General features: G+C 44.2%; 3 protein-coding genes and 2 long non-coding RNA genes across 8 annotated transcripts; 3 read left to right on the top strand and 2 right to left on the bottom strand.

Moving 5' to 3' along the window:
- Positions 1-24,480: 24,480 nt before the first annotated feature.
- On the bottom strand, positions 24,481-45,237 carry LOC133073410 (uncharacterized). The gene is made up of 3 exons (XR_009696976.1): positions 44,940-45,237; positions 41,268-41,505; positions 24,481-24,786 (listed from the first exon to the last, which is right to left on the bottom strand). It is a non-coding gene; the product is annotated as an uncharacterized LOC133073410 (long non-coding RNA).
- BCL6 (BCL6 transcription repressor) lies at positions 44,665-96,847 on the top strand. Of its 4 annotated transcripts, none has more exons than XM_061166804.1 (10): positions 44,665-44,769; positions 82,816-82,854; positions 83,672-83,843; positions 85,480-85,701; positions 87,288-88,259; positions 88,807-88,991; positions 90,276-90,443; positions 91,529-91,659; positions 91,779-91,916; positions 95,625-96,847. In XM_061166804.1, exons 3-10 carry the CDS (start codon positions 83,683-83,685, stop codon positions 95,766-95,768), a joined length of 2,121 nt encoding a protein of 706 aa, XP_061022787.1. In that variant the 5' UTR covers positions 44,665-44,769; positions 82,816-82,854; positions 83,672-83,682; the 3' UTR covers positions 95,769-96,847. The 4 variants fall into 4 exon arrangements, with proteins under 4 accessions (XP_061022787.1, XP_061022785.1, XP_061022788.1 ...); XM_061166802.1 differs by lacking the exon at positions 44,665-44,769 and adding an exon at positions 72,386-72,498; XM_061166805.1 differs by lacking the exon at positions 44,665-44,769 and adding an exon at positions 80,148-80,264.
- On the bottom strand, positions 65,598-72,067 carry LOC133073407 (uncharacterized). The gene is made up of 3 exons (XR_009696975.1): positions 71,831-72,067; positions 67,452-67,625; positions 65,598-66,169 (listed from the first exon to the last, which is right to left on the bottom strand). It is a non-coding gene; the product is annotated as an uncharacterized LOC133073407 (long non-coding RNA).
- Positions 96,848-114,311: 17,464 nt separating the features above from the next.
- Positions 114,312-117,880, top strand: RTP2 (receptor transporter protein 2). Its single transcript, XM_061167909.1, has 2 exons — positions 114,312-114,572; positions 117,373-117,880. The coding sequence occupies exons 1-2, from the start codon at positions 114,409-114,411 to the stop codon at positions 117,878-117,880; spliced, it is 672 nt and encodes a 223-aa protein (XP_061023892.1). The 5' UTR covers positions 114,312-114,408.
- Positions 117,881-139,490: 21,610 nt separating this feature from the next.
- SST (somatostatin) lies at positions 139,491-140,947 on the top strand. The gene is made up of 2 exons (XM_061167908.1): positions 139,491-139,743; positions 140,586-140,947. Exons 1-2 carry the CDS (start codon positions 139,606-139,608, stop codon positions 140,796-140,798), a joined length of 351 nt encoding a protein of 116 aa, XP_061023891.1. The 5' UTR covers positions 139,491-139,605; the 3' UTR covers positions 140,799-140,947.
- The last annotated feature ends 3,232 nt before the right edge of the window (positions 140,948-144,179 follow it).

Raw genomic sequence — 144,179 nt, 5'->3', positions numbered from 1 at the left:
GACACTGTTACTATGTTTCATATGCAGAGTCCATTTATCCTTTACAGGTTGAGGAATCTTGAGGTATATCAGGGTAGCAGTCAGTTTCTGGCTTCAAAGGATCACATTTTAGGCATGACAAAGCTCTGAGTCTTGTCTCCTAGACATATGGGCCATCAGAACTGAAAGGTCCTTAGATGTCACCCAGCAAAACCCTTCCGTGAAGCGGGAGACTGAGACTGTCAGAAAGGGAAGTGATTAGCCCTAGATCTCTGACATGGCTAGACACAAAGCAAGGACTGGAATTTATGTCTTCTGATTCCTCGTCCAGTAGCAGTGTGTCGCTTCAGAGCCTTTGCTGATTCATCATGAAATCTTGGAAAACGTCCTTGTTTTCTGTCTACTGATCTTTCTATGAAGCAAAAGATGGAAAGGATGACTTATGATCCATACCTCATGGAGGTGCCTGTGGATTAGTCACACCCAAGCTGCAATAAGCATTCAGCTCCCTGGAGTTGGGCACAACCATTAACTATTTATAAAAAACACCTGAGTATTACAAAGGGCGCTGCTTTCTAATTCTCAGGCGAAAGGACCCTCCTTCCATGCGGTGGGGAGAATCACTGGTGTGGTCCATGAATGTGCTGAATAACTCACTTGCCTCCTCTCAGTTCCATTATACTCATCTGTAAACGGAAGAGCATGGTCCGGAGAATCCCCGAGCTTCCTTCTAGCCCTAATAGTCTAACATTTCATCAGTTTCTTCAAATTAGGATCTGATCATGGACTGACTGGCTACACTTCTGAGCAATAGGGACCCTGACCACCTAGAATCACTAGCGTGAAAATCACAAAAGTTAATGAATGAGAATGAAATTGAAAGTAAGAAAGGAATACTGTGTAGGTATTTAAAGCATTGCTTATCTGGTCTATAATCATAACCACGTAAGAAAACACCAAGTTCTCTTAAACTTGAAGATTTCCAATCGCTGTTAAAGAAGTATTCCATGGTTCTCATCTGTCTTCTTTCTCAGGGTAAACACTTTCCATGGACTCAATCTATGAATCTATATTGATAAACAGTAGTGAAAAGCTAGACTAAGTGGGTCCAGGTTAGGATTTAAGACAAGGTTTTTGTCTTTATTCAATTTCACTTTCTCCAGGATGAAAGATAGCACAGGGGAGAGCTATGAGCCCTGACCAGGGTTTTGGGGAGGTCTGTCACTGGCTGGCTATGTTAGCCTTGGTCTTGTATGTTCCACTCTGAGCCTTGGTTTCCTCCTCTGTATGAGAAAGAGCTTGGGTTAGATCTCTTTGAAGTTTATTTAAGGGCTAACATTCCACTATTTTGCTTACCTGAGTTTTTAGAGCAGAGTCCCCAAAGCTAGCATCCTTGACCAATCTTTGTCTCACAGCCCAGAGACCCCCTTTTTCTTTTCCCCCTACATCTCTTTTCCCTCAAGGTTCCCAGCACAGGGATTCTCTTAAATCCATTTGCAACTCATATCTGTTTCATTACAATGAGTATTTGTGTCCCAATAATTTCTTAAAAGCTTGCAATAACTAAAGCCAAAAGCATTCTTCAATGAGTTGCAATTAAAGATGCATTAATGGTAGAGGGTAAAGATAGGAGGGGAGAAAAAGTTCAGAGATGGAGGAGGGGGACTCAGCTTTCCCTTCAAAAAGTAAAGACACAAGCTGTCACAGCTCTGGTACCCTGAAACTGCTGAGTTGATACTGCCTTAATGACATCACCTCTCTCTAGCCTCAGTTTAATATGTTCCCACAAGGAATCCTTCATCTGTGAAGACAGGCACAATTTGACACATTCATAGAAACTTTTTAAAAAATAAGCCTAATGAGTTCACTCTCATTTTAGAGACCTGGGAATTAATCTGTGGATGAAGAGTTAAAATTTCACCAGCTTGAGCTATACAGCAGGCAAGCCCCCACTGAACAACTGACAAGTGAACGCACCAACAGCAATGGGCAAAGTTCTTCAGGTTGAAAGATTTGTTTTGGAAAAAACCTCCCAAATTCAGATGCTTTTGTGGAAGCTTATCTGATTTATTCAAGCTGGGAATGTGGGCTGCAGAGGCATTTGTTGAGCCAGCCAAACCTAATATGCGCTCCACTGTCCCTGCCTTTGTTTTCTTTTATATTTAACGTATTTATTTTTAATTGGAGAATAATTGCTTTACAATATTGTGTTGGTTTCTGCCACACATCAACATGAATCAGTCATAGGTACACATATGTCCCCTCCCTCATAAGCCTCCCTCCCACCTCCCACCTCATCCTACCCCTCTAGGTTGTCACAGAGCACTGGATTTGAGCTTCCTGCATCATATAGCAAATTCCCACTGGTTATCTTTTTCACATATGGTGATGCATATGTTTCAATGCTAGTCTCTCTGTTCATCCCACCCTCTCCTTCCCCCACTGTGTCCACAAGTCTGTTTTCTATGTCTGCATCTCCCTTAATACTCTGCAAATAGGGTCATTAGTACCGTCTTTCTACATTCCTTCAGTTCAGTTCACTTCAGTCGTTCAGTCGTGTCTGACTCTTTGGCACCCCATGGACTGCACCACACCAGGCCTCCCTGCCCATCACCAATGCCCACAGTTTACTCAAACTCATGTCCATTGAGTCAGTGACGCCATCCAACCATCTCATCCTCTGTCATCCCCTTCTTCTCCCACCCTCAATCTTTCCCAGCATCAGCGTCTTTTCAAATGAGTCAGCTCTTCGCATCAGGTGGCCAAAGTGTTAGAGTTTCAACTTCAACATCAGTCCTTCCAATGAATATTCAGGACTGATTTCCTTTAGGATGAACTGGTTGGATCTCCTTGCAGTCCAAGGGATTCTCAAGAGTCTTTTCCAACACCACAGTTCAAAAGCATCAATTCTTCAGTGCTCAGCTTTCTTTATAGCCCAGCTCTCACATCCATACATGACTACTAGAAAAACCATAGCCTTGACTAGATGGACCTTTGTTGGCAAAGTAATGCTTCTGCTTTTTAATAGGCTGTCTAGGTTTGTCATGACTTTTCTTCCAAGGAGCAAGTATCTTTTAATTTCATGGCTGCAATCACCATCTGCAGTGATTTTGGAGCCCCAAAAACTAAAGTCTGCCACTGTTTCCACTGCTTCCCCATGAAGTGATGTGACTGGATGCCATGATCTTAGTTTTCTGAATGTTGAGCTTTAAGCCTACTTTTTCACTCTCCTCTTTCACTTGCATCAAGAGACTCTTTAGTTCTTCTTCACTTTCTGCCATAAGGGTGGTATCATCTGCATATCTGAGGTTATCGATATTTCTCCCGGCAATCTTGATTCCAGCTTATGCTTCATCCAGCCCAGTGTTTCTCATGATGTACTCTGCATGTAAGTTAAATAAGTAGGGTGACAATATACAGCCTTGATGTACTCCTTTTCCTGTTTGGAACCAGTCTGTTGTTCCATGTGCAGTTCTATCTGCTGCTTCTTGACCTGCATACAGATTTCTCGAGAGGCAGGTCAGGTGGTTCCGTATTCCCATCTCTTCCAGAATTTTCCACAGTTTATTGTGATCCACATAGTCAAAGGCTTTGGCATAGTCAATAAAGCAGAAATAGATGTTTTGCTGGAACTGTCTTGCTTTTTTGATGATCCAGCAGATGTTGGTAATTTGATCTCTGGTTCCTCTGCCTTTTCTAAAACCAGCTTGAACATCTGGAAGTTCACGGTTCATGTATTGCTGAAGCCTGGCTTGGAGAATTTTGAGCATTAGTCTACTAGAATGTGAGATGAGTGCAATTGTGTAGTAGCTTGAGCATTCTTTGGCATTGCCTTTCTTTGGGATTGGAATGAAAACTGACCTTTTCCAGTCCTGTGGCCACTGCTGAGTTCTCCAGATTTGCTGGCACATTGAGTGCAGCACTTTCACAGCATCATCTTTTAGGATTCAAAATAGCTCAGCTGATATCCCATCACCTCCTTTTCATAGTGATGCTTCCTAAGGCCCACTTGACTTTACATTCCAGGATGTCTGGCTCTAGGTGAGTGATCACACCATCGTGATTATCTGGGTCATGAAGATCTTTTTTGTACAGTTCTTCTCTGTATTCTTGCCACCTCCTCTTAGTATCTTCTTCTTCTGTTAGGTCCATACCATTTCTGTCCTTTATTGTGCCCATCCTTGCTTGAAATATTCTCTTGGTATCTCTAATTTTCTTGAAGAGATCTCTAGTCTTTCCCATTCTATTGTTTTCCTCTATTTCTTTGCACTGATCACTGAGGATGGCTTTCTTATCTCTCCTTCCTATTCTTTGGAACTCTGCATTCAAATGGACATATCTTTCTTTTTCTCCTTTCCTTTTCACTTCTCTTCTTTTCACAGCTATGTGTAAGGCCTCCTCAGGCAACCATTCTGCTTGTTTGCACTTCTTTTTCTTGGGGATGGTCTTGATCCCTGCCTCCTATATAATGTCATGAACCTCCGTCCATAGTTCATCAGGCACTCTGTCTAGCAGATCTAGTCCCTTAAATCTATTTCTCACTTCCACTGTATAATCATAAGGGATTTGATTTAGGTCATACCTGAATAGTCTAGTGGTTTTCCCTACACTCTTCAATTTAAGTCTGAATTTCACAATAAGGAGTTCATGATCAGAGCTACATTCAGCTCCTGGTCTTGTTTTTGCTCACTGTATACAGCTTCTCCATCTTTGACTGCAAAGAATATAATCAATCTGATTTTGGTATTGACCATCTGGTGATGTCCATGTGTAGAGTCTTCTCTTGTGTTGTTGGAAGAGGGAGTTTGCTATGACCAGTGTGTTCTCTTGGCAAAACTCTGTTAGCCTTTGCCCTGCTTCATTCCGTACTCCAAGGCCAAATTTGCCTGTTACTCCAGGTGTTTCTTGACTTCCTACTTGTGCATTCCAGTCCCCTATAATGAAAAGGACATCTTTTTGGGGTGTTCTAGAGGTGTCTTGTAGGTCTTCATAGAACCATTCAACTTCAGCTTCTTCAGCATTACTGGTTGGGGCATAGGCTTGGATTACCATGATACTGAATGGTTTGCCTTGGAAACAAACAGAGATCATTCTGTCATTTTTGAGATTGTATCCAAGTACTGCATTTTGGACTCTTTGGTTGATTATTATGGCTATTCCATTTTTTCTGAGGGATTCTTGCCCACAGTAGTAGGTATAATGGCCGTCTGAGTTAAATTCACCCACTCCAGTCCATTTTAGTTTGCTGATTCCTAAAATGTCAACGTTCACTCTTGCCATCTCCTGTTTGACCACTTCCAATTTGCCTTGATTCATGGACCTAACATTCCTGGTTCCTATGCAATATTGCTCTTTACAGCATCGGACCTTGCTTCCATCACCAGTCCCATCCACAACTGGGTGTTGTTTTTGCTTTGGCTCTGTCTCTTCATTCTTTCTGCAAGTATTCATATACAATATTTGTTTTTCTCTTTTTGATTTACTTCACTCTGTATAAAATAGGATCTAGGGTCATCCACCTCATCAGAATTGACTCGAACGTGCTCCTTTTTTATAGCTGAGTAATATTCCATTGTGTGTATGTACCACAATTCTTTATTCATTCATCTGTTGATGGACATCTAGGTTGCTTCCATGTCCTAACTATTGTAAACAGTGCTGCAGTGAACAGTGGGGTATGTGTGCCTCTTTCAATTATGTTTTCCTTAGGGTATATGCCCAGTAGTGGGATTGTTGGGTCATATAGTTTTATTCCTAGTTTCCTAGTTTTTTTTTTTTTTTTTAAGGAATCTCCACACTCTTCTCCATAGTGTCTATATCAATTTACATTTCCACCAACAATGCAAGAGGGTTGCCTTTTCTCTACACTCTCTCCAGCATTTATCATTTGTAGATTTTTCGATGATGGCCATTTTGACTGGTGTGAGGTGATACCTCATTGTCCTTTTGATTTGTATTTCTCTAACAAAGGGTGAGCATGAGCATCTTTTCATGTGTTTATTAGCATCTGTCTGTCTTTTTTGGAGAAACCCTACCTTTGCATTTAAGCTTATGAGTATTTTGAGTAATCCACATATTTCAAATCCTTTGCACTTGAATGCATGGAAATGCTAGTTGGTGAGAGAGCAACTCAGATGGCTAGGTGACTGCTAAACAGTAGGGAAACTCTCTAAGCAGAAATGCATCAAAGAATGGAGAAGAGTCATTTCCCCAAGTACAGCAGAGAATGAGAAAGAAAAAATAGTGGATACAGACCAAGTGGCAGAACACAGCCAAGTCTGTGACCCCACATAGAAGTTGGAGGATAGTTCAGAGAACTCTGAAGTTGTATTTATAAAACTGTGGCTTGAATTTCTTTAGCAAAGTTAGCCTTAGTTTCCTCATCTATAAAATGGCTATTTTCATCAACAATTCCTTTTCCATGTAGTTGTGAAGATATAATAATGTTTATTAAAATTCATCATTCTATGCCTGTCACATAATAGGCACTGAATAAATATTTATTATGTTTTTAATATTTCATTTAAGTTCAAGGCAAATCCTGATTCCTGTTTGTGTTCCCCAAACTGGTTTACCCTGTTTCCCACCCTCAAATCCTAATTGTCACCCTGAAAGCAGCAAGAAGTACACTCTCCCTGGAAAACAATATAAATTGGCTCAGAGGGTTTTTTTGTTGTTGTTGTTGTTTTTTCCACACCAAACAGCATGATTTTAAAATGCTCAAAACATCAGAACCAGAGCAAATTTCCTCTCTGTACCCCCCAACACAGACATGCACAAACACATGAACTTTTAAACCCTGGAAATCAGATGAGAGAGAGAAAGAGAAAGGCCAGCCTTCCATTGCTTCACATCATATACATATATAGAGAGAGAGAGAGAGAGTTCACATTGCAAATACAAGGTGCACTGTCAGAAGTGCCTTGGGCAAAGTTTGTACTCTGCTTTGAATTCAAACTTTTGTTTACCGAGGCAATAAACCCGTCCTCTGCTGCTCCAGGTGTAAAGCTATTATGAAAAGGCCTATTTGTATTTCACCCCACCTCAGAAGTACGGTATGTGGGACGTCCCGCACTGTAAGAGCAGCCGGGATTTATTTAGAGACCGAGGCACCCAAGCAGACACGGGTGTCGTCGGGCTGGGAAAGGCTGGGCCCTGGCAGAGACGGGCCACCTCACTCGCCTCTTCCTCTTCACAGGCCCCTCAATCGCCAGCATTTGTCTCCTCTGCATTGGCAGATAACCCAGCCTACAGGTGACCCTCCAGGGCCTTTGATATCTCTGTTTGGACAAGTTATTAATACATCCTCTTGGCCTTTTTGTCCTCAGCTTTCCAGCCGACCCATTGCTGATACACTTTGTACAGCCAGGAGAGGGTGGGGAAGAGCAGTAGCTGCCGAAACTTTTGCTCCAATCCCGGGCCCGAAAGTCTCCACAGTGTTCCTTCCTCCTCATTCTTGCAGGTTGTCACACCCTGATGGGTTATCTGAGGCCTGGGGTGGGTGGGAGGAGACTTTCACCCAAATTTCTGACCGAGCTAAATGGCCTGGAACCCACTCTCAACTGTCTGCTGCAATCTTGGCACGGGAAGGAAGAAAGAATGTATGGAAAAGGGCAGGCTCAGGCTGCCAGGGCCGTTAGCCTGGGCAAGTGGGAGAGCCGCTGAGGGGTTCCAGCCGCGCTGTGGCCTCCAGGCAGGTCTGAGAGACCACCCAGAAACTTATACTAAGGCACACAGCTGTGGCAGCATCGCAGCTAAACACATAAGCTGCAAGACACAAGCAAAGCTCTTAGTCCTGGGCTGGAATCGGGGCCTCTCTTATTTTCTGGGAGGTTATTCCAACTTCTTTAGAACTTTGGGTTCCCATGTTTCGTACACCCCCACTAGGCACAGGAGCTTTAACCAGTGCCTACCACATTGTGTTATGGTTGTTGTTTAGTCACTAAGTTGTGTCCTGCTCCTTGGAGACCCTAAGGACTGCAGCCCGCCAGGATCCTCTGTCCATGAGATTTCCCAGGCAAGAATACTAGAGTGGGTTGCTATTTCCTTCTCCAGGGGATTTTCCTGACCCAGGGATCAAACCCATGTCTCCTGTTTGGGAGGCAGATTCTTCACCACTGAGCCACCTGGGAAATCCCCTAGCATATTTTTAGGTACTCCATAAATGATTTTGAGCAATGAATTAACACCAACTTCATTCCTTGAAAAAGCAAGATCTCGAATGAGATAATTAAGCTCTATGAGCTTGGATTCATCATCTGTAAAGTGGGGGTCGTAATAGCCATTTCCTTTCAGAGTAATTGGAAGGATCAAGTGAGTAACCTTTTGATAACTCTAAAGAACTACACAAACATTGGTAGTTATAGCAACACAGAACACCTTCTTAAACTTACAAGGTCAAGACAGACCCTGCCTTGTCACTGTCTCCCTCACGCTGCCTAGAAACCCAATGTAACACAGGCCCATCAAGCATCTATGAAGACTGAGGCTCCATGGAAGCCATCAAGAGTCCAGAGATGAATATACAGGGAGTCTGGCAGGTAAGGCATGATTGTAAGGAAAAGATACTCCATCACTGAACATATAATTACTGAGAGTTTAGCAGTCAGTCATTCAGTAGCTATTGAGAGCCAATTATGGACAAAGCTCTGGGAATTCTTGGCAGTGGGAGTTGTTTTGGTTAGGATAGACTAAGGTAATGACTCAATACAAAACACATTTATTTCTTATTCACATAGCAGTCCCGGATGGGTATGTAGGTTGCTGGGGCAACCCTTCTTCACTTAGTCATTCGACAGCCCAGGTTCCTTTCATCTTGTGCCTCTGCCATCCCAAAGGGCCTTGTCATCATCTTGCAGAAAGGGGAAAACATGCAGGAGTGTGCATGAGAGGTTTTCATGAGCCAGGCCTGGGAAGCAGCACTGACTGTTTCCACTCCTGTTTCATTAGCTATAACCCACCTAACCACAAAGCAATATGACATGAGCCTCACTTTGTTTCCAGGAAGAAGAGAGAGATTTTGGTGAACACCTAGCCAATGCTGATACAAGGACACAGCAAGTAGCAAGACAGATCCCCCGCCTCAAGGAGCTTACAGTTTGGGGAAGGTTATGATAAACAGGTATACATATAACCAAGATAATTTCACGTAATATTATAATAGCTGCTCTGAAGAAGATAAATAGGGGAATATGATGGTGACTTTGGATGAGGGGGCTTATTTTAGATGGGAGAGGGTATTATATGAGCTGAGACTCCAAGGATAAAAAGTAATCAATTAGGGGAGAGACAAGAGGAGGAGCAGAGGCCTACAGCAAACAAGTACAAGGTGGCAAGATGGGACCTGCCTGGGATGTTGAGGATGGAACAAAGGTCAGCATGGTTGGGGTGTTGTGAGTGAAGGGAGAACTCTATAGGATGAGGGCAAGTAAGTTAGAGAAGGGCTAGGTTAGGTCAGGTCTTAGAAGCCACAGTAAAGAATTTGGATTTTTAAACAATAAACTGTTGAAGATTCAAGGCGATCAAAGTAGAAAAGAGTTGTGTACCAGTCTGGGACCCATTCATCAACAAATTCTTTCATCCATTAGGTGTTGTTTCCCAGCTCTTTTCTGACCCACAGAAGGGCTGGGTACCCAGGCTCCCATGTCACCCGTCTTCCAACTGGTAACAGTCAATGGAAGGTGTTGGCAGGAGATTGGAGGGTAGCAGAAAGGGTGAAACTGGATATATACCTCTCTCCCCTTTCTGTCTCAGGAAGCTTCTATAGCAGGGCTGTGTCCCCATCATAGACTGGCCCACCTTGGTCCAGCTTCTACCAGGTGATCCTCTGGACTCAGTATATGACCTCCTCTCTATGTGCCTCTCTAGCCCAGCCTAGTAGAATCCTAGTAGCAACCACTGTTATGACTAATGGCTGGATTGGCTTTGTGGCTTCTTCCTATCATCCATTTAGCCAATGACTGGCCTTAGATTTCCTGCTTTTAGACACTTAGAGTGGCTTCAGTTTCCCTGATTGGACCCTGATGACTGATACAAAGTAGAAATCACATGCTTGGGGAAAGTTCCTTCTGCTCACCACCTGGTACCAGGCCGGGTACATGGCAAGTCCATGGTGACAGTCTTAGTTTCCTATGACTACTGTCACAGCACAAATATTACAGCTCTGGAGGTCAGAAGTCTGAATAGGTCTGTCTCACTGGGTTAAAATCAAGGAGGCTCTAGGGGAAAATCTGTTTCCTTGTCTTTTCCAGATTGAAGAGACCACTCACCTTCTTTCTTGGTCCACGGTTCCTTCCTACATCTTCAAGGGCAGCCACAGCAGGTCAAGTCTTTCTCACCATGCCTCCACCCTGCTTCTGACTCTTGTGCCTGCCTCTTCCATATTTAAGGACTTTTGCGATTACATTGGGGGCACATGATTAGTCGTGGATAATATTCCTAGTTTTTAAGGTAGGCTGATGAGCAAGCTTAATTCCATCTGCAGCCTTAATTAGCCCTCACCATTTAATATCACATATTCATGGGTTCTGGGGATTAGGACATGGACATCTTTGGGGGGCATTATTCTGCCTGCTGCAGTGGCTCACTCAGCAAATATGTCAGAATAGGAGGAGAGAGGTCATGGAGGCTTGCTGAAGGGGACAGTTGCTTGGTGCCTTACCCTGCACACAGGGACAATTGATGCCCGTGAGTTGAAAGGAACACAGAGTGTCTAGTCTTGCAGAGAGAGCATTTGTGTCCCGTAGTTCAGAGGGTTTCTCCAGATACCCTTGAGGCTAGGCTTGCTGTCAGGAAGCCCTCTGAATCTTCTCTTGCCTGTCACTCCAGGGATGTGATGCTGGGACCCAGCTCCTGTTCATCTCTCACCGAGGATGGCATGTAGGTTTGTTGTTTTCCCAGAGGAAGGTTCATTTCAGAGAGAGGAGTGGGTGAAGGCAAACTGTTGGCTGAAGCACGTGAGGCCCATCAGTTCCAATTCGAGGACAACTGGAGTTGATGCAGGCGCTCCAGCCAAATGTAATCAAACGCCTCCTGCTGCCAGACGATGTGCTGTTCAGAGAGGGGCTGGTGGGGCGGGGGGGGTGGGGGGGGTGGGGGTGGGGGGGGAAGGTTGTTGTGAATCCAAGATGCCTCTGCAACTTTATCAGATGGATCCTTGGAGGCGAGGAGGGAAATTCACTGTACTGGCAAAGGAACTTCAAAATCGCAGCCGATTCCTGAAAAACTCTGAAAACTACCTACAGGGGGGAACATCTGCAAGGCTGTGGTGGCCAGCACACACTCGGAGTGGGAGGATTTGTGACCACATAAGCCCATGGGGCAGCACGTGGCACCAGATCTCCAGGAAAGAATCCTGGGCCCCTCCACCACTTCATCGTGTTTAGGGCAGGAAGGAGAGTTTGAAGAGGACAGAATTTGGGTAAGTATAGAATGGCTTTCTCTATTTTGAGCTAGATTTTATGGAAATGACTTTTAAAAAACCGCTTCATTGGAGCTGGAATTCCCCCACCCACTCTTCCTCCACCTCCCAGCCCAGCAAGCACACGAGGGCAGAACACCCTGAGGATGGCCCTGCCAGGTTTGAGCCCGGGAGTAGGAGGGGCCTGGGACGTGGGCCTGGGGTTAATGTCTTAGTCACTGCAGCCAGACATGCAGAGACTCTGATTTCAAGTTCTGAGCTTTGTGAAGATTCAGATAAATCTTTGGAGCAGAGAGCTGTTTTTAAGGGAGCATATCACGGTTGAGAACCTCTAACTGTCTTTGTGGGTTAAGAATGATCTTTAGGAAGAGAGGCAGGATGCAATTCTGGCTATGTAGCTGGCATCCAGGTGGTATAATTACATCTTTCTCAGCACATATTACATTACATTAGTGACATGCTTTGATCTGATAGATAGTTTTTGATTCTTGGGAACCTTGAAGGACTAAGGGACTTTTTAAGGATTAACTTTAAAAATGGACAGATATAAGCATCAGGGCTTCCCCAATGGCTCAGTGGGTAAAGAATCTGCCTACAATGCAGGAGACACAGGAGACATAGGTTCTATCCTTAGGTTGGGAAGATCCCCTGGAGCAGGAGATGGCTACCCACTCTAGTTTTCTTACCTGGAGAATCCCATGGACAGAGGACCCTTGCAGGCTACAGTCTAAGGGGTCACAAAGAGACAGACATGACTTAGTGACTGAGCACACATAAGCATCAGACTCGTCTCAAAGGAGATGTAGGAGACTTGGGAGAAATTTGGGTGATGAGAAACAGGAGCAAGAGAGAGACCGTCTCCGCCCTTGCCCCCTTTTGTGCCTTTTAAATTGTGTATGTTATGCATGTGTTATTTATTCTAAAAATAAACTTAGAATACTTTGTAATCTTATCTCCATAAAGTCAAACAGGTAGAACAAAGGAACTATAGTGAAATTTAATAGTACCCCATTTGTCATGATGAGATTGCTTCTCTTATATCTACCTTTGGATATTTTCTGTATCTTCCTCAAAGAACAATCATAATAAATAGAGTTTTTGCAATGATTGTGAAAGGTATATTTTTTAAACAATCAGAGGAAGCAACATTTCCATAGGCCACGGCTACCTTAATCTATAGATCAGAACGAAGCTGATAAGATAGTCCCCGCCCAAATGCCTTTTCCATTTTCCAGTTTCTTCTCAGTTTGCCAATGAGTGGGCTGTGTTTCTAGGTCTGATTCGTGGATCTCCTGTTGTTCACTCAGTCATAGTGAAACGTGGTGCGTACATCACCCTTCGTGACGGCTGGGTTTCGCTTCAGTTAACCTCCTTCTTATCACTATCATCTCCGCCGTCAACCCAGCACCATCACCCACTGTCAGCAAGCTTTTCTCAGTTCAGAACTGTGTGCATTTTTAAGTGCTTGCAACCTCGAGCCATGTGCTGTGAGGGATGCAGAGGTGAATCCATTCTGCCCCCTAAGATACTCCGTAGCAAAAGCGAGAGACCATGTAAGGAGTCAGCTTCCATTGGAACTAGAAAGTGATGAGGACTTTAAAAGGTACCATGATGTATTGCGACTGGCAGATAGGAGAAGCGGGAAGGTATGATTCAGGAAGGAAACCTTTTTTCCTTTGATCCTCCTGAGTTCTTCATGTGAGCTTTTCTCTCCAGGTTTTATCACAGTCTGCCATGTGTCCTGTCCTTATTTTGATCCTTTTTCTTGCCTACCATGGCCCAAGTGAGTGTCTTAGTGTAACAGAGATACCAGCAAAATACTATGGAGCTTGGAGGAAGCTGAGATTAACCCTAGAGGCAGAATGCATAGAGGAGCTAGCATGTGAACAGGCTGGGGGGACAGATGGCATTTAGATAGCAGAGACAGAGGAAAGAGTGACTTCAGAGGAAGGGGAGGGCTCAGAGATGTGGGGGTGCTGTGAGGGAGGGGGTGCTGCGTCGGGACGCGCTTGTCTGAACTTTAGATTCCACTTCTGCAAAGTGAAGATGATCACACCACTGACCTCAGAGGTTGCTATGAGCACCAAGTAGCACATCAAACAGCACAGCTAACCTTTACAAAGCACACACTGCAGGTCCAGGGTCACACAGCTGACAAGGGGCAGAGCCCAGATACACACTTGTGGCTCAGAAGCAAGTGCCCTTAGCCACTATTCTATACCACCCTCCAAAGGTGGAAGAGCAGTCCATACACCAAAGAATTCACAAGTGTGTGTTACACTACCCCTTCTAACCTGAACCTGTCCCTTGGACCTGAGAGGTTTCTGCTTTGAAACTCTAGATTGTTTCTGAGCTAATTGAGCTTCCTGGAGAGTCTCCCTGGGCCTGGCCTGATTTGGCTTTTGGCCTGAAGTGTTGGAAGGGTCACCCATTCTAGGCCTGACTGTGACCAGAGCCCCTTGACTCCCGCTGGGAGGAACTAGCAGCCATCAGAAGCCTTTCTTAGTCCTGAAGTTTTCTGTCATCAAAGACAGGAGTCTCTGAGGCCTCTTCCAGATTGAGAGCCCCATTGAAGAGTCAACGCAGGACCAGGTTACTTCCAGGGATGTGAGCAACTATCTGCTCCTCCTTGCCTTTGCCTGATAAACACCATGACACCTTCTTAGAGGAGGATTTTCATTTTTACTGGACAAATGCTAACAAACTCAAGCCCAGTGGAAATCTAGTCTTGAAAGTGGTACTGCGGCAGTATTCCCTAGGTGTTTTCTATTATTTGTTCTCATATTGCTGTGGTGCCACCTGCAATGGCACCATTACCACTTTTGATAGGAAAATCATTCAGTAATAAAGTTCCTTTTCTGTGCTCTCTTAGAAAAATCAAACCTTTTTGGGGGGCTGCATCGCTTGGCATGTTGGATCCTGGTTTGCCAACCAGGGATTGAACCCATGCCCCTTGCACTGAATGGGCAGAATCTTAAGCACTGGACCACCAGGGAATTCTCCCCAAACATGAGCCTTTAGAGTGTTAACACATACTTGACATTTTAGCTCACAGTGTCTTTCACATGCATAACTTTTGGTCCTTCTGCCAATGTTTTGGTGGTGTGCATGGAGGCTGGGGAAATGGAAGGGAGATGCATGGAGACGAGGTACCATTTCCCTTGGATTCACAGGGACTCAGGCTCAGAAAGGTCAGCAACAGGAACGTCAAAAGGCCAGTCAGTGATAATGTAGAGCTCAAATGCTAGTTTTCTGCCTCCAGACTCCATGCACGTCTACCTTTCCTGAGCTCTGTGGGAGGCCCCATTTCCAGATCCTTAGGCATGAAGGGAGGCTGTGTCTTGTTCCCACACCCTCCCGAGTCCATCCTCAGCTACACTAATCTAAGGAATCTTTTATTTTCAGTTGGGAATGCAATTCATGGCCTGTGGTTCTCAACTGGGGGCAATTTTGCCCCCAGGGAGCAAATGGCAATGTCTGGTTGGGTTGTTACAACTGGGGAGAGGGAAGAGGATGCTGCTGGCATCTAGCGGGTAGAGATCAGAGATGTTGAAAGACATCCTACAATGGAAAGAACAGCCCTCTATAGCAAACAGTTGTCTGGCCTCAAATGTTAACTGTGCCAGGGTTGGGAAGCCCTAAGTCAGAGTAAAACAAAAACCTTCCAATTCCCAGATGCCATGCACATAGAGAGTTTTCATGGATGTCTCCTTTAAAAAAAGAAAAAAATCCATAGCTGTTTTCACAGACTTTTCTCCTCCTACCATAATGAGGATCTGTCAAATACGTCAAAAATGAAAGGGGAAAATGAGCCCAGAGAAAAGAGGTGAGTGCTCAGGATCACAAGCTCATATGTGTTGGAGAAGGAACAGGCCAGTCCTCCTGACCTGAGTTGAATGCATTTTCTACTTATGCTAAGTTCCCTGCTCACCAGCTCTGCTTTGAGCCATTTTCTGACTCACTGATTCAACAAATCTTGTGATCTGAATATGCTCCCTGACACAGGCATGCTTATAGCTTATTCTAACACAGAACAAGGAGACACGAAGCAACCTAATGCAACGTGAGAAGAACTTCTTTGATTTTGCCTCGGTTCTCTGTGCGTTGGTTCTCTGCAGTGTTTCCAGACTCAAGGCCCTGGCACAGCTGCTGGGCAGGGGTGGGGGGATGGGTGACTCTTTCCCTCTCTCCTAAGGAGACAGAAGGTCAAAACTCTCTACTGGAAATGAAACTGACACCATCTAAGCCCTCAGGCTTCCTTGCAGGAGGCACATTACTGAAAATACCTAAGTTTCTTGGAACTGAAAGATTTTTTTTTTCTTATTTGATTTTTCGTAGCTTGTTCTGTTGGTTTAATGTTTGTTTTTTACTCAGTCAGTTAGTGAAACTGGGTTGGTCAGTGAAACTTTCTAGGGACTGCAGGTTTCACTTTCAGGGGCTTAAAGTTTGGGTTTGGGCTTTTAAAGCCTCGATAAAGGCAATCAGCACTCCTAGGTTCAGAGTGAGTTTAAAATTACATGAACACACACAAAAAAATCACTTAGATAGTATTTATTGAGTAGATTCATTCATACGAAATATTTATTCGACATGTGCTCTATATTAGACTCTGCTGTGGGCAACAGACAAACAGCCCTGAGCCAGACAGAGACGTTTCCTTCCCTGAACTGCTTACTGTCTGAGTGGGAAGTGAATCAGTAAATAGCTCTGCTCTTCTCCTGCCAAACACCCTTTATGCACTGTATCAGGGTCTTAGCTTACATTTTATTCTCTTACAAGAACACTTCTACCTTTTTTTCTTTGTCAAATTCCTACTTAGTCTACAAGAGCAAAATCGGAGCCAACTCATTCAAAAAAAAAAAAAAAAAACCCATTAGAAATCTCCCTAGCTGACCAGGAAATGCTGGTTGAGTATATCTTCAACTTCTCCAAGTGGCTACAAAACTATTTCACATTCATCGTGTCCCCTTGTAGGCAAGCAGTGTAGCCCGGTTGTTAAGTGGCACCTGTGTTCAAATTCGAATTGTATCATGTACCTGCTGTTGCCTTGAGCAGATTATTTAGCCTCTTTTTGAGCCTAGTTTCCTGGTCTGCTGTAAGGAGAAAATATCACGGAGCTTGTGGCAGGGGCACCTGGCAGGTGGCAACTGCCCAGCATGGAGTCAGACCAAGAACCAGGCCTTAGATAGGCTCTGTGCTCTGAAGGAGCCAAGAAGCCAAGGGACATGGGCACTCCCCCATGAGAGCTCATCATAAAAGAAGTAGACAAAAAGTTTACAAAGTATCTGTAGAACATAGATATGGGTGTGTTAGGACATTTGCTATAAGACATATTTGGGAACAAGTGAAAATTAATTCTAAACAAGTAGATCAGATTCTCTGCAAAAGTTCTTGGAAAGAAGAGGGTTTGGGATTGAAGTGGGATTGGATATGGGCTGATTAACATACTTAGTTGGAAACATAGTTAAACCCAAAGTCTTAAAGGCTTGAAAAAAAAAAAAAAATGGCTTCATCGGGTTTTCGTTGAAGCACAAGGGCCTCTCATTGTGGTGGCTTCTCTTATTGCAGAGCAGACTCTAGGGCACTCAGGCTTAGTTGCTCCAAGGCATGTGGGAATCCTCCGGAACTAGGGATCCATATCCTCTGCATAGGAAGGTGGATTCTTAACCACGGGACCACCAGGGAAGTCCTCCTAAGGGCTTTAAATGCTCAGTATGAAGGTTTGGACTTCCATACAAGAGCAAAAAGAAGCCACTGAAGCTTTCTGACTTGGAACGTTGGCTTAAGTTGATTAGATTCCTATCAAGGAGCTCACAGTCTGGTCAAGGAGAGAGACAAATGGAGAATAAACAGTAAAAGGATGTGATAAGTGAGATGCTAGAGGCATGAAAATAAGTGCTTGTGAGATGCATGGATAAGGGAACAACTAAAGAGGAAGGTTTTGTGAGAGGAGATGAAGAAATACAACATGAGCAATGTTAGATCCTCCACCATCACAGTTCCACATCAGGTTGTACTTAATACTTTAATTTTCTCTGCCTTTCTGGATTGTGAACTCCTGAAGCTTTCAGGCACAGCAACTATACACAACAAATCTTCATAAAATACTTGTTAAAATCAAAGATTGGAGATAACTCTGGGCAGAGCATGGAAGTGAAATGAGAAGGAAGGGTATTAAGGCTAGGAGACCACTTAGAAAGTTTTTGCAACAATTCAAGTGAGAGCTAGTGAGGCAGAAAGAAAAAGAGTAAAGCAGACAGGGAAAGGATAACATGGGCTGGAGATAGACACTGAGAAAGAACAAACATCAGGGACTGGTTGAAGGTGAACAGGGTGAGAGAGGAGGAGGGGTCAGAATTTATTCAAGATGTTGAATGTGAGTGCTTGGAAGGATGATGATTGCCATCAACCTATCAAGGACTCAAATCATATGGACATAGCACAAGTTGGAATTCAACAAATATTTGTGGAAAGAATGGATGGATGGATGGACTGATCTTCAGTGCTAATCAGGGAATTAGGGACTCATTTATTATTGTGGCTGAAGGGGAGCTTACGTGTCATCAACCCACTCATTCTATATATGAGTGAAATGAGGTAAGATGAGGGAACTGACTGCTTTTGATCACAGAGCTACTAGGTGATAAATTTAGGGCATGAAATTAAATCTCTGGATGCCTAGGCTAGTGTTCTTTCCAGTATGTTATATGGTTATTTTCTTCAATTCTTAAAAAGAATCTCAGAGGAAATGGTATGCATGAATATCATATACCACTTGTAATTTGTTTTTTTTTTAAACTAAAAGCTACTTTGGAATTTCATTTCCGTTTCACTGATTAAAATAGGAATTCTGAAAGTCATGCATATTGATTGAGGAGTCCTCGGCTTTGGGGCCAAATTCTTCCAGTGGCTGTTACCTTCTACAATCCTGTTTCCCCAGACATTCCTCTCTGACCGACCCAAATGCACAACTTGCAACTAAAAAATATGGGACATGCCTTGGTGAATGTGTGCAGAAGACTGGCTAGCATCATTCTGAGGGTAGTTCTGAAAGTATGTTCACTACTTTGCAAAGATGAAATTGAGTTTTGGATAGACAGCCACTTGGCAATTTAGTCAATCAACATCTATGCAGCATGACTCTAAAACAGAGGGACTAGTTCCCTTAACCAGTTTCCTACCCCTTCTCCAAAACCCAAAACCAGGTTCCTTACTGTCCCCGCTTTAGTGCTTCCTGTCTGCTCCTCAGCACACTAGCTGTCGAGGTGGAAGAGAAGATAATAAGTTCAAGATACAATTCCTCCTTTGAAGAGTTTACATCCCAATTGAGGAGAGGAAACTCAAACACAAAAAAATCACACAATAATTTATGATGTAAAAGCACATTCTCTTAGGTAGCTTTCAGCATTGAACAACTAATAGAGTGAGAGAATCTCAAATTCAGAAGCTTATCACTCCAAATTTCTTTGGGGTATTTGAGGATAATGACAGCATCCTAGCCCATAGGCCATTGGTCTCTGAGGTTAGAGAACACACCTTCTCACTTGCTGGTCCTCCTAGAACAGTACTGTGGGGGACGATGAATCAATTAATTAAATGGGATGTTGTGAAGAAGTGCAAGGAGAACAAGAGAAGGGCATTCCACCCAGTCTGGGAGGAGCCACCTGAGCCTCCATGCTTCTGTCCTGTCTCCTCTCCAATTCAACTTCCAGACTGTTGGTGGTGTTCGGCCGCTCAGTCATGTCGACTCTTCTGCAACTCAATAGACTGTAGCCTGCCAGGCTCCTCTCTCCATGGAATTTCCCAGGCAAGAATGCACATCAGTCAGAACAGGCCTCATCAAAAAGCCTACAAACAATAAATGCTGGAGATGGAGGGAGAAAAAGGAATGCTCTTGCACTGTTGGTGGGAATGTAAATTGATACAGCGACTATGGAAGATGGTCTGGAGATTCCTGAAAAAACTAGGACTAAAACCACTATATCACCCAGCAATCCCACTCCTAGGCAAATACCCTGAGAAAACCAAAATCGAAAAAGACACATGTATTCCATTGTTCATTGCAGCTCTATTTATAATAGTTAGAACACGGAAGCAACCTAGATGTCCATTGACAGATGAATGGATAAAGAAGTTGTGGTACATATACACAATGGATTATTACTCAGCCATTAAAAGAAACACATTTGAGTCAGTTCTAATGAGGTGGATGAACCTAGAGCCTATTATACAGAGTGAAGTAAGTCAGAAAGAGAAAGATGAATATCATATTCTAACGCATATATACTGAACCTAGAAAAATGGTACTGAAGAACTTATTTACAGGGCAGCAATGGAGAAACAGATATAGAGAACAGACTTTTGGACATGGGGAGAGGGGAAGAGGGTGAGATGTATGGAAAGAGTAACATGGAAACTAACATTACCACATGTAAAATAGATGGCCAATAGGAATTTGCTGTACGGCTCAGGAAACTCAGACAGGGGCTCTGTGTCAACCTGGAGGGGTGGGATGGGGAAGGAGATAGGAGGGAGGTTCAAAAGGGAGGGGATATATGTATATATACCTATGGTTGATTCATGTTGGGGTTTGTCAGAAAACAGCAACATTTTGTAAAGCAATTATCCTTCAATTAAAAAAAAAAAAGAATACCAAAGTGGGTTACCTTTTCCTCCTCTAGGGGATCTTCCCAACCCAGGGATTCAACTCACGTCTCCTGCATTGCAGGCGGATTCTTTACCACCTGAGCCACCAGGGAAGCCCAGGCCGAGCCAGCTGCTAACGCTTCTGAAGGGTCCCTATTGTGGCAGTATGCTTTAATCATAGCTATGGCCAGCATTTATTGAGCGTTTACACTGCACCAGGCTTTCTCCTTAATACTCTGTGCATTATATTATTGTTCAGTGACAACAGATCAGACATCTCGGTGCCAGCATTGCCAGTACCTGGGTGTGTGTTATTAGAACTGCTAATTCTCTCTAAGCCATTTCTTCATCTGGCAAAGGAGGAGGCGGTCTAGTACTGGAGAGCCAGTGTGAAAGAAGCCGCCCCATTCAACTGTCTGTGGGAATGTAAACCATTAATAGTACAACTCTTTTCAAAGGGAATGAGGTAATTCCTAGTAAGGTTTTTAAATGTGCATTGTCTTTGATTTAACAACCTAACCTCCAGGAATCCATCCTCTAGAGATCATAGCAAGGGCACATCAGGATTCACATGCAAGGATGCTTGAGGTAGCGTTATTTGTAAAAGCAAACATGTTAAAGAATCATCTATGTCTATTAACAGGAAAATAGTTGAAAACTTTTGGTCTATCTAGTCTAAGGACTAGACTGCTTGTGAGGTATGGAGGTGGAGATTTTTTCACAACATATTTTTAAACTAAAAAGCAGATCAATATGTGAGGCATAATTTCTATTCTATAAATACGTGTGTGAGTGTACATGTATATATATATATATGTGGTGTGTGTATGTATATATATATGTGTGTATATATATATATATATATATATATGTAGAGGGAGATATATTTGCTTTAACTCGGGAAGATATCTTGACTGATAAATGCTAACAGACTGAAGGAGGAAACTTAAAGTTTGTTATATAAATTTTTAAAAGAACAGCATAGGATAATTTTTACTTTTGGGGGCTTTTAGAACTTTTCAAATACAAACTAACACCTGCCTATACGGAAGGAAGATCTGGGCAAACAGGAGGCTCTTTTGTTCTCTGATTACTTACTGTTACCTAAAGGAGACCTAACAGAGAGAAGTTTCTGTGCTGGGGGTGGGGGCAGTCTGGAGGGCTAGGTGAGGACTTGAGGTGGGAAAGAAGGCAGAGAAAAGCCCCTGAGATGGCAGAAAGCTAGGGGTTCACTGCACAAGGTAAAGCATTTAGTGAAGAAAGCCTACAAGTCCACAACTTCAGAAGACAGGAATCACATATTCAGTTTGAAATTATTTTATTTTAGTTTTTGGCCACACCACACAGCTTGCAGGATCCTAGTTCCCCAATCAGGGATAGAACCCATGCCCCCTGAAGTGGAAACACAGAGTCTGAACAATTGGACCACCAGGGAATTCCCTAGTTTGAAATTATTTGAGTTACTGTCATGCTTCCTTCCTCTGTGTGCAGCCCTGGATATTCTTCAGTGAAGCCTATTTCACACACATACACTCATGTTAAAATTAGAAATATGTGTAACAAGGACAAAGATGACTTCCATCATCCCTAAGCTCCCTCCTGACTATAAGCTGGGGTGTGTCTGTGCCTTTATGTTTGCCTCTCCTTATCTGGACCCACCTCCATCCCACCTTTATCTCCTGCCAGGCCCATGTGTCTACTAAAGAGGTTCATCCCGTTCAACCCCCAGCTGAGCCACCTGCCCTTCCACACCTTCCAGCTTCTACCTGTGCTTCTCTTGGTCTAGAGTCCCTCCACTTTCTCTGCCTGGAGGACCCTACTACTACTAGTGCCAGCATGCATGCATGCATGCTTAGTCACTCAGTCGTGTCTGACTTTTTCCTTCCCCATAAACTGTAGCCAACCAGGTTCCTCTGTCCTTGGGATTTTCCAGGCAAGAATACTGGAGTGGGTTGCCATTTCCTCCTCTAAGGGATCTTCCTGAACCAGGGATCGAACCCACGTCTTCTACATCTCTTGCATTGGCCAAGGGATTCTTTACCCTCTGTGCCCTACTTAACCTTTATGGCTGTGCTCCGATATGCCCTTCCTAGAAACCTTGGTTGTCCTGGAAACAGAATCAGTCACTTTTTGCTCCCAACACACTCTGTGCAAGAAAGTGAAAGTGTTAGTCATTCAGTCATGCCTGACTCTTTGCGACTATAGCTCACAAAGCTCCTCTGTCCATGGGATTCTCCAGGCAAGAATACTGGAGTGGGTAGCCATTCTTTTCTCCAGAGGGTCTGCCCGACCCAGGGATTGAACCTGGGTCTCCCGCATTGCAGGTGGATTCTTTACTGCCTGCGCCACCAGGGAAGCACTCCATGTGTACCTTCCTTCTGTTTTGTTGAGTAAAGGAAGCAGTCATCATTGTTCTCATCCCTGAGGGTGTGTTTACTTATCTCTTCGGCCTCCAGCACAGGGCTCCTTCCATGGTAGATGCTCAAAACTTGTTGGAAAAATAACGAATGTGCAAATGAATGAATCTGACTTTGTCTATCTGTGATTTCAAAGTCCTTCCTGGCTCTGAGATCTTTCTCCCTATGATGAGCACCCAGGGATCCAAGATCTACGGGAACATTCTGGTCTGGACACCTCCTGCTCCATCGGCAAATAATATCACTCCATCAACTGGACATTCCAGGCGGTGCCGGCCCCTAGAGGGTCCTCGAAGCCTGTTCAGATTCCCAGTGATCGGTATCCCCAGGCCAAGGTGGGGGAGGGTGACTGGGTCTGGGTCTAGGCCTGGCTAAGGGGTGGTAGCTGGGCGAGCAGAGGGGACGTCAGCCTGGGAGGAGTTTTTTTCACTGTAAAGGCTGATTCTGCCCTGTAGCTGATGGCCTGTTACTAGTTTAATGATCATGTGAGAGTCCTTGGCCTGGCCTGGTCCGGTGCTGAGTACTGGCAGTGCCAGGCCTGACACAGGAGAGCCCCACCCAGGTTAACTGATCTGTTTCTGTCCTCTGACAGGCCCTGGGCAGGATCAGAACATTTTCCTCTCTGTCCCAGGTCTTTCTTGTGCCAGACTCACAGATGAAATTTTTCTGAGCTGAGCAGGTCAGGTAGATGTTTAGTTGTCCCTGTTTTGTGTGGGTACCCACACCTCTTCATTGCATCCCTCTTCTTTCTCCTCAGAGTTTTCTCTCATTCCCAACTTAGCTCTGATTTTCTCTCTGGATGTCTCTGCCTGTCTCTTTTTAGCATTTAATACTCCTTCCTACCTTTCCTTCCTTCCTTCCCTTCCTGCTTCTTTCCCTCCTTCTTCCCTTTCTTCCCTCTCCACCATCTTTCCTTCCTTCCTTCATTCCCTTCTTTCCCATGTTTATTTGTTCTCAGTTTTTCTAATCTCTGTCTCTCATTCCTCTGCCCTCAGTCTAGAATCTTCCTCCACCTCTTGTCCACAAGGTCCTCCTCCACTCCCCCATCCTCCTGCCATCTCATCTTGAACTACCACTTGAGAAACCTCTCCTTTGCTCTCTTGCTGGTAAACTGTTGGACAGAAGTCCCGTAGATTTTTATATTATCTCCCCCTCCTTATCCTCCTCCTAGTTTCTGAGTGAAAATGTCACTTGATCCAAAATTGTTTCAGGTAGCACCCTTGTGGTCTGTCTGTTGCCAGGATCCCCTCCTGATGGCCAGGTTGACAAATGCTTAAGAGAACAGACCTAGGTTCCTGACCAAAGTCAGTGGGGGATGGGGTGGGGTGTTGACTCTGGAATGAGTCTCAGGATGAGACTCATCCTGAGTCTGACAACCAGAAGTTTAAGAGTTGGCTTCTTGCTCTTCTCCCCCATCTCCTAAGCCTGGGCAGGGTCCCTCTGTGTGCCCTGGCCACCTAAGAGTACTCAGAGACATAAAGTAGGAAATCCAATGATGCCAAGCCAGATATGCCCATTTTCTGACCTTTTCTGATTCCTCATAAAGAAGAAACAGAGGCCACTGCTAAGCTTATCATTACTCTGAGGGGCTTCAAGGGCACAATCTGGATATCAGCGAAGTACCTCCTTCTTCCATGAATTCATTTGATCGACAAGTGGGCAGCATTTCTGGCCTTGTAAACAGTGATACAAAGATGTTCCCAGTTCTCAAAGAGCTTATGACTTAACAGAGGCAATGGATCCATACACAGGAATATTAGAAAAGCTCAAGGAAAGTATGGACAAGGTGTTGAACTAGAGACTGACTGGCAAATGGGAAGATAATACAAGAAGGAGAGAGTTCAGCATTTAATTTTTGCCAAAAAAAGAAAAAACATTTGTGTGTATGCATGGTGGTTGAGAGAACTGGAGAAAAATGAGAAATTATGGGGAAAGTATGAAAAACTCAGTGACACCCTAATTAAAAACAAGTGGTCAAAGATTTAATTCACTCCCCACCCACGTAAGAATCTACCGACATTTTATTTCAAGTGGGCACATGTCATCAACCTCTAAGCCCTGACTGTGGTTAGATACATGGAAGCCAAAGGAAGGAAGACAAGCTGGAAAGAGGATTTGGAACCAACAGATTGACTCACAGTTGTCTTTAACTTGTCACTTTGAGTGAATCTCTTCTCCTTCAGCCCTCAATGATTCCAAGGTCCAATCAACTTTAAATGTGATGTTTGTTTTGCAGGTTGATGCCAACTGCCGGGCTGTTCCATGGCCCTGCCAAGTGGACCTTCTATGTCCTTCATGTCGGTCCTATGTTCCTAAAGCCACAACCTTTTGGGGGAAAGAAGTATGGGGTATATTTTCATACGTTTTATGAAGAATAGAAAAATATTTGAGTCCTACGCCTTACTTCCCAGCCCGGCATTCACCACATCTCCCAAGCAAGGGGATAAAATGAAGCAGAAAAAGACTTGAGTTTTCAAAGGGCAAAAAACTCACATGGAATAAAGCAAGAAGATAACCCTGTTCAGCCCCTCATTTTAAGGATGGGGGAAATGAGGCCGAGAAAGAGCAAATGGTTTGGCAAAGTTGACAGTGCAAGTTAGTGACACAGCCTCGACTCAGAGTCCTGTGGAGCCAGCGGCTGGTGCTCTTATCACATCTGAGTTCATCAGGTCTCCGTTTGCCTCTGCAGTCTGACCACAAATGCCAATGATAAGACTCCATCCTTGACATATCCTAGAGAGCGTGTGACAGGCCACTGCTACATGTGCACTCCCGGGTTCTTCGGAGCTGCCGCCCTTTTTCAGTATGTACCACTGAGGCTTTCTCCAACAGGCAAGTGTCCCGTGGGCAAAGGTCGACACTGCTTCATGCAATGGGCTTCTAGGGGCAGATCTTCTGAGCATCCTGAGACAAAGCAGATCCTCTTGTCATCTACACTGAGGGTCGCTTGAGGCCCAGACTCACTCCAGTGAGATGGAGTCCTAGCTGTCTATGTGCTAGAGGCCACACACCTCTCAGTTTTAACTGGGATAATATGCACAGAATCCATGGTTCTCCCTCCTTAACCTCCTAAAAGAAATCAGATCCTTTAGCCATTGAAATAACATGACTGAGGTCAGGAAGGATGCATTGAGGTCATTGTGGACGTTTATATAAATAATAATTGTCCAGTGGGAACTGTGAACTCTCCTTGTCTCTTCTACTTTTAAATGCTAATTGCTTCTGATTTTGTTGATGTAGGTGGAGCTAATAAGAACGTTTGCTTCCTAACCATTGAACTTAACATATCTGTTTTTGGACACTTGTGATTTATTTTTGCACACATGCTCCGAATTGGTGCTAATTACTTGAAAGGATCAGGGTTTCTATTCCAAGAGGGATGACGACAGAATGTCAATTTGTAGTCTCTGAGCATAATGTCCCAATTATCAATGCATTCCAGACCAGAATGGACTTGGCACCTTCTTGAAGGGATTTGGCTGTTCTTTTATCAGCCAGTCCCTGGACGTAGGTTCATGAAAACTTGCTTTCTAGTAACTTGTGGGTGTGCCTGTTCTTTTCTCGGTCTCTAAGACCATTTAGTGACTTATCAGTGTCCCAAATACCTACCGTACCAGTGCAGCTTAAATGCTTCTCTCTCAGAGCCTTCTTTGATCTCTTTGGCTAAAGACAAGTTTCACTTCCTTATCAAAGTCCCAGAGTATTTGGCTGATCCCTCCCTCAAAGGACACAGCACTTTCTACTTTGAATTGAAATTATTTGCTCATCTTCTTATCTCCTTTCTGCATTATAAGCCCCCCAGGGACAATACCTTATCTGTGTTATATATGTCCCCACTGACAGCTCACTGAAACTTTACCTCATGCCCCATGTTTCATTCATTGACTTGAGGTGTTTTTCCTCTAATATTTCACCTGCTCAAGAAAAGTTTAAGGTAGGTTTAAGTACGTATGGGACAAATGATCGACTACATCTATATACACACAAATAAAATGACTAAAGTCTATAATGATTATATGAAATTTAGTTGTTCATATAGCTAAACTTTTAACTATCATACCAAGGGAAAAACAAAACACTGTGCTGTGGGGAATGGTTCGGGAATAGTGACAAAGGATTTAAAACTTGATCTACTTATTAGCAAGTGTCTATGCCAAGTACTGTGTCTACACTGTGGATACAAAGATAAAAGAGAACATACTAGTTTAACTAGTAAGGGTCAGCAAACTACACCCAATGAGCCAAGTCTGGCTCACCATCTCCATTTGTGAAAAAAGTCTAATACACTTGGTTTGTGTAGTGTCTGTGGCCACTTTCCCTAACTGTGGAGTTGAGTAGCTCTGACCAAGGCTGTGTGCCCTACAGAGACAAAAGTATTTATTATCTGTAATCTATCCCTTTATAGAAAAAGTCTGTTGACCTCTTTTGTACCCAAGTTTAAAAGTCCTCAAACTATACCAGAGACAGAACCGTGTAGAGTGAGGACAGGGTTCCATATGAGACCTAACAGACTTGGAAAGTCAAGGAAGGCCACTTGGACTGGGACCAGGGGGGGCAGAGACCACTTAGGTCTTGCTTTGCTGTGGTATCACGAGTGCCTGTGTGCTGTCTGGCACATAGTAGCTTGCTCAGCAAATATTTACGAAATGAATGAATGAGTGGGGTTACTTCTAAGGTGGGAGTGAGAGGATGATTGGAGTGATTTAGGAGGAGTGTGGAGGGACCAGCAGAGAAGGAGGATAGCAGGTGCAGAATGCTGAAGCAAGAGAGAGCCAGATACCATGGAGAGCAAAGGTGGCTCAGCTGGTGGGAGGATGGCGTTCAGGAGCAGGGTTTGCTGTTATCTGTCTTATATGTAGCAATGTGACCATGTCCATCCTAAACTCCCTAACTGTCCCTCCCCTGCCCCATCTTCCCCCCAGCAACCACAAGTTTCTTCTCTGAGTCTGTGAGTCTCTTTCTGTTTTGTAAATAAGTTCATTTGTACCCTTTCTTTTTAGATTCCACATATAATGGATGTCATATGACAGTTTCCTTTTCTGACTTACTTCACTCAGTATGACAATCTCTAGATCCATCTATGTCACTGCAAATGACACTATTTCATTCATTTTAATGGCTGAGTAACATTCCATTGTATATACGTACCACATCTTTATGCACTCTTCTATCAATGGACATTTAGGTTTCTTCCACGTCTTGGCTGTTGTAAACAGAGCCGCAATGAACGTTCGGGTGCATGTACCTTTTTGGATCATGTATGGATCATATGCCCACGAGTGGGATTGCAGGGTCATATGGAGCTCTGTTTTTAGCTTTTTAAGGAACTTCCATACTGTTCTCCACTCTTCGCATCTGGCGGCCACCTGATGTGAAGAGCTGACTCATTTGAAAAGACCCTGATGCTGGGAAAAATTGAGGAGGAGAAGGGGACAACAGAGGATGAGATGGTTGGATGACATCACCAACTCAATGGGCATGAGTTTGAGTAAACTCCGGGAGTTGGTGATGGACAGAGAGGCCTGGTGTGCTGCAGTCCATGGGGTCGCAGAGTTGGACACCACTGAGTGACTGAACTGAACTAAACTGATACTGTTCTCTATAGTGGCTATACCAATTTACATTCCCAGCAACAGCATAGGAGGATCCCCTTCTCCAGGAGTGGGGTTTGGAAGTCAGAAGGAGACAAGGCTGGAAGGTAAGCAGGAGTCAGACCATGCAGGCCACTGAAACCTCATTATGGAGTTAGATCTTCATTTTGGAGGCTACGGAGAGCCACTGATAAGTTGTAAGCAGCACAAGAACAAGTTCAGAGTGCTGCTTCAGAAAGACCACTTTGTTTGCTTTATGGAAAATCAGTTACAAGCATGGTAAGCCTGGGCACAGCTGGTTAAGAGCTGTGACAGAGATCCAGGGGCCCGCCCTAAGGTAGTGACGTTGGTGAGAGGAATCAGTGGACTGATTTGAGAGATGTTTAGGAAGGAGAGTTAATAGGACTTCGTGGTTGATTGTTGGGGGAATAGAGTCGGAGAAATGACTTAAAAAGGATGACAAGATCTCTATCTTGTCATAGATGCTGGGTAGAAGGTAGGACCCTTCACTGAGACGGAGGACACATGAGGAAGAAAAAGTTAAGATGAAGGAAAAATATGGGCTCTGTTTGGGGCATGCTGAATTTGAGGTGACATTTACAAGGTAGTTAAATATGTGTGTTTGAAACTCTGGTGGGCCATCCATTCTAAAGATCAAAACTTAGGAGTTATTAGAATCTAAAGAGTAATTAAAGTCATTCGAGTCAATTAAATTTTCTTGGGAGGGTATGTAGAGTGAGAAAAGAAAAGGGTCAAAGGAAACACCTCAAAACTCCAAGGAATGCCAACATTTACTAGAGGAACAGAACTCAAACTATCCTTAAAAAAGCCTGAGAAAGAGAGAAGATCCAGGAAGAGAACCAGTACAATTTTGGGTCACAGAGTCAAGAGACATGGTCTAGCAGTGGTGAGAGTTTCAAATAATTAAGAAATGCCTGCTGCAATAAAGAAGGAAGCAGAGATACAGACACATTGACTCTGGCACTTCAGGATGGCAGCTTGGGTAGGATGGTCAGAGCAGAAGCAAGACTCCAGTGAGCTGAACTATGATGGGGAGGCGAGGAAATGGAGACATCACAGACCATGTACAAAGGAATTTGGGTGGGGAGGACAGCTGCTGATGGACATCTCTTTTCTTTTTGTCTTTTTTTTTTTTTTTTAAGTTGGGAGAAATTTGATCATGCTTAAACATTAGCTGGGAGGAAACAATGGTCTCATTTTAATAAATCACTAGGGAAACTTGGCCTCTGCAGATGACTTCACAAGTCATATCTCATTAGAAAAAGAAAACTCAGTAACACAATGTGTTCTCTTTTTGTAGTTAGTTCCAGGAAGCTCAGAATCAAATTCAGTTCCTTCTAGATGTCTGGTAGTATTTACTGTCACTTCCTTCACTTGCTTTCTGTTCTGTTTTGTATCTCAGTATCTTATTTCTGAAGAATAATTATTGTGAGCTGTTTACAAGGCCCTTTCACACATGACAGGTCACAGCATTCATCCTCCATTCCACTCACATTTAATTTGTGTCCATGGCGGCCATGCACTTTGCTCTGTGTAGCAGATACTATGTAAATAAAGCAACTTGGTGGCTTGCACTCTGGGTAAAAAGATTGACATCAACTGAATGAGTACAGTAATAATTACAACTGTGGTAAGTGGGACAAAGGAAAGTACTGGAAGACCTCAGAATCTGAGGGGTCAAGAAGAGTATCTGAAGCAGGAACAGAGACTTGGAGATGGTGAGGGGTGGGGGAACTCCAGTCGCAATGAAATGTCCTCTATGGAAACCCTGTGATGATCATCCAGTTCCTGCCTGGACACTGGCAGTGATGGAAACCAGAGCTGCATTTTTGGATAGTACCAATAGTCAAAGATGAGTAGAATATGGTTCATGTCACCTCTGCCCAGAGACTTATACCTTGAGCTCACACAAATAAGCTTAAATATTTTTCTAGCATGCTCTCTTACAGCTGAAAAGTGGCAGCAGAAATGCACATGTGGATATATTTACAGATAGGTTTGTTCTCTGTTAAAAACAGGTTTTCCAATTTTCCTTTTCTTTATTTCCAGATGATGACTTGTTAAAAGAGATTTCTAACTGTTTACAAATATTCATCCTTAACTTCTTCTATAGAGATACAACTCCTTGCTCCTTTATATAGAATTGTTAGCTAGATACATGCTGCCCAACTAATAATTCCAAATATGGGACCAAAGAGTTGTAACAAAAGACTACATTTCCAAGCTTCTCTTGCAGCTAGGTGCACCATATTACAAGTAAATTTTAAGCAGTCAGCTCTCTTAGAAGGAAAAAAAGCCTTGCTTCATAGCATTTGCCAATTTTCCAGGTGTTGATTCTCCTGAGACTGATTTAAAGCTGTCAGCATGACTCACTGAATGTGGAGTTGGGAGGAAATGCACACAATGGGCTTTCACTTGCCCTGGGACTGACTCCAGCACGCCATTGACTAAATGGACCAGAAGATGAAGTTACCAACAGTATGCGAGGGAAGCAATGTGTGCAACTGCCCAGATGTGCATTAAATGGAAGTGGGGTACCTCTATCTCCCCCTTTCCTCTTTCCAATGGTCTGGAATACAGACATGGCAGAGGCTCTGTTCTATACCACGGAGAAAAGGGCAGCATTCTAGAGATAGCAGAGGAACAAGATAGGAGGAAACTGGTTTCCAAATATTTTAGAGCTACCTTACTAGCCCCAATTTCCTTGTGGATAGTTTTTTTGTTTGTTTGTTTGTTTGTTTTATATTATACAACAGTCTATTTATTTATTTTTTTTGGACCTTTTTTTTTCCCCATTTATTAGTTGGAGGCTAATTACTTTACAATATTGTAGTGGTTTTTGCCATACATTGACATGAATCAGCCATGGATTTACATGTGTTCCCCATCCCAACCTCCCATCCCCCTCCCGCCTCCCTCTCCATCCCATCCCTCTAGGTCTTCCCAGTGCACCAGCCCTGAGCACTTGTCTCATGCATCCAACCTGGGCTGGTGATCTGTTTCACACTTGATAGTATACTTGTTTCAATGCTGTTCTCTCAGAACATCCCACCCTCACCTTCTCCCACAGAGTCTAAAAGTCTGTTCTGTACATCTGTGTCTCTTTTTCTGTTTTGCATATACGGTTATCGTTACCATCTTTCTAAATTCCATATATATGCGTTAGTATACTGTATTGGTCTTTATCTTTCTGGCTTACTTCACTCTGTATAATGGGCTCCAGTTTCATCCATCTCTTTAGAACTGATTCAAATGAATTATTTTTAATGGCTGAGTAATATTCCATAGTGTATATGTACCACGGCTTCCTTATCCATTCGTCTGCTGATGGGCATCTAGGTTGCTTCCACGCCCTGGCTATTATAAACAGTGCTGCAATGAACAGTGGGGTACATGTGTCTCTTTCAGATCTGGTTTCCTTGGTGTGTATGCCCAGGAGTGGGATTGCTGGGGTGGATAGTTTTTTAATTTAAAAAAGAAATTTCTAACTTGTTTCTAACTTGGATCCCTCATTTGTTGTTCAGTCACTCAGTCATGTCCAACTCTTTGCAACCCCATGGACTGCAGCATGCCAGGCTTCCCTGTCCTTCACCATCTCCTGGAGCTTGCTCAAACTTATGTCCATTGAGTCAGTGATGCCATCCAACCATCTCATCTTCTGCCACCCCCTTCTCCTCCTGCCTTCAATCTTTCTGAGCATCAGAGTCTTTTCTAATGAGTCAGCTCTTCACATCAGGTGACCAAAGTATTGAAGCTTCAGCTTCAGCATCAATCCTTCCAGTGAATATTCAGGATTGATTTCTTTTAGGATTGACTGGTTTGATCTCCCTGCAGTCCAAGGGACTTTCAAGAGCTTTCTCCAATACCACAGCTCAAAAGTATCTTTTTTTCAGCCTTCAGACCTTTATGGTCCAACTCTCACATCCAAACATGACTACTGGAAAAATCATAGCTTTGACTATATGCACATTTTTCAGCAAAGTAATGTCTCTGCTTTTTAATATGCTGTCTAGGTTTGTTATAGCTTTTCTTCCAAGGAGCAAGTGTCTTTTTATTTTGTGGCAGTCACCATCTGCAGTGATTTTGAAGCCCAAGAAAACAAAACTTGTCACTGTTTCCTTTGTTTCCCATCTATTTGCCATGAAGTGATGGGATCAGATGCCATGATCTTTGTTTTTTGAATGTTGAGCTCATAGAACAGGTGAAATTGTTTCCCAAATGACAAAGTCATCCCTTACAGAATGGCAATGAGACCACTGCTATAACATCATGTAGAATCCTACTACTTACAAGGTACAGTGAGAGCAGATGAATTAGACATGCTCCCTGCTCCAGGGAGCCCATCCCAGGATGAAAAATATCATGTTCTCAAATTGCTATGAGGCAAGGTAGAGGTCATGAGTGCTCTAAGGTAATGCAACCAGTCAACCATGCAGATTTAAAGGAGAGGATGATGGTGATGATGATGATGGTCATGGTGATGATGAGGCAGTATGTGATTCCCACTTTCAAAGTGGTTATAATTTTGACAAGTAGAATGGAGCAACAAAGCATTTCAGGCAGAGGGATTGTACTTTTCATTCAGATTTTAGATTCCAATCATTCTGAAAATGTGATCCTTCAGAAAATCTCTAGACTTTTTTCCTTCCAAAATAGAACAAATTAATATTGCAAAACTATGACAAAAATGTTTCAGATATTTAAGAGAATCAATTGTTTTCTGAGTCTCTTATCCCACCATTTACAAAGAGCCCTTGATTTGTTCATTTTGAAGCATTTTGGTGGATTAATTCAAGCATTCCTCTGAGTGCTTTCCTAAGCAGATCTTTCTGGCTTTTTTTAACTGTGCAAGGTGTATAAAGACACTAAAATTTCATTCCTTAAAAACATCTAGAGTGCAAACTTTTCACTAATGCAAAAGGCCTCTCTTTCTCTTAATTTTCCTTAAGGGAAGAAATGATGCCTTATGTTCCTTTTTCATTGTTTCACAGTGCCCAGCATAGCACTGACCACAAGAGAAGCTCTCAGTAAATACATATTCATCTAAGTGTGAGTCACAGATTTGAGATTATGAAGGAGGATATTGGGATTGTGGAGTGAGGAAGGGACCACATAAATGGCCTGGGGATGTAAAGAAAAGCCTGGCACATGTGTGGTAAAGTCTTAGGAATGAGTCTTTGAGGTCCCCCAGCAGATGCTAACAGTAAAGCCCCAATCTCCTTTTCTCTTCATTACATAGATCAGATGGTAGAGGCCCTGAAGAAAAATGGCCTTGATAAAGGTGACAAAGCCACTAAGTTCTAGAACTGGGTTTAGCTTTCTAGGGCTTTTCTAGGCTGGCCCATCTTTGTTTTCAAGATTTTTTGTTTTTGTTTTTTTCCAAATTCATATCACCATAAACATAACAAAAGGAATCCTATGCATTTTTTGACATCCAAATTCACACTGTGTTCCTTCCTCAGAAAATGAATGCATGAGTACATATAAAGTAGTGGGAACAAAGCCATGTATTGAAATTTCAAGGCTTGAAAATGTGACTCCTTTTGGCAAAGGAACAAAAACATTAAAATTGGGGAGTTCTCCCAACCCATCAGGACATCCAGGTGTTATCTGCTCAGCCTCTCCCTCTCAGTGGAGTGAGAGTGTACAGGTCAGGCAGGCAGATTCCTTAAAGAAAATCGAGCAGAAAACATCTAATCTCCACGGGGTTATGCGAGGATGGAGAGTGAGGCAGGGAGGGAGATGAAGGAACCAAGCTGGTGTGGTCAGGACGGCGTGGATGGAGCCAGTTCTTGTCAAGTGTCTAAGAAATGGAGAAGACTACAGTTCTTAGTAAGAGCAGCTGTAAATGATACACTTCAACCCTTCTTACATATTAGCAACAGGATATATTTATAAGGAAAACTTTTTATGGAGGAGGCATCATGCTGGAGTGAGAACTAAGTTCTGGTCCAAACTTAGTAAGTTCTCTGTAACTTGGACAGTTTATCTCCCTCCTGAGTCTCATTTTCTTCATGGACAAACTGGGATCTCTTCCACATCTAGTGACTTGTGTCTCTTTCACATGTTAAGATACTAATACTTACATTTCTGAGAGAACTTCAACTTTTATGATTGCAATATACTCTACCATGAACTTCTGTAGAGCTCTGAGAATTATTTTCTTTTTCGTCATCACTTAACAACTGGCTAAGATATTCAGCTCATAGCCCATTTAGTGACTCAAGTCATAGAAAAACCAAGAGAAGTGATATGGAATGTTACTTTATTTTCCAAAGTTGGAAGGGGAAATTGCCTATATACTTACCAAAGATAATACTTATTTGTATTACCCTAGAGAAGTAGAATTAGTCATGTAACTTTAAATGGAGTTTAAAGTTTCCTGTACTCTCTCCCATGGTTCAAGTATTTTAAGATAATTATCCTTAAGTTTGGCCCAGAGATTTCTCTTTACTGGGGGCCAACAGGAAAGCCTACTGTGGTCCAAGGCACAATCATTTTAGGCTTAATCTCTTGGAATAGCCTACATATCTATCTCCCTTCTCCCCACCATACCCACCTCTCAATTCCTTTTCTATGTAGCAGCCAGGATGATCTGTTTGAAAGCCAAGTCAAATGGTGTGACACATCTGCTTAAAGTGCTCCGGTGACTTCCAGCCTCACTCAGAGTAAGAGCCATACTTCCATTCAGACCCTGCCAGACACAACTGCCCATTAGATCTCCACTCCTACCCATTCCCCCTCACAATCTTTGCTGCGGCTACAGTGGCCTCCTTGCCATTCCTGGGACACCCAAGCAACCTCTCACCATAAGATCCTTTCTGGTGATGTCTCCTTCGAGAACACTCTTCCCCAGATAGTAACAGGATGCAATCCTTCCTACAGACCTCAACTCAGAACTCACCTTCACTAAATAATACATTCATGCCCTTTATCTTCCATCCCCTAATGTATTCTGCATAGCACCCCCTGTTATATTTGCTGTCTGTGTCTTTCCTATCTGTTCCTTCTCATTAGATTATAAGCTCTGTGAATTCAGATATCTTGTCTGTTGTGTTCATTCACTCTATATCTTTCTGGCTTAGAAGTGCGTGTGGCATATAGTCAGCATTCAATAAATACTTATTCAATGAATACTCAGAATGAGTACTTTTAAAATATATTTTATGTGTATTTTGTACATTGATTTATTTTGTTTTATTGGGAAATGTGTACAGAATAATTTGAATTAGGAAAATTTTACTTTTTTCTCAGATATATAAAAACATTGACCACAAAGAATGTCGAAAGTCCCTCTGAGATCATTGCCAAGCATGGCAAATTTCAGGGCACTATAGAAGGGCTGAGCTGGTGGTCAACCAGATAAAGTTGAGGAAACTTGAAAAATGCAGAAGTTTGATTCCAACAGCCATGGTGGGGCCATTTCTACCAAGTTGTAGAGTATATGCAAATAGACAGTGCTTTCCTTTCCTCCTGGGGAAACTAATTTTACAGCAGAGGTTCTATGTAGCTATGTCACCTGATAGTAACTGTACTGATGTGGAGATCTTCCTTTAGATTGTCAGGACATCATATTATCTTGATTCTACAAGTGTTAACATTATTGAATGACTTGGGCTTGGGCAGGCTTTTTCCTGTCCAATTGACTAAGGCATTAAGATGTGGGAGAGGTACACACGGGGAAAGGGTGTTGAGAACAGGGCCCAGAGCCTCTGTAAGTGATTTCAAATCTGGTTTCAGCTACTCAACACTCGGTGAGCTCAAGTAAGCTGTTTAAGTAACCCAGAGCGCAGTCTTCTCTTCTACAAAACATTCAGTTCAGTTCAGTTCAGTCGCTCAGTCGTGTCTGACTCTTTGCAAAATATTAGTCACAAACAATTCCTACCTTACCACCTCATGGCATGAAAGAGCCAGTGTGAGAATTTCTCAAAGTAAATAGGACTCCATGCAAACCACTCAGTAAATGACTAAATGCCATTGCTGGGGTTCTTTAGGCTGATTTCTGAAAAGATGAGTAGGTATGTCTAAGTAAACAGTCTTATCTGAGTCCTGCTTTTCACCAAGAGAATGCAACCAGGATTTTATGTCAGTTTTCTGGAATCTGAATTTAGGAGTTGTATTTGGGGATCTGTTCATTCATCTAACAACACATCTTGAGAGCATAGCCCTGATCAGGGTTTTAAGTTCATACTAAGGGCTCGTGGCTCTTCTACTGGGGAAGATGGGTCTGTGTTACTAAATTCTTGAACATTTCTGAGTCCCTTAACCAGATATTAAACAGTGAGGACTGGAGCAAGTCACTTTACTCCCCCTCAGATCAGTTAGGTAATAATGCCTCTGTTTTAAGGGTTGTGAAAATTAAGGATTAGAACAGACAATGTTTGAAAAAGCATTAGGAAGTCAATAAAGGACTATATAACTATTCTGCTTCAATAAATGACTCATGATTTTCCTAATCCAAATGTTAATGATGATACTGTTTACACTATTTTACTCTAAGCCTTCTCAAATATGTTGATTAAGTGGGTAGTCAATAGCTAATAAGTGCATGAATAATTAAAATCTTTTATTAGATTTTTTTTATCTGACATTTACCAAAAAAGAGGAAACTGGCTTATAGTTTATAAATGCATATATATATATATAATTGTGCCAAGATGGTCATATAGACAAAAAATATCACTGTTGTCATACTAACAAACATTTATTGAGCACATGCTATGTGACAAAGACTGAGCTAAGTACTCTATTCTCCATCATCTCATTTAATTACCAAGGAAGTGAAAGTGCTAGTCACTCAGTCATGTCCAACTCTTTGCAACCCCATGGACTGTAGCCCCCAGGCTCCTCTCTCCATGGAATTCTCCAGGCAAGAATAAATACTTGAGTAGGTAGCCATTCCATTCTTCAGGGAATCTTCCCAACCTAGGGACTGAACCTGGGTCTCCTGCATTGCAGATAGATTTTTTACCATATGAACCATCAAGGAAGCCCCAATTACCAAGGGAACTCCTTTGGTATAGGTAATTACCTATACCAAATTACCAATAGCCCCAAATACCAAAGGTACTATTTTTATTCCCATTTTACAGAGGAAACTGAAGCCCAAAGCATCTAAGTAACTTGACTAAGGTCACACAACTATTAAATTTAAAAAGACAACTTTTTAGATGTATACACAGTATATTTGATATTACTTTATACTGCTGTTGTTGTTTAGTTGTTAAGTTATGTCTGACTCTTCTGCAACCCCATACACTGTTCAGTTCAGTTCAGTCGCTCAGTCGTGTCCGACTCTTTGCAACCCCATGAATCGCAGCACGCCAGGCCTCCCTGTCCATCACCAACTCCCGGAGTTTACTCAAACTCATGTCCATCGAGTCGGTGATGCCATCCAGCCATCTCGTCCTCTGTCCCGTTTTCTTCTGACCGTGGTATTTCCCAGGAGAGAATGCTAAAGTGGTTTGCCATTTCCTTCTCCAGGGGATATTCCCAACCCAGGGATTAAACCCATATAAAAACCACTACAATATTGTAAAGTAATTAGCCTCCAACTAATAAAAATAAATGAAAAAAAAAAAAAAACAACCCATATCTCCTGCATTGACATGTGGTTTCTTTACGAGTGAGCCACCAGGGAAGCCCTGGTTTATACTGAATCTGTCAAAATAAAACTTTTGAAATGTCTTGAGTGACATGAAGTCGAGGTTGCCAGCACAAAAGAACATGGGCAAAATGTTAATACACAAGTAGTGAATTTGTGTGAGTATGTATGCATGTTTGTCAGAAGGGATGGGAAAAAAGCAAAGAAGCATATGAAAATTCTAGTTAAACTAGAACTACAAGTAGTTGCTCTGCACTTCTTTACATGGAGAGACACTTGTCAGCTTACTAACTTATTTGCTAATCAACAAATATACTGAGCACTTACTATGTGCAAGGACAAGTGTTCATGTCTAGGGAACAGAGAATACTTAGTCACAGAACCTCCTCACAGGACCACACAGACTCCTGGATAAATTGTGAGATAAATGCACTGTGACTATTTCTTATGTATATGTGTACCTCCTAAGTAACTTTCCTCTGGGGTAATGCTGTTAAGTTCAGAGAAGGCAATGGCACCCCATTCCAGTACTCTTGCCTGGAAAATCCCATGGATGGAGGAGCCTGGTAGGCTGCGGTCCAAGGGGTCACTAAGAGTCAGACAGGACTGAGCGACTTCACTTTCACTTTTCACTTTCATACATTGGAGAAGGAAATGGCAACCCACTCCAGTGTTCTTGCCTGGAGAATCCCAGGGACGGGGGAGCCTGGTGGGCTGCCGTCTATGGGATCACACAGAGTCGGACATGACTGAAGTGACTTAGCAGCAGCAGCAGCAATGCTTTTAAGTTAGTTCTTACCCAAACTGTCCTTTTACACAACTGCTCAAGAAAAGAAATAAGGGAGAATGTCCAACTTTGTAGAATATGAGGATAGCATTTGGAGAAGAAGTTGAGTTATTTAAATTGGTCAAGACGTTGGGACATAGGATACTTTTATCTTCAGCGGTACTTCAAGCTTTTTGGGGAAAAAAAAATCCAATGTCCTGAAAGCTAAATAAAGGAAACTGGGCCTCTGATTCCCCAAGGTTCAGATTAAGGGCCCAACTCTTCTGTGGGGTTTGGGAGGGATGAGAGACTAGATTTCCATTATAAGTAACCCTGGAGTTCAGTCAATGTGTATTTCTTCTGAAGCTCTTTAAGAAACCTGGGATAAGGCCAGAGGGGATGTACCCAGAGGGGACGTAGGTCGAGTCAGGAGAGCAGGGAATACCTATAGCTGATTTTGCTTTGCACAGCATTTACTGCTGCAAATCACAGCTAAAGAAAGCAGCCGGTGGTGGCAGAGGTAACCCCCTGCTGGAGGCCTGGTCATCAGACTGTCTCTTTTCCCCCATGCAGGCAACATGGGCTTGGTTTGCATGTGCAGTATATGTGCACTTCCCCACCTCAGAAAGCAGAAGGTCTTGTAATTAGAGGCCATGACATTCATAGCCCAGCCCATCTAAGTACCAGTTCTTGCTACAGGCAGGTTATCTTACTCATGAGGCTGACTACACAGAGCTACCGCATCACTCAGGTGACATGAAGGATATTCATCTACAGTCTGTCATACAAAGGGAAGTAAGTCAGAAAGAGAAAAACAAATATCATATATTAACACATATATATGGAATTTAGAAAAATGACACTGGTGAGCCTATTTGCAGGCCAGGAATAGAGACGCAGACATTGAGAGCAGATTTGTGGGCACAGCAGGGGAGGGAGAGGGTGGGACGAATTGAGAGAGTAGCATTGTATATACACTACCAACTGCAAAAACAGATAGCTAGTGAGAAGCTGCTATATTGCGCAGGGAGCTGTTTTGTGCTTTGAGATGACCTAGAGGAGTGGGATGGGGGAGGCAGGAGGGAAGCGCAAGAGTGAGGGATGTATGTACACATACAGCCGATTCACGCTGTTTTACAGCAGAAACCAACATAACTTTATAAAGCAATTATACTCCAATTTAGTAAATAAATAAGCACACTGGGAGCTGATCAAATTTCTCAAACATGAAAGTGTAAATAATTTAAAATCTAAAAAGCTTTGAATACAGATGACCATACCCATCCACCGTCAAAAACAAAAATGAAACTAATGCATGATGCACATAAAGCCATGGCTACACACCCTGTTGACATAGAACAGAACTCAAACTCACTCACTGATTTTCAAGATCCTCCCCAAGATATTTCCTTTTTGCTATCATTGCCTCTTTCCCTAGCTCCCTTTTGTCTCTTGCAGTCTTGTCAAATTAACTGCTCAGTGACTCGGAAGCCCAGAATACGGGCTTGTTATACCTCCATTTATTTGTTGGGCCATTTCCACCCTCTGGAATGCTTTCCCCTACACATCTGCATATCCAAACCTGTTTAAACACAGTCTTCTCGAGGAAGGGTACCATCTCTGATTTTTCCCTGTTTGCAAATCATCTCTACGTAATCTGAGCATCCCTAGCATTTTTATTTGTACCTCGTACACTAAAATCTTATATACCCATGAATATGCTGGTTCCTTGAGAAGGATTATGTCTCACTCCTCTTTGTTTCACTTACCAGGGAAATGATAATAGCTAATGGCTAAGATTTATTGAGCACTTAACATGTGTGATCTCTTTTAATCCTCACAGCTAACTGAGGATGCTAATACTGTATTTTCCTCACTTTGCAAATAAGGAAACGGGTACACAGTGGTTACAAAAGTTGCCCAGGTACACAGTTATTAAGGGGTGAAATCAAGTTGAAAACCAGGAATTTCCAGTATAAATCTATGGTTTTTAACACCCACACTTCTACTTACTGCAAATTCTTAGCATAGGAAGTACTCAGTAAATGCTGTTGAGTGAATGAACACACGGATGAATGAAGAAATGTGAGTCTTTAAGCATGAATACTTCCATTCTATGTATAGGACTTCAAGTTCTATTTCAGGTCATGGACACTCAAGGAATACTTGCAGTTAATAAATGAAAGAATCAGTACTAAAGCAGATGTAGGGGGCTGCTTAGTCTAGAAGGTTCTCAAAGGGGAGTCATTTGCTCCTTCTTTTAACATTTACTCACCACTATTTATTCTTTCAGCATTTATCAAATAGCTGCCAAACACTAGGAAGATGACATGGCCTGCTGCCTGCTAAGTCGCCTCATTTGTGTCTGATTCTCTGCTACCCCATGGTCTGTATCACACCAGGCTCCTCTGTCCATGGGATTCTCCAGGCGAGAATATTGGAGTGGGTTGCCAGGCCCCCCCCAGGGGACCCTCCCATTCCAAGATGACACTGAATAAAGAATAAATCAGACATGAGTCCTGGTCTGTGGATGCTTATGTTTTGGTAAGTGAGAATTGACCGGTGTTTTTCAAGTCTGAAAAAGAGCAGACGTTGGCAGAGTAAAGGTAACTCAAGCCTAGGGAATGACCAACGAGACATTCAGAGGAGACCAGTAAGGTAAGCCTGGTGCCGAAGGGGCAGGGGCTTCCCCTTAAAGAGGAAATGCAGCTGAAGATCATGAAGCGCCTGATGACTCACCCATCAAAATAGGAAACTCTGTCTGATAAGGAAGGTGGTGGCATCCAGGCGGCTGAAACCACGAAGATCCTACACAAATACTTACCACAGGCGACTTCATCCTTGCTGCTTGGGCTAGTGTCTGAGGAATGGAGGACCCAATCGCTGGCCAGGGCTGGAGGCAGGGCAGCACTGTGGTGAGAGACCCCAGGCTCTTGGAGTCACTGTCTGACTCTGAACAAAGACTCCCTCGTGCAGCAGCTCTGCAGATTCGGGCATTCAGGAAAGCCGATAATCACAACACCTTTTTCACTAAGTTGTTGGGAAGATTGAAGAGCTAATACCTGAAAAGAACATAGAACGAGCCTGGTTTACAAGAAGGTTAGCTCTTTTTATTACACTTTTATCATTGATTCTAATTGTTTTTATTGAACAAACAATTCAAACAATACATTTGAATCGAAGAACCCCTAGTAAATTTTCAAAGGAAGAGAGGATGTTTATATTTTACTTGGGTATGAATCAGGAGTATAAATCACACATCCAATACCTTATAACTACTTCATTCCTAAGATGACAGTACTCTCATTGCCCCAGGGGCTGGCTTCTCTAAGCTGCCATGCAGTTTCTTATGTGGCAGAACTCCATGTTGATGTTCCATATTTGTGAACTTTAACCCAAGACTTTAAGAGGAGCATAGGATAATTCTGCCAAAGTTACACAATTATATTTTTTTTTTTACTTTACCAAAACACTGCATCTATCGGACTCCACGTTCTATTTTTTGCTATTTAAATGTTACCCTAACCTAAAAAGTAGATATTTCTTTATTAAGGCAAGTGCTGATATAATCCCTATATTTGTTTTCCATTTAAAATATGAAATATATATCTTAAGACATATATATTATGGAAAATTTTTTTATTTATGTAAGGAATTTACAAACAGATGCTGGACCTAACTCTACAGAAAAAAGAATTCTGATTTTACATTTCACAGTCTTTTCATATAAATATGTTTTAGTACAAACAACAGTTTTTAAATTTATGACCAGTGAATAAATTTTTTCAGGATGTTATTGTTTCTATTTATTTATGTTTACATATCGAACATTGCAACTTACCACCAGATGCTAGGGTCTTAGTTTGCCCTGTTTTCTACAAGATTCCTTAAATAAAAGAACACACCAGTAAAAGGGGAAGAGGCTTCCCAAATTGACTGAAGGGATAACTTAGTTGAATAGTCAAGGAATTAAAAAAAAAACTCAACTTCATTCCACACTAGTACCAGTCATAGAAAATATTCAGGGCTAATTTAGTGGGTGAGGCACAGGGGAAGGTTTGAGATAATCTAGGGAAGGTAGTGGCTATGGTGAAAATAGCAGACTTTGGTGCCAAGAGGACTAGGTCCCAGATCTTGACTATGCCACACTGGCTATGTGGCTTCTGAGCCTCAGTTTATTCACATGAAAAACAATCATAATAACATCAACCTCACAAAGTTGTTGGGAGGCTTAGAGCTAATGTTATTTAAAGTGCTTGAAACAGAGTGTGTGTGCATGCTCAGTCTCTAAGCTGTGTCGGACTCTTTGCAACTCCATGGACTGTAGCCCATCAGGCTTCTCTGACCATGGATTTTCCAGGCAAGAATACTGGCATATGTTGCCATTTCCTCCTCCAGGGTATCTTCTATACCCAGGGATTGAACCCACATCTCCTGCCTTGGCAGGTGGATTCTTTACCACTGGGACACCTGGGAACATAGTAGATGCACAAATAGCTAGCAGGTCTTATGATGAGGATTATTTTGATATATTTGCATGCAGATACAAGTAGATGGTGTTCACAGTGTATTTTGTTGTTGCGGTGTACTGATAATTTTCAACGGTATGTTAGCCACTTCCATGAGATTGCCACAGTGGGATCTGAGAGAAGTTGGCTCATTCTTGTACTCCATAAAACTTTCTATAGAGCCTGACCCAAAGCACACTGGAGACGGCATCACTATTTGTACATGCTCAGCACATCCCCACTGATAATGAAGATCAGAGCACTCTACTAGGAGTAGGGAGACCAGTGATTTAGTCCTGACTCCATCTCAAAAGGACTCTGTGATCTTGGGTCAAATGCCTCCTCTTTCTGGGCCTTTGCTTCTTAGTTTTAAGATGGAGAACTCATATAAGATTTCTTCTGGGAATTTTCCAGTCCTAAAACTGGATTAGGCACCCAAATCTATAATTTTTCTTACCTAGGTATAGGTCCAAGAGGAAGAAAACCTGTGGAAATGACTAATCTGATGGGAGAGATTAAATGTCCATTGGTGTCTGAAAAATTATGATATTGACCTGAATTTCATATGTTCTCTTGAAAGTCAAAGGCGATTAGATCAAGTTCTTCTCTGTGACCAATGAAGAATTTTCACACAAGCTTTATCACAAATACCTAAGACTGTCATTTGAAAGTATATCACTATCCCTGGCACCGTGTACAACAGCCAATATTTTTCTGTTCACTCTGCTGACTGAAGGCTTACATATGGGTTGGGATGTGGGGTATAGTCTGTGATCATGGATCCTATTTGCATCCATTATGGTCACCAACCTACACACAGCCCCAAATATCTTTGGTGAGTGCTATCTTGCTGTGATAAATCACTTCCTATAATTGACTCAATAAATAAGTCCAAGTTTAACACACCTAACTTCTAAATCTGCTCAACCATAGAATGGGCCACCTTGGGAGACAGAAAGTTCCCAGCCTGGAGATATCTAAGAAGGAGCATGATGGACACTTTCTTAGGGGTATCATGTAGAAGATTCAGGTATGGAGTGATCTCTGAAGTCCTTCTGAACCCAACAATTTTATGATTTTTGGGTTCTACCTAATATTATCAGGCTAATCCTGGAAGGTGGGTAATGGGTTTTATCTTTATATTAAAGAACAGAGCTGTTTAACCCTACTGAAGAAGAGAGGCCAATGCTGTACATGGGATAACTGAGTCTTTTAACACTAAAGACATCAATATTCCAGGTTTCTGAGCCATGAATTATAAAATTTGATTAAATATGAAAGGCAGCATTGTGCAAAAAAAGTTCAGTAGAGGAAACTGACATGCCCAAACCTGGACTTGGCGCACAAGAGTGGGCATGATCACCTAGCTGGTATTTGCTGTGATGCTCAACTATTACTTGCCAGCCCACTTCTCCTTGGATCTCCTGAAAATCCCAGGAGCCGGCTTGGTTTGTGCTCAGCTCAATGTCCATGCTTCAAAAAATTGCTCTCCTGTTTAATTCAGTCCTCCTTCCCTTGGCATGCTGCCTACTCCAACTCAGAAGTTAAAAGGTTGCACTTCCTTAAAATGTAGCATTTCCCAACTGAATCTGCATCAATCAACTGATTAGTATAACTACACATGTATTGCTCAAGGCACAACACTGGCTAGTGATCATTGGCTTTGCTTTCTACCAGGCTGTTCTTTCCTTGATCCAGCGGAGAACTGACCACTGGAGAAAAACGAGGCATGTGAAGATCTAAAAGGCAACTAGGAGAAGACCGTGTTGAATTGTCATAGCCATTGGAGGCAGTGTTTGCAGCATCCACCCTGAACTGGTAAGGCGGTTGAGTCTTGGTTTGCACTGCGGGGTGTGGAGAGTGACTCAGGAGTTAAAGAATGGCTTGGAAAAGGAGTCACTGAAGAGGTTTCCTGCTCTAACTCTTTTCTTGGGCTCTCTACACGGCCTGTGCACCCCCTGTAAATTTTTCTGATTCGCATGCCTTACCTTGCGTTTGCATTGATTTGCTCGCTGGATGAAGGAGGTCTGCGGTCCAACACTGGCAGGCCTGGCCGCTTGGTCTGTGTGGATCAAGAGGGTTCTGAATCTTTACAGGACTCACCCTGGCCTCAGGCAGGATCCAAGACGAAGGGGAGCGGCCCATCCCTGGATGGACTGTACCTGACAGGCCAGGTCCATGCTTGTTAATGCAAGGCAGGTGTTAAGGCTTGGCTTGCTCCTCTGTTCTGTCTTAGGAATCACAAATGGGTGGTAACATCACTAGCTGGAGAGCAGTCAGGGCTCATGTTCCTGCTCCTGCCTACTCCTGTCTGGAGTTGTTCTAGCCTTCTGTGTTGGGGGGAAAAAAAAAACTGTTTGGCTCAAAACGAAAATATAGGTCTCATTAGCTACCCTTCTTCCAAAGAATACAATCCAACCTTTCTCTTTCTCCTCTCTCCTATTCCTTGTCCTCTGTCTTCCTTTCAGTTGTTTAGGTTATTATAATCATTCAAGGGGATTTAAACATTTAACATGGTCACCAGAGAAGCCCAAACATAAAGGTTTTGAATCTGTTGGGGAGAAAGGGGAAGTGAGACTGGCTATGGGGTGAGGGTGACATAAGAGAAGCCGAGCTCTATTCCCTACAGTGTGGTTGGGATTTTTTATTCCAAGAAGAAAATTAAACAACAGAGCTTTCTAGGAAAAAAAGAAAAAGAAAAAATTGCTCCTTCTACATTCTTTTCTCAATCCCTTCAGAAGCACGCATGTACATTTGATACCTGGAGACCCATTTCATTTTCTGCAGAGGCCTGATGCTGTTGAAAACTAGAACTAAAACTATAATTAATGAAACAATAGTCCTCAAATAGTTTTAAACCTACTGTGTTGGTCCTCTGAACAACACACCAGAGTTTAAAGGCAGAAGTACAAATATTACCCCAGGTTTCTGGGAAAAGCAGGGCCCCAAAGTGAAATGACTTACCCGGGGTCATACACCTGACAGATAGAAACATCAAAACAGCATCACTTTGGGACTTCCCTGGTGGTCCAGTGGTTAAGACTGTGTGCTTCCAGTGTAGGGTGTGTGGGTTTGATCTCTAAATGAGGAACTAAGGTCCCACATGCTGCATCGCATAGCCAAAAAAAAAAAGAAATTACTTTTTGGACTTTAGGTTCAGTATGATTTTTTTACTACATCTCTCTGCCTCTCCCTACACAATAATCTTTTAAAATTAAGTCTTTAAACTCTAGAGCTGAGTCCATGGAGTTACTAAAAAGGACTCAGAAAAAAAAGGAGCTTTCTGAAGGTTATATTGTCATCCTTCTTTCTCTGCTCAGTGTCTGGGAATCAAGGGAAGGGATTATTTTTTAAGACTGCTTTGAAAATTTGCTGGCCCACGATTACTTGACTAATGCCAATAACAAAATCCTGTATATCAAAACCATACTCTTTTCAGTTTTTCTTGGCTCATTACTTGTCTTAGCTGAGTGGCCAGCTATGTGCAAGTTTATGGGTAGGGAGGTTTTCTGGGAGCAATGACTGGTTATGTGGTTTCTGTTGAGATTCAGGAGCAAATTTAGGCAGATCCACTTGTGTTATCAGGGAGAGGGACCTGATACGGATCACACTTTCAGCTGGTTGACCCAGGAGCTTTGTCGAGCAGAGTCTAGACTGATCACACCTGGACCACACCTGGATCATGCCTCTCACTGGGGAGAGGAGTGCAGTTATTAATCAGAAGCTCTGATGCTGCTGTATCTGCCAGATGTGTGATCCTGGGTAAGGCATTTCACTGGAGCCCAGTGTCTGCTACTGTGGGCAGTCTGAGATCTTGAAGAAAACTAACCAATTTAGGGTGGCTAACCATGGGAGAAAATTTCCAGTTCCTACCAAGTAAGGCTAAGATTAAACGGCTCTTGCTGTCTTCTCTCTCAGTCACGATCAGCATCATTAAATCAATCATGAGTGGGACCTTGGAAAAGTCAAGGTATGGTGGCCAGTGCACTCAACTAGGAGCCTGTTTCTCTCCAGGCTCTGTATGGTCTTAGACAAAGTGATCTGCCTTTATGGGTTTCAGTGTCCTCGTCTTAAAGATAGGGATTGAACTACATAGCCTTTGACATTTCCAATCCTGACATTCTTTGGCTCTATCTAGAATATCAGATTCTGGCCCAGACCTGCTTCACAGAGAATGTTAAAAGATCCTCAAGCTTCTTGCCTTTGGTTTGCCTCTCTCTTCTCGGGGTTGCCAGGGTGACAGAGGACAGAAGCAGCACATTACCCCCCACAGTATTCAGAGGCCTTACTGTGATCACCCAACACTCACCTCCCAACTTCCCTAGTCCTTCCATCTGTCAGTGACCTTGTGGGTACCTGTGTATGTGCTTCATACACATGCTTCAGTCTGGTCTGACTCTTTGCAACCCCATGGACTGTAGCCTATCAGGCTCCTCTGTCCATGGGATTTGTCCAGAAAGAATACTGGAGTGGCTTGCTATGCCCTCCTCCAGGGGATCTTCCCAACCCAGGGATCAAACCTTCATCTCCTTTGTCTCCTGAATTGCAGGTGGATTCTTTACTGCTGAGCCACTGGGGAAGCCTTCCCAGTGACCTTAGGCTTGGGCAAATAAAACACACAGACATGACAGGAATCCCTTTATGCTGAGGGCTCTCACTTTAGAGAGAAGAAAGGGAGTCACAGGGAGGGTGAGACAGTCAGTTCCTTAGGGGGACTAAGATCCAGCCCAGACACACTGACATCCCAGTTGAGAGCTTATTTCATGGCACCATCATGCTGGGTATTTTCCTCTTTAAAGCTCTCACTTGGATATGATAGTATCTTCTGTTCAAGACTTTTAGAATCCTGAGGAAATACTTCTTAACTTAAATCAAGTTCAAGTAACTATCTGCCCTGCATTTCTATTCTATGTCCATTCTAACTCCTTCTTCTTGTCTCTTCCCCATCATTAGCGTTATAATCATATGTGATTCCAATAATTTATCTTGTGGTTTTTTAAAGAAAAAAAAATGTTAGATAAGAAAGAAGTGAACAATAAATAATTAACAATTAAATAATTTCTTATCTGAATACCTGTTCGGTGTACAAACTTAGAAAGCAAGTAAATGAAAGTAAGTTAAAACCTCTCACTCTCCCATTACTCAGAAATATTCACTATGAACGGTTCGATGAGTTTCCTTCCAGTGTTTCTTCTATACATACACATGCATACTCTCTATTTTTATCTTTTCATTGGTATTTCAAAGAGGTTTTCTTTGGTTTCCTATTAGTTGTGTAAGAGCTAATTCCTATAATTCCATATTACTTTTCTTTCCTAGTTGAATCCGGATTGATACGGAGCATGGTGTTGAAACTCCTAAAACCTTAAGAGCTAATTCCTATAATTCCATATTACTTTTCTTTCCTAGTTGAATCCGGATTGATACAGAGCATGGTGTTGAAACTCCTAAAACCTGTCAGGTTTGGATTTTAGTATTGACTTCCCCACCTGTACATATTTCAGAAATAAATTTTGAAGCTTCAGACAGTATGTTTCAAAACAGCTCCAGGGTTTTTTTTTATTTCCTAAAAGATCAGTTATTGACTAATACAGTTAACATTTATTGAACATCTGCTATACATATCAGACACTGTGCTAAATGACTTACATATATTTTGTTGCTTAATCTTAACTCCCTGCAGGTAAATATACTATTGTTCTCATTTCATAGATGAGGAAACTGGGGCTTAGGGAAGTGCTATGGCCCAACATTGCATAGCTAGTAAGTAGCAGAGTCATGATTCAAGTCCAGGCAGTTCAGTTGCAGAATTCATACTCTGGACTCAAAGTTAAGTCCCTCTTCAACACACCAAGCTGGAGGGGAGTCACCTATGGATAGGAAGGCAGGGTCTGGGGCAGTCAGTCATACTGTCAGAATATATAACCTGTGAGACTGACTTGCCGGGAAAGGCAGCAGGTGTGCTGGGTGAGCACTGGACACCGAGTCAAACAAGCATGGCCTCCATCCCTGCTCTTCCAACTCTCCAGTCATGTGACCCCGGACACGTCACTTTCCAGTCTGAGCATCAACTCTCACCTGTAAGAGTGGGTAACAGGATCCGTCTTAGAGGTGGCAGTAAGGATGAAGAATGATAACTTGTAAAAGCTCCTGACATGTTTCCAGGCATATAGTAAATGCTCTTAGAGCTTAGCTGAATCTGATTCTGATTAAAAAGTTTCAAGTTGAGACCTGATTTTTAATCTTGGATCCAACACACTTGGTATGTGATTTTGAACAAGATGCTGGGAACTTTCTAGGCCCAAGGACCTCATCTTTCAAGGAGATGGTTAGACTAGATGATCTCTATGATCTTGTCTAGGATCCTGGGCCTACAACTGGTTTTAAGAGGAAGGAATATGGCAGATGGTGTCTCTCCTTCTCAAATCAATATGAAACGAGGCCAGAGTCTAACAGTATGTTTCTTCTTAGCCCCTCTGACCAGTGGATGTTCTTGACTAGATCCAAGCTTTCGGAGCTTTCTGAAGTGTCTGATGGAAATCTCAAATATTTCTTAGAAGAAAAGGGTGAGGCCTTTGGTTGCCAGAATGCTGTTTCTTTTATTAGCCCTTCTAGGAAAAGAGAGGCCACAGCTTTATAGGTTTCCCAATGATGAAAGAAAAGAACTCTCTGACTTGCTCCAAAGAATACAGTTGGGAAATCATAGAACCAGATGATTTCCTGGGTCCCTTATGCTCAGTCATTCTGTGATTCAGCTATAAGCCAGCCAGCCAGCTACGTTCTAACTGAAGGGCTCCTAGGTGCTGAGCATCATGGACTATGGAGAAGTGATGTGGCTTTCACTCTAAAGATGCCTGAATCTGCCTCCACCCAGGAGCATAAAGCAAGAGTTAAAGAGGATAGACAGGTTTTTTCAAGATTCCACAGATAGGATATCAAGGTTTTCACCTATCTCCCTGGCCATTCCACATTCATCTTGGCTGGTGAACTTCTTCCAAACCTCTGACCGGAAAATGTCCTAAGGCACCTTTTCTTGTTTGTGCTTGCTTCCCTGAGGATCTTATTCAGTTTCACAGTTTTCATAAAATCTGAACAGCAACAACTCCTAAATTTCTATTTTCCACTTTGATTTCTCTCTGGGACTCCAGACTCCAAAATCCAGCTGCCTAGTCAGTCATTAACCTTTGCCTGTATATTTGGCTTCCCTGGCTGAACACCTCCAAGTTGGGGTTCCCTGTGTGCCCCTAGCTGTTTCAGATCCACTCCACCTTTAGCCCTTCTTTATTTTTTTGGTAAATAATGATTCCACTTGTTACAGTGGCTCAGGTCAAAATACCTAGAGCTGTGTTTGACTCCTATTTCTTCATGAGCTACAGACAAACTATCAGTAATACTGCTGGCTCTGCGTTAAAAAAAAAAAAAAATAGAATTTGAACACTTCTCACCATTTCCTTCTCCAAGCCACCATCATCTTTCTCCAGAATTATTATAATGCTTCCTAAATAGTGTCTATACTTCCACCTTGCCCATCTCAACAGAGCCTCCAGAGGGATTCTTCAACGGGTTTCCATCTCATCCAGAGTCACAGAAAGTCCTTCCAGTGCCCAGTGGGATGTGCACAAATGTACTTCACTTTCCTCTCTGTCCTCCTCTCCCACTGCTCCGGCCTCTGCTCTGCTCCTATGACACCAGCCTCCACTCTGTTCCTCCAACACCACACACACGCTGGTTCAGGGCCAAGGTCTTGCACCCTCTGCCTGCTGCTCTTACCCCATAACCAAATGGTCTGTTCCCTCATCTTTCAGCCTCTAGTAACCTGCTCAGAACATCTACTAGCAGCCTCTCTCACTTTGCATCTTTCTCCTTCACACATGCCCTATCCCTCTTCCCTGCTTTTTTCCCTTTTTAACTTTTATTATCATCCAAGCTAGTGTGCGTATTCTGGAGAAGGAAATGGCAACCCTCTCCAGTGTTTTTGCCTGGAGAATCCCATGGACTGGAGAGTCTGGCGGGCTGTAGTCCCAAGGGTCACAAAAAGTCAGATACGACTGAGCGACAAAACACACAACACAGTGTACGTGTTTACCTTGAATTTATTGTCTGTTTCACCCTGCTAGAAGACAGCAGAGCACAGTGTCCAGCGCTCAGTATATTTTAGATAATAGAGCGGGTGGCTGGCCAAAGACTTCGTGGAGGAGCATGGGTTTAAGTGACACTCTGAACCACAGGGAGGACCTGAGTGACCAGAGACAGAGAAAGGAGTGACTGGGAGAGAGGAACACTGGGCAAGGGCCAGATTCGGGGAGCACCAGCCTAAGGAAGTTATTCTCTGTCAGTCTATTCTTTCCTGGTTTTATTTCTCCCAGAAGATCTATTGTCTGTCCTTTCATTTTTTTAATTTAAAAAAATTTTTTTCTCTGCGCTGGGTCTCCTTGTGGTACACAGGCTTTCTCTAATTGCCCCCAAAGCATGTACAATCTTAGTTTCCCAACCAGGGATCAAATCTGAGTCCCCTGCATTGGAAGGCAGGTTCTTAAACACTGGACCACCAAGGAAGCCCCTACTGTCTGTCTTTTAGTATGCAGCAAAAATCCCATAACTGTTTGGTATAATAGAAAACTCACGGATGGAATTCAGAGCCATAGAAGACCTGTATCTAGAAGTGTGACCCTGGACTAGCCACTTAACCTCTTTAAGCCTCATCTGTCAAAAAAGTATCATACCACTGGCTTGGGTTCTGATATGGCTGCTGTGAAGATCACATGAGGTGACGGATGGGAAAGTGCTTTACACTCTGAAAGCAGGACGATTGCAGGGGATTAGTGGAATGCATGAGAGCATCACTGAAATAATCACTCAGACTCACATGTAGATTAGCTACCTTAGTGGCTAGGAAAGTGGGGAAGAGCTCCACACGGGTGATGAATTCAGAAGTCCTTTATCAAGGCTTTAAGATATGGGAGGGACACAGAAAAGGGGATTGGAAGATGTACCTTCCTAAAGAAAAGGACAGTGCCCAAATGAGGTGCTATTTATGCCCTGTGCTACTTGTTACCCTTGCTCAGGCCAAAAGACTTGGAATCATGATTGGCTCCTATTAGCCCTTATATACCAGGTTCTGGAAATTACTTTTCTATTTATCTTTACATATATTTGTGAGTAGGGTACTACTCCTCCTTTTTTTAGAGCTAAGAAAACTGAGACTCAGAGAAGTTAACTTGTCCAGGGTCACACAGGTATTTGGTGTCAGAGCCAAAAGAAACTAGCTTTGTTTAAAGAGCCTGTGCTCTTTCCACGGGCTGCCTTTTCAGAGATCTAGATGCAGCTAATTCAGCAACCAGCAGCGCTGCCTTAGTCTCCTGAATTTGGTCAAGTGAATAATATATGAGTTTAACATCAGAGGTCCAGGCAGATAATAGACTAAGCTGTTAAACATAATTCAGAAAGTGAAAAAGAAGGTCCCTGAGCCACCTGTGAATCTAAACCCTTCTCTAGGCCACTTCCTTGTGCTATGAACGTGCTATGTGTGGCAGCAGTACATGGTAACAATTAAGAAGAGACCAGGATTTTGAGCTAATTTTTCCGTAGAGCATAAGAATAATATAGCCCATAGCAATGTCTTCTGGTCTAAGTATCAGAATTTTTTTTTTCCATTTATTTTTATTAGTTGGAGGTTAATTACTTTACAATATTGTAGTGGTTTTTCTCATACATTGACATGAATCAGCCATGGAGTTACATGTATTCCCCATCCCGATCCCCCCTCCCACCTCCGTCTCTACCTGATTCCTCTGCGTCTTCCCAGTGCACCAGGCCCGAGCACTTGTCTCATGCATCCAACCTGGGCTGGTGATCTGTTTCACCCTAGATAATATACATGTTTCGATGCTGTTCTCTCGAAACATCCCAGAATTTTTTTTTAAGTGACAGTATAAGAAAAGACTTTTGAGATAGTTAACAATCCAGTCTAGATTTAACCCAGGACACTTCAAGCTAGGTAACATATGGGATTTAATCAATGCCCACTGAATATATGCAGGCATCTCCATGCACATTTATGCCATGTATACAGTAGGTGTGATTTTGGTAATTACCTATGTAAATTCATGTGGATGGATAATGGACATACAGATGGATGGATACTGGGGCCTCAAGTCAGAGAAACACAAAGAAATGAAAAGAAAAGAAAAAAAATCTGTTATGGTATATAGGATGCTGTTAGAATTAATGTTTGCTTTACCAATGTATGCATCCGAAAGTATATTAAGCACCTACTGGGTGCTGGTGGAAGGAAGTGAGAGGCATGTCTCCTTGCTGGCCTCAGGTAACAAAAAGGAACATATGGAGACGATTTTAAAGAAGTTATTTTTATAGATAAGAACTACTTGAATTTGGAGGCTAAGGAGGACCATTTTCTGATTGGTGTGAAGCACCAATTAAAGTGTTAGGGGTGAAAGAGGCCTGGGGCAGTCAGTGCACTTGGACAATTTAGACCATAAAACTGAGCTGCATAAAGTAGGGTTACACAGTGATTCATAGACAGACTTCTAAAAAAATAAGAACAACCCCCTCTCTAGCCACCAGTGCTTTCTGAAGGTGCTATGGAAACCTTCCTTCAGTGCAAGGAAACAGAAAACCTGGTGAGATGGTGTAAGGTCAAGACCATGGGCTTTGGTTTGAACTCAACCAGGCTTGGAACCACCCCCTCATCTGCTTATTAGCTCTTTGATCTCAGGGAGGCTATTTCCACTTGGAACCTCTGGTCTGACTTATGAAATGAAGACCCCTGCCTATGTCTCCTGTCACTATAAAATTAGATTATGTCACAGGGGCTCACTCCTCCCCACACCCCCTCCCCCAGCCTCTAACTTCCTCAGGCAAGTGCCCAACCCTCAAGCAAGGCACTCACTGCCTTCTCCCTCCTCATCTACTGCATTCAGGTATTGGAGCAGATGATTTCTAAGTCTCTCTTAAATGAGACTAAACTGTCTAGTGCTTTTTACCAGATGGGATAGCCGGACAGGATATCAGTCTATTTTCTACACATTTATATTAATGAGCCATTTACTGTGCTTTACCATATTTAATCCTCAAAAGAATACCTGTGAAGTAGCAGTTGCTTTCCTCTTTTATAAATCAGCAAACCAAGGCCAGAGGCACCAGGAGAGACATCTTAGACCTCTGGTCTGGCATCCGGCTTGCTGGAAAGACTCTTTTGAAAGGCATGACAACAGCTTTAAAAAACGAACCCCTTCATTATATTGTTGGCCTTGAAAATCAAGTGAAAACTTGCAAGTTTCACTCTATCTATTACCCCTTATACCCCCACACACACCCCCACACACCCCCCTGCATTAAAAGCTCTAGTCATTTTATCTCTCCTTTTTTTCTGGTCTTTTTTCAATGTTGCCCTTCGAGGTTGAGATCATGACTCTCTTAGAGCCTTCATCAAATCTGGAAGGCAACAGGACTGAACACAGAGTCTTTCCTCTTCCCTACCTGATTCTCCAACTGAACATGCACAAACAAAGTTGGTGCTCAGGAATCCAGCCCTTGCTGCCTCAGGCCATGGGGCTAGCTGTAAAGTTTTACCAGCTCTTGCTTGATCGGCTTTCTTTGGCATTTGACATACTTGTCACCGGATCCATGGTACAGCCAGTCTTTTTCTCTAGCCACTAATTTATACTTCCCCAGAGGGCCTAGAACTATGCCTACACAAAGGGTACTGGAGCAGGAATGGCACCACTAACCAGTGTAGACCCAGATTACGTCAAGAATTTCAATGATTGCACCAAATTGCTGGCCAGCCTTGAGGGTTTGGTCAGCCTCATTCCTAGTCTTTCCCCTCAGAGATTCACAAGGCCCAGGTGTAACTAATTCTTAATAATGCAATTAAAGTTTTGGAAACTGAGCCGGGTTTCATATTTAAATGTTGACTTTCACCACACAGGAAAGCTTGGCCAAATGCAAGGAGTGACTGGAAGATTTTGGCAAAGAGATGAATTGGATTTTTCCATTTTTAGAGACACTGCTTGGGCTCACACACCGGTAATACTCCAGCCTCAGGGGTTCCCAGGGACCAAAGAGTAGACAAAACATGAACTCAAAACTCAACATGCTTGTAGGAAATCATTAGTATTCTCAAAAAAAAAAAAAAAAAAAAAAGATGTAGAGGCAGAGTTGAAATATTTCCTCTTTGAAAATGCAATAACACCTACCTCTCAGGGGCATTGTGGAGATGAAATTAGAATATATACCGAAAGAGAACGAACTTACAGTTGCCAGGAGGGAAGAATGGGGGGTAGAGACAGTTAAGGAGTTTGGGATCTACATGTGCATGTGTGCATGCTCAGTCATGTCCAAGTCTTTGCAACCTTAAGGACTGTAGCCTGCCAGGGTCCTCTGTCCATGGAATTTTCCAAGCAAGAATACTGGAGTAGGTTGCCATTTCCTCCTCCAAGGGATCTTCCCAACCCAAGAATTGGACCCATATTTCCCTTGGCAGGTGGGTTCTTTATCACAGAGCCCCCTGGGAAACCCCCTGCGATCTACATGTACACACTGCTATATTTTAAACGGATAACCAACAAGGTTCTGCGGTATAGCACAGGGAACTCTGCTCAATGTTATGTGGCAGCCTGGATGGGAAAGGAGTTTGGGGAAGAATGGATACATGTATATGTATGGCTGAGTCCCTTTGCTGTTCACCTGAAACCATCACAGCCTTGTTAACCAGCTATGCGTGCGTGCTCAGTCGCTAAGTGATGTCCAACTCTTTGCGACCCCAGGTACTGCAGCCTGCCAGGCTCACCTGAACTCCAATATAAAATACAAATAAAAAAAACTTTTTTTAAAAAAGAAAAGCCTAGCATGGGGCCTGCTTAGAAATGGGAACACTGAATATATTTAGTTGCTTATACTACAACATGGGAAAGGGCACTGGTCTGAGGAGAAAAGACTGGGTTTTGCCTCTCACGGTACATCTCACCAGCCCAGCTGGTGCCTTCCCGTCCTGGCTCCCAATTTCCTCATCTTTCTAATTGGAATAATAATCACATCATACTTTACAGGGTCACAAGGACAAGCATATTAAAGACTGACTGAGAAAGTTCTTTACAAACTAGACAGCTTTCTAGGCAAAATAACGCATTATTAAGTTATACCTAATCTCTGTGCTTTTGTTTCAGTTCTCCTCTGTCTGAAATGGCCCCCTTCCCCACACCCCTTCTTCTGAACCTGGCTGTTGAAGTCCTTTCATTCATAAGGCAGGAGAGCATGAGACTTCCATCACTAGGGTTCAAATCCCTATCTCTGCTGTGTGTTAGCTATTTGACCATAGGGAAGTTACTGTCTGTGCTTCAGTCTCCTGTCTCTAAAGTGACGATAATAGCACCACCCAATTATGGAAGATCGTTGTGAGGACTGAAGGCTTCCCTGGCAATCTAGTGTTAAGATTTCACCTTCCAATGCAGGAGGTGTGGGTTTGATCCCTGGTCGAGGAGCCAAGATTTCATATGACTCGTGGCCAAAAAATCAGAACATAAACAACAGAAGTATTATAAAAAAAATCCAATAAAGACTTTTTAAAAATGGTAAACAGTAAAAAAATCTAAAACAAAAAAAGATTGCTGTGAGGATTAAACACACTCACAAATGTAAAGTACTTACACGAGTATGTACTAAGTCCCACATATGTGTTAACTCCTACTATTTCAGAGATTTATTATTTCAATATTTATTTCAAGGATATGTTCATGATTTTACATTACTTTATTATTATGTTCAAACTCCATCCCTCCAAGAAACATTTTTAGATCTCTCAGTTTGAAGCAATCATGCTCCCGTATATTTAACCAAGGACACTGGTTGTAACTCAGAGATGGCCCTCGACATTGCTAGTGTCCCGTGCATCTCTCTCCTGCACTGGCCTAATAGCCCTGAGTGACAGAGGCTTTTCAACTCTATACACATAGTTGATGCACAATATTCATCTAATCGGATGGAAGGTATACAAATGCGTACAGATGAATAAGCCTAAATATACTGGACAAAAGCTAATCACAACTATAACATGATACCTATATTTAAAGACCGAACACAGTTGTAACCTTTAGCACCATACCTGACGTATAGCATGTGCTCTGTAATTGTATTTCCTTGAAAGAATGGAAAGATAACTAAAGGTGCATTAAATCTGATGGAAGGTTTCCATTTATCGGGTTCCTTTGATTCAAAACATGTATTAGATGAGTAAGTTACTTATTGCAGGTGTGACAGTGAGATTAAGATACATAACAAGAAAAGTAAAAGTAGCTCCTGACCTTCAGGGACTCACATTCGAGAGGAGGGATGGTCCAGTTCCTAAATAATTGCAGGGACCACAGGTGCAAAGCTGAGTAGGACAGAGCTACACAGGAATGTGGCTTTAGCAGCTTGGTACCCACTCTAAGACATGGACCCTCTCGATAGCAAATTGCCAGGCATGTTCGTTTGGGGTGACTGTCTTTTCAGTAAGTAGGGAACCAGCAGAGACAGAGATATGACACCATGAGCCAGACCTACAGAATTATGTCTCACACAGACAGTTTCTCAGTCTGATCATTTTGATGTCAGATGTTGACAGAACATTGTAAAATAAAAAACGTGATGCTCCAAAAAGGAGACCCAGTCTCTTATTAACTCCATTTCCATCAATGGCTTCACTTTAGTTCCCAATTTTGCTTCCAATTGAGAAATGAGTTTGGACTGGAGTATTTCTAAGACATGTTCCACCTTTGCTATTTTTTATTCTATTTTTCAACACCTGGTCTGATATGAAAACCTATTTTTTCTCCTAGCTTCAAATACTAGCTCTATTTTGATGGATCCCAAATTGATATCTCCAAACCAGACATCTCTTTTGAGATCAGATCTTAAATATCCACCTGCTTACTTTGACATCTACTCCAGAAACATCTGAAATATACTATATTCAAAACAGAGTTCTTGATTTCCAGCAATTATCTCCCAGCAAGCTCCCCCTTCACAGTATTTTTAACTCAGTAAATAGAAACATATCCACCCAATTACTTAAACCAGACCCTTGGGATTCACTCTTGATACCTTTCTCTCCTTTACCACCCACTCCTACTCAACTCAATCTTTCTTTCAATCTTGTCAATTCTACCATCAAAGTATGTGTCCAACCTTCCCATACCTTGCCACCTACACTGCTACTTCTACAGTCCCAGCTGCCTTCATCTCTCACTGGGACTCTGATCATAGCCTCTTCAAGAATCTCCTTGTGCTTCTTCCTAATTCACCTTCCACACAAGAGCTGGGGTGCTTTTCTTAAAATATAAGCCATATCATGGCATCACCCTGCCTGAAAATATTAAATAACTTCTCACCACACTTAATCTCTAAATTTCTGACCATCATCTACAAAGACCTACATAGTGTAGCTCCTGATTCTCCCTCCAAATCCATCTTTACTACTCTCTCTGTGCCATGCTGGCCTCTTTCAGATCTCTGAATGTGCCATGGTTCTGCTCCCTTTAGGACTGTCGATCTCTGTTCCCTCTTCCCAGTGTACTTTCCTCCTCATTCTTGACCTGGCTAACCTATCCTCTTTTTTCAGATCTCAGCTTAAAGTTGACCTTAATAGAAAGGCTTGTACATTAGGTAAGTTCCCTCCTTCTCCCATGTCAGAGCACCTTACCTATGCCTGTATTTCAGCTATCATAATTTATAATGTATACTCATCTGTGGATTTGCTTGTATAATGATTGTCTCCTTGACTAGACTACAAGCTTCTCTTAGGGCAGGTCTGCAGTTGTTCTTTGTGTGTGTGAAGTGTAGCCTAGTACTTAGCATAGGTGCTCAATTCACTACTTTTGTAGCTGTAAATTGATAAGACCCGAAAATATCAACACATATTTATTCCATGTTGAAAAATGTCCAACCAAATGAATAATAAAATAAAGGAATACAGTTGAATATTTTCTGTTTCTCCATCTTCTCAGTTTCTAGTTCCTAGAATCTTACAGCACTCCTTCATTTTCTTCTGAACCTTCCCAGCTTTCAGTGTTGAAAAGGGAAGTATCTTTATGTTACTTTGCTTTCTCCCAGGGCCATCCCCCTCCCCCACCTCCTACCCACCACAACACACACACATTTAGCTTTGTGCAGGAATGCAACTTCACAGGTATGCTTGGGTTAGAGGTGTTGGGAATAGGAAGGGTACAAAGGGAAAAAAAGGAACCATATGGGGGAGATGGCTGCCCTTGAACAGCTTGGACATCGTCCCAGCCCTCCCACATTGGAGGTTTTTTTTTTAATGCCATATACATCCAGTATTCGCTTCTTCCCACCTCTAGGAATCCAAAAATAAGTTAGCTGTTCATCATGGGTTTGGTGCTGGCAAAACTGGCAAATATGGGCAGATGAGGTCCTAGTTCTAGGAACTTTCTCTTGCCACACATCCTGGCCCTTTTGAAGATTGTCATTTTATTTCCCCTGAGTCCACCCGGTATTTCATTCCTTTTAGGTACCTATTGTCATAGATTATAAGAAGTAGGGTCTAGACTTTTGAGTAGTTTTTTTTTTTTTTTTTTTTCTTTTTTAATTCTAACAAAGATCTGTTGCTTATCTTACACGTTGCCTAGATTTGTTACTGGAGCGAAGCCCTCACCTTCTCTCTGGCACCCATGTTCATGTTTTGTTTCCTCCTCCTTATCAAGACCAACTTGTTCCTAAATCTTTTTTATATTCACTGTCACATCCACGAACTCTGCTCTACGTTTGTTGTGGAGGCAGAAGGGATAGAGAGATGCATGGATTGGATTCTCTTACAGGACAGAGGTGGTCCAAGGTTCTCTCTGTCATTGCTACCCTTTCTACCAAAGGGTAGAAAGTTATCCTACCTCCCTGTTTCAGTAACTCACCCATCAACGCAAGAACTTAAAAACCGTTATAGAAATCCAACTTGTTGCTCCTAGAAAACAGCCCTGATGGATTTGTGCTTTGTTAATACCTTCCTCTAAGACTGAAGTTAGCTCAAAACAAAAGACTTATTCCATTTGGGTGCAAGGGAGCGGTAGGGAGGGCCCAAGGTAGAAAGAGGAGGAAGAGGAAGAAGGTATTGAAAAGGAGGATCTAATACTGGATTTCAGTTCCCATTACTGGGAAATGGGTCATTTCCAATTCTGCATTTCAAGAACATAAAGACTTTCTGATGATCTTTTTTATTCTCTATGGATGAGTATGAATCCTCTGCAGTAATTTATGTCTTCCTGTACTGAAAGAGTTAAATTATTTCGGGAAGTGAAATAACCATATTTAAGGATGGTTAAAAGTCAAGGCAGGACATTGCACACACATTGTTCCCCAGATATAATCTGAATCACAAAATCGGTTATGGAATAACCTGATGGCTTCACTTCACTGTGATGATTCACTCATTAGTTTGTCCATTCACTCAACAGTCAACAACTACTTTGAATTATGCATTATAATTTCCAAAGTACTTTCCCCTCCATGGTACTTGACTCTCATGGGAATCCTGTGATGTTGTCCCTGAACAGAAATTACCATTTTAGAGAACAAGAAACTGAGACTCACAGAAGTTAGTCAGTTGTGGAACTTTAACTGGAACCCAGATCGTCAGATTTCACATCAAATTCTCTTTCAGTTCTACCTACTTGAATTCAATCAACATTTCCTAAGTGAGTACCATGTGTTGGACATAAGTTCAATACAACAAAAATGAGGTATTCTTGTCTTTGAGGAGCTTCTAGCCTATCAAAGGCAGTGATCAAGCCCTGGGTGTGGAGTGGAGGTAAGTGTCTGGGTCCTTGGAGAATGCTAAGAGTCTGGGATAGAAAACTGTTACAGGAGACAAGACTGGGAAGAAGTTTGAGGGCCTAAAGTGCTTGGTTATTGATTTACCATCACCGTCGTCAAGTCTTCTCAATATAGATTTCCAAATTATGACCTTTATTAATGTCATTATTAATCTTTTTCTGTCCTATTTTCTTTTGAGCATTCTGCCAGCATTTCAGTGCCAGTGCCACCAAAGGGTGAGCTGCAAGCTGCTGCTTCATGCGCCTTCCAACTAATTGAAGATTGTTGAAATTGTATCAGGAATTCTTATGCCATCTTTATAACCAACTCATCCTTGCCTGGCCATAGAAAGGAAATGGTTACGACTCCTGGACATGGGTCCAACCGTCAGGCAGGCTGAGCCTTGGCAACTAGCGTACTATGCAAAGTGGTCTGGGTGCAGGACTGGTACCTGGTTTTATAACTTGTTAGTGTATTACCCAAAGGTCCAGGATGCCCAGTGGGTTGGGGTAAATTTAGACTTAGTTGAGAAGGCATCAGGATCTATTAGTTGTTTAAATCCTGTTAGATGTGGTATTGGGTTCTGGATTCCAGGCTGTGGACATTACTTAAGGCTGTGTGCTTTGGAATAGCACGAGGCTGTGTTCATCGTAGAACTGGTCAGGCATGCAAATATGTAAAAATCACAGCCCAGGCAAAGCTCTGGCCTGTAGGCTGAGCTGACCTGGTGTTGGGGGTGGTGAAGCTGCACGTGCTTCAGGCTCTTGTGGATTTCTCTGCATTGGGTACTGGGTGCATTGCATAGTGCATCCACCCTTGCCGGATGGTACACTGAGGCAGCTGAGTTATATTCTGTCCTCATCAATACTGAATGAAAAACTCAGAGGCTGAAGCTGCCCAAGGAGGCAGTCAGTGCCTGGCACTGGTTTGGAGTGGGAGGTAGACACAGCATCTGAGAAGAAGCCAGAGAGTTTTATTTGGCTCAGAATCAGGAGACTGGGGCCCAACCTGGCATGGGGACTATCTTTTGCATGACCTAGAGTAGCTTTTGCACCATTCTTGGCCTTTGCTTTCTCAGTAGACTATGTGTCCCCTAGACCCAAAGTCCTCTATTGTATTCATATTTATTTTCCAGTGTACAGTGAAAATAGTGTCTATTCCACAAAAGGCTCCCAATGAACTCTGTGTTGTGTGAATGAGTGAATGAATGCACTTGAGTATGAGGAATTAGATCAGTGGTCTAAGGGAAGAGGGCTTAACAGAACCGTGGTCCTTACCTCACCTCCTAGATCCTGCCATCTCTCCCCATGCCCTTTTCTGAGAACCAGAGAGTCAAACGATGGTAACCATCCACACCCCAGAAGTTCCTAACAACCCTGTGATTCTCTGCAGAAAAAAAAAATTGATAGAGTTTCTTTTTAAATTGTTTTCCTTAGAATTCACTAGTCTAACAGGTTATAAGAATTAAAAACAGATCTCCCATAGTCCCAGGAGGATCTCAAAGAAGGTCTCTTTACCAGGAGATCTCCTGGGTGGCCTCATAGAGACAGTGAAGCAACCGGGAAACCCTTTGACATTTGCAAATGCTGTGAAACACCAACAAACCAGATATGCACACCAAGACCCAGGGGGCGGAGATAGATCAAAGATTTACAGGATCCATTCAACCTCTTTATGGTCAATGTGCTCAGAAAGGGTGATGTTTTGTTGGTGTGGAGACAAGTGTCTCCCAGAGTGAAAGGTCTTCTCCAGGACTGAGTGGGCAGTTCTCACTTTTGCTCTAGGCCCCAAAGATGTGGGAGGCTTCCACTTTAGGTCAAACATTCAAAACTGAATTGCAGGACTAATTTCTTGCATTTAAAAGACTTCACTCAGGGCTTTTCATGGTTTTGAGTATGTGCTTATGAGATAGATAGCTATCAAACTGACATATAAACATTATACAATTTGGAAGACAAAAAATAAAGGAGAAAAAAGTATCCATGATCCTACTACCTTGAGAGCCAATGTAAATAGTTTTTTTGTTTTTGGGTTTTTTTTTTTTTTTTGGAATTGTGTACTTTTATTTATATCTAGTTTATTTTTTATGTATAGTATTTTCAAACAGAGTTATAAATACACTGAGCTTCCCAGGTGGTACAAGTGGCAAAGAAACTGCCTGCCACTGTAGGATACCTAAGAGACAGAGATTCTACCTCAGGGTCAGAAAGATCCCCTGGAGGAGGGCATGGCAATTCACTCTTGCCTGGAGAATCCCATGGACAGAGGAGCCTGGAGAGCTACAGTCCATAGAGTCACAAAGAGTCCGACACGACCGAAGTGACTTAGCATGTACCCACGCATAAATACACTACATATACATTCTACCTCTTTTCACTTTATCTGTTACCACAAGTATTTTCCAATCCTGTTTTTTTTTTTTTCAATTAGCTGCATTTATATTTAACCATTCTGTGTTTAATCCCTTTCCTCCAACCCATCATAATGGGACATACAGATTGTTCAACCTTTTTGTTGCTAGATATAATGCTTGGATGCATATATTCATTCAAAGATTTCTTTTCCCCCTATATGTTGAATTGTACCTTGAAGGTAGATTCCTAGAAGTAGAATTACTGGGTCAAAGGGCATGACTACATTTATGATTCTTGAGACATGAAATAGATTGCTGAGAGTCATACTACCCAAATTGGACTGTGAGAGCATTTAGTCTCACCCCATTTCACCAAGAAGTATTTAAATATCAGCCTCCATAGTGAGTATAGGTGTTGGTCCAAGGATCTTATAATCACGTGGCAGAGAGGCTGATGCAAGTGGGAGAAGGTAAGAAAACAGGGAAAGAAGGAAGAGACACTTAAAATGCAGTGCAGTATCAGAATTGGACACCACTGATAACTGACAGTTAGAAATAAATGTGGCTAATTAGCCTCCAACTAATAAAAATAAATGAAAAAAGAAAAAAAAGAAAGAAATGTGGCATTTCTGAAATAATGTATTAATATACTAATGCAATAGTAGTCCTCAGTTTACTAAAGAGAATACTGTAGCAAAAACACTTTATTCAGGGTAGGTTGGTTGATGGGAATCAACTCTGCCACTAATTTGTGGGGTGGTCTTGGCAAACCATTTCTCTCTCTGGCTTTTTCTAGTTTAGGTAAGGGGGTCACAGTCAGATAATGAAGACAAACTCCAGAGTTATGGGGTCCAGCCAGCATTCTTCTCTAGACCCAGAGTTAAACTATGATGAGATTCACAGATCTTTTGGAGTTGTACAATGAGATGGCAGACATTCTGGAAGGTCCTGGAGCTCACCCAACCTCAGTGGTGAATCCCTAAGTATTGTGTGTCCTGTATGGACTGAAGGATAGATCTTTCAGGACCTTGTTTCCATGGAGAGTTTTCAGAAAGAAATGTAGAATAAGTAGATTAATGAGGTGGCTTGAGTCATCCACCACCATGACAACACTTGGTCTTTGGTGCTTTCTCTAGTGTTCTGACAGTTCTGTGTCCAGATGGTGACATACAGAAATTAGCTAAATTGCTTTTAATTTAGTAAACTGAAGAATACATGCAGGTTCCCTCATTTTCCTGACTGTATTTTGGGGGCATGACTGAGTGAGAAGAAAATCTCCTAGATTTCAAGAGACCTAGCTCATTTTTGGAAGTTTCTCATATTGAAGGAAAAAAATAAAAAAAGATATATCTCCTAAATATTTTTTAAACAGAAATATTGAGAAGATAGAACAACCCTGTAACCATTTTCTCGTAATCATTAACATTTTATATTACAGTGGAACATTTGTAACAACTAATGAAACAACACTGATAAAATATTATTAACTAAAGTCTGTCAATTATTCATATTTGTCTGGGTTTACCTTATCTTTTTCTGTTCTATGACCCCACCAAGGACTCTACATTATATTGTCACATTGTGTGAGGTTACTCTTGGCTGTAGCAATTTCTCAGACTTCCTTCGATAGTTTTGAGGAATACTGGTGATGTCTTTTGTAGGGTGCCCTTCTGTGAAATCTGTCTGATACCTTTCTCAAAAGTAGTCTGGGGTATGGGAGACAGACCACAGAGTTAAAGAGCCATGTTCAGATTCCTCATATCAAAGGTACACACAGTCAACATGGCTTATAATTGATGTTGATCTTGATGAGGTGGCTGGCATAGTGTTTGCCAGATTTCTTCATGTAAAATTATTCCCTCCCCTGTCCCTTCCTCAACTGTACTCTTTGGAAGGAAGTTGTTACCCATAGCTCACATTTGAGGAGTGAGCAGTTACATACCCGCCTATTCCCATCCTTGACAGCAGTGTATCTACACAAATTCTTCAGAATTCTTCTGCAAAAGAGATTTGTCTCTTTTCTCCCATTTGTTAATTTATTAATTAATTTAGATCAGTGTGGATTAATGGATATTTCTTTTATACTTTGGGTTGTGAGCCAATATTATTTGATTTCTTTTTCTCGCTCCAAATTTTCCAGCTTTGGCCACTGGGAGTTCTTCAGGTGACTCTGGTCTCTTTGAAGTACCCCCATGGATGCAGTTTTTGTTTGTTTTTCAGCAATTCCTTATTTACAGTGCTATATCATGTTCCATTCTAATATCGTATATACTTCGTGCCCCAGCCCTAGCCTGTAACCAGCCATTTCTCCGAGGAGCCTTGCTTTCTGTTGCTTCAGAAAGGGATTGGAAATCAAGAAGGGGCACCAGGTGGGCCCTTGGCTATTGCAGCATCATTGTTTCTAGGCCAAAAATATATTAAATTTTACATTTTTAACACCAACGTACACACAATTACAATGCAATCGCACTACTCATAAGATAATTATAGGTTTATTAACAGTGATAAGTCACAGTACCATAGGAAACTGTGGGGACTCCTATAGGGCGTCTTACACTGGGACCCACATGCAGACTGTCATGGTCCTGTTAAGACTGATGTAGAACCTCAGTGGAGATCATCTCAGGAGTCCAAAAGTGGGGACTTCTCTGAAGGTCACAGAAAATGTAAGACCACAGAAAATGGCTCTTTGGCAGGTCTGCCCACCCCACAGCCTCTTCTCATGATAAGCTATGGAAAAACACAGTAGATTTAGAACCAGGACATCAGAGTTCTGGATCTGACTCAGCCTGATCCAGTGTGTGTGTGGAAAATACATTCTGTGTGGGTCTCAGTTTCCAATGACACAAAATCAGTTGTGTGGGATTCAACAATTGCTGAGGACAGAGGGCTTCCCTGGTAGCTCAGCTGGTAAAGAAGCTACCTGCAATGCAGGAGATCCCAGTTCAATTCCTGGGTCGGGAAGATCTGCTGGCGAAGGGATAGGCTATGCATTCCAGTATTCTTTGGCTTCCCTGGTGGCTCAGCTGGTGAAGAATCCACCTGCAATGCGGGAGACCTGGGTTCAATCCCTGGGTCGGGAAGATCCCCTGGAGAAGGGAAAGGCTACCCACTCCAGTACTCTGGCCTGGAAAATTCCATGGAATGTATAATCCATAGGGTCGCAAAGAGTCAAGACACCACTGTGTGACTCACTTTCACTTCCCAGTGCTAGCCTATTAGAACTTTCAATAGTTTTCCATTGAGAGAATGTAACTGGCTCCATCTCTCCTTGTAAACAGGCATCAATATTTCAAAAGGTTTAAATGGAGGCATGGTGGTGGTGGGGAGGTCACTGTTAATAAATGGAAGTTACTTTTAAAATTATTTCCTGAAGATACCAAGGTCCGTTAAAGGCCTTTTGCTTAAGACAATCAGGCCTGAGAAACTTTAGACCTTTCTTTTTAAAGAATGGAGATCATAGAAGTATAGGAAATATTGGTAGAAAGTATCTTTTTCATTGCCTTTAAGTTTGTTATGCTAAAGGAAGACTTTTTTTTTTTTGGTAAAGTCAAACTCCTCATCTGTTATTTCCTCTGACTTCAAATAATTGCTTTTAATGCAGTGATAGCTGAGTTACCTCTCAGTTTCTTACCAGGAATTTCTATCTAGGTTTTTTTTTTTTTTTTCTCTTCCTCCTGTATGAATATTATGATATATTTTTTACATCCACATGGGACCCAGTGGCTTAAAGTGTGCCTGGTTTACAAGTGTCAACTCCTTCCTGTCATTGACTAGGATGGATTCCAAAAACAAACAGAAGTAGTGGTGGGGCGGGACAGACTGTGGTGCAGAAAAGACACTTAGGAACTGTCACATCTGATTAGGAATGCAGGAGATCAAAGGTACAAGGTCTTAGAACTGGCACTTCCAGCTCTTAACATTTGAAATCTTCAATTGGCTTTTGGACCTATTCAGCATAATCTCAGACTTTGGTCTACAATTGGTTAAAAATTGATAGAGGTGAGGATTCTGGGACTGCCTTCTTTACTTAGAAGTTTACATTTTAACTTTCTCCCACCCCAGGGACACATATATACTCAGCTCCTTTCCATTCCCCTCTCCATCTTAAAGTTACAGATATATATATTTAGACATAAAGGTATCAAAGTTAGAACTGATAGATATCCTGCAAACACTTGGGTTATACCTTCACACAGTTAAGGAAACTGAGTCCTGACAAGTGGTTCTGTTCCACATCAGATAAGGAGTTCCTGGCAGAACTGTAATTAGAAACCAAGGTCTTCTGGCAACAAATCCAGTTTTGTTTTGTTTCTTCCCCTACCTCACACTGTGCCCCCGCAGAGTTACACAGTTTTCTGCGTGTGTCTCTGTATGTACATGTGTTACATAGACGTTGACATGGACGAAACATGCACGGGGGCATCTGTGGTCTGACCTCAGGGAACAGTTTAATGACTCGGATTTCAGGCAGCTCAAAGGGTTCTGCGGGTGGAGGCTGAAATAAACAAGAAAAGCCACTGTGGAGATGTGAATGGAAAAGTACCGAGTACTCCCTCCCTCCCCCTCCGCACATTCTTCTGCTCTCCAGCTCTCCCTGCCATCAAGCCGGCTTCAAATAGGCTTTGGCATGGTCAGGTGTGCAGAGGGCGGTGTGGAGAAGGGGAAAAAAAAAAAAACAAAACATGCAGGCACAACACGCAAATCAAGTTTCTCCACTTCTAGCCTTAGGTAGTAAAGACAGCTAAGTACTGCAGCCGGCAGCCGGTGGCAGGGTGGGCCAGCCACCCTGAGTTTACAAACACTGCAGTGCCTTCCTCCCTCCAACCCCCTCCTGGTCCAGCTGTTGCTTTCCCTCATGCTAAGGTTTCAAAGGAAGTGAAAACCCTGTTATTCAAAACAGTGATCGAATGCAATAAACAAATGATTATGCACCCCCAATCACTTCTCTATTTTAAGCTCCCGATATTTATTTCCATTTTAAATTAGTGAGAAGAGTATGGAAAAAATCAGTGTTTTGGGGGTAAACTCTGAGCTAGGCTGAAAAGGTTTCTAAAGGAAAAAAAAAGTCTCAGAATAATACAGGCTGAAAGCAGGCAGCATATGGATCAAAATAAACGTTGACACTTCTTTTTCTGAAGGTAGTGACTGGAAATCATCTTTAAAAAAAAATGTCTCAAAACTTTCTGCTCAATTTCTCTAAATCATACCAAGAAAATGCTTTTTTCTCTCCAAGGATAATATAAGGTGCTTGTTTACAATAGCTCTAAATGAAGGATTTGAAATAAAATGAATGGGTACATAAAATCTCCCATACCCATCAAAAGTAGTTGTTGAGTACCACAGTACAGGTGACAAGCACCACCAAGTCCAAATGACCGTCAAAACTCAATATTCATCGTGACTTGGAGTTTGTTTTGAGAACCAGTTTACAATTCACACAAGCCCAAAGCAGCCTTGCTTTCCTCAATTCTGTCAGAAAACAAGACACCCACCTCAAAGCCCAGGTAGTCAGATCTCCCTGATTCTCTAACACAGGACCATAGAACCACAAAGACCTGTTTTCAGTTGTGTCTTGGGGTCCCGCATGCCTCCAGTGATGGCCCTCCTGTCCTCTTGAAAGAAGGAAGCCTTGAGGAGTTGAGTGATTGATCCACAAAGTTCCTTCCAGTCCTAAAATCTATAATTCTCTTATGTGACAGTTTCAAGACCTACCAAAGTGCCAGAAGTTCCTGACAGGTGAAACCAATTTCCTCTTGGGAGTCCCCTTAGAAAGAGGACAAGACAGTGTTTACTCCAAGGATAGTTTTCTTTTCAGCTGTGACTGTATTGTGGGGAAGTTTGTAAGGGAACTGGATGCAAAATCTGTTCCTTTCCTTAAACAGATGTAATATTAAGACCAAGCTATTTTATTTTGCAACAAAGCTTATATTTATCCAGAACCTGTGATTAAGAACCTATTACCATGCCCAAACCACCAGGCAAATGGGCTGACTTGATCCCCTACTCTGAGTATTAATAGCCAGAAGCCATTAAATCATAGGACTGGTTTGATACATAACCCTCCAAGTTCACAAGAATCACACATAAAGACCCCAGACATGAAATCTCTCTTCAGGGCTTCTTATGGATGATTTGAAAGAATTTGAATATATTCAAGCCAATCCTTTCTTTAATCCTATCACTGCTGGGGTGACGGAGGTTCACAGAGTGATGCCAACTGGTTACTAATGGGGAGAAATCAAGAAATGAGAGAAGGCAGGACATTATGGACGAAATTCGATGGGTATAAAAAGTTTGATAAAGTTACTTTCCTAGTCATTGAAAAGAGATTGAGAGGTGGGTGCACAGTTTTCCTCACCATTCATTTGGAAAAGAGAAGGGGACCTACAAAAATGTAAATCCTTACTTTTAAAATATTTTCAATAATTTTTTTTTTTTCTTTTAACATTTCCTGGTTAATTTCTTTCAATTTGGGGGGGGGGGGGGGAAGTATTAGAAATGTGGGACTCTGGCACTTGGCCCCTGAGAGGGTCTGAGGACCCTGGTGGTGGGATTAATTATCTATAAACCAGGCCTGGTGGGGCCTTTCCTTCAAGGATTTCTCGCAGAGAATCAGAGGGCTGAGGCACTAGAAGGGTGAATTCATTCCCAGCCCCCACTCCGGTTGGGTCTAAGCTAGAGAGAGCAGATCTCCCTCTGCTCTGCAGCGCCCCCACGGGGCCAAGATTGGAATGGCAACAGAACGCGAGAGGGACAAGCTGTGTTTCAAGTGGTGGTGGGGAGGACCCCATGAGGCTGGATGGCAACTTTGACAAGAAAAGGGACTCCACATCACAAAAGTTATCACATTGCAGAATCAGTAGCAGGGCAGAACCACACAATTCACATTCCAAACCACACAGATACACCTGAGAAACATACTCATAAAAAATACAAAAATTATCACCCATAGAAATACACAAAGACGATCGCTTCAGCAAAATCGGTGTCATTTAGAATCCGGTGGGATTCCTTTCAAACTCTTTGGAAATCAGGGGGAAGGGGACAATTTAAAAAACAGTCTGCCTTCTGGCAAAATGAATCTGCACTTAAGGATAACGTGTGTCTTCGGGGGTAAAATGTTCATTTCGACAACGGTGACAGGATTAGGCCTATGTATATTTTTCAAAAATCCTTCACAAGACAGGCTTTTCTGCAGAAGCTGCAGTAATCCATCTGTCAATAAGTATTAAAATATTCAGATTTCAAAGGGACACACACACTTAGGCATTTTTCCTAAGCTCCAGCCCTTGTGGAAAATAATAGACCCCTTTGGATCTCTCCTGGTTCTAAAAACTCCCACACGGCCTTTTCAAAAGGGGGGCTGCGCTGACATTTTCAGCAACAGATCTAAACTTCTTACAGACTTCTGGGAAAGAGATCCCCAAATATCCCAGGAAACAGCCAGTAATCTCTCTGCTCACTTCTCCACTATAAACCCAAATCTGGAGAGGTAGATTATTTGGGGAGATATCTTTATTGAAAATTAACATGTGCAGAAATTTTGTGGAACCTTTAAGAACTCGTCTGTAATTTAATGAGTCCGCCTGAAGGACTTTCATAGCCAAGGCTCAGAACAGCCTGACCTTTGAAAGCTGCTTCTGGTCCAAACATTTTGGGTTAATACTTGAGGAATCTGAAATATTATTTTCCCCTCACACCCTTCTTTTAAGAGAGAGACATAAAAGAAACAAGAGTCTCCCTCATTCAGGGATGAGTAGGAGGGGAAAAAACCCCAACCAACATTTAAATAGGGAAACTGGCAGTTCTGAATAAACAAACCAAGGCCCACAGTGAAATGATTCTGCACTGCATTTGCCTTTAAAAAGAAAGGAAGGAAGAAAGAAAGAAAGATTTCCCCCCTTTTCCTCCTCCTCCTAACTCAGCTCTAAAGCTAAGAGGACTGTGCTGCGTGAAGCGCGTTGTAGTTGTAGCACAGTCTGTTTTAAATCCACGCAGTATCTGTGATACTGGCATCGCAGGCCTTTAGAATTCCCTCCGGCTGGTCTCTTTAAACACAGACAGGAGAGATTTTTAACAACGACCTTGAAACGAGCTGGGAGGGAGCGGGGGGGAACCAAGACCTAAAGAAAAAGCAAAACACAAACATGATTCGGCTCACAGAATTTTGTAGAACACACGCGTACGCGTACACATACACACACGTTTCTTGCAGCAAGAATTTTCCTAAGAGTCAACAATAACAGAAAGAGTAAACCCACCACTTGCTGTCCTGGAAAGAAACAAACCCAAACAAATCCTTTGAACATTTCTCTCAAGTGCAGGAGAGCGTTCTCTCAGTAAAAGTCCAAGGGGAAAAGGAAAATTGAAAACCCTCCCCCGCCCCCCTGAAAAAAGTGGGGGTTGGAATTGTTACATACGACCAAAAATTCAAGCTTCTTTCAACACTATCAGTATTAAAATAACACGTCTTCCTTAATTCGCTTGAGAGATTTCATAGGGGTAAAACAAAACAAAATCCAACCGATGCGGGATCCTACGATTTACGTAACATCACAAAGTTGCAAAAGGCAAAAATCAGAAGCAAAAATACGAAAACCATCATAATACAACCACCCCAAATCCCAAACCACCACACCAACAAAGAAAAAAAAAAAAATCCCAAACTGTCCCAAATAAAAATAAAGCAAATGAACCCACCGAAAACTGCTTGGCAAATATTTTTCTCGTGGTGCCTAATATTCTAGCTGGAAAGAGCTGTGGTGTTTATTGTTTTTTTGCTCTTACTCGCCCCGAAACCTACTATATATAACAGACTTTTCCCAAAGGTTCGAACCTCTCGCTTCCTTTTGTGTTTTGAGCTCGGAGGAGCTGAGTTTATGGGGAAGAGAGGAGAAATGAGCCCCAGACCCCGGGAAAGCGAAGCGCACTCCCCCTCTTATGTCACCGAATAGCAAATTAGTTCTCAGAATTCCAGAGGCCGAGCTTTGCTACAGCGAAGACGCCGACGTCACAGAGGGGGCGCCCACGTGACGGTGGCGGAGCAGGCTGTACCACCGACCGGGGGCCGGGGAGGGAGGGCCACCGTCCGGCCCCTCGACCCTCGCGCCGAAACCTCCAAACCCGAGACGTCCAGCCTGTGAGGACCCCGAAATCTGCCTGACGGTGAGAAAATATTTTGGCTTGGAGGGCTTTTTATGGCCCGGAGGAGGCAAAAGTCGCAGAGAGCTGACACCGAGTCCTCCCCTGCCACGTAGCAGTGGTAAAGTCCCCAGCTCAAATTCCGAGAATTGAGCTCTGTTGATTCTTAGAACTGGGGTTCTTAGAAGTGGTGATGCAAGAAGTTTCTAGGAAAGGCCGGACACCAGGTGATTATTGCTGTTGCTGCCGCCGCTGCTGCTGCCGCCGCCGCTGTTGCCGCTGGTGCCGCTGCCGCCGCCGCTGCTCATGATCATTATTTTACCTTTTAATTCTTTTTTTCTGCTCTTGCCAAATGCTTTGGCTCCAAGTTTCCTATGTGTATCTATTGATGTAAATGTATATATTTATTTATTGTAGCTGTCAGGTGTTAAAATAAATGCCGAAGATTAGTCCCACGTCTCTCCCACTCTAGGATGTAGATTTTTATATCTTTATTATTTTATTCTTGTTGTCTTTGAGTGAATTGGCCGGTTTGGGGAGGCTTTTGCCACCCTCCCTTGTGTTGTTTTGGTTTTTGAAGAGGAGGTGGAGGAGAGGAAGGAGGGGAATTAGGGGGCGGCCGGAGCAGAAAGGACGAGACAGTGCTTGGGGGGTGATTCGGGCAAGTCTGGGGGCTGTCTGGCCCCAGACGGCGGAGAGGACGCGCGCTCGCGCTCTCGCTCTTTATGCTGCTGCTTGCGTACGGCTTGTGATCTCGCTGGATTCGTGCGGCTGTGTTTTTTTCCCTCTTTTCTCGCTTGCAAACTGCCTTCCTTGCTCCCTCGCTCCAGCCTCGCCTTCCCTCCCTCCCTCTTCTTTCCCTCGCCTCTCCTTCCTTCCCCTCTCTCGTCCTTCTTGGTCACTCCGGGAGGCGAGGAGGGAGGTTGCCCTTTCGCTCGCCCCGCTGGCTCCCTTCCACCGGCCTCGGTCCTCTAGATTCCCCATGTCCAAGCCGAGATTTTGGAGGAGAAATGCAGGCGAACTCCTCGTGGTTATTTATTTTTTTCCCTTCATAAACCCAGATGAAGTATGGGTTCTACTGTTTTCCTTTCTGAGCCGCGATCTTCCTAACGAGATCCGAGCGTTTTGGTGTCCCCTTCCCCTGCGTTTTGGGGGAGGTTTAGCTTGCCTGGGGGCGGGGATGTTGAATAGTTTGGAAATTATTCTTTCTTGGTTGCAGTCTAGGGAGTCGGGAACCCCCGCGCGCTCCCTCTCCCGGTCCTGGGGAGAGAGGCTTGTGGCGGGATGGGGATTTGGGGGTGGGGGTGGGAAAGGGGTGCGCGTTTGCACCTGCGGTGCTGTTCAGAGTGCGGGGACTCCGGGAACCTTCGCAGGACTGCCCAGCCAAGCGGGAAGGTGGCGGGATTTCTGGCGGTCGCGGTGTTTGTATTTTGGGCGCTGCGTGACTCGGTGTTAGCTCCCAATGGCTGTTTCCCCGCTTTCCTAAATTTTAATTTTTCCCGTGGTGCAAGCTTTGTGAAAACAAACAAAACCAAAACTGCAGGTCGGAGAGTAGCGGCGTCAGGCTTCAGATTCCCGAGGTCCTTGCACAGGGCGAGGGAAAAAGCAAACAGCCCCAGCCCGCGTTCCTACGTGCAAGACCCGGGAGGAGAGAAGGGCACTTTGTGGCCCTGGCTGGGGGACCTGGCGCGGGAGGAGGGAGCGCGGGCGCGAAGGGGAGATCTTTGTGAGTGATTTTGCAGAAATGGATTGCGAGGTTGGTTGGATTTGCAACCTGTAGCTCTCCTCGAGGGAGTAGGAATGGGGGAAGGCGGCGGCGGCGGCGACCGGGGGCGGGAGCCGGTAGGGAGTCGGAGCCTCGGAAATCGGCTGCGCTGGGGAGCCGCGGGAGCGAGGGGGCCACTCCGCTGCCGGATGTAGTGACCGTGGTAAATGTCTTGAGAACTGTAGATTGCGTTGCCGTTATGATGCCGTGTTATTGGAACTCTGGCCAAAAATGGAACTCGTGTTGCAATAATTGAGTTTTAAAAGCTATCCCATGGAAAAGAAGTACACAATCCTACAAATTAAAAAAAGAGAGGAAAAAAAAAAAAAAAAAAGCTTGAAAAAGATCCTGTTTATGTTGTGCCCTTTCTCGAAATGTTTGTCTTGGTGGTGGGGGTCCTGACAGCTGAGCCGAAGGAATGGCCCCAAACTGGGCGCTCAAAGTCGAGAACTGTTACTGGGTCCCTGACCTCTTCTCTGAGCTCGCCATCCCCTCCAGGAAACTGATTTAATCCTTTCGGGTTTTTTGTTCAATCAGTTTATAGTTTCCAGGAGAAAATCTTGTAATGCTTTACCCCCTCCCCTTTTAAAGTAAAGTGAATGTCAGCAGATGCATTTTTTTACTGTCAAAAAGAAGAAAAAAAAAAAAAAATGGGGCAGGAGAGAAGGAACCAGGGAAAGGGCTGTTTAGAAATACAGTTTGTGGCTCAGAGAGATGCCACTGGCTTCCTCTACAGAGACTGCCAGTTTCCCTTTTTCTTTGCAAGGTGTGTGTGGTTTTGATAAATAACTTAAGAAAAAAATTAAGAGGGGGGCCGGCAAGATCCGTCAGGAGACAGGTATCTATTTTGCTCACTATTTACTACCAAGAGCCTTTGGCACTTGAACAGAACCTCGTAAATCTGCAGCCCAAGTTGAAGTTCATCTGGCCCTAGTCCACACGCTATTCCTGGAGGTAGCAAACATGAGCTCAAAAGGAACGAGGTGAAATCACATTCTCGCTTTAAAATATATGCTTTTTTTTTTTTTAAAGGAGAAAAGATAATGTGTCTCTGGAGGAGGAGGAAATGGAAAGGGAGTACCAGGAGATGGGCATTCCCTTCCTAAAATGACTGTAGTCGAGTTTTCAGGCCAAAATAGAAGCCTTTGGATGGGAAATAGTCCCCTCTCTCCCCATTTATAAATAGAAGTTTCCAGTATCCTACTTGGAAGACTTTCCAATACTGCAGGCCCAAGCATTGACTGATTTTAAGGGTCTGTTGATAGTGACGATAAGGCTATCTGTAAAAACCGAGCAACTTGAAGGAGAAAGCAGACAGAAGTGGGAATTCTCCAACTGGTTATTTCCTCTATGCTCAGTTTCTAAGGGTTCTATCCCTTGCTTTCTTGAAAAACAAATGTCCCATTTTTATTCTGGGTTTGGGACAGGAATGGGACTCTAAACTCTTCAGCTGTCGTTAGCTGAGCCTTAAAGAGTTCCAGTTATTGGTTGAGTAAATGGTAGCCATGACTAGATGTCAAAATTCTTCCTTCCCTCTCTCCTTTGCTGGGTAGCCACACTCACAACCCACTTTGTTGTGAAAAATTCAGAGATTCAGAGGCGGTGGTGCGGCAGCGCCACCCCTCGGTGGATGAAACTATCTATTTGCAAAAGTCAAATATTTGAAAAATATTGTGAAATGACCTTATGAAGATTTTTTTTTTTTTTCCTTTAGGAAGGAGAGATAAAGCTAGCTTAAAAAAAAAAAAAAGTTGATTTCTCAAAAGGAGGGAGAAAAACGGTTTTCCAGCTAGGATGGTGTCAAAATAGGCGAAGTAGTTCGAGTGTGTGTGTATTTGTGTGTGTGGTGGGGGGAGGGTTGCCTGGTTGGCTTTAAGTAGGCGAGTTTTCCAGGCGGAAGTAGCCCCCCCCCCCCTTAGACTTGACTTCTCTGGGCACCCGAATTCTGCTGCCTGTCTGATATTGAGATAAGGAGGAATGTTTTGGTGTAAAAAAAAAAAAAAAAAATACTGACTGGAAGTCCTGTAGTTTTTGCTGGCGGTGGAGATGGTGTCTGTGGGGGGTTGGTTGGGGAGGGAGGGTTGTGGATTGCCAGGGGCAGTGGCAGGTTGATCTGTAGCCGGTTTGGAGACCTCTGGGAGTTAAAGTAGTGTGGCGCGTGCCAGTTTCCTGCACTGCGCAACAAGTGGGAAAGCTGCCGCAGTGATCGGAGCGAGAGTGCTGGGTTGTGGGAAAGCTGGCCGGTTTCTCCTCGCCCCACTGGAAGCCAGAACGGCTCCTCCCTACCCTGCCCGCCTCCCACTCCGAGACCACAGCCCCACCAGAAGACCAACTCGTCCCCACTCTCCCATCCCCGATTTAGCCAAGCGCTATAAGACCGGGTGGGACCCTTCTTCTGCCCTTGGCCTCCAGGGTCCTTTTTCTCCGTGGGAAGCAGTTTATTCCCGACTTTTTTGGTGATCGACAGGAACCTCTGCCAATACTGCCGAGTGCCATCCTGCTCTTTGAAGACAAGTGCATTCTTTCTTTCTGTTCCCAATACATTTAGGGCTGGAAAAATCTACGTATAATACACGCACGCAGCTTCAGATATTGCATTGTGGTTGCTAGAGGTGTGAGCATGGGGAAAAACGAATTACCTTCTGTAAATTAAAATGTTTTCCTGCTTTGCCCTATGGAGGCAATCCCCTCCCCCTAATACATCACAACAGCAGAAAGGTGGGGCGCAGTCAGGGGTGGAAGGCTGTGGTCGCGCGGCGGTTTTCGGACTGACTGAGTCCGCCACCTAGTGGTAGGTCTTGGCAGAGTTCCCCGCTTTGGGCATTAGACCGCGTCACCTTCGGGTCCCCAAGTATCTCAACCAGGTGATGGAGGGCACCCTCCAATGAGGATGACACCCGACCTCCAAAGTTTTGGTAAGGCGGATGAAAATTAGAAGGCCTGAGGATGCTTACCCCATCCACTGTCGCTCAGCGACGGGTAGATATCTGCATCTGCTTAGAGAACCAAAAAGCACCCCCTTTTGAAAACACTGCCTCCCAGTCGCTGTGGCCTTTCCCGGGGCAAAGTCTACAGTGGAGGGATAGCACAGGGGCTCTAGGACATACAGCTCTTTACAGTGAGGAAACAGGCTTGATGTGAGGGTTAATGGTGAGTTAGTAACCTAACCGGAACCAGATTTTAAGCTTCTGAATTCCAGGTCAGTGACTTAAAGTCAAAGGCGAGTTTGTCTCCGCCCCTTCGAGGTAGCTGAGAAAAAGGAGCAGAAGTCAGAGGGAGCCATAATTTTAACCTCTTAGGTAACCGTAAAGGGAAAGGACTCCTTACCCAGATTTCTCCGAGGAACTTGTTTAGAAAGTATGGCCCAAGATTTTCAGTAACAGACTTTGAAAAGCCCACTGAAGCGCTGAGGGGTTGGAGCCTCAGATCTTGGGGAGGGGGTGGTGCGTGTGTTAGGGCGTGATTAAAGCCCCGTCCCTAAACTTTCAGAGATTGCACCTCACTGTGTCGGAGGCTCACATTTGGATCCTGAAATAGCTCTGACCACTCCCCCCCGCCCCCACTTACAAACTTTGATTAGTGGATTGGCGAGAAATCAGTTGGGTGCGTGGGTCCTATGGACAGGCAGAGTGTAATCCGCAACAGCTTCTCAGTAAAGTTTTCTCGCTTGGAGTTCAAAACTTAAGATGGCAAACGCGCATCCGCGTCCTGGCGGCCCCTAGCGACCACTGGCGCGCACACCCGCGGGAGAAGCCGTAGATTCCACCGCCCTGGTCAGCAGGAATCAAGTTCTGCCTCTCCCACTGCGGGAGCTATTGCAGGCCGCGTTGGAGAAACGCGCTTCTGTTCGGGTTGGAAACGAATCTGGGGACGTGTTTGAAGAGCGGTCAAGTTTGACTCATCGTTTTCCAAGGACAGTTAGTGCCTTCCATCTTCATTAACGTGAATAAAGACCTTGGCTGACTTCTGTCCAGATCGGATTTTTAAAGGCATTGTTTGCTCTGGGAGATCATGCTTCTGCCCTCCCCCGCCAGCCTTTTTGCAAAGGCCGAGCCCGCTCCAGCCAGGATGGCCAAAATATCTTTGCTCGTGGTCTGTTGGCATTGACTGCTGGCCCTTTCTGGAAGGCAGTCGCGAGCTGGGAGCCCGGGGAGTGTCCCTTCTGCAGCTCCTCTTCAGATCTTGATGATAAAACACATCCCTCTATTTTATTGCATTTCCTAGAAGCTTGCAGGCTTGCAAGAGCGCTGTTGGCAGGAAGTATGATAGAAATGAAAGTCAGGACATCATGTCCCTGAACACCTCCTCGGTCACCCAAAGCGACTGCAGAGGCCACCGCGTTATCAAATTCACTTTCATCTACGGTGTCCGAACCCTCTCGCCCCCCAGACAAAAGCGCGAGGGGGTGTTTCTCCCTCAGAACAAAAACAACTCGGCGGTTTGACCCTACCCCCACCCCCGCCCCAACCGCCAGACCCCCGAGACGCGACCCGGGCGGCTCCTTAGCTGAGACGCTGCGGAGAAAGGGAGCGAGGCGGCCGGAGCCCTGATGCGGGTTCCACTGCGGCGGCTCCGGCCTTATTAAAATGCCTCGTCCCTGCCTCTAAAGAGTGCTTGGCACTTCCAGATTCTCCTCTGGATTTCTCAACGAGTTATTGGAGTTATTAGATTACCAATAATCCAAAACCCGACCGGGATAGAGAAGGGGGGAGGGGGAAAGGCTTTCTCCAAATCCGGAGACTCAATCTAAACTAGGTCAATGGGAAGGAGGGGCGGGGCGACAAGGAGTCGGTTTTAAGCCTTGATGGAGGGCTCTCTCTAGTGTCAGGCAGCGGTAAAACAGGATTAGGTTTGAGCTCCCGGAACCACGGGGACTCCTAATTTCCAACAAATGCATTTACTGAATTTTAGCTTCCCTTCCTAGATTCTCACCCCATCCCGCATTAAATTGCAGCCTTCGCTTTCACCTTTATTCTACCGGGCGAAGGGATGAGAAAGTGGGATTTTATGAGGCCAAAGAGGCCCAGTCTTTACTGACCCCGCCCCCGCTGCTGAGGCGCTGCGCGGCGCAGTGTGACGCTACCCGCCAGTTTTAGGACTGGGCTGCGGCCTAAGAGGTTGCATCTTTCGCGTCCCCCACTCTCTACCCCCGGGTCCCGCAGGTGCCTCTCGGAGTCCGATGAGGAGACCGATTAGGAGATGGCGCCCGAGAGTTCTAACTCCGAAGAAGGCCCGGGGAGGGCAAGGCAAGCTTGGAGCGCGCCCAGGAACACGCTAGAGTTTGAGTCCAGGCTTGTGCCGAATCCTGACCTTTTTAATCTATGGTTTCAGAGAAATCGGATTCGGAAATTTCGAAATCTAGCCACGTTCGGCCTGGCAGCTTCTATTCTGGGCGGAAATCGAGCCGAGCTGGGTTCTCCTTCTTGCCAACGTAGGCGGAAGGGGCTTTCGGTTTAGTTTTCCTCCAGCTCGGCTGGGGCGCGCTGGATGGAGACCCTCAGCTCTAGGGACTCCATCTTTTTGACCTTGAGGCCTCAACCGGCCACTCCCTTTCAAACGAGGGAACGGGGGCGGAGGGGCAAGCAAAGAGAAAGAGAAAAAGACGCACCAGGCAAACGCCGTAATGGGGCAACTTGAAGTCAAGCCTGGGATAGAACGCGAAATCCTGGCTTTTAGAGCCGGCTGTGCTAACTTGCCTGACCTTCCCTGTTTATAAAATTGTTGTGGGGGAAGGGTTGGACTAGGTGAACCCTAATAGACTCCTGGACCTGGCACGGACGAGGGATTTAGGGGAAAGTGCGCCGTATTCCCCGCGAGCCTCCCCGGGCGGCCCCCCCTCGCCGGGTGAATCCCCGGCGGCCCGAGCGGCGCAGGCAGCGATCCTGGCTGCCGTCGGGGCCGGCAGCTTCCTGGAAAGTTACTTCTCGTTGGAGCCGGCGATAGGCAGAGAGTGTTCTGTGAAATCCGCTGAGTTGAGATCGACTGTGTTCCGGGAATGAGAGGGCTGTGCCATTCCCCTCACTGCCCCCTGCCTTGACGGAGTAACAGGAAAAAAAAAAAAAAAAAGGCACACATAATGTTAGCTACCGAGGTGCACGAAAAGTTTTATTTGAATGTAACCAAATTCACGGCTATCGCCGGGGCTCCGCCGCGCCTGCGGGGGGCTTCGAGGTGGACGCGCCGCGGTGCAGGCAACACGCCCGGGGGTGGGCGGTCCCTAGCAGACAGGTACGGTGTGGTGGGGGTGGGCCAACCTGCCGATCTGCGCCGGCTTGCCCGGCAGCAGGGCTCGAGTTTGTGCCCTTGTGTGTGAGCAAGAGAAGAGGGCCACCTCTGGAGGTGGGAGGAAAAGGATGGGATCTTTCATATAGGCTGGCTTCGCCCTCCCCCCCCCCCCCCACCTTGTCTCTCCCTGTCTTTCTGTTGTCTTCTTTACCTTTGCCCCCCACCCCCTTTTTAAAGGGAAATTCCCTCGTTTTTCATCAAACCCTTTAAAGGGTCTGCCTTCTCAGGGTGCCTCATTTACACAGGGAAAACGCCAAAGGAGACAAAGTGTATGGAGGTGAAAAAGACCAGTCTAACTTTCACTTGGCGGTCACTGCGGCTGGGGCTGGGATGGCGTCGGGAAAGGTCTGGGCTCTTGCAGATGTCAGCTTCTTGACACCTCTGCTCTCTTGGTTGTTTCTGTGGAAGGAGTCTTGTGCTGACATTGGTGGGATGGCTGAAGCTAGTAGGCAGGGTTTCTTCTGGGTTTTGCTTGGAAGTAGTTCTGAGATCCTGGGCAAGACTTATCCCCTGGAGCCTCACTGGCCTCCCAGTAAATGGGGCCTGTTAATAAGGATCAGACACAATAATGGATGAGAAACAGCTGAGTGGTCTGTGAAAAACAAATCAAATGCTAGTGGTGCTCCCACACCTGCAGCATCTAGTGGGCGCCCACACCCACCATGACCTATATACTCACTGTTTTGGGGTGTTCCTAAGATAAAGCTAGCTTGGAAAGGAGTGGACTTAATAAAGACAGGGGCCTTAGTGTATGTGCATTATTTGGTCAAGTCAGGCCTAGAGGTTTACAGTGGAAAGTGCCCAGCCTACAGCCTGACTGACAGTGCACCCAGGGGGATTGTTTTGTTTGTTTGTTTCATTCCGCATCAGGAGTGAGTCATTGCCACTTATCAAGGTGAAATGGCAAATCTGCACTTCCTGTGGTTCCTAGAGTCTGGAAATCCACAAGCGAGAGGGTGGTTTAAGCTGGTTAAAAGACAGCCTTAAGTATTCCAGAGTTGTTGAGGGATCTCTTCCATAGGGCAAGAGGAGAAGGTTTATAAATAAACCTCACATGTGTCTGCAGCATTCCTTTTCTAAGGAGACAATCATTGAACTTTGGTTAGGACCTATTCCATGTATCTCTCTTTGCCAATTCAAGTTCGGATGGGGAGAGGAGGAAATAGGTTCTTTTGTCTTTTTCTATCATCTCCCTTCCCCCATTTCCTTCCCTGCCTCCACTCACTCACATGCACACATTAACCTTGAAGCTGATGAGATTGAGTGACTGGCACTTGGGACCACAGAGAAATGTCAGAGTATTTGGTTACAGACTCAAGGAAACCTCTCATTTTAGAGTGCTCATTTGGTAAGACTCAGCAGCCTGGAATGGGGGCAAAGTGTCTGTGTGAGGGAAGGAACTTAAAAATGAGATTCACCCACATCAGGGTGCTGTCTTGCATGTTCTACAGCACGTAGGCTGATTTGGAAAGGGGACAAGAATTTGAGCCAGAAGACCTAGGGCTGGGTCACTCACCATTTATGTGGCCCAATATGACCTCCTTGGCCTCGGGCCCCTTTACTTGGAAAATAGCTCTGAAAAGCTGCATTTTAAAAAGAGACGAGTTGGGGGAGGGTTCAGATATTGTTTTGTTTCTGCAGCCCACTTGTGATCATAAATGAGTCTTTCACCTAGACTTTAAATGATTTTGTTTTGGAGAAACCAGTTTGGAGAGGGTCCGTATTTCTTGAGTGCTCCCTAGCCAGTTCTCAGCTAAACCACACAGTTAAGTCTCTCACCAGCAGGGGGAAGCACAAACTTGGTAGTTTGTGGCACTATATCTGATCTTAGACCCAGGAGAGATGGGATTGGAATCTTTGAAAAAGAACAAAAGAGTAGATAAACCATCTCAGCTTGGATTCTGCAGATTCTTTATTTAGCCTTAAGTGCTTCAGACAGTCAGGAGATACTGCCTGGCTGTTTGTCCTGGGCAAGCCACTTGAACCCAAGTCTCAATTTTGTCCTCTGTGAACTAAGGATAAAGATATTGATCTTGTTGGTCTTATGGAATTATTCTAAGTTTTAAAGATAGTATTTTGGCAGGTTTTGAAAAGCATCCAGAGTTTTTAGGCCCCTGAAGGATCATTTCATTAATATTGAAAGAATCACTTTTCTTATTTTTTTTCTTTCCCATAAACTCAAGGACCTTTGGATGGCATACATTTTTTTACTTTGAAAAAGGAAGTAAATGTGTATATGTGTATGTAATTAATGTATGAAATCGTATTCTGAGTACTCAAGGTAAAAACATTTTTATCGCATAGCTTCGGGTGCCTGTTGTTTCCATCAGAGCCGAGCTGGATAAAGTGTTTGCTCACTTGTGGTAAAACCGCACCAGCTGGCAGGCTGCAGCTATCAGAGTAAAACTAAATATGTGTGTCCTAAAATAAGACTATAGTGGACAATCTTACATTCATTAAATCAATTTCTGCTTGTTTTTTCTCTTCCCTGCAGGTTTTAAGCAAAATTTTGGACTGTGATTCAAGGCACTGGGTAAGTAAATTGAATTATACGCTTTACAGTTTTGTGGACAAACTGTTTCTTCTGAATTTGCCAGTGCATGTGTCTCTGTGAACGGTGCCACTTTTCTTTAGATGAGATAAAGGACAGCTGATTGCCTCTCCATCACACCCCCCCCACCCACCCCTTTGCCCCTGCATTTGACTATCTTAACACTGTCATGTGACCAGGGCTTCCCTTACTTGTTGCTTGGTTCACATCAATTTTGCTGCCTACTATGCACCAGCAGTTCTGACAGTTGCATTCTGACAATTATGAAGTTTAGCAGGGGAGAGACAGATGGTGGCTAGGATGATGAGATGAGATACTGATGAGAATAGCTATGATTTTTGAGAATCTAGTGTGGACCAGGCACATATCTCTAAGTTTTACCACCACAGAGGAATTAGTACTCCCCATTTGGGAAAACTGAAGCCCAGAAATCATAAAACAACCTGTTCCAAGTTACACAGCCTGCGAAAGGTATGGCCCACGTGCTAACCTTCAAAGCATGCTTTCTCTCCCCTGTCACTCACTCACTGCCTCTCAATGCTGGCGGCGTGTTTGGTATGTGGAAAAAACGTTCAACAAATACTCATTCCCTTCCTCTTTCCCCTATAGGGTTTTCTATTAACAAGTCAGGCAAAGATGATAATCTCCTAGTACAGACATGAAGAGAAATGCCTAGAGCTGGGCCATGAATTGTTCAAAAGCAAACACAAGGGAGCAGGCTGAGTCATCTGCTCTCACACTCCTGGTGAGAAGGAAACAGGTTCTAGAGGACTAACAGGATTTTGACCTTTTCTTTCAGGTGAAGAAAAAATGGCCTCGCCGGCTGACAGCTGTATCCAGTTCACCCGCCATGCCAGTGACGTTCTTCTCAACCTTAATCGCCTCCGTAGCCGTGACATCTTGACTGATGTGGTTATAGTGGTGAGCCGGGAGCAGTTCAGAGCCCATAAGACAGTCCTCATGGCCTGCAGGTAAGGGGTCTGGAAGTGGAAGGCAGATGATGGATATAAGGGGAGCGATGGTTCTGGCTGCCAGGGTGGAGGGTGGGGGCCTCTTGCAGTGTTTGGGACCACATCTCATTTGTCTCTAGGTCCCTAGCACATGGCCTGGCAGAGTGGGTTCCCAGGCAGCAAGTGAATGAATACACTTTTAGAAAAGAAAGCGTTTCCATTCTGTGGGAATAGAGGGAGAAGAAATCAGAGGCTGTCTCCAGAAGAGATGTGTTTGAGGCAAACAGAATGACTTTAGTGAACCAGTGGAAAAAAATGAAAAGTGAAAGCGAGTTTTTAAATATTTCTAGCAAGTTAATTTGAGATCTTTTGCTCTTTTTTTCTGTGATTGTGTTTATTTATACTATGATTATATTTCCGTGGGTGTTTCAGAGAATATGTGAGTTGGTGAAAGTGAGCTGGCTAATTCGTCATATTTGTCAAGTATTTCAAATGTTCAGAGCAGTTTTACATTCCATCACCTCCCTGGATTTTCAAAGTGGCCTGTATTATGGATGGCACAATTAACTCTATTTTATAAATGATAAGATGAAGACGTTTATAGGTGAGCTGATGTAGAGTCATGAATCTTGATTGCAAGTAGAGGACATATAGAACATCTACAACAAGCACCTTTAAAAAAAATAGTGGAAAGGTTTATAGAGAGTTAAAATAATAGATGACACTAACCAAATGCTTACTGTGTTCAGGCATCAATTTGTCCCCTTTACATTTTCATTCTTGCCACAACTGTGTAAGGGAAACACTGTCATTCCTGATTTGCAGATAAGGAAACCAAGGTGCAGAGAAGTGAAATCCCTTACCCAAGGTTTCATAGCTACTTACTAAAGTCTAGTAAGTCTAGCTCACTTCTGGCAATACGCTCAGGAAGAGTAGAATCCAGATGACAGTCCAGAATTCTGGTCTCTCCCTGCATGCTCCTTCCTGAACCTGGCATCATGGTACCAGGAGGTATAGCTTGACACTGACTTGGCTCTCCTGGGAGTATTGACCTTGTGATGGACTTTTATAAAATAATCTATAGACTTTTAGAAAACAATCTATGGACTTTTAGAAAATCAGTAAACTGGAGAAATAGGTATCATTTTATTTGTTTGTCATCAATACCCAATTTGCTTCTAAAAAATACAGTAAGATTTTTAGAATAAGGATAATGTGGTGGAGCAAGAAAGGAAATGCTTATCCCAAAGATGTAAACTAAAAATAGTTACTGCGAATGAGTGCTAAATTTAGCTCTGGTAATCCGTGCAGTGAAGACCAAAAGTAATACAGGTTCTGTGACTTTGAGAAAGTTACTTGACCTCTTTGATCTTAGTTCCCCCATTTGTAATAGGAGAGAAGGATAGAATCTATCTTATAAGGTTGTGAGAAACACAGGAGAGTAGATGTAAAGTGCTTAATGACTCTCTGACATTGAGTAAACTCTCCATAAATAGCAGCTGTTGTTAACTGGCATGGAAGGTCCAGAGCTAGGTCCAGGATAAAAGGGCTGAGCGCCCCTGCTAACCATAATTGATGACTGTAATTGATTGTTTGAAACAATTGATAGTTTCTGTAACTGATGTCTGCTATAGTGAGACATTCCTTTGTTTTACAGTGGCCTGTTCTACAGCATCTTCACAGACCAGTTGAAATGCAACCTCAGTGTGATCAATCTGGATCCTGAGATCAACCCAGAGGGGTTCTGCATCCTCCTGGACTTCATGTACACATCTCGGCTCAATCTGCGGGAGGGCAACATCATGGCCGTGATGGCCACAGCTATGTACCTTCAGATGGAGCATGTTGTGGACACTTGCCGGAAGTTCATCAAGGCCAGGTGAGCTGCCACCCAGATGGAGGCCTTGGAGATGGAAGGGATCACAAAAGATCAGTAACCCTTGATAATGCATGCACGTAGAAAAAATAATCCTCTGTGATACATCACAGGCTACTTTCCATTGCTTCTGCACACTCCTGCTATTCAGATATGCCACGTGCATCCCCACTTCTTGCTTCCTTTCATTCATTTGATTGACCCTTTCCTCCCACCCATCCTGTTGACCACGCCTGGATGCCAACTTCTTCATTGATGTTTGTGCAGTTATCACTTTGCTCTTTCTGCAGCTCTTCAGTTGTGTCCCAAAGCCCTTTGTGTTCCCGTTAGACTTTGCTTCTATTTTACTATTTGCATGCATGTTTTAGTTCTCCTTTAGGCTTCCATTGTAACTATTTACATACTTAGTTCCCCCACCAGACTGTGGGCTGCTGTACTCATCTCTTTTGTCACCCTGCTCCTAAACAAGAGAACATTTATTGAATTACATTTGGTTCACTGGGTCTAACCCCCTACCTGGGGTCTGGTGAGATAGGACCATCATTGAAAGATGAGAAACCTGAGAGCCAAAAAAGTGAAGAGTTTTGCTAAGTAGAACAGACACTTAGGGCTTGACTTCTGTAGAATCATTTGATTCAGCTTCTCTAGGGTGATAGCAGCCCTTCTCCAACAGAAAGGTTTCCAGCCTCTGTTTGAACATCTCCAGGAGCAAGGAACTCATTGTTCCCAGAACCACGCAGTTCTACCTTGGACAGTTTGAAAGTTGAAATCTGGTTTCTTTCACCTTCATTCCTTGGTTCTAGCTCTGTTAACTGCAATCAGACGGAGCTGGCCCATTCTTCGCCCATGTAATGTCCCTTCAAGTATAGGCAGCTTGAGCTCTTTGTCTCCTGTGGGTGATAATAGTGGCAAGATCATTTATAAGTGCTTTCCCTGGGTCCAGCCTGGTGCTGGGAGCGTTCAGTAACTAGCTGCAGGTCACAGAGCTGCTGAGCGGCACCACAGAGACTAGAAACCAGGTCCTGTTGCTGCAGAGCCAGGGCTTCCCACCCTGGCACGTGCTGCCTCTTCTCCAAAAGGAAACTTCCCTAAGACTCCAGGCATCGTACAGGGTGAGTTCCTTCTTCACAAGCACCAGTTTGATAATGACCCTCCAAACATGTGACACCAGCATCAAATAAATACTCGCCTCCCTGAAGCTCAGGTTTCACATGTGTAAAATGGAAACAATAATGCCTTCTCAACCTTCCTTGCAGGATTCTGTAGGGATGAAATGAAATAAGGGCTCCAAAAGGTTTCCATTGTATAATAGGGGAATAATTAGAGATTCACACGTATACGTACATATGGGACTTACACAAAATCACGTCTGAACAGGCACTGATTGTGTGGCTAACTCACTTGGCTTCTCTGGGCTAGATTGCTAGACTTTTAGCAGAACTGCCTTGTAACTGCAAGTGTTTCCCTACTCCAGGGCCACGTTGCCTATGTCTAGCTGACTCCCGTGCCTGTGTGGGTTTCATAGGCCAGTGTCACTTGGAAGGTTCTGATTAGGAGGCCGGGGTCTTCTCTCTCTTTCCCTCCTGCAGTGAAGCAGAGATGGTTCCTGCCATCAAGCCTCCCCGTGAAGACTTCCTCAACAGCCGCATGCTGATGCCCCAGGACATCATGGCCTATCGGGGCCGGGAGGTGGTGGAGAACAGCCTGCCGCTGAGGAACGCCCCCGGGTGTGAGAGCAGAGCCTTTGCCCCCAGCTTGTACAATGGCCTGTCCACACCACCAGCCTCATACCCTGTGTACGGCCACCTTCCAGTCAGCAGCTTCCTCTTCTCTGATGAGGAGCTCCGGGATGCCCGGATGCCTATAGCCAACCCCTTCCCCAAGGATCGGGCCCTCCCCTGCGACAGTGCCAGGCCAGTGCCCAGTGAGTACAGTCGGCCGGCCATGGAGATCTCCCCCGGCGTGTGCCACAGCACCATCTACTCGCCCAAGGAGGTGGCTCCTGAGGAGGCGCGGAGTGACATGCACTACAGTGTGGCCGAGGGCCCCAAGCCTGCTGCGCCCTCAGCCCGGAGTGCCCCATACTTCCCCTGTGACAAGGCCGGCAAGGAGGAAGAGAGGCCCTCCTCGGAGGATGAGATTGCCCTGCATTTCGAGCCCCCCAATGCACCCCTGAACAGGAAAGGTCTGGTTAGCCCACAGAGTCCCCAGAAGTCTGACTGCCAGCCCAACTCACCCACGGAGTCCTGTAGCAGCAAGAACGCCTGCATCCTCCAGACCTCTGGGTCCCCGCCGGCCAAAAGCCCCACCGACCCCAAAGCCTGCAACTGGAAGAAGTACAAGTTCATCGTGCTCAACAGTCTCAACCAGAATGCCAAACCGGAGGGGCCTGAGCAGGCAGAGCTGGGCCGCCTTTCCCCTCGAGCCTATGCTGCCCCATCAGCCTGCCAGCCACCCATGGAGCCTGATACCCTTGACCTCCAGTCCCCAACTAAGCTCAGCACCAGTGGGGAGGACTCCACCATCCCCCAGGCCAGCCGGCTCAACAACATCGTCAACAGGTGATTTCAGAGGCAGTCGGGACTTGGGGCCGGGGCTTATCTGAGCAGGGTTCTGGACTCACTTCTGATGGATGCAGAGACTGTGTTCTCTTGTCTGAAATGCTGAGTGTACTGGAGGTGTGAGCTAAAGCCTATTGACTGAATTTGCCTAAATAAGGAAGGTCCTTAAGCTTCAGTATATTTTCATAGTGAGAGAATTTCCCCTCCATGGTAGATGAGCATTCCAAGAATCCCAAGCTCCTGCGGTCTTGGTCTCGGTATGGCACGGGGCATCCTCCTGCTGTCTTGGACGGAGGGTGGCCGTGGACTGCAGCACTGGGGGCGGGGAGAGACTGAGCCTGGGAGTGAGGTTTGGGTTCCGTGTGACCTGCATCAGTGATCTCGGTGTGTCTGCTGTTTGCATGGAGGCTTGGGGATAAGTAACTCTGTGGTTCCTGATCTTAAGTGGCCTCTGGGCTGCCCTGAGCACAGGGAAGAGGGATGCATGGAGGCCAAGTGGAGGCTCTGCCCTGCTCCATCTGCTGAGGCCCTTTCCTCCTACCCACAGGTCCCTGACTGGCTCCCCCCGAAGCAGCAGTGAGAGCCACTCACCACTCTACCTGCACCCCCCCAAGTGCACATCCTGCGGCTCGCAGTCCCCGCAGCACGCGGAGATGTGCCTGCATGCCACGGGCCCCACGTTCCCCGAGGAGCTGGGAGAGACCCAGTCTGAGTACTCAGATTCCAGCTGCGGTGAGTCCCTTCCCTGCCCTGGCCTCTGCTCCAGAGGTTTGTGTGTCCATCACTGATTGGAAGGAGCCCCTCATTGGAAGTCCATTGGCATTTAAATCACCAGCCCAGATTCCCACTCTTGGAGACCTCATGTAGGGAATGAGACTGACCAAAGCAAGGGATGAAGAATCTGAGTTATTCTTGGGGAATAGAGAAGGACCACACAGCTCACTCAGCTTCCTTCCAGCAAAACTAGTGATGGGGCTGGCTACCACTAGCTTCCAGAGCCTTCTCAGGCCCTCTGGACCCAAACTGATGGTATGCATGTTAGTTCACCTTGCTTAGACTGTACATTCTCGAAGGAGAAGCATCTAGCCTTATTCATGCTTGTGTTTTCCACAGGGCCTAATGAGTCTAGCATGGAGTAGGCACTCAGTTAATATTAGCTGAATTTGATTCACTGAGCAGATGGTTAATTGACATTTTTGGATAGCTTGTGATTGGCACCCCCAGTTTTCCTCTCTTCCCCCAGCTCTGGCTCCAGTAGGGTAGCCCAGTAATACTTCTTTTAGGGGTAAGTCACCATGATATGTCATTTCCAAATTCTTAAGACAAAAGAAAAAGATGAGTTCCTTACACTGAGAGGCTTGGCATAGGGCCATGGGCCAATAGTTGGGAGAGCAGGGACTGTCCCATCCTGGCTCCCCGGCTGTTCACTCTGCACTCCAGTTCCTTTTCTCTGGGCCTCTGTTTCTACTTCCACCATCATCTTTTGTCTCCCTATCTCAGAAGTGCTTGGGAGACATGAAGTCTAGATGGGTGCAAGGTTGACCACAGTCATCATTAATTCCTCCTTCGATGACCTCAAAGTATTTTTGACTCTGATTCATATCTTACATTCCTGTGATGCTTGATGTTATACAACGTGCTCCTTTGAGGTAGGCAGGACAGGGGTTTGTTATCCTGATTTTGGAGATAGAGACACAGACAGAGGCTGTCTCACCCAAGGGCTTCTGTGCATGAATGTAAGCTGGTGCAGGCCACATGGGTACCTTGGGTGTGAGTTTCCTTTTCTACCTTAATATTTGAATCCATCTCCTTTCTCGGTTCCATGACCGAGACCCTAAACACTAAGAAAGAGAGAATTCTCACAGGCCCTTTGCTCTGGGCTCCCAAGAACAATGGGCAGATGGGGCATTGGGGGCTCAGTTTGGTCCTGGGAGTGGCTCCAGAGGAGAGAGGCTGTGGAGCCCCACCTCCCTTTCTTGAGGTGCTGACCCTGGTGTTCCCCTCATCCTCCAACAGAGAATGGGGCCTTCTTCTGCAATGAGTGTGACTGCCGCTTTTCTGAGGAGGCTTCCCTCAAGAGGCACACGCTGCAGACCCACAGTGACAAACCCTACAAGTGTGACCGCTGCCAGGCCTCCTTCCGCTACAAGGGCAACCTCGCCAGCCACAAGACCGTCCACACGGGTATGGCTCTGTAACCCATCCCCAAGCTCGCTAGGGTTCCCCAGGGCAGGATGGGGCAAGGATTCTAGGGAAAGCAGTGTGGGGCTTTGGAGCCTGGTGGGGTGAGTTAGGGGACAGGGATTATCCTGGCCTGAGTGTAGGCCTGGCCCTGTCCCATCTCGGCTTAGTGACCCAGCCACTCTGTATTCCCTTTGTCTTTCCTTTGAGATGCTCTGTGTTGCTTCTCCACCTTCACTGGGGTCAGAAGTGTTCGTCCCACTGTACAGGGGATGAACCTTGGCTGAGAGAGGCAGAGCTAGGTTGGTTTTCATAAACCAGAAAAACGCTAAAGCCTCTCAGGTCTCTCCAAGGGTTTGTTCCTTATCAGCTCACATTCCTTCACCAGGTAGCATCCCATAACCTGATTGTTGTCCAAAGTTGCCTCTCTCCTGGCGTTTTAAATGGGCCCATTATCCCAGAAACTTTCCATGAAGGAAGATGTGGCCCTTCTATTGGTTTCCTCTGTCTGAGCATCTACTCCAACTCAGGTCCCAGCTCTCTTGCAAATAGAATCCAGCTGTAGTTGCAGCAAGCAGAAAGGAAAAGCATGTTTTTTTCTCAATGACAGAAACTAGAGCAGCCTGAGTGTTATTTCTCTGAGGAATGGGTTGACTGAATCAGCTTTACCCAAGGGAGGAGCTAGCAGAGCCTTCCTGGGTCATCTCAACTCACCCCTCGGGTGCCAGAGAGGGAAACTGAGGCCCAGAAAAGGCGAGTAACATGTCCACATCCCGAAGTAAGATCATCCTGATAACAAAGCTGGTTCCTGGGACCTCAGGCCCTCCCTGACCCATGCCTGACATTGTCTCTCCTCCTCCACGTCACCGCCTGCTTCTTGACCCTGGTCATGGGTGAGGTGTGCTGGTGTGTGTGTGTGAGAGAGGGGTGGCAGGTAGGGATGGCAGGCCCCTGATGCCTCTCTCTGACCCCTTCCAAGGGAAGGAAAACCGAAGTGGCAGAAGGAAAGGCCAATTGCTTTGCAATCCAGGGCTCAGGGACCGTGGAGACTTCCTCTGATTATGGCTTTCCTATTCTCTCTGCAACAGGTGAGAAACCCTATCGTTGTAACATTTGCGGGGCCCAGTTCAACCGACCGGCCAACCTGAAAACCCACACCCGAATTCACTCTGGAGAGAAGCCCTACAAATGCGAAACATGCGGAGCCAGATTTGTCCAGGTGAGCAGGGGGCGTGGGCCAAGGACCCCCACCCAGTGTGCTGATAAGAGGCTTCCAGGGGTCTGCAGCCCACCTCGACCAAGCCTCTCAGTTTGTTTGCTCTTCGCTCTTCCATGCAGGTGGCCCACCTCCGTGCCCATGTGCTCATCCACACTGGTGAGAAGCCCTATCCCTGTGAAATCTGTGGCACCCGATTCCGGCACCTTCAGACTCTGAAGAGCCACCTGCGAATCCACACAGGAGAGAAACCTTACCATGTACGTGAGCCTCTTGGGGCCACTGGCTGGCCTGGGAGGGGCGGGGAGGTGGAGGGCTGGGGCCACAGGACTGTTCGCTTCAATCTCAGGCGAGCAGTGGGATGACCACTGAACTCTCATGGTCCTAAGACCAGATTTAAGTCTGATTTTCAAAGACAACCAGCTTGAGGTTGGCCTGAGTCTTAGTTTGTTGTTGTTGTGCAGTTGCTGAGTCATGTCCAATTCTTTGTGACCCCATAGACTGAAGCATGCCAGGCTTCCCTGTTCTTCACTACATCCCAGAGTTTGCTCAAACTCATGTTTATTGAGTCAGTGATGCTATCTAACCAGATGATCCTCTGACACCCCCTTCTCCTTTTACTTTCAATCTTTCCCAGCATCAGGGTCTTTTGCAGTGAGTAAGCTCTTCACACCAAATGGCCAAGGTATCGGAGCTTCAGCTTCAGCATCTGTCTTAGTTTGCTCATCTGTAAAGTGAGGGTATTGGGCTAGGTAATCCAGGCCTTAAGAAAGAGGTCTGGACTGTGATTACATAGACATCAGAGTCATTCATTCCTTCTACACACACTTACTGAGTGCTTCCAGCTGGCCCTAAGCTGGGCTAAATGTCTACTTCAGAGGAGCTAAAGTGTTTGAAAAGGAGCAGTCACAGACTAGGAGGGGAACCAGAGAAATGTGGTGATATAAGGGAAAAAAAAAATAGAGAAAAGACAGTTGCAGATGACCAGAAGCAAGAGGCCATGATCGGGCCACTGGAATCACAATGTTCTAGAGTGGAGTCTTGACTAACTATGGCTTATGGGTTAGTTGTTGAAATTCCATGAGCTAATAATGGCTTTTATACTTTCACATGGCTAAAAATATCAATGATATTTTATGACATGCAAATTATATAAAATTTAAATTTCAGCGTCCATAAATAAGGTTTTGTTGGCACACAGCCAGGCTCACTTGTTGACATATGTCTCTGGCTGCGTTCACGCTACAATGCAGAGCTGAGTAGTTATGTCAGAGAATGTCAGGCCCACCAAGTGTGAAATATTTACTGTCTGGCTCTCTACAGAAACAGCTTGCTGATCTCTGCCATAAAGTGGAAAGATACTGGCCAGGGAGCTGAGATATCTGGGTTCTTATTTGGACTTCGGCAATCACCATTTTTAAGACTGTGGGCAAACCCTGACCCTCTCACTGGGCCATAGTCTTCTTTCTCTATGAAATGGTGAGAATGAGGTAGATGAGCAGGTTTCCAACTATGCTCTTTCAATCACTGAGGTTCTCAAACCCTGCAGGGCAGGACTGGAATGATATAGCAGCCTCTTTCCCTTTCCAATTTCCATTTAATTTGAAAAAAAGAGTCCCATGTCCTACAAGCGTAGAAACTACTGTTATAGATGAGGCTGGCTTTGCTGAATTTATGACATCTCTGTAGGTAGTGATGGACACAAGGATGAATAAAGGAAGAATGGTTAACCCATATCAAAATGTTAATCTGAAAAGGTGGTTATTTTCATTCACTTTTTTATCACTCCTTGAGTGAATATCTTCTCACTTGCTTTTGTTCTTGGGCAAATTAATTATCTTCTCAGTACCTTAACTTCCTCATCTGAGCCTGATAATAGTGCTTACTTCTCACAGTTATGTTAAATTAATGGATTCCCTGAAGTGCTCAGAACAGTGTTTGTTGCATAGTAAGAGTCCAGTACATACTTGCTGTTATAATTATTTGCTGGACATTTAGATACACAGGATATCAGAGTTGAGTGACCCTCAGAGTATATTGACTCAGTCCCTTACAGAAAGGAAAGCCAAGGCTCAGAGACAAAGGCCATGCTCAGGGCATATGGCAGTGGGTGGCACAGATATGAGGGGCCCTTGTCTCCCAAGATTGGGGCTCTTTCTACTCACTGCACACTTGTTTTACTTTTTTCTAAGTTTATTTCCATTTTTACTTTAAGACATATTTTCTATATGAACATATTTTATTACATTTTTATTAGAGAATAGTTTTAGATTTGTAGAAAAGTTGCAAAGATAGCACTGAGAATTACCATATGTACACAATTTCCCCTTATTACTGCTGCTGCTAAGTCGCTTCAGTCGTGTCCGACTCTGTGCAACCCCATAGACGGCAGCCCACCAGGCTCCCCCATCCCTGGGATTCTCCAGGCAAGAACACTCGAGTGGGTTGCCATTTCTTTCTTTCTCCAATGCACGAAAGGGAAAAGGGAAAGTGAAGTCGCTCAGTCGTGTCCGACTCTTAGCAACCCCATGAACTGCAGCCTACCAGGCTCCTCCGTCCATGGGAGTTTCCAGGCAAGAGTACTGGAGGGGGGTGCCATTGCCTTCTCCCCCCTTATTACTAGGGTACATTAACCATGACTAATGAATCCATACTGGTATGTTATTATTAACTAGAATCCGTACTTTATTTTTACTTCCTTAGTTTTTACCTAGGCTCGCTAGGTGGTGCTAGTGGTAAAGAATCCACCGGCCAATGCAGGAAAGGCAAGTTCAATCCCTGGGTGGGGAAGATCCCCTGGAGGAGGGAATGACAACCCACTCCAGTATTCTTGCCTGGAGAATGCCATGGACAGAGGAGCCTGGTGGACTATAGTCCACGGGGTCACAAAGAGTCGGACACGACAGAAACAACTTAGCAGCAGCGTCAGTTTTTGCCTAAAATATTTTTCTGTTTCAGGATTACATCCGGGTACCACATTACATTTAGTCACCCACTTTATTTTTAAAGAACTTTTCCACTAAAATTATTATCACCCCCATTCTTGGAATCAAAACAAGAAACAGCTTTACTTGCTAATGCCTTGTTAGCTGATCTGAGGTCTATGTGTGCATATGTGCTCAGTCACTTCAGTTGTGTCCGACTCCTTGTGACCCTATGGACTATAGCCTGCTAGGCCTCTCTGTCCTTGGGATTTTCCAGACAAGAAAACTGGAGTGGGTTGCCATGCCCACCTCCAGGGGATCTTCCTGACCCAGGGATTGAACCCAAGTCTCTTGCATTGGCAGGTGGGTTCTTTACCACTAGTGCCACCTGGGAAGCCCTCTAAGATGCATACACTAAGTTAAAGGAATATAACTGCCTCTTAAAGGAATATCTGAGATTTCCAGAATTTTCATTTGCAGAATTCAGGCTGTTTGATCCATTTGTCCAAATATATTCAGATATATTGCATAATTGCCTAAGAGGTATATTCACAGGTACTGGGAAGATTACAAAGTTTAGTGAGAAGTAGTCACCACTGTCAAAGCATCTGAGAAGGATGGTGATGTTTGGGATGCCAAGGCTTTTTTGGCATTAAGTGGCAAGGCTGGAAATCTTACAGAGGCCAAAGGGAAGAGGAATTATTTTCACCCCAGAGAGATTCAGGAAAACTTTAAAAATTAGAAGAGTTTGCATCTGAACTGCATTTTTGATTTAGACTTGAATTTGTTGAGTTAGAGCAGGGAAATGAATCTCAAGCAGGGGAAGAGCATGACCAAGACTTTGGAAAGCAGGGAAGAGACATTTGCACAAAGTGTACTTGTCCTTAGCAGAAGCCAGCATTCCTGCGGGCTCTCACCTGCCCACAGGAGGGAAGGGAAGAACTGCCCCATCGCTGGAAGGGAGAATCTCCTTCTCAAGGTCTTCAAGTAATGACACGTTTCCTGAATGGATGACTTAACAGTTTGCCTCTGGTTCTCCCCCAGTGTGAGAAGTGTAACCTGCATTTCCGCCACAAAAGTCAGCTGCGTCTTCACTTGCGCCAGAAGCATGGCGCCATCACCAACACCAAGGTGCAATACCGCGTGTCAGCCACTGACCTGCCCCCGGAGCTCCCCAAAGCCTGCTGAAGCATGGAGTGTTGATGCTTTCCATTCGAGCCCCTTTTCGGAATCTACCCAAAGGATACTGTAACACTTTACAATGTTCATCCCATGATGTAGTGCCTCTTTCATCCACTAGTACAAATCATAGCTGGCGGGGGCGGGGTGGGGGGAGGGGCGGGGGACGGGGCGCCAAGGCAGCTCCCCTTCCCCCACTGCCGTAAAACTTTAAGAAAATAATATTGCTTCTTCTCCTATGTGTACGGCAAACCATGTCAGCAAAAAGCAAAATCATTTTATATATCAAAGCGGGGGGAGTACGCAAACGTTCTGACTTGACTTAGTCTGCAAAATGAGGAATGTATATGTTTTGTGGGATCAGATGTTTCTTTTGTATGTAAATGTGCATTCTTTTAAAAGAAGAGACTTCGGTATGTTATCAAAGAGAGGGCTTTAATTTTTTTAACCAAAGGTGAAGGAATATATGGCAGAGTTGTAAATATATAAATATATATATATATATAATAAATATATATAAACCTAAAAAAGATATATTAAAAATATAAAACTGCGTTAAAGGCTCGATTTTGTATCTGCAGGCAGACACGGATCTGAGAATCTTTATTGAGAAAGAGCACTTAAAAGACTATTTTAAGTATTGCATCTGTATAAGTAAGAAAATATTTTGTCTAAAATGCCTCAGTGTATTTGTATTTTTTTGCAAGTGAAGGTTTACAATTTACAAAGTGTGTATTAAAACAAACAAACAAAAAGAACAAAAAAAAAAAAGCTTCAGAAGGAAAAAACGTGTAGTTTTGTTCTAGTTTTCGGTTTGTATATACCTGTACAATGTGTCCTACGGTGCCTTTTTTCATGGAAGTTTTCAACAGGGGACGACTGCACCATCCCTTTTGGAAGTGTAGGCAGACACAGGGACTTGGAGTTGTCACTAACTAAGCTCTTTTTGGGAATGTTTGTCTCATCACATTCTGCGTCATGCTTGTGTTATAACTACTCCGGAGACAGGGTTTGGCTGTGTCTAAACTGCATTACCGCGTTGTAAAATATAGCTGTACAAATACAAGAATAAAATGTTGAAAAGTCAAGTCGGTTTGTTCTGGATTTTTTTTTCTTGTGCTGGAGTCAGGACTTGAATGGGTCTGTTTCCCCAGCCCTTCACCTGGGTGGGCGGTGCTCATGGAGGGAAAGACTGAGGCTGGGGTTTGCGGCTGGTTGCTGGGCACGGCCCACCTTCAGCTCTTGGCAGGAGGATGGACCACAGATGCCAGATTCTGCTCATGTGGCGCCCAGGTCGGGGATTTTGAATGGGCTTCTTGCCTCTTATCTCTGGCTGATTCCCTCCTCTTTCTGTTTTTTTTTTTTTAAACTGTCTTCAAAAAAATAAATAAAACTGTCTTCATTCACTTTATTTTTCACTCAGAGCTCTAGGCTGAACTTTAAATGAACGATCTCAGTTCTGGCCCTTCTGACACCGATGTGTGGGTCCTTTCCTCCTCCGGGTCTTGGAGAGTTTGCTCATTCTATGAAGCAGGAAGGCTCATCTTGCCTCCTGGCTTCATAAACAGGTTCTCTCTCCTGGGGGTCCAAGGACAGTATGGGAAGCCTCAGCTTCAACTCTTGCCTTCCTCACCCTTGGTGCCTTTGGAGGATTTTTGCTGTCTGCTAGGTGATGGACAGACATCTATTGACTCAGAAGCTTTATGAATCCCTGTGAGCCAAGCCAAACCCCATCCCTGCAGAAGCATACTTTGCACCAAGAACTCTGTGGTGGAAGTCGGCTGCCTCTTCCTGAGTGACAACCATTACCCCTCTGAGTCCCATTCCCACCCACCCCTGAGGGAATCGGATTAACTAGATTGTTTACCATTCCATGATTCACCCTGGCTTACTTTGGCACCGGTTTTATTTTACCTCAAACCCCCTCAGAAACCAAGTTTGACTGACAGGAGCTAAGAATGGTGAAGACAAGTGTGGTCATGGCTGCCTGCCCAGAGGAGAAAGTCCTCACAGCTCCCTCCCGTTCCTGGGTGGTGGTGGCAGTGGGGGGGTGGGGACGGGAGGCAGAGCCTTCCCTGGGCCCTCAGGCCACTTTCTGGACAGTGCCGTCCCTTGGCAGTGCCTCTGCAGCAGGCTCCAAGCACGTGCGGGGAGCTGACCACCCAAAGCCCAGGAGGGAACCTCAGAAAGTCACACCGCCCCTCTGCCAGCCACATGGCGGGCCTTGCAGCTCAGGTTTCCTTTGAAGATGACTTTAAAGGACTCACCAGCTCAAAGCCTCAGCTCACCCTGCTCTTTGAAAGGGGGGAAAATGATCCCTCTGCTCTCAGGACACTTGGCAGAAGAACTTACAAAACAGACAGCTTCAAGAATGACAATTCACAGGCCCGAGGGAGGCTGGCCCCAGGGCTGCTCGGCTCCCCAGGGGCCTCCGCGTTTGTTTACATATCATTACTGTTTAATAGAGAGAGGAGGAGGCTGGGGCAGACAGTGTGGGTGGCATTCAAGTTCAAACAAAAGAGAAGATCAAAGAGTAACTGCAGCCAATTGACAATCAATAACAGGTAAAAGGCAAACATCTCTAAGCAGTTATGCTGGGGCAGAGGGAATACAGAATTTTTATTACCAAAGCGTGACTGTGGCACAACTTTTCACAAATGCATAACTTTTAAATCAGGGTGTCTGATGCTTTTCTCTCAGCTGTGGGGTTTTGAGAGGAAAAGTTGCTAAGGACCAGAGTAGTGGTTGGAGGGTGGACCTGGAGAGATTGGTCAGAATCTACTTCGGAGCTGGAGAGGATGAAGGATGGTAAGGATCACCTCGCTGACATCTGTCCTCGACCCAGGAAGGGACTGGGGCAGAGAGTGGAGGGCAGGCTCCCGCCTCTGACCCCACCCAGAGGGAAAGAAGAGCGGTCACAAATGTTCCCATTGCAGAAATGAGAAAGCTGATGCAGGGACTTGTCCAGGGTCCCGCAGCTAAGATGTGGCCAACTAATCTGAGTTCATACAATTGCTTGTTGGTGGAAGTTCAATCACCTCCTTTTTTGGGGAAAAATGGGCTGTTTCCTTTGGAATATAGGTTCATTTGCCTCTCTGTGTCACTCAGAGTAATATATCTGTTAAACACGGTAATAACATCTGGCATTTGTGAGGCATTTAGGATTTTCAAAGCACATTGGTATCAGCAATCACATTCTATCTAATAACTACTCCTCAGAGTAGAGGTATCAGGGGTGGGGAGTGGGGGGATACACACACCCGCCTCAGAAACTCCAGAATAGCAGCAGTTCGAGAAGTTACAATGGAAAACCAGGGGCCATAATAACACATCAAACTGCACCTGCACACAGAATTAAAAAAAAAAAAAAACTGCTTTGTCCCAACCCTGATGGAGGAGTCAGACCTTGGGAAGCCACATCTCATACCACATGACCTGCCTCCCTGATTTGTCTAAGGATGGACACGGGACCCCAGGGCAAAGTGCTGCCTGAGAGAGGCAATGATGAGTTGGGCCACTAGAATCTTGTGTCCTGGGGATTTACAGTGACATATGGAGACAACCAGCCAGTCCAGTGTTTCTCCAGTTTCGGTGATATGTAATCCACCTTCATGATTTTGCTATCTCATCATACCTTGAACATTTATGTACTAGTTTTCTTCAAATCAACTCACTTTCAAGAGATAGTTCTTCCAACATAAATGAAAATAAAGAGTCATCATTCATAATAAAAATGTTCACTCTGTGCCTTCTAGAAACTATACGTTCTATCAGAGATATGTTTGGAAAACACTAAGAGAATTGGGATAAGGAAAGAAAAGGAAAGCGATGCAGAGAGAAGCTGATCCCCTGGGGAGAAGGTGAGTGTCATTAATGGTACCACAATGAGATCCCTGGGCAAGGATTTTAACTAGAATGCCCTGCCACCACCAGGTTGATTTCTAGAAGATTCCATCTCTTTTATAACCACTTCATAATAAGGTTTCTGCCTCTACTCCTATATCACCCATCACACTGGGCCTGGTTTGAGTGAGTCCCTGTTTCCTGGAACCAAAAGGGCACAGTTTACACATGTAACAAGGTTTGAGGTGTGTGCCATCAGGGAGACCATTCAGTGCTCTCAGATCAGGTTCAGGGTTCTCAATAAGAGGCTAAGGAATGCTGTAATCCCTCCCATGTAAGATACAAAGCATTGTCTACCCAGTGTACTGTAACCACATGGAAAGACGACGTTCCTCTAATCCATCAAAGCAGTGGCAGGAGGCTTCTCAAAGGCATGCAGCTGCCGAGCCCTGGTAGGCACCAGCAGCACAGTCTCCAGGGTCAGGCACCTTCACTGAAGGAGGAAAGGCTTCAGCATCACTAAGGAAATGGCCTTCCAGAAAGGCAGGCGCTGAAGCAGGAGGGTCTTGGAGTCTAGGAAGAATACTCAATGGGGTTTGGAACCCACAGAGAACTATCTTAACCGTAAGTCCCTGGACAGTGGAAACAGTGACAGACTTTATGAACTCCAAAATCACTGCAGAAGGTGACTGCAGCCATGAAATGAAAAGACACTTGCTCCTTGGAATAAAAGTTATGACCAACCTAGACAGCATATTAAAAAGGAGAGACATTACTTTGCCAACAAAGGTCCGTCTAGTCAAGGCTATGGGTTTTCCAGTAGTCATGTATGGATGTGAGAGTTGGACCATAAAGAAAGCTAAGCGCAGAAGAATTGATGCTTTTGAACTGTGGTGTTGGAGAAGACTCTTAAGGGTCCCTTGACTGCAAGGAGATCCAACCAGTCCATCCTAAAGGAAATCAGTCCTGAATATTCATTGGAAGGACTGATGCTGAAGCTGAAACTCCAATACTTTGGCCATCTGATACAAAGAACTGACTCCTTGGAAAAGACCCTGCTGCTGGGAAAGATTGAAGGCAGGAGGAGAAGGGGACGGCAGAGGATGAGATGGCTGGATGGCATCACTGACTCAATGGACACATGAGTTTGAGTAAACTCCAGGAGCTGGTGATAAACAGGGAGGCCTGGTGTGCTGCAGTCCATGGGGTCACAAAGAGTCGGACATGACTGAGAGACTGAACTGAACTGAAGCCCCTGGAGTCTTGCCCCTTTATTAAATGATTCTGACTCATGTAATCACAAGAGACTAACTTCTCTGTTAACACCTCTAAGAGATGAGTTTCCTGGGTCCCTCCTTCTTTAGTACTTGCAACAGGCCGGTTGATTAAATAACAAGCTTGCTTAGAATCAGAATCACAGAATAGCAAGCCTGTACGGGCCTTAGCGATTAGGATCTTAGTCTGAATAAAGAAGTAAAAATGTTAGTTACTCAGTTGTGTCTGACTCTGTGACCCCAAGGACGGTAGCCCACCAGGCTTCCCTGTCCGTAGAATTCTCCAGGCAAGGACACGAGTGGGTTGCCATTGCCTTCTGCAGGGGATCTTTCCAGCCCAGGAAATGAACTGAGGACTCCTGCATTGCAGGCAGATTCTTTACTGTCTGAGCCACTAGGGAAGCTCGGGGTTCTAGGCTGTGTGCGTGCTAAGCCACTTCAGTCAGGGCCAACTCTTTGAGACCCTATTGACTGAAGCCCTTCAGGCTCCTCTGTCCATGGGATTTCCCAGGCAAGAATATTGGAGTGGGTTGCCATGCCCTCCTCCAGGGGATCTTCCCAGGCCAGGGATTGAACCTGTGTCTCCTGCATTGACAGGTAGGTTCTTTACCACTATCACTACCTGGGAAGACCAGATTTTAGTCGATGGGTGCCAAAACCAGGGGAAAGGCAACAAGTTTAAGGTCACACCCAGAATTTTTAACAAAGAGGTCTCCTGACACCCAAGTGGTTTATAACATGGTCCCAGCCTCCAGGGAATGTGCGGTCACTTGGAAAGACAAAACATGGTCAAACATGGAAGTAAAATCACAAAGAAACATGAGACATGCCATTGTGGCTAAAAAATGATGTTCCTGACTCTTGGAATGGGGGAGGGGTGCGACTTTGAGGATTCCAAAATGCTGGGACTGGCAAGCTACTCTTTAGGGCAGCACAGGGTAGTGGGCCTGTGGAGCTGGGGCTGGGTGGAAGCACTCCCGGGGCTGGTGAGGGCCTCCTCCTTTCTGTGGGATTGCAGTGCCTCCTTCCGTCTGTGAAGATCTCCCTTCCTTGATGTCACCCTAGCAGCCATCTCTGGAGGTGGCTGGTTTGCTAGGGCTGCCTTAATAAAGCACCAAAAACTAAGTGGCTTGGACTCAGAAGTGGGTTGTCCCACAACTCTGAGATCAAGGAGTTGGCAGGCTTGCTTCCTTTTGAGCTCGGTGAAAAGAAAGTGAAAGTCACTTAGCAGTGTCTGACTCTTTGCCATCCTGTGGACTATACAGTCCATAGAATTCTCCAGGCCAGAATACTGGAGTGGGTAGCCTTTCCCTTCTCCAGAGGGTCTTCCCAACTCAGGGATTGAACTCAGGTCTCCCAAATTACTGGGAGATTCTTTACCAGCTGAGCCACCAGGGAAGCCCAAGAATACTGGAGTGGGTAGCCTACCCTTCTCCAGGGGATGTCCTGACCCAGGAATCAAACTGGAGTCTCCTGCAGCTCACTGAGGAAGGATCTTATTCCAGTCTTCTCCTCTTGCTTCCATTAGTTTACTGGAAACCCTTGTGACTCCGTGGCTTGTAGAAGCGTCACCTTGATCTCTGTCTTCATCTTCACCTGGCATTCTCCCCGTTTGTGTGTGTGTGTGTGTGTGTGTGTGTGTGTGTGTGTGTATCTGTGTCCATATTTCCCCTTTTAATACAGACACCAATCACATGGGAGTAGCACCCACCATACTGACTTCATCTTCACTAATTATATCTGCCAAGACCCTGTTTCCAAATCAGGTCACATTTTGAGGTACTGGGGGTTAGGATTTCAACATAAGAATGGGGATGCATACTTTAGCCCATGGGACTCCCAAGTGGTGTTAGTGGTAAAGAACCCTATCTGCCAATGCAGGAGATGCAAGAGACATGGGTTTAATCCCTGGGTTGGGAAGATCCCCTGGAGAAGGAAATGGCAACCCACTCCACTATTCTTGCCTGGAAAATCCCATGGACAGAAGAGCCTGGTGGGCTACAGTGCATGGGGTCTCAAGTGTAGGGCACGACTGAGCGCATACAGCACAGTGGCAGCAATTCAGCACAGGACAGGAGTTATCCATGGGAGGGGGTGGTGAGGTGCTCTCCCCACGCGTCTTCTTTACACTTTCTCTTTACTGTCCGAGGTGAAGGGAACTAAGATTTGGAGGGACTTCTTAACTCCGGGCACAGGGCTTTGCACGGTGGCCTCAGTCATGTCACAGCAAAGCACTGCAGGGGGTGGGGAGGGGCGCATACCTGACCTCTCCTAGACAAGAGGTCTCTTGGTAGGAGTCGGGCAGTATCTCTTCTCTTTCCCCTCTCACCACCTGTCTTTCTTATCAATGGCGGCTGCAGGGGAGGGAGGGAAGTATGTCTCATCTCAGAAGAGAACAAGGAAACAAAGTAACTAAGCTCAGTGAGTAAGGACACTTCCAGCATGCAGAGGGGAGAAAGCTCTGAGAGCCACGAAATCTCAGCAGAATAGGGATCTCTGAGAATATGTATACAGATCTTTACAGGTTTGATAAAAGTCCCCTAACAGGAACAGGAGACTATTATAGTTAGCGGTATTTTGAAAAGTCCTGGAGAGTTTGCGCTGACCCTGGTGGTGACCTAATCCAGACCTCTGCCATCGTGAGCGTGTAAACGTACTGCTGCCCGCTCCCTGGTGAGAGGTGAGAATCTCGACTCTCATCCAGCCCCTTCACCGTACATAAAAGGATGACAAGTGACAGTAAGCAAAGATTCTAGGAGGACTCAGACACACCTTTCCCAATAGCTAAACCAGTATTCTTTTCTGTAAAATCACTGCCATGATTTTCTATGTCTACAACCAGAGTGCAGCCACTAAATGATTGTCTTCTTCCTATGTCTTCCTATATGGTATCACTTCTTCAGTGTGGCCTGAGGGGAGCGAAACTTGAGCCAAGATTTATAAAGGGGAGGAACTCAATTGGGTTGAATGAAGGATTTTCACATAGATGTCTAAGGATGGGATGGGCTTTGAGGTGAGCTTCTGGGCTCACTTCTGAGGGGACGAAGCAGAAAATGCACAGTGAGGTGGCAGTAACTTTGACTTGCGGGGAGAGTTGAACTAAATCACTCTAAGGTCCCAATCAAGCTTGAGATTTTTCCAAGATCCCATCCCACTGGTTCTGATCACAGAAAGAGTCAAGAGCATGGGCCTGTTTATGAATCTCAAAAGAGGACAGAGCGTGACCACATGAGTCTGGGGCTATTTTGTGTAGAATGAACAGCTTCTGTACCCCCTGAACTGAGCTGCATTCCAGGGGTGGCCTGTGACCCTCCTTTTTTCTTGGGGGTTCACACACAGCATTTGTTGAAAATGGGGCTACACCTCATCTCCCTCTGTTCCTACCTGGAGCTCCCTCTCTTTCAGTCTCATGGAGAAATTCATCGTTTTCCCAACATACCAGTCTTTAGTGTCCTTGTAAGCAGTGTTACAGCCTCTGTTTAGCTTGTGTTTTTTTTCTTCTTCTCCTTTCCCTCACCCTGGGAACTCTTTAAAGACCATGCATTCATGAATTTTCTCAGCCTAGAAAACCATGAGCATCTGTATAGTTTTCTTGAATGGCAGACTGAAAGAGTGAGTATGTGATTAAGGGTTCCAGTTGGTTTCATAGCTCTTCTGGCACCCAGATTATATGAGGCAGTTCTATTAGTGCAGTCTAGCAAAGAGCCACAAGGTGGCAGGGTAGACCAAGCCGTGAAGGGCACAGGTGCCCTTCACTGGTTCCAGGGAAAGACAGAGTAAATGAGTATCTCAGTGGCAAGTCATGGTCACCTCTCTACGACCCCATGGACTGTAGCCTGCCAAGCTCCTGTGTCCATGGAATTTTTCAGGCAGGAATACTGGAGTGGGTTGCCATTTCCTACTCCAGGGGATCTTCCCAGAGATCAAAAGATCTTCCCAGAGACAACCATGTCTCCTGGATCTCCTGCTTTGGCAGGAGGATTCTTTACCACTGTGCTACCTGGGAAGCCCCCAAGATGTACATGAGCCTGTGCAGTTTTTTTCTAATTGGCCTCTTAGGCTTTGTGCTTCTTCCTTTTCTATGACCCTCCTTCCTCAGCAAAGTTATCCAACAGAAATGGCTAGTGGCCTATGGGATGTGACTTGAGAGCCTTTGGCCATCAAATCTCTCCTTTAGAGACCTGCTTGGGAGTGTAAATTTCCACTCAGAAAGTCATTCCTTTGAGTTTAGCTTTTGCAGCTCTCCTTGGAAAGGAGGGGAGGGGGGGGCTCAAAGGAGATGACACTAATAAGAATAACTAACTTTAGAGATCACCAGGAGGTTTCATTTCCATGAGCTCACTTAATCTTCAATGCCATCTTGCCAGTCAAGAAAGAATCCATTTGGCAGATGAAGAATCTGAGGCTCAGAAAGGAGAACACATGAAGGGTAAGCGCTGGGCAGGGAGTGGAAACTTTGCCTTCCAACCTGAGGTCGGAGGCTGCTCACGCAGACAGTACCTTTGTGTGCTGGGTGATGAGGTAAAAGTAAATTCTGCGTCATCGTGCTATCTTCATGTGCAAGGCTTCTCTGACTGTACAACACAGGCTAGGAGAGAGTTCAGGATCTCAGAACTAGAATTCTCTTCCATGTAAAATCACAAACTTTCAAGGAAGACGGAGAGGAAATGGAGAGGCATGGCATGGAACATGGCATGACATGACAATAGCAGCCTCATGTCAGAGTGTGGCCCTGAACTTCAGGGGCCTGGTATCAGGTGTGGCCTGGCTGCCTAGCTGCTCCCTTTCCATGCCGAGGGCCCGGTGAGGGGCCCTAAATTGAGCCCTCCTAGTCATATTCAGCGACCCTGGGTAGGTGTGTGTGGTTGTGTGGGTGGGTGTGACATCAGCCAATCCCTGCTGATGTGGACTTCACACAGTGCTGTCCCAGACAAATAGCTCTGGCCTTTACTCAAGGTCTTTGCTCTTGGTCAGGAAGCTTCTTCTGGTCCTCAGGTTCTGGCTCTAAATGAAAAGACAGTCCAGGATGGTCTCCCAAGCCACTTCAAGAAACCATGACTCTGGCTTTTCCAGCCTATGTAACTGGGAGATGGGAGACAGTGATGGGTAATTTCTCTCGCTGGGGGCGTCCTAGGACTAGAATTCAGGCATCCAGACCCCAGAGTTCTAATTGCTGGAGGCTGGCCCCTTCTCATCTGTTGTTCCCAGTGTTTTCTGAGTCCAGGAGACCAACACTTACACACCCAGGCTTTGGGGCTTCCCTGGTCAAACCTTCTGTTACTGTCACAGTTCAAGAGGGGCTTACAAAAACTCTACTTAACAGTTGCCATGGGGCTTAAAGTTCCTACATAATTACAACTCATAACTGCTAAGGCATAATCTTTCTTTTAAAAATAACTTATTGCTGTGTGTTTAATTTTGAAATTAATACAAGTGAAGTGCATAAAAATTTGGAAAACAGTGATGACAATAATAATGATACTAAATAACATTTAATGAATATTCACAATGTTCTAAGATCATTAAAAAATTTTTTTTTTACTTTTAAATAATTATAGATTCATGGTAAAGAATCTGCCTGCAATTTGGAAAACCTGGGTTTGATCCCTGGGTTGGGAAGATCCACAGAAGGGAATGGCTATCCACTCCAGTATTCTTGCCTGGAGAATTCCATGGACAGAGGAGCCTGGTGGGCTACAGTCCATGGGGTCTCAGAGTCAGACATGACTGAGTGACTTTTACCTTCACTTCTAGGATCTTTAAAAAAATTTTTTTTACTTTTAAATAATTATAGCTTCATAGGAAGTCACAAAAGTCGTACGTAGAGGTCCTGTGTACCCTTCTGCCAGTTTCCCCCAGTGGTAAAGTATTATGTAACTATAAAGGTGTTAGTCTCTTAGTTGTGTTGTGGCTGCATGGCATAGCCCACAAGCCTCCTCTGTCCATGAAATTCTCTGGGCAAGAATACTGGAGTGGGTAGCCATTCCCTTCTCCAGGGGATCTTCCTGACCAAGGGACTGAATCTGGGTCTCCTGAATTGCAGGCAGATTCTTTACTGTCTGAGCCACCAGGCACAATATCAAAGTCAGGACAGTGATTCAGATGGTGTAACCATAGATGATCTTCATATTTTGCCAGTTTTACATGAATTGGTGCATGCACATGTGTGTGTGTGTGTGTGTGTGTGTGGATAGCCATGTGCAGTTTTATCTTCTATATAGATTTATGGCCACCACAATCAAGATACACAACTGTGCCATCACCACAAAGCTCCCTCGTGCTACCCCTTCAGTTATCCTCTTTCTCTCTTCATCCCTAATCCCTGACAACTACTAATCTGTTCTCCAGCTGTATAAATTCATCATTTTCAGAATGTTTCATAAGTGGAACATACTAATAGCAATATAATATAGTGAAATGATAATAATAAATACCATTTGTGGAGCATTCACTCTGTGCTTTTAGCTTTGTATAAGTACGAACTCATTGATCCTCTCAATACCATTGCAAAGTCTCCAGTACTATCCCTACTCTATGGACATGGAGACAGATAATCACCCAATTTTATGCTGCCAGTAACAGGCAGAACTGGAACTAAATACAGATAATGGATCTAGAATTTGAGGTTTTAACTGTAATATTACATCATCTCTCAAAATATATTCAATACAAAATTTAAAAGCCTAAACACAGAAAAGCACAATAAAGAAAGGGCAACAGCAGCCTCAGAAAATGTCAAAGGTTTGGTACCATTACAGACTGCATTCTCTCAGAACAATGCAATTAAGTTAAAATTCAATAACAAAATGATAACTGGAAAAATCCCATTTATCTGTAAATTTTTTAAAAAATCAACAAAACCCTAAAACAATTCACGGGTCAGAGAAGAAGAGAAGGAGCTTATTCTAGCAAGAGAGCCACATGTTCATGGATAGAATGTCATTGCAGAGAAGGTACGATTGTTTCAAGACCACAAAGCCACCTCTGTGCTGCCTCAGACTGAATCTAGAAGGGCAGGGACTGTGTTTTGTTCATCCCAATAGCCTCAGAGCTTCACTCTGCACTGACAGGGAGTCAATCAATAACTGTCTATTTATGGATTTAAAAATAGATCTCAATACCTATAGTCCCTTGAATCCATAAGACAAAGCTGGAGGAAGCTACGGGGCTACCAGAAGCAAAAATACATGGAAGCACAGACAGGGGTCGGTAGGAACAGTAAGATTAAGGACCAGACATCTGCATTAGGGTTGGAGAGAGCACTTTGCTTTTCATGGTGCCTCTAGACACCAAAATCTCATCAGTGAACAGAGCTGGGGAGGCGGGCACTTCTGACATTTGGAAATAGAAGATACTCAAGAATGAAAGTGGTCGATCTGAGGTTATCACAAATTTGATATAAGTATCCAGGTCTCTGTCTCCCCATAGAAAGGTTTATGCCAAGAGCAGACCCTTCACATTGCCGGAGACTATTTGCCTGAACTTTCGAGAATCCTGAAGTCGAAAACTCAAGAAATGTATACAAAGGCTTGCTGCCTTTTACTGGAATCACAGATTGCCGAAGTGTGACCTCATATCACAAATTAACCACTTTTCTTCAGCTTTTGATAGTCTATTTTTACACAGAGGCAGTATCCTAATGACTTCACAAGGTATGGTGTGGGCAGCACAGCACGTGCGAGGCTCAAGGGGACGCTGCAGCTGAGGGGTTGATGGCTGGAGCCAGATGGGGTGTCTGAACACAAGCTCGGGAATAAGGCTCTGCACTTCATAAGTCATTATATACCAGACTAGAAATATATCGGTGCTACACAACACTTAAAATCATTACACTTCCTTTTTAATTCAAACACATTTTATAGTCAAATAAAGTAAAATTTTTTACCAATAATAATGACAAAATAGTGAGGGGCAGGGAGAGGTAGAGAGAAGAGAATGTAGAACTTTGGCCTATTCTTTAATGTATTGTTGTATTGCTTGACATTTTATAGTGAGTTTATTACTTTTAATAAATCTGGACCTAGGGACAAGCTTAAAGTATAAAAGGTACATATTGGTAAGCCAGATTGTTTGGGTCCAAATCTTGGAACTGTCACTGATTAACCAAGTGCATGCATGCAAGCTCAGTCGCTACTGTTGTGTCCAACTCTTTGTGAGCCTATGGAGTATAGCCCACCAGGCTCCTCTGCCCATGGGATTCTCCAAGCAAGAATACTGAAGTGGGTTGCCATATCCTCCTCCAGGGGATCTTCCTAACCTAAAGATCGAACCTGAGTCTCCTGCGTCTCCTGCATTCCAGGTTGATTCTTTACAGTTGAGCCACTTGGGAAGCCCATTAATTAGGTGACTGCCAGTAAATAACTTAGACTTTTGATGCTTCAATTTCCTCATATGTAAAATGGGGATAATAATTATATTATCAACCTCATAGAATTCTTGTGTGTTTAAATTAATTAACATATGTAAAGTACTAAGAAAAACTCATGATGCAAAGCAAGCACTTTGTCACTATTAACTTTTACTATAATTAAGGCTAATCAGGATTTTCCTTCCAACTAGATTTTAAGGTGAAGAAATAATCTGTTTCTTTTCTTGTTTCATTGTTTCCTTAGCTGTTTCCTAATGTCTCAAGAACTGGTTTGTGACTTCTGCTATTTCTTACATCATGTAAAGTCTCTTGGAAGAAAGACTTGGACTCCCATATGGAAACTGAAGCTACCCATGAGTTTGGTGTTGTACTCTGACCAGTTTACATCAATAGGTCCCCTTGGATATTGAAACCACTCTGGATTGAAGCTTAAGAGTTCCCTCGCCCTCTTGGTCTTGACTTAATTGTGCAGAGAGCAACACAGATTAAATAATTATAATGCATTTTGCACCTTTGGCTACTTTATCATCACAGAATTTACTCTCTAGTATAAATTATTTTTCAGATTCTTTTTTTCCCATCCTTACTGGCATCAGTTCACATTAAGATTTTCCTGTCCTCCTATGCGTGATGTGTGCTCAATCATGTCTGATTATTTGCAACCCCCAAAACTGTAATCCACCAGGCTCCTCTGTCCATGGGATTTCCCCAGCAAGAATACTGGAGTGAGTTGCCATTTCCTTCTCCAGGGAATCTTCCTAATCCAGGCATCAAATCCAAATCAAATCACCTGAGACTCCTGCACGTGCATTTTTACCATTGAGCCACCTGGGAAGCTTTCCTGTCCTTCTATTTTATCTTTTAAAAACTAAGCAGGGGACATTTCTCTCCTTCTGACATGGCCCACATTCTGTCTGTGGAGTGTGTTTCTAAATAAATCCACTTCTTACCTATCACTTTGTCTCTCACTGAATTTTTTCTGTGATGAGACATTAAGCACCTGAGCTTCATAAAGTCCTGAGACCACACACCCCAACACCACACAAAAATAAGCTCAAAATGGATTAAAGACCCAAATGTAAGGCCAATCACTGTAAAACTTAGAAGAAAACAGAGGTAGAACACTCTGACATAAGTCGCATTAAGACTTTTTAATCCACCTCCTAGAGTAATGAAAAAAAAAATACAATGGGCCCTAATTAAACTTAAAACCTATCACACAGCAAAGGAAACCATAGACAAAATGAAAACACAACCCTCCAGAATAGGAAAAGATATTTGCAAATGAAGTAACTAACAAGGGATTAATCTTTAAAATATACAAACAGCTCATGCAGCTCAATTAAGAAAAACAAACCCAATCAAAAAATGTTCAGAAGATCTAAATAGACATTTCTCCAAAAGTGATATATGATGGTTAAAAAGTACAACATCACTAATTATTAGGAAAATGCAAATCAGAAGTATAATAAGGTATCACTGCACACTGATCAGAATGGCCATCATCAAAAACTCTACAAACAATAAATGGCTCAGAGGGTGTGGAGAGAAGGGAACCCTCTTACACTGTTGGTGGGAATATAATACAGCCACAATGGAGAACAATATAGAGGTTCCTTAAAAAACTAAAAATAGAGCTACCATAGGATCCAGCAATCCCACTCCTAGGCATATATCTGAAGAAAGCCATAATTTGAAAAGATACATGCACACCAATGTTTTCCAAAGCACAATTTACAATAACCAAGACATGGAAATAGTCTAGATGTCCATCAGTGGCAGAGGAATGAATAAAGAAGATGTGGTACATATATACAATGAAATACAATTCAGCCATAAAAAAAGAATGAAATTTTGCCATTTATAGCAACATGGATGGACCTAAAGATTGTCATACTGAATGAAGTAAGTCATACAGAGAAAGAGAAATATCATGATATTGCTTATATGCAGAATCTAAAAAAAGGTACAAATGAACTTATCTACAAAACAGAAATAGAGTTACAGATGTAAAAAATAACCTTATGAACCCTGTAAGTCTCAATAGTTGGTTCACATCAATAATGGCAATCTTTGGAAATGCTACTAAAAGAGATATTTCTTTCTAAGCCTGTTGTCAACTTTATTAGTTATGTTATGTTAATAAGGAAGTACAAGTTCCCCTCCCCCCAAAGATCCTGATGTGTTTCATGCTGTTCAGTATGAACATGTAAAAGATAGAAAAAAAAAAAAAAGATCATTTTTCCCCCTCTGGAAGTTACAGTTGGAATAAAACTGAAGTCATAAGTGAAAAAAAGAAAATAAACTTAACGATTAACAGTGGATAAGGCAGGAAGGATAAGTTGGAAGATTGAGATTGACATGTACATACCACTACGTATAAAATAGACAACTAGTAAGAATCTATGGCGTAGCATAGGGAACTCTACTCAATACTCTGTAATGGCCTAGATGGGAAAAGAATCTAAAAGAGAGTGGATGTATGTATATGTATATGTATAACAGATTCACTTTGCTGTACATCTGAAACTAACATAACATTGTAGATCAACTCTACTCCAATAAACATTTTTTAAAAAATATGGCCACCGTGCAGAGTGAAACTGCCAGTGTGTGATGTGGCCACAGCTACATTAGTGAGCTCTTACACTGCGGCTCCAGGAGCAACCCAGTGCTCTTTGCAGACAAGTGAGGTTGTAATTGTGAGGTGTAATTTGGTTGTATCACAAGCATTTCTTCTTGAGAGAAAACAGGACTGTGCTACAGAAGGGTGACTTATATTGGTCTCTGCTTAGAGTGCTCCCACTCAAATTAAGTCTCATTCTAGGCCTAAGGGGATTGCATCATTTGCGTAAAAGCAAGCAGGTAAACCCTGACAATCCTGCCCTCTTTTTGTTTTCTTCTTCATTGTCATTTGTTCTGAGAACAATGATACAGTATTTTCAAGAGAGTAGCTCCTGGCACATGGCTCTGGGCTGGGCCATGAGCTCCTCAAGTCATTCAGGGCCCAGGACTCCCGGGAACCCCCAGCCTGCCTGGCTGCTAACCGACCGCTAAGAGCACCTCCTTCGAGGAGTGAGCCCCAGTCCTGAGCCCAGGAATTTCCTTGGCCAGATCATTTCCATTTCTGGGCAGAAGCAGTTTTAATTCAGCGTCACGAGATTTCAGGGAAGAGATGAGGAGCTCAATGAGGAAATCAGATATTTAAAAATAAAGAGTAGGCCTCCCCACACCCCGCCAAAAAAAAAACAATAAAGGGCCCCTCTAGTGCTCTCAGTCACGGTCTCTAAGTCAGAGTTTTGTCTTTCTGAGGTCTTCAGCATACAGCTGGTAGAGGACACGACCCCCTCTGAGAGGCGTTCCAGTGGTGTTTCCCATGACCCCACCTGAGGTGAACAGCACTCAGGGCAAAAACCAAGTCTGGAGTTCAACACTGAAAGCTTTCCTTCTGGCTCCTTTTAGTTCTGCAAGCTCTTCACTCTGTGATCCAATTTCCTGGCTGAAGAACCGAAAGGTGACTACAGCCAGTGTACATGTGTGCTAAGTTGCTTCAGTTGTGTCTGACTCTTTGCGACCCTATGGACTGTAGCCCACCAGGGTCCACTGTCCATGGGATTCTCCGGGCAAGAATACTGGAGTGGGTTGCCATGCCCTCCTCCAAGGGATCTTCCTGACCCAGGGATCGAATCTGCATCTCTTATGTCTCCTGAATTGACAGGTGGGTTCTTTTCCACTAGTTCCACCTGGGAAGCCCAGACTATGGCTGGAAGAGCCCTTCTATCAGAGCCTCCCCTGTGTGGGTGAGAAGACTGAGCGCCACTGTGGGAAATGACAGAGTCTAAGGCCATGCAGACCTTGGGGCAGAGCTGGAGTCAGCCGCCAGGTCGCCTTGTCTTTTCCCTGCTGAAGCTGCCTCTCTCCAGCGACTGTGCCTTCATTTGGATTATGCAAATATGGGGCCAGGTTCCCTCCTAGTCTCAAAGGTATTTAAATTGGGCATCAGGGAGCTGTGGGTACCCTATTGCCTGCCTCTTTCAGCACCAGTGGAGGCAACAGTAGCCGTCAGCACAGAACCAGGTTGCTCCCCCAGCAGCTACCTGGGATTAGGAACCGAATACGAGCTCAACAAGTCTATGAATTTCTGAATCTAAAATGTTTATCACCATACTTCTCACAGCATGTGAAGTTATATTCTGTCTCACCAACTCTGGTGAGACTCTCAGCTCTGGTCTGTGAGCTCCCCAAGTAGTAGGACCACATGTCACCTCTTTCTCAATGTGTCACTTCCCTTATGTGTCAGGACTGCAGCAAAGACCCTGATGCTGAGAAAGACTGAAGGCAGGAGGAGAAGTGGGCAACAGAGGATCAGATGGTTGGATCACATCATCGATTCAATGGACATGAGTTTGAGCAAACTTTGGGAGACAGTGAAGGACAGGGAAGCCTGGCATGTTGCAGTTCATGAGGTCACAGAGTCGTACATGACTTAGTGACTGAACAATGACAAAATGAACATATGGGTTTGGGTTTGGTGGAGCTGAATCTGGCTCATGGATGAGCCACTTGGAGGTGTATAAACCTCAACCTTCTGATCTGGGTGAAGCAGGGGGTAATCCCTGCCTTGGCCAGGGCACAGGTCAAGCAGTTAGTGCTTGGCACATGGAAAAGGACGGTTTCAGCACATCAGGGGGTGTGGATGCCATAGGCTCTGCATTTCCCACTCCTTCGTTTCTCCGTGGTCCCCTAGGGTATCCCAGTCACCATAGTACATGAAGTGTAGAATGCCTGGAAGACTGGTAGGGGTGAAACAGAAACACCGAATCGTCCTTGCCTCCTGGAGACCTGGGAAGCCTGGGTGAGTGTGGTCCGGGGCTCAGTCCTTTACCCTGCTCACTGCCCTTGCATCACTGCCCAGCCCTGAATCCCCAGCCTAGCTCGGGGCCCTGGGACTCCCCTTTGGGACTTCCCTCTTACCCAGCCCTGGCCTCAGCTGCCATGGCAACAGGTACCAGGGTGACGAAGGAGGTTGCTGGGTCCTGTTTCCTTCTGGTCCTGACAAGGAAGATTTTCAGACCTCAGAGATTGCACTGCTCTGCACCTACCTGGCCATTTTCTGTGTTCTCACTCAGGTTGAGCTCAAACTCCCAGCCCTGCCAACAGGACCATGTGTACTAGCCTGACCACTTGTGAGTGGAAGAAAGTCTTCTATGAGAAGATGGAGGTGGCCAAGCCAGCCGACAGCTGGGAGCTCATCATAGACCCCAACCTCAAGCCCAATGAACTGGCCCCTGGCTGGAAGCAGTATCTGGAACAGCATGCCTCAGGCAGGTAAGAGGTGGGGTGTGAGGGGCTGTGGGGAGCACTGTGGCACAGCCCTGGGGGCACCTTCCAAGGGACCAAGGCAGAGATGCGTGGAGCCCCATTCTAGGGTCAACTCAGGTTAGAGGTTAGAGGCCAGAGAAGGAACTGCCAGGTGGGTCGAACCAGCTTTGATTCTAATCCCAGCTATGCCACTGACTCCCTGAGTGTTCCTAGCAAGTTGTATCCTGTCTCTAGGTCTGCATTTTCCATAGTAAAAAGCAGAGGAGGCCATGTGGTCCATTGGGGAAAGCCTTAGCTCTCTCTGGTCCTAGGTCTGTGCAGTCAAGTCAATGACATCAGATTTGAATACAAAAACATTTATTGTTCACCTGCTAATTTCTAGAAACTGGCTTTGAAGCTAACAACTGTGAATGTGGGCAAATCCTTTTCCCTGTGTAGTTTCCATTTTCACATTTGCAAAACCAGAGAGTGGGCCTGAGGTAATCAATCAAATCTCTTCCAGCTTTTTTACCTATGGGTCTGTGACAAAAAGATCTTTGGGCAGGAGTTCAGTAGGTCCTCAGGGCACAGCATCACATACGGTACAGGAGCTCCATGTCTTTCAAACAGCAAGGGGTCCTTGGGTCAAGAGGACACATCCATCTGAAGTCCTCTTGCCTCTCCCTCTTCTAGGTCATGGTTGTGGTTGGGGCCAAGAGAATGTCCTGCCCAACCTGCTTCAAGCTCATGTCCAGGGTCGATGTGGGACTCTTCCCTGGGTCCACTGAATTAAGGGCAGATGGTAACCCTAGGCTCCTGAGGAGGCCAATAGGTGTCTGTGTCCTGGGGGTGTAAACACACAGAACCGGGACACACAGACTGGGCTGTTCACATACGCTTGCTTGCCTGTGAAGTTCCTTGTGGCGCTGGGGGTGGGACAGAAGGAGGCAGGCTGTGGGTGGGGAGCTTACACTTGTACTCCTTCCCCCAAACCTGCAAATGTTAGTGTGAACCTGACTGTAGGACAAAAGACAGAGAGGCAGGGGTTGATTGGCTCATTTAAACTTAAACCCACGCAAGACACATCTGATGGGCACCTGTTATGGGCTGGGCCCCAGCTCTGTCTCTGACTAGCTGTGTGTGTGCAGAGGGCTCCCTTTCCATGAAAGGAAAGGCTGACTAGATGATCCTAAGTTTCCCTTCTCCTGGCTCCAATGCTTTGAGATACAAGACCTGAGATCTGGCTTGAGGGAGGGGAAAGATCTCCAGATTAGCTTGATTTTAAAAGGTGCAGAAGGAGGAGACTGACAGTGTGAAGCTGAGTCGGCAAGTGGGAGGGGTGGAAGGGCTGGAAACTCAGGTGCAGGGGCCCAGCAAATTGGAGGCTGAGCCCCGCAGGCTTGTGGCTCCTCTCACCTTAGGGCTCAGCTGGTCCTACTTCTGGCTCCCAGCTGGCCTCAGGCGGGGCTGGAGAAGCATCACCCTTGTGCATATTCTGCACAGAGGCTCACCCTACCTATAAGTGTTGGGACTCAGTAACCCGGCTGCCCCGCAGCTCTGGCCTAGCACAGGGAGGCAGGATGGAGGGGGACACTCCCTGCTGGCTCAGGACCAGTGAGGACGCTCTGGCCCGCCAACCCTGCCTCAGGCTCCCCTGGATCCTGTGCTGCGCTTGTGCTGTCTGTGGGCCCTGGGGTTTGGGGCCAGGCTTGGCTTCATCTCCATTCCACAGCCTGGGCTGTGTGGTGCTTGGCATCACAGTAGGTGATGTGCAGGACCTGTTGGACTGAACTGAGTTCTTCATCAGAGGTCCTTCAGGGCCATTTACAGGGGTCTTGGTCAGCAGTGAGGGCAGACGACTCAGTGGACCCAAGACTGCCGTAAAGCCTCAGGAGCAGGGCCCTGGAAGAGCTTTATCTCAGGGATGGAAGGAATTGCCATTGGCAGTAATGAGTTCTCTGTCATTGAAGGTGTGCAAGCACTGGGGAGAGCTGAGATGAAGCCTAAGCCATACGAGTCCCAGGCCACTTCCCTTGTATTTCCTGAGGCTGAAACCCAAAGGGGCCTGGTTAGACAAAGCATCCAGTGTGTATGTAAATGTGATGTGTATATGTGTGTGGAGGGCCTGTGTGTACACAAATGTGTGAGTGTGTATATGTGTGCAGAGGGGTATGCAAACCAGGATACACCTTCTCAACCTCAGCTGCAGCCCTGGATTGGGATCTAAGGATGATCTGTCAAGGGATAGGAGAGTGCGCTTTGTGAAGGTGCATGGACAAAACTCTATAGTCTTCCCCCTGCCGGCCCATCTCACCCACCTGCCTGCCTGTCCTGTGAATTCTGTGTTCTGTGTTTGAGACAGCTAGAGGCAAGTCTTTGCCCCAGAGCATACAGAATGCATGAGTGAGATGTGTGGTCATCCCCTTTATCAGAGTCATGAGAGGTCTGAGCAGAAGGATTCTTATTGGACACAATTATCCTGCATTTCACAGATGAGAAATAAGGTCCAGACTGGCGGGAGTGACCCTGGGCAGCATCCAGACCCATGTCAGGCCACAGGAGGGTACACAGGAGGTAGGCTGGAGAGCAATGCTGGAAGCCAGATGGCTCCAGTGTCTGGCTTATGAGGATGCTGTCCTAGGCCCAGGGGAGTTCTCCAAGAGGAGGCGGAGACGCCGGCTCAGGCACTAATGTACCCAGGGGGCAGTAAACACTCCACCTTGACTTCCGGGCACAGGCGCCCAGGGCCCTTCCTTCCCAGGCTCCTCCAGGAGGGCTGGCTGGAAGGAAGCCCCGCCTTGCCCATCCCTGTCTCTCTTCCCCGCAGGTTCCACTGCACCTGGTGCTGGCACACCTGGCAGTCGCCCCACGTGGTCATCCTCTTCCACATGTACCTGGACCGCGCCCAGCGGGCCGGCTCGGTGCGCATGCGCGTCTTCAAGCAGCTGTGCTACGAGTGTGGCACGGCGCGGCTGGACGAGTCGAGCATGCTGGAGGAGAACATCGAGAGCCTGGTGGACAACCTCATCACCAGCCTGCGTGAGCAGTGCTACGGCGAGGACGGCGGCCAGTACCGCATCCACGTGGCCAGCCGCCCGGACAGCGGGCCGCACCGCGGCGAGTTCTGCGAGGCCTGCCAGGAGGGCATCGTGCACTGGAAGCCCAGCGAGAAGCTGCTGGAGGAGGAGGCGACCTTCTCCGGTGCCTCCAAGTCGTGGGCCCGGGAGGGATCCGGCTACAACTTCTTCTCCCTTCGCTGGTGCCTCTTCTGGGCCTCCCTCTGTTTGCTCGTTGTCTACCTGCAGTTCTCCTTCCAGAGATCGACCTTCCTTTAGTGCAGCTGGCTGAGGGTCGGGGAGGGCTCGTGGGAGTGAGAGTGGGGAGGCAGGGGGTGCAGTTCTGGTCCTGCTTCTGCTACAGATTCAGTTTATGATGCTGGACAGCCCAGTTACCTCTCTGGACCTCAGTTTATTACCCTGCAGAATGAAAGTTCCTCCAGGAGGTATTTAATAATCCTTCCATTAAAACTCACAGTGATGGGGGCATGGGGAGAAGGGTCTAAGGTGGATTTAGAACTCTCCAGGTCTGGTGTTAGTACTTATCTCACTGGGGGCAGCCCCTCCTTCCACCTCCATCTCCACCCCTTCTGATGCTTCATTTCCATATCCCATATCCGCTTAGGACCCCCTTAGCGGACCCCTTGTCCCTGCCTGATTCTCAAGTTCATCTTCAGTTGCTTCTGAGCATCCCACCATGGTTCCCTTTGGGGCAGCCTGTGGCTCCACCCGAGGCATCTTCAATCAATATTCAATGTGTCTTTACCCTGTCCCTCTCCTGGAAAGCCAGCTCCCACCATTCTGAAAGGCTCCATTTTCTTTTTTTGAAACTCTAATGCAGAGCCTGCTTGGCTGGAATTATTTAGAACTGCACTGTCCAATGCTGTTAGTCATTAGCCATACGTGGCTAAGTTTAAATTAATTAAAATAAAATGAAAAATTCAGTTCCTCAGTTGTACCAGCCATATGTCAAGGACTTAGTGCCTAGTGGTACTGTGCAGATATAGAACATGTTCACAGAAACTTCTACTGAATAGTACTTGTCTAGAATTTGAAATTCCCATGTCAGTGTATGTGGTCTCATAAAATAAGAGGTGGGTACAGGTTTAAAGTATCTGCAGTCTGAAGCCTTCTGGGGACAGGGACATGTGGTGGGGTACAGATACACAAATAAATATATATCCTCTGTGCTCTGTCAGTTGACTGGAATTCTTGAATCCCAGTGTTACCTAAATTTATTTCCTGGTTAGGAGGTGCGTTATAAACGTTCACTGCAAGTGATGGCTCTGTGTGTGTGTGTGTGTGTGTTGGTTTGGGACTTGGGAGAATGTATTCCTGTGCTCTGTAGAAATATGTGAGCCGTGGTACCACTGTTTACATGTGATGCAGTATGGTGTGTGATATTGCCATCCTGTATGGAAATACCTTGTAGAAGTTTCTATAGCTGTTCTAAATGCCAGGGATGCTGAGGGAAAGGGCAGGTGAGGCAGATCTGGGGATGTGAATCCTCCAGGTCGCAGTGGGGCTCTGTACCTCCATTTAGGGCAGGCAATGACCAGGGGGACACACAGTGGAGACAGCGCCTGTCTGCCAGCCCCTCCCCCTTGCCCAGTCCACGAGGTTGCCCCCTGATGGAGAATGCATTTGCTTTATTTGTTCTCTCAGGCATAGCTGTGACTTGGATGATTTGACTCAGTAATTTGATTCATGATCTGATATCAGATAACCCTGTGCTTATTATTATCTGGAATAGGAAAAGAAACCCTCCCATTCACACTCCAAGTTGTTCAGGGACATTCACACCTTTCTATAGCTCACCTTTAGAGCTTCTGCCCCAAGTAGGGCCTGAAAACTGAAGATGGGAGTTCAAGGTAGCATGTTTGTCTGCATGTGATTCCAGAGATGGGCTGCTGTGGACATTGTTGTCACCTGTACATTTATGTGCAGGCTGGCTTTACCCTTGTCTGGCTTTGGCAGAGGGCTTCTGGTGACTTGTCCAGATTCCTCCATGGACCTGCAGGAGCAGAGAGCTAGGCTGTCTGGGAAAATCTACATCTCTTCAACGGGGTGTAGTGGAGGTGCAGGAAAAGTTCATGCTGGTGCATTTGTAAACTAGCAGGCATGTGGGGTTGTATTCACCTCTTCCAGTCACAGAGGAGGCTCAGCTGGGCCTGAGCCTCTGCAGAGCATGTGCCTCAGGGGTTTTGCTCAACCACAGACACGAGGTGTCTTCTGGGAAGATGAACGGGGCAGTCCAGGAATCATGAAGTTTCCTGAGGTCTCCAACTGTTCCCAGCTTGATAAAGCAGCTCCAGCAGCATCTCTTACTGAAATCGTGGTGTGTGAAGTTAGGGCTAGACTGCTGAGATTGTGTCAGGGGGAGAGTCAGGCCTCAGGTGGGTCAGCAAAGGTGAAATCTCTGAGGTGGGCCTGAGGGTTGAAGAGCCACTAAAAATGGAGTAGGGGTGAGGGGACTAGAGTAGGTGGAATGAGACGAGATCTGGGGAAAATTCTAGAAGATGAACATCTTCTCCTTTAGCAATCCCTTCTTTTCAGTATTATAAGTACACCTGTATCTTCTTCATATTTAACTCAAATGAAACTTCCCCAACTTCACATCCCCTCTAACTACTACCAGGTATTTTAAAAAATTCCCTCAAAGACATGTTTCTCAAAGAGTAGATTATATTTATCTCTACTTCTTATGTCCTCCTTAATTCTTAGGAGTCTCATTTCCATGTCCTTAGAACTGTCACCCTGCACCCCATTGCCAAACCATCTCTGTCTCACTGCAGCCTTTTGCTGTCCCTCCTTGAAGGTTCCAGGTCAGCATTTGCTCCTTAGTCTCCTACTTCTGTTTCCTTTCTGCTGCTATGGCATTCTTTCTCTCAGCATCCCTTACATTCCCTGGGATTCTCTCGCTCTGCTGATTTTCTGTTATATACACCCCCCATGATTTAGGTTTTCACTACATAGGAACTTCTGGTCCTTATCAATTCTCATAACTATTTCTACCGAACTCCAGATCAATTGACCTGTCCACCGGAAGTTGCCTCAGCATGACCAAAGCTGATCTCATCATTCTGCCATCTAAATTTGCTCCTCCTATTTTAGAAATCTGGGAGTTATCTCCTGACCTCTTGTACTACCCTTCCCCACACTGGACGAATTGGTCACCATGCCCTGTTGATTGCTCTTCCCAAGTACCTCCAGGGTTGATCTTCTTCCTTTTCTTCCTGTTTCTGCTGCCTGAACTCATCATTTGTATGCCTTGCCTCTGTAGTCTCCTTCATTATCATCATGGCTGTAGCCTCCCCCCCAACCCATAGCCCACCCTGCATACCACCACTATCCTGGGGTAATTTTCTAATAATCTACATGGTTGAGTCACTCCCTTGTTTATTCTCTTTCCTGCTAATGGATGAAACTCTCATTAGCCAGCCATACCTCATTTCCAGATACTAATAATACATACCATTTATTGAGAAGGACTCAAGAAACACTTGCTTTTATATAATCATTTATTGTGTGTGAGGCACTGTGCTAAGCCCCCGGAGATGTCAGGACCTCACCCCTTGAAGCTACCTTTGCTACTGCATTTCACGTATTGTCACCATTTGCATGTGCGCCTGTCCCCCACTGTCACTTGTATTTCATCTGTCTATCCACGGGACCTGACACAAAGTCACTGCTTAATCAGAATGGTCGACTGACTAAATTCTTGTCTTGTTGCTGCAATATTCTCTACCACACCCTTGTTCCCACAAAGAACAATCTTGTGTGTTTCATGTATCGTGATACCCCAGCTGGAAGTGAAGGGAATGCAGACTTCATGTCAGCTAGTATTTCTAATCTCCTCTTAGTAACAGCCCATGAAATAGGCACTATAATTATCCACACTTACAGGGGGAAAACTGAGGCTTAATGAGATGTCCGGTTTGTGAGCTGGTTAGTTTGTCTGTTACAGAACCCAGGATTCCAAGAAATAAAGAACTAAATAAGCCTGTTTGGGCTCAATATATTATATTTATTATATATATTGAGACTCAACTCAGATCCTGAACAAAGACCACAGCACTTTGCCAGAGGGCAGAGGCACCCACAATCATTCGGATGACAGCTGGACCTGAAGGTTGGCGGAGCGGGAGTGGGGTGGGGTGGGGAGTCAAGAGTCAGAGTTCTAAAACCTGGAAGCAGAAATGTCTGAAAACTGTGCAAAAATTGTCTGCTAGTGTGGCTGACAAGAGGTTTAGGAGAGAACTTTCTCAGATACTTGGTGTGAAATTAAGCCTGTGGGCACAGACGTTTGTCCCTGTGATGTGGAGTGGTTATTTGTTCCTCATCTCTCATGAAGCCCATGTGGCCTGTCAAAAGAGGCTGTCTTCTTATTCTTGTTTTCTTTATTAATTCTTTTATACCCTGTAACAGCATCTGTGTTATAGGTGTTACAAGAAGTCAGTGCCCTGTAACCCCTGTGTGTCTCTTTGTGCTATTTTCACACCACTAAGTCAGTATATCTGGCTTTCGTTGATTGCTGGTTGGCAGTTGCTCGCAGAGTATCTGATGAAGAGGATAGTGGGGTGTGGAAAGGAGTTTGTGCTAAGACTCAGGATCTCTAGGCACTAGTCGAACAACACGGTGGAGTGAGTCAATGCAGACCTGTTACCAACCCAGGAAAAACTGCATGGAGTATATCCTATGGTTATACACCTGTTATCCTTCCATTTTCATCCATAAGTCAACATCTGTCTGCTCTGGTCTGTTTTACTCCTGGTAGTCCTAAGTTCTAGGGTCACAAAGACAATTAGACATAGTCACTGACTTGGAGGGCTCACAATGTGTGCTAGTCACTGGTAGGAAAGGGACAATTTTAGTCATACCTGGGGATAAGGAGTTAGGGATGGTTTCTTAGACCAGTCACGCAAGGGTATATTTTGTAGAAGTGGTCAGGGAGTCAAGGGTGGGTCTCAGAGGGAGCTAAGGGCATCCCGTGCTGAGTGAACAAAAAAGAACACCCATGGACTTCCCTGGTTATTCAGTGGTTGAGCATTCACCTGCCAATGCAGCAGACACAAGTTCAATTCCTGCTCCAGGAAGATTCCACATGCCCTTGGGCAACTAAGGCCATGCATCACAACTACAAAGGCTGAACTCTAGAGCCTGTGAGCCACAGTTACTGAGGCCTGAATGCCTGGAGCGCATGATCCCTAACAAGAGACGCCACCTCAGTGAGAGGCCTGCACACTGCGGCTGGAGAGGAGCCTCCACTTGCCGCAGCTAGAGAAAAGCCCGACCGGAGCAACAAAGACCCAGCACAGCCAAAAACAAGTAAATGAGTTAGAAAAAGATAAAGGGAGACCTAGAGACAGAGCTTATTTTATGCTCAGCAAGAATAAGCAACCAGCTACCAGAAGAGGGCAGGATGGAGCCCAAGAGGAATCGGGCACAGTGGCTAGAAAGAGGCAGAAAAGCAAGGAGGGCTGGAGTTGGGCAAAGACAGCTCTTTTGGCTCAAGTAAGGAGTGAGAGCAAGGAGCATGAGAGACATCTTATTATCATTTTTAGAACTTTTCATTAAAAACAAATATAAAAAAAAATAGTGCTGAACCGCAATCCTACCCTTGTGTCTTCTAGAAACAGTTGAACGCCTACATATTTTATCGTAGATGCTTCTATGTATTAAAGTAGCATTCAGTTTTCCTCCTTGTTCTGATCTTTCTCCATCCATGTTTTCTCCTCACTCAAGGAGCTAGAATAGTCTCATTTCTTATCTTTAGATACAGCAATAGATGATCTCTTCAGGTGCACTGTACATAATGAGAATCTGGGCTGCAAGTCACAAAAGTAACAACTTTGCTCAAACAACACAGAAACCTTTGTTTATGCAATGCTGAAAATAAAGTCAATTAACTAATTTAATAATCAGTGAAAGTAGCAGCTTGTTTCTGGTCCTAATTGTTCATGTTTTTTGAATTCAGTTGAGAACAACTAGAGTATAGCTGATTTTCCATGTGGCTTTTTTATTCCTTTTTGTTTGTTGCTACATTGAAGGTGAATTACGTTCTTATGATTTAAATATGCATATATCTACATTCATTATATACATTTAGTAGATTCATTAAATAAGAATAAATGTCCCTATGAAGTAAAATATATAAAACTTTGGATTATGTATGCATATGTGTGTGTGTTCATATATCAAAGTGTTTCCATAAAAGATGAGAAAGAGAAAAACTGAAACCCCTGGGAGCCAGCCTGGTATTCACAGATAGCCCTAGTGCTCTCCTGTTGAGCAAAACTCCTCAGAGCAGCAGTCTCAGACTAGACTACTCTGCTATGATGCTAGATCAAGGCAAGCATAAGGGGACTTCCCTGATGGTCCAGGGGCTAAGACTTCATGCTTCCAATGTAGGGGGCCTGGGTTCGATCCCTGCTCGGAAAACTAGACTTTACATGCCACAACTAAGAGCCTGAATGTGGCATTGAAGATTCCGTGTGCTACAACTAAGACTCAGCATAGTCAAATAAATTAAAACAACAACAAAAACAGAAGACCACTCTGTAGTCTCAATTGAATATAAATAAGAGCACAAACATGGTCTAAAACCAAAAATGACTAATAACTTCCTCTTCTGGCCAATATAATATTGGCTGCTATCTTACCAGTCACGACTTCCGCCGTGTTCCTATCTGTCTTCTCACTGTCTAGATAGGAACCATTGAGATATCTAATCATAAATTTTTCTCCACTTTCTGCCAACATTTAAACCAGAGCAAAGTCTTTTACCTAATCCTCCCCCTACCTGACACCAGTCCCAATGCTAGAGTGTGTCCTTTGTAAACTGCCTTGCTGAAATGCTTCATGGTTGCCAAGTGCATTCTCACTCTTTGCAATGAGCCAAATAATTCAACTTTGTTCAGTGACACATGTGTTTCTGATGGTCTTTTGGCTGTGGAACATCAGCAGAGATGATTTGTCTCTTCTTTATCCATGAGGCACACAGATATCTCAATGAACTTAAAAAACAAAACTGTGCAGAAAAAGATTTTTTCCTGTGAGAAACTTAACAGAGAAAACTAAACAGCTCAGTCCAGTTCAGTCGCTCAGTCGTGTCGGACTCTTATGACCCCACGGACCGCAGCATGTCAGGCCTCCCTGTCCATCACCAACTCCCGGAGTTTACTCAGACTCATGTCCATTGAGTCAGTGACGCCATTGAACCATCTCATCCTCTGTCATCCGGTTCTCCTCTCGCTTTCAGTCTTTCCCAGCATCAGGGTCTTTTCAGATGAGTTAGCTCTTTGCATCAGGTGGCCAGAGTACTGGAGTTTCAGCTTCAACATCAGTCCTTCCAATGAACATTCAGGACTGATCTCCTTTAAGATGGACTGATTGTATCTCCTTACACTCCAAGGGACTCTCAAGAGTCTTCTCCAACACCACAGTTCAAAACATCAATTCTTTGGTGCTCAGCTTTCTTTATAGTCCAACTCTCACATCCATACATGACTACTGGAAAAACTATAACCTTGACTAGAGGGACCTTTGTTGGCAAAGTAATGTCCCTGCTTTTGAATATGCTGTCTAGGTTGGTCATAGCTTTTCTTCCAAGGAGTAAGTGTCTTTCAATTTCATGGCTGCAGTCACCATCTGCAGTGATTTTGGAGCCCAAAAAACTAAAGTCAGCCACTGTTTCCATTGTTTCCTCAACCATTTGCCATGAGGTGATGGAAGTGGATGCCATGATCTTTGTTTTCTGAATGTTGAGCTTTAAGCCAATTTTTTTCTCTCTCTTCTTTCACTTTCATCAAGAGGCTGTCTAGTTCTTCTTCGCTTTCGCCCATAAGGGTGGTGTCATCTGCATATCTGAGGTTATTGATATTTCTCCCAGCAATCTTGATTTCAGGTTGTACTTCATCCAGTCCAACATTTCTCATGATGTATCCTGCATATAAGTTAAACAAGCAGGGTGACAATATACAGCCTTGACGTACTCCTTTCCCTATTTGGAACCAGTCTATTGTTCCATGTCCAGTTCTAACTGTTACCTCTTGACCTGCATACATATTTCTCAAGAGGCAGGTCAGGTGGTCTGGTATTCCCATCTCTTGAAGAATTTTCCACAGTTTGTTGTGATCCATACAGTCAAAGGCTTTGGCACAGACAATAAAACAGAAGTAAATGTATTTCTGGAACTCTCTGCTTTTTCAATGATCCAACAGATATTGGCAACTTGATCTCTGGTTCCTCTACCTTTTCTAAATCCAGCTTGAACATCTGGAAATTTACAGTTCACATATTGTTGAAGCCTGGCTTGGAGAATTTTGAGCATTACTTTACTAGAATGTGAGATGAGTGCAATTGTGCAGTAGTTTGAGCATTCTTTGGCATTGCCTTTCTTTGGGATTGGAGTGAAAACTGACCTTTTCCAGTCCTGTGGCCCCTGCTGAGTTTTCCAAATTTGCTGGCATATTGAGTGCAGCACTTTCACAGCATCATATTTTAGGATTTGAAATAGCTCAACTGGAATTCCATCACCTCCACTAGCTTTGTTTGTAGAGATGCTTCCTAAGGCCCACTTGACTTCACATTCCAGGATGTCTGGCTCTAGGTAGTGATCAAACCATCGTGATTATCTGGGTCTTGAAGATCTTTTTTGTATAGTTTTTCTGTGTGTTTTTGCTACCTCTTGTTAATATCTTCTGCTTCTGTTAGGTCCATACCATTTCTGTCCTTTATTGAGCCCATCTTTGCATGAGATGTTCCCTTGGAATCTCTAATTTTCTTGAAGAGATCTCTAGTCTTTACTATTCTATTGTTTTCCTCTATTTCTTTGCATTGATCACTGAGGAAGGCTTTCTTATCTCTTCTTGCTATTCTTTGGGACTCTGCATTCAAATGGGTATATCTTTCCTTTTATCCTTTGCCTTTTACCTCTCTTCTTTTCACAGCTGTTTGTAAGGCCTCCTCAGCAACCATCTTGCACATCTTTTTCTTGGGGATGGTCTTGATTTCTGCCTCCTGTACAATGTCATGAACCTCTGTCCATAGTTCTTCAGGCACTCTATCTATCAGATCTAATCCCTTGGATCTATTTGTCACTTCCACTGTATAATCATAAGCTATTTGATTTAGGTCTTACCTGAATGGCCTAGTGGTTTTCCCTACTTTCTTCCAATTTACGTTTGAATTTTGCAATAAGGAGTTCATGATCTGAGCCACAGTCAGCTCCGGTCTTATTTTTGCTGACTGTATAGAGCTTCTCCATCTTTGGCTGCAAAGAATATAATCAATCTGATTTTGATGTTGGCCATCTGGTAATGTCCATGTGTAGAGTCTTCTCTTGTGATGTTGGAAGAGGGTGTTTGCTATGATCAGTGCGTTCTCTTGGCAAAACTCTATTAGCCTTTGCCCTGTTTCATTCCATACTCCAAGGCCAAATTTGCCTGTTACTCCAGGTATTTGTTGACTTCGTACTTTTGCATTCCAGTCTCCTATAATGAAAAGGACATCTTTTTTGGGTGTTAGTTCTAAAAGGTCTTGTGGGTCTTCACAGAACTGTTCAACTTCAGCTTTAGCATTACTGGTCGGGGCATAGACTTGGATTATTGTGATATTGAATAGTTTGCCTTGGAAATGAACAGAGCTAATTCTGTTGTTTTTTAGATTGCATCCAAATACTGTATTTTGGACTCTTTGGTTGACTATGATGGCTACTCCATTTCTTCTAAGGGATTCTTGCCCACAGTAGTAGATATAATGGTCATCAGAGTTAAATTCACCCATTCCAGTTGATTTTAGTTTTCTGATTCCTAAAATGTCAATGTTCACTCTTGCCATCTCCTGTTTGACCACTTCCAATTTGCTTTGATTCATGAACCTAGCATTCCAGGTTCCTGTGCAATATTGCTCTTTACAGCATTGGACTTTACTTCCATCAGCAACTGGGTGTTGTTTTTGCTTTGGCTCTGTCTCTTCATTCTCTCTGGAGTTATTTCTCCACTGAGCTCCAGTAGCATATTGGGCACCTACTGACCCGGGGAATTCATCTTTCAGTGTCCTATCTTTTTGCCTTTTCATACTGTTCATGGGGTTCTCAAGGAAAGAATACTCAAGTGCTTTGCCACTCCCTTCTCCAGTGGACCACGTAAAATTTAAGAATTTGGAAATTGAAAATGTGTGTTTCTAAGTCTTAGAATAAAAGTGAAATAGAATACACTTGTAGTTTAGTTAGAAAAGCAACACTACAAAAAGCATTTGTAGTTTAGGGAGAAAAGCATCATATATAAAATTATTTGTTTGATCACTTATTAACTTTTTTTGGCATTTAAAAGATTTTCTTATTTGGGGGATAGTTGCTTTGCAGGGGCTTCCTTTGTGGCTCAGCAATAAGGAATCCACCTGCCAATGCAGGTGATGAAGGTTCAGTTCTTGGGTCGGGAAAATCCTTTGGAGGAGGAAATGGCAACCCACTCCAGTATTGTTGCCTAGGAAATCCCGTGGACAGAGGACCTTGGTGGGATACAGTCCATGGGATCGCAAAAGAGTCAGACATGACTTAGTGACGAAACAAGAACAACAGCAGCTGCTTTACAATGTTGTGTTAGTTGCTATTGTACAACATGAATCAGCTGTAAGTCACGTACACCCCCTCCTTTCTAGCCTCCCTCCCACGTATTAATTCTTTAAAACCTTATTTTACAGTACTGTTCAACTTTTAAAAATCATTTTCACCCAGAAAGTTATACAACAAATGTCTACTCTTCTGAGTATATTTATATTTTTAGGAAATATTATGACATTTTCATCCACATTCTTATATCTATTGCAAGAAAGGTTCATAAGCTCTTATTTCTTTTGGTTGGTGGGGAAGAATTTCACATACCTTCTTTCCTGTCAACTTGGATTTCCAGTTTTGTTAGAATAGGCTAGTATTCTATAACTAAGTTAATAAAATAGTTTATAGCGCATGCATTTTTGTTCAAGAATTATGTTAGACAGATGCGTTATGTTTGATAATATTAATAGAAGAATCTACTCTTAAATATATGCAGAGTACATCATGAGAAGCACTGGGCTGGATGAAGCATAAGCTGGAATCAAGATTGCTGGGAGAAATATCAATAACCTCAGATGGGGAGATGACACCACCCTTATGGCAGAAAGTGAAGAGGAATTAAAGAGCCTCTTGATGAAAGTGAAAGAGGAGAGTGAAAAAGTTGGCTTAAAGCTCAACATTCAGAAAACAAAGATCATGGCATATGGTCCCATCACTTCATGGGAAATAGATGGGGAAACTGTGGAAACAGTGGCAGACTTTAGTTTTGGGGGCTCCAAAATCACTGCAGATGGTGATTGCAGCCATAAATTAAAAAACGCTTACTCCTAGGAAGAAAAGTTATGACCAACCTAGACAGCATATTTGAAAGCAGAGACATTACTTTGCCAACAAAATCCATCTAGACAAGTCTATGGTTTTTCCAGTAGTCATGTATGGATGTGAGAGTTGAACTGTAAGGAAAGCTGAGCGCCAAAGAATTGATGCTTTTGAACTGTGGTGTGGAGAAGACTCTTGAGAGTCCCTTGGACTACAAGGAGATCCAACAGTCCATCCTAAAGGAGATCAGTCCTGGGCGTTCATTGGAAGGACTGATGCTGAAGCTGAAACTCCAGTACTTTGGCCATCTAATGCAAAAAGCTGACTCATTTGAAAAGACCCTGATGCTCAGAAAGATTGAGGGCAGGAGGAGAAGGGGACGGCAGAGGATGAGATGGTTCAGTGGCATCACTGACTCAATGGACATGAGTCTGAGTAAACTCTGGGAGTTGGTAATGGACAGGGAGGCCTGGCGTGCTGCAGTCCATGGGGTCGCGAAGAGTTGGACATGACAGAGTGACTGAACTGAACTCTTAAATGTTATAGATTTACTCCTTCTCACCATATTTATTCTAGCCCACTGTACTTTTGAATTCTTTATTCTGATTTATTCTCTTCCTTTTTATGTTTGTGAGTAATATTTTCAGGGAGAGAAAGAGTAGATGATTGACCTTGTATTGTTCTTATCCTCCATAAACATATAGGTCAAATTTTAATTTTTATTATCACAATCTTTTATCTTTTTTTCCTCTCAAAACTTGGTATGTATTTTTTCAGTGTCTTCTGGAATTTACTGAGATAGAAAGAAAAACCATTATCAACATAAATTTCCTTCCTTTTGTATTGCCTAATGTAATATAAAAAATTGATGCAATAGCCTTACAAATCTTGTAAGTTAGAGAGATTTTGCTCTGTTTATTTTATTGTTTCCTGTAGTAACTTTGTCCATAGGAGAGAGAGAGGCACTTACTCTGATACTTTGGACTGTTTTTGTGTATCTCCCCATGCATCAGCCAAACCCCATTCTCTCCCTATTTCACATTTATTTATGTCAGTGAGGAATTTGGAATGCTTGAAAGGTTTGCAAAATAGGGGCATGGGTTGAGTTCACCATCTTGAACCTCAAATTACTACTTTCTAAGTTGCATTTTAAAAGTCTACTCTTGTAAACTACTTTGAATAGTCATCAGAACAAGATTGTTGCTGTTTAGTGAAAGTTGTGTCCAATTCTTTTGTGACCTCATGGACTGTAGCCTTCCAGGCTCCTCTATCTGTGGGATACTGGATTGGGTTGACATTTCCTTCTCTAGGAGGTCTTCCTGATCCAGGGATTGAACTGTGTCTGCTGCATTGGAAGGTGGATTCTTTACACTTATCCATCAGCGAAGCCTCTTAGAACAAGATAGTTAGAAATAAATTACTGATATAGATTTAGACGAATATTAAGTGATCTTTAAATGATTATGTTTTAATAGTAAGTATACTCTTTGGATTTGGGGCCCACACAGATAGTCCAGGATGATCTCATCTTGACATCTGTAATTTAATTATATCAGCAAAGACCTCCCCCCGCCCCCCAAATAAAGTTACAGTCACAGGGTATGGGGTTAAGACGTGGACATATTTTTGGGGAGCCACCATTCAACTCACCAGTTAGTAAACACTGCTGCTTCAAAAAGCAGGGATATAAGTTGCTTAACAAGTGTAGGCCCCTGGCTTGAAAACAGCACTGAGACCCTCGAAAAGTAAAGAAAGCAGAGGAGAGAAGTGAACAGCAACACCCCAGTGGCAGGGTCTGTGGCTTGCGCCCCACTAGGGTCTCACAGTAGAGGGAGGGATGCAGCCCGGGAGTTTCAAGTCCAGGCAGAGGGCAGGCAGGTGGGCCATGGCCCAAGGCAGAGCCTTTCAAACTGGTTTATGACTCAGTAGTGGGTCACATAGTTAATTTAATGGGTTATAACTGGCATTAAAGAAAAAAAGAATTTAGGAAAGAATAGAAAATACCAGAGTGAATTGTAAAGGTTAAGTACTGTTATGAGAAACTTGTGTGCAGGTATGTACATGCACTGCCCTGTAATGTAAAATGCATTTCTTATGTAAGATGCAGTCAAAAGTTGGAAAAAGATGGTGTAAGAGATGCCAGGTTGGCACTTTACAGCATCATGGGGAGAGCAGTGGGCACAAGAATCATGTGTCCTTGGTTCTGGGCGCAACATTGCTAGTGACCTGGGGACAAGGGAACTCTGTCCAAACACACCAGCAACAACGTGAACAGGAGGGAATTTTCAGTGCAGGTGGGACCTTCTTGAAGGCACCTTGCAAAGTGAGTGAGATTTCACTGCTATGAAGATTCAAAAAGTGATAAGGCTTGAGACTATTTGTAAACTGACCTCAATTATGAGTGTAGGTTCATGAGGTTGGAGGACATTCAGGTTATATGTCAAGAAGACAGTTTGTATTAGAAACTGCAGTTTTCAAACTTTGTTTCCCCCTTAAACTTTCTGTTTCTATGAAACTTTGTTGCAGAATGCCGTTCAATGGAATAGAATTCCTGCCCCAGGTCCTCTCCCCCCACTTCTGGAGTCCTTGTGCCTGAGAAGGGGAGCCTAATTTTGTGTACCTAATTTGGGAAGCCTACAGGATTAACATGGATTATAAAGGGTCTGAAGTTCCCTCTAGTGCTAATTGTTTGATTCTAGGTCTTAGACAATAATCTGAATAATTTACTAGATTGCAACCTCTTTTCAAAGCCAAACAGTGAGTTTGGGTCATCTCTGAATCAGTAGCACCATGTCTAGCACAGAGTGTTCAATAATCAAATGTTTAAACAAAGAGATTCTTGTCTGAATACTTCTTTATGATCCTAGCACCCAGCAGAGTGTTCTCTGTATTGTGGGTGCTTTAAAAAGTTAGTGAAGGAAGTAAACGAAGGAATGAAAAGAACATTTTAGATAAAGTTGCATTCTACCAGTGGCGCCAGCAGAGGGCAGGCGAGCTCAGTTTAACAACAGCTTCCCGGGCCAGAGCTGAAGCCATACGCCTCCATGGCCTTGAGGAGCAGGTTGGATCGTATCATGAGATTAGGAAATGCACAATCAGAAAAGGATGGAGACGCAAAAGCATGAAGGCCCAACACATTAATCCGCAAAGCTTCCTCTCTAGGATCATACTCCTGTCAGGGAATAAGGCTTTGCTTCAGGCTGTCGGGGAGACACACAGATAACAAGACAGGAACTGCCAGTGCAGATGATTTTGACTGCTTGGGTGGAAGGGGTTCAAAAAACTTCACAGAAAAACACAGAGCTGAGAGAATCAGAAGGTCTTACTCTCTAATACTAGTTGTGTGGTTTTACGAGAGACCTTTCCTTTCTCTTGACTTCAGTTTTCCAATGTGTGAACACTGGGGAGGCACTGGATGCTTCTGGTCTGTGAATGGGTCCACTTCTGGCTCCGGTCCTGCTGTTGCCCTCAATTCTTGGGGCTGTGCCAGGAAAGTCGGTGAAATAGGAGCTTTGTTCCTGATGGGGTCAAGCCAAGCCCATTGTGCTTGTGTGTCGCCAGGTCAAAGGTGGGGAAGAGGAGAAAGAGAGGAGAGAGAAAGAGCAGGAAGGGATGAGACGAGAGGGGAGTGGTGGTGGGCAGTGGTTGGTGACTCCATCATTTCCTCCGTCATTCTGGTTGCAGACCACAATTCACCTCTCAAAAGATACAGGTCTAGGAGTCAGAATTTTGCAGTTGAGTCCTAGGCATCTGTCTGTGCTTTTAAAATGTTTCCCAGGCAATCCTGGTATGAAGCCAAAGTTAAGATCCACTAGTCTAGATGAATACTCGCAGCTTGAGTGGGGGAAACTGGACCAGTCTGCAGGAATGCTTTCACTCCATGGGGGCATTTCTGCGTTCATATACCCCTGTCATGCCATTTCAAGGTGGGGGTGGTGGTTCACACTGAAGAAGAACTTCACCATCTATTGTATACTGTTCCAGGGACAGGGCAGCTGGTTTCCGGTCTCTCCTTTCTCAGACCCAGCTTGTCAAGACATAGACTCCCCTGACAACTACACTGGGAAGGCTCATGGAAGACCTGAAATTCAGCACCTAGGTTTTAGGAGGAATACAGGTGAAGAGAACTGGGAGACATCCTCTGGGTGGCACAGCCGGGGGCAGAGCACAGCTCAATTTCATTTCACTGGGGAGCCCTGCGCAGAAGTCATAGATCAACAAGAGGGATACTACTGGGGACACTAGTGAACTCACAAAGAGCAAGGAATCTGGGAGCATAATTAGGGGCAATGTGTCCTTCTATCTCTCTCTCTCTCAAAGTGAGAGGAAATGTTGGGGTGGCAGAAAGGGCTCCGCATCAGCCCAGCTATGCATTGACTATGAAACCTGAGGTCTCCATGCCCTTGCTTGGTTGATATTAACACACAATCAAATGTTAAACAATAAGCAGAGGTGAGGCAACTGTGCTACTCTCTTCTATTGTGTGCTGGGCACTTATATGGTTTCCTCTGTGATTGGTGGATGAGTCCTCTCTAAACCTTCCAGTGAAGTCCTATATCTTTCCAATGAGTATTCTAGCACATTCGTACGACAACTTCAGTTAGTTCTAAGGAAAAGTTACATTGAACAGCAATTAGGGGTTTTTCTTTGCTGAAGCTCAGAGATGACTAAGAAATCAATGGATATGTGTTCCTGAAAGTATTAGCTACCTAGGGTTGGGGGTCAAGTGAGATAGTCCTCAGTTACCCGAGGTTCACTTAAGGTTCGTTCTAGCTACAGAATTCACAGAGACCTCACATATAAGAAGAAGAAATCTGTCTTCCACTCAATCAACATTTTTCAGTAACTATGCTTCACATTTTTATGGTCTCTGAGGAAAATGCAAATATGACCAAAACAAAATTTCTGCCCCCGGTGGATCTGTTCCCCGGTGAATCTAGGCTCATGGATGAGACATACAGACACTCAGGGAACAGAAATACAGTGATCTAACATGGTCTCTACTAGAGGAGATGTGCAAAAGATGCACCCTTGGGGGCAGGAGGGGGCCATATTGATTCTAAGTGATACATTCTTGTCTTAAAATAAGCCACATGATGTTAACAGTCAGAGATGGATCCAAGGTATTCCAAGTGGTGGAGAAGCATGCACACAGTAATGGATGCAGGAGACAGGGTGTGTGCAGGGGAGAGCAGGTGGTTGGGGTCAATGGGAAGGTTGGGAGGTGAGGAGTGACAAGGAGCGAGACTGACCAGACTAGTTAGGGTCTGAGGAAACATGACCGCCAGGCTGACGTGTTTGCATTTGAACTAATCGGCATGAGGGAATCACTGAGGGCTTCTGAGCTGGAAAGTGATGGGATAGAGACCAGGTAGGAGAGTACTACAGGAGACCAGACCTGAGCTGTCACCACTCACCCACCCATGAAAAAATCTACCCCTGGGCTTCAATTAGTGACCCCTTCACTCTTCTTGTCTAATGCAATCACTTTAGGCAAGACAGTGAAAGTGTTAGTCACTCAGTCATGTCAGAATCTTGCAACCCCATGGACTATAACCTGCCAGATCCCTCTCCAGGCAAGATACTGAAGTGGGTAGTCATTCCCTTCTCCAGGGAATCTTCCTGATCCAGGGATTGAACCCAGGTTTCCTACATTACAGGCAGTTTTCTTTATCTTGTGAGCTCCCAGGGACGCTCCTTGTGGAAGTTAGTGAAAGCCAACTTGGTAGAAAAATCTGGCTCTTCTGCCACCAGCAATTTCAGGGGCATGAGCTGGCACTTTTCCAGCTGAAATCTAGCTTCATAGAAGTCCTTAGAGAATCACAAGTTCTTATTTTCATGCCCCATGGTGGTAGGATTGGTCTAGAAGGAAAGGTCCTGAGGGTATTCTCACCCAAGCACACTTGCCCCTGGGCAAAAGGAGTCTATGTGCTCCCTATAGCCTGCCTGCATCCCCAACAACACTTCCCAATAAGTCTGCCCTCTACAAGATGAATTACCCACTCCAAGTTGATCTCCCAGCTTTACCTAAGTCAAAACTGTCCTTTAGGCAGCTCTAAGCAAGAAAATAATTCAACATATAAATTCATATTAAAGTGTTAATAACTGTGAAGTTTTAAGGTGCTATACCTTCAAGGAAAAGTACATGAGAGAAGAGACTATTTTCAGAGTCTGATGCTCATAGACTAATTCTAATAGATGGATTTCAGCACCAGTCTACTGCATTTCTTGAGAGATCTTTCTGGACCATCAGATGGGTGTCCCCAGAGGAAGGCCTGACTGTCTAGCCAGGTCAGAGCACCATTGAGAACACTCCAGCTTTCAAAGGTTGACTTATTGAATATCACCCCTCGGTGCTGGCTGACGGTCTCCCTCTGGGCAGCAACAACAAAAACAGGACTTTATCTTTTCATCATATCTTATGGGTAACTAAGCACTGTCACTTACACTGTCTGACCTGGATCTCAAATCATGTTTTAGCAAAAGCAAGGATTATCAGGCCCATTTTAAGCAAGAGAAAACTGAAGACTTACATCTAAGACCTCAGACATCCAGGCCAGGACTTTTCCACTATTCCATCTTGCTTCTCCCCACCACCTGTAATTCTCACTCTCTTTTGACTGAGAAATAAAATGGTTTTTCACTTATAAAGTGTCCAAGAGGAGATTTTGTCAGAAATCCATTTTCTGTACTCTCAGGAATTTGTGGAACTTGAAAACATTTTAGGGAATGTCTAGATCACTTGTTACCAATTATTCTCATTTCCTTAACTCGAGATCCAAACAAACCTTCAGCATGTCTTGTCAACTCTATTTCAAAATAAACTCCAAACCTAACCAGTGCTCAGCTCCTTCATAGCTGTCCCTCTTGCCCATAAACCATCTTCTCTTGTCTGAACTCGTCTGGGCAGTAAGGTCCCCAAAACAAGCACAAACCATCTTCCCTTCTGTAGAAAGAAGCCCTGGGGGTTGGCTACAGAAGGTTCATGTTGGAGGTATGAAATGACTTTATGCCAGGATAACTGGCTTGGGTATTTAAGGGAGAATGTGTCCCTTTCATCTTGGCTCCTCTTTTCTTTTAAATGGTTCTTAGACTCCTAAGTCATCTCCTTGACTCTGCTGTTCTACAGTTAATTCTTTACTTCAGCAGAAGGAATTACTTAAAAAAAAAAAAAAATCAAATTAGGTCAATCCCTTGCTCAAAATCCTCCAATGGTTTTCTTACCATGATCTTCAAGGCTCTACATGATCTGACCCCTGTCTGTCTTGTTTTAATTTTAATCAATTTGAACATATGCTAATTAATTGATAAGTTTTCTGTTTGTTTTTCTCACTAGGACTTTGTCTATATAGTTCACTACTAAAGTATCATAAAACCTCTCAAGCAGAGCAGATTCTTGGCACTTATTTGTAGAAAGAATTGGACTAAATCAATTTTCCAGATGGAGAAACTGAGGTGCAGGTGGGAAGGGGCAGGTCAGTAGCAGAAGCAAGATGCAAGAGCTAATTTTCCTTCTTATAGGCCTGTGAAATGCCCACTGCATCTGGCTTCCCCCCTCATATTACATAAAAGACAGCTCCTTTTCCAATATGAAGTTCTCAAGTTGAGAAAGGAACAGCATGGTACAGTATGCTCTAGTTTGCCTCTTACTTTTCTCAGACTTAAGCATGTTGATGGTCAGGGCTAGAAAGACTCACAAAGACTACCTATCAACCCTTCTGTTTTGCAGATAAGGAAACTAAGGCCCAGAGAAGAAGCCCGCAGCTGGACAGCAGCAGAACCGGAACCCAGGTCTCTGGACTCCAAGTGCAGTTACTCTCTGCCTCCCTGCACTGCTTAATATTGAACATCTGAGTGCTCACAGATTTTCTTGTCTCTTATTAAAATGAGTTTTGCTTCTCATATTGACAGGTGGTCTCCCCCTAATGCACATTTCACAGGGAAGTGGGAAATGAGATCCTGGCTGGAGAGTAGCACCTGAAAGAGTCCTGGATGCCTCCCTCAAAGTAGTTGTATCCTGGCTGCAAACATTTCTGAGTCAGGGGAGCAGGGAAGTGACTTTGCCACTTCCTGCCTCTGTGCCTGTTTGCAAGGCACTTGTGCTCTCAGGGACTCCTCTGTGAGATGGGGCTAGCGTGCCCTGACATACTGGGTGAGAAAGTACTTGGTGAACAACAGAAGGCTGAATAAGGATGAGAGGAATCATTTCTGGTGATCAAGGAAGTGGGGTCCTCAGTACAAACACAAAGAGTCTCCCCCTCCCAGCCTTTGGAACTTAGGAGTGAGGCCTTTGGGAATTTGGCTGTAAAGAGCTCTGCTTGGGGAAGTTTCAAGTGTCTTTGTGCTAAATTAAACTTTATGCAAAATTTGGTCATGAGTGGGGGACTTAAGGAAGAATTTGCATCCCCTTTTGTCTTGGTTCTTCTTCTTTCTTAAGTGGCTTCTAGACTTCTAATAATTTAAGGATTATAAAACTAATCAAAACAAAAAACCCAGAAGTCATCTTATCCACAGACTCAACACTTCAGCAAGGATATGAGAAAAGTAACCCAGACTTACTGATCTGAAGTGACTACTTAAACCACTAAAGATCATAAACATTTTTTAAGAGAAAGTGCTAAGAAGGAAAGAGGAAGAAATGGTAAGAGGACCTTAAGAGAGGAAGACATTAATGTCTGACTCTTTGAGACTCTATGGACTGCAGCACTCCAGGTTTCCCTGTCTTTCACTCTCTCCTGGAGTTTGCTCAAACTCATGTCCATTGAGTCAGTGATGCTAACCAATGATTTCATCCTCTGTGGCCTCCTTTTACTTTTGCCTTCAATCTTTCCCAGCATCAGGGTCTTTTCCAATGAGTCAGCTCTTTGCATCAGGTAGCCGAAGTATTGGAGCTTCAGCTTCAGTATCAGTCCTTGCAATAAATATTCAGCGTTGTAAGAAGGCCAAAAACTGCATTCAAAAGCTTATCTCCTTTTGTGAGATAAGACTTTAATGCCTTACTTGTGCTTAGCCTTGTCTGGACTCACCAAGCCCTGGAAACTTTGGCACACCTTCTCTTTGCTTGCAGATACAAAAGGAAAAGGTGACAACTAATCAAGCCATTCAGTACACCTCCCAGTCCCTCCTGCCTCTTAACGCTGTCTTTGTCTAGTATAGAGAATACGTATGTGATGCCTGGCTGGAGACAGGGTTAGTCATGTTCTCTGCTTCACTTGGTTTCTAGAGATACAGTAATTTATTTTAGCTTTTATGAGCTTGGAGCTTATAAACTGCAAGTCCCAGAAGAGCCTGCAGGGTTCATCTGGCCCTTCCCTGATAAGGAATTATTTCATGGAGAAAAAAAAAAGGAAAAAAGCTGCCAGAACTCTGATCAGGACAGCAAAAATCTAACCAGACCACAGCTAGAATTAGACCAGCATTTCTCAAACTTCCTTTTTATTTGTGAGAGGAGCAGAGAGTACTCTCAATGCTGTTCTTGCACAGAAACATACAATAATGGTCACATGTGTTGAGGGGCTTCTTGGACTTCTGTATGTCCAGACTGGGAGCCGCTGACCTAAAACTGCTACTACTAGTCAGGAACCTATTAGGAAACTCAGAGTTGAGTGAAAGGAACCCTGGCCTTAAAGTGTGGAGGGCTCGTCCTGGCCCCAGCTGTGCACTAAGTGAGTCAGAGAATTTCATTGCCCATTTCTAGGCTCAATGACTCAAACTCTGGGGTTTAGTAGATGGTTTCTGAGACTTCTTTCTAGTTCCAAGTATCAAGGACAAAAATGAAATCAATTTTTCTTTTTTTGCTTTAGCATTTTTTGCAGGGGAGGGTCACAGTGGAAAGGCAGGTAGACTCAAAGTCTTTCAGCTGCTGAAAAAGAGGGATAGTGGGTGAACTTAAGGTACTATCTTCTCCATTATAAGAAGTGAAGTTCTTTTAGAGCCCCATGACTTCTTAATCTACAAGACTTTTCACAGAGATAACGGAGAAAGAGAATTCAATCTTTCTAAAATCCACATTCCATTTTCAAGTCTGTTCTTAGAGGAATGCTCTGACATTCATTGTCACAAGGAATGCTCTTGGCAGTCTCCACTTGTTACACTTGCATACTCTTGCATTTGCTTCTCCTAAAGTGTTTGAGTATGATGATGGATAGAGTTGTCTGGTATATTTACGGGCATGCAGCTAGGTGTGATGGCACATTTGCTTCTGCAGAGGCTGAGTGTTTGAGTGTGTGTAGCTGAATGTGCACATGTGTGAGTTCATCTATGGAATGTGTATGTGCATAGCACTGAGTGAATATAAAAAATTGTGTAGATGGAGCGGCCTGGGTGGAATCGCGTGGGCCTGTGCATGGACAGGATTTATTTTTTTTTAAATAAGCTACTTTAGATTGTGCAGCCTCCTCTCACTTCTGTGATTGATTTCACGAGGGTAATGGTGCGTAAAAGCGCTGGTGAGATCTGGGGGCGCCTCCTCGTCTGACGTCAGAGAGAGAGTTTAAAAAGGGGGAGTCGGAGGAGAGCACACAAGCCGCCTTAGGAGAGGCAAGGTTCCAGCCTTCGCTGCTGCCTGCGATCAGCTCCTAGAGTTTGACCAACCGCACTCTAGCTCGGCTTCGCCGCCGCCGCCGAGATGCTGTCTTGCCGCCTCCAGTGCGCGCTGGCCGCCCTCTCCATCGTCCTGGCTCTTGGCGGCGTCACCGGCGCGCCCTCGGATCCCCGACTCCGTCAGTTTCTGCAGAAATCCCTGGCTGCTGCCGCTGGCAAGCAGGTAAGGAGACTCCCTCGACGTCTTCCTTCCCCTCACCCGAATCCCCTAACCTTCCCAAGCCTTGCCCCTGCTCCCTTGGGTGAATTTGAGGTGCTCCCAAAGTGCCGGTGCGTTTTTGGGTCCCTTAGCCACCATAACTCTCGGGAAAACTTTCAAAGTCCAGAATACCTTTTTACCTTTTTTTTTTTTTTCTTTCCCGATCAGCGCAGTAGGTCACAGTTCAGGTGAGTTCTTTGGCATTCGAGACAATTCCAAGACCTTGGTTAACTGAGCTCGAAGGGGTAATGGCATCTCTCCCGGGTGCTGACCGCGGGAGGTGCTGACCCAGGTGCTGAAAGCGCGGACCTCTGAAGCAGCTAGGCAGTACCTCCCTCCCATGCAGCGGGACTGGGGGCGAAAGGGCACTGTACAGCCAGAACATAACATGTTTACGGTTGTGAAAGGTCTCATTCCCCAACAGGTGACTTAGCAAAAGCGGTAAGAACAATTCTAGTTTGTAGCTCATGATATGGACATTGAATTAAACTGTTGGCTTATGTTTCACCTTTGCAAAACTAACGATCTATTTCCTTCTTTGTGTGTGTTTTAAACCTACAGAAGCAGAAAACTCGCCCAAACATTTGAGTTTTTAAAGCTTCTTTGTGTAACTTGGTGGTTGTAGCAACAGCCCTTGATTTTTTACATCCATAACTGATTTTAAGTGTCACAAAAAGTCCACAGCTGGGAAAATTGGGGTTTGGTTGTGGTTAAACCTGCATTTCAAACCAAGCTTTTCTGTCTTTTCTTCTTCACCATCCTAATTTTCATCCTCTTTCTTTCTGTCTTCCTTCCACCCCATACAGGAACTGGCCAAGTACTTCTTGGCAGAGCTGCTGTCTGAACCCAACCAGACAGAGAACGATGCCCTGGAGCCTGAAGATTTGTCCCAGGCTGCTGAGCAGGATGAAATGAGGCTGGAGCTGCAGAGATCTGCTAACTCAAACCCGGCCATGGCACCCCGAGAACGCAAAGCTGGCTGCAAGAATTTCTTCTGGAAGACTTTCACATCCTGTTAACTTTATTAATGATTGTTGCCCATATAAAACCTCTGATTCCTCTTCTCCAAACCCAATCTCACCTCCCTAATCCCTCCAATCCTCAGTAAGACCCTTGTGTTAGAAATTGAAGGCTGTAAATACAAAATAAAATTATGGTGAAATTATGAAAAATAAGACTTTGGTTTCTTATTGACTTAAATATTTCTATTCAATGATAAATGACTTAATTTGTGATTTCAGTCAAGTTATATGATATATATGCTCCAAATCTCACAGATATAGTGTATAAAATTCCCTGTGGTAATAAAAATTATGTTTTAGTTGGTAACTCTGATAATTTGAGTTATTTTAAACATAAATAATTTCAAATGATTTTACGAATTCTAATTTTAATCCAGTGATAATTATTGGAAGGGGCTGCCACAAAGATGTATTACATTTTAAATACACTTAAAATTATATGTAGAAATGAATATTAGTATTAATGCTAATTAATTAATTAGCAGGGTGAAATATCCAACTAACCACCAGGCTGATATGTAAAATAAATAATATATTAAAATTGAAAGGGATAAATCACTTAGAAGTTGGAGGAAAGAAGCTGGTTTAAATAGCTAAAATAAAGTTTTGAGCTTTTAAAATGTATTTATAATTTGTGAACATTTATCTAGAGAAAAACATTGCTTTAAAATGTTTGTAACTGAACAAGGTTAACTGGCTGCTTCTGTTTTAAAAGTAAGCTAATTTTTTTCCTCAAGGGAAATATTAGTTTAATTATAAGATTCCAACATGAAAGCTATGGGTTTCAAGAAACACACGTGCTGGGTCACCTCAGTGACTGTTACACTCTTAAAGGTATTGGAGTACAATATCATAATCACAGAATAAGAGGAGAGATCTCAGATTTTCTTTTGATTTTATCAAAGTGAAAGTAAAATAAAAGTGCAAACGATAATAAAAAATATTCAGTATACACTAACTATTATTATCAACACTATAATAAACTAAGAGGGTCTTCCCAGGTGACATAGTAGTAAAGAATCTGCCTGCCAATGCAGGAGGTGCAGGTTTGATCTCTGGGTTGGGAAGATCCCCTGGAGGAGGAAATGACAACCCACTTCAGTATTCTTGCTTGGGAAATCCTATGGACAGAGGAGCTGGGTGGCCTACAGTTCATGGGGTCACAAGTATTCAGACACGACTGAACAACTGAGCATGCAACATGCTAAGTGGTATTGCTCAAGACAGATAAAAACATTGCTGATTTAACTCACAGAGACCTTAAAAAGGTGCCCCTTTGGGGATGTGTGTTTTAACTATCAACTGTATTTCAAAATAACTGCTAAAAGAAGAAACTAAATATAAACACATAAAGTGTGATAGTTGCTCAGTCGTGTCTGACTCTTTGCAACCCATGGACTGCAGTTTGCCTGGCTCCTCTATCTATGGAATTATCTAGGCAAGAATACTGGAGTGGATAGCCATTTCCATCTCAAGGGGATCTTCCTGACCTATGGACTGAACCTGGGTCTCTTGCATTGCAGGCAGATTATTTACTGAAGTGCAATAAATGCATAAAAATCAGTATACATCTATGGAGTACAAACTTACTAGTGGGAGCATATAAACATCTAAGAGGAATTTTTTATTTTATAGAAAATATTTATGTTAGATAATACACATTTTTAATATATTAATGAACATTACTTAGTGGAAGTTAATTCCTAAACAGCTGATCGAATGAGAAATCTAAGCCACTTTATTAGTCTCTGTGAAAACAGAACATCCTTCCAGGTACTGGTGCACCTTTTATTTACAAGAACTTGAGGAGGGAATTAATGTGCCCACTTAGTGGGGATCTGTCTGTGTTAAATACATTATGTTTGTTTGGTTACCAACCAACTCATTTCAGTTCAATTCAGTTGCTCAGTCATGTCCGACTCTTTGTGACCCCATGGACTGCAGCATGCCAAGCTTCCCTGTCCATCACCAACTCCCAGAGCTTACTCAAACTCATGTCCCTCATGTCAGTGACGCCATCTAACTATCTCATCCTTTGTTGTCCCCTTCTCCTCCTGCCTTCAATCTTTCCCAGCATCAGGGTCTTTTCAAATGAGTCAGTTCTTCTTATCAGGTGGCCACAGTATTGGAGTTTCAGCTTCAGCATCAGTCTTTCAAATGAATATTCAGGACTGATTTCCTTTAGAATTGATTGGATTTCCTTGCAGTCCAAGAGACTTTCAAGAATCTTCTCCAACACTACAGTTCAAAAGCATCAATTCTTTGGTGCTCAGCTTTCCTTATAGTCCAACTCTCACATCCATACATGACTACTGGAAAACCCATAGCTTTGACTAGATGGACCTTTGTTGGCAAAGTAATGTCTCTGCTTTTGAATATGCTGTCTAGGTTGGTCATAACTTTTCTTCCAAGGAGCAAGTGTCTTTTAATTTCATGGCTGCAGTCACCATCTCCAGTGATTTTGCAGTCCAAGAAAATAAAGTCTCTCACTGTTTCCTTTGTTTCCCCATCTATTTGCTACAAAGTGATGGGACAAGAGGCCATGATCTTAGTTTTCTGGAGCTTGAGTTTTAAGCCAGATTTTTCACTCTCCTCTTTCACTTTCATCAAGAGGCTCTCTAGTTCTTCTTTGATTTCTGCCATAAGGGTGGTTTCACCTGCATATTTGAAGTTATTGATACTTCTCCCAGCAATCTTGGTTCCAGCTTGTGCTTCATCCAGCCTGGCATTTCACATGTACTCCGCATATAAGTTAAACAAGCAGGATGACAACATACAGCCTTGACGTACTCCTTTCCCTATTTGGAAACAGTCTGTTGTTCCATGTCCAGTTCTAACTGTTGCTTCTTGACCTGCATACAGATTTCTCAGGAAGCAGGTCAGGTTGTCTGGTGTTCCCATCTCTTTCAGAATTTTCCACAGTTTGTTGTGATCCTCACAGTCAAAGGGTTTGGCATAGTCAACAAAGCAGAAGTAGATGTTTTTCTCAAACTCTCTTCCTTTTCCAGTGACCCAATAGATGTTGAAAATTTGATCTCTGGTTACTCTACCTTTTCTAAATCCAGCTTGAACATCTGGAAGTTCATGGTTCACAACTCAGTAGAGTGATATAATCACATTACTATGATTAAAGCCCATAAGAGAACACGACTTAATTGTTTTCTGAGCAGTGCATAGATTCTATGAGTGCCAGGAGATTTTTTTTTTTTTTAGTTGGAGGCTAATTACTTCACAACATTTCAGTGGGTTTTGTCATACATTGACATGAATCAGCCATGGAGTTACATGTATTCCCCATCCTGATCCCCCCTCCCACCTCCCTCTCCAACCGATTCCTCTGGGTCTTCCCAGTGCACCAGGCCCGAGCACTTGTCTCAT

The sequence above is a fragment of the Dama dama genome, chromosome 19 (assembly GCF_033118175.1).
Source record: "Dama dama isolate Ldn47 chromosome 19, ASM3311817v1, whole genome shotgun sequence".
Classification (NCBI taxonomy): Eukaryota; Metazoa; Chordata; class Mammalia; order Artiodactyla; family Cervidae; genus Dama; species Dama dama.
The sequence above is the reverse complement of the archived record's forward strand: the minus strand, read 5'-3'. Positions and strand labels throughout refer to the sequence as shown.

Coding starts and splice junctions, on each gene's coding strand:
- BCL6 (XM_061166804.1), top strand. CDS start 83,683: ATGGCCTCGCCGGCTGACAGCTGTATCCAGTTCACCCGCCATGCCAGT. Junction 83,844..85,479: donor ACAGTCCTCATGGCCTGCAG/GTAAGGGGTCTG, acceptor TTTGTTTTACAG/TGGCCTGTTCTACAGCATCT. Junction 88,260..88,806: donor CTCAACAACATCGTCAACAG/GTGATTTCAGAG, acceptor TCCTACCCACAG/GTCCCTGACTGGCTCCCCCC.
- RTP2 (XM_061167909.1), top strand. CDS start 114,409: ATGTGTACTAGCCTGACCACTTGTGAGTGGAAGAAAGTCTTCTATGAG. Junction 114,573..117,372: donor GAACAGCATGCCTCAGGCAG/GTAAGAGGTGGG, acceptor TCTTCCCCGCAG/GTTCCACTGCACCTGGTGCT.
- SST (XM_061167908.1), top strand. CDS start 139,606: ATGCTGTCTTGCCGCCTCCAGTGCGCGCTGGCCGCCCTCTCCATCGTC. Junction 139,744..140,585: donor CTGCTGCCGCTGGCAAGCAG/GTAAGGAGACTC, acceptor CACCCCATACAG/GAACTGGCCAAGTACTTCTT.